Source organism: Pelophylax lessonae (assembly GCF_965119305.1).
Source record: "Pelophylax lessonae genome assembly, chromosome: 4".
NCBI classification, from domain to species: domain Eukaryota; kingdom Metazoa; phylum Chordata; class Amphibia; order Anura; family Ranidae; genus Pelophylax; species Pelophylax lessonae.
The window spans coordinates 178971851-179116029 of NC_138771.1; the positions used below are offsets into that span (position 1 = coordinate 178971851).

Here is a 144179-nt window from a genome sequence, read left to right on the forward strand (position 1 = left end):
CCTATTTGATCTGGACTATGAGTCAGATGAGTTCACTGTGGATGCTGCTCGATACGGAAATGTCTCACACTTTGTAAATCACAGTGTAAGTGGTATTATTTTATTCAAATGTATGCAGTAAATGTAAAGTAAAACTTTTTAATTTAGAGCAGGGATCCTTAAACTACAACCCTCCCAGCTGTTGTGGAACTACACATCCCATGAGGCATTTTAAAACGTGGTGTTTAGTTTATTCACTTTAAAGTGATTGTAAAGTCTTCTTTTTTTTTTTTTTTCTATTAAAATAGAACATGTTATACTCCCCTGCTCTGTGCAGTGGGTTTGCACAGAGCAGCTTAGACCCTCCTCTTCTCGGGTCCCTCTTTGGCGCTCCTGGCCCCTCCCTCCTATTGAGTGCCCCCTCAGCAAGCCACAGTTCAGGCCCCGCCCCCCCTCTCCTCATTGTCTTACTGAGTTTGACAGCAGCAGGAGCCAATGGCGCAGCTGCTGTGCCACAGCCAATCAGGAGGCAGAGTCCTGGGCGGCTAAGGCAATTGTGGATGTCGCTGAATAGAGAGGGGGCTCATGTAAGTATTAGGGGGGCTGCTGCACGCAAAAGGCTTTTTATCTTAATGCATAGGATGCATTAAGATAAAAAAAATTTCTGCATTACAACCACTTTAACGTCATCACAGAGGACAAGGGGGCACTCTTTATGTCAAGAGGAAAAGAGATTTCATCTCCAAATACGGAAAGGTTTCTTTACAGTAAGAGCTGTGAAAATGTAGAATGGACTCCCTCAAGAGCTGGTTCTGGCCAGCTCAGTAGATTGCTTTAAGAAAGGCCTGGATTCTTTCCTAAATGTACATAATATAACTGGGTACTAACATTTGTAGGTAAAGTTGATCCAGGGAATATCCAATTGCCTCTTGGGGGATCAGGAAGAATTTTTTTTCCCTGCTGTAGCAAATTGGATCATGCTTTGCTGGGATTTTCACCTTCCTCTGGATCAACTTCGGGTATAGAAATTGTTTTTTTTTTTTTTTCTCCTCCCCCCCCCCCCCCCCCATTTTATTGGTTGAACAAGATGGGACTTTTACTAATAGGCAAATCACTTTCCACTGCAAGTGCACTTGGAAGTGCAGTCACTGTAGATCTAAGGGGAAGCTGTGCTGATTTCTGTCATCCAATCATGTGCAAGCAAAAATGCTGTTTCTCTATTTTCCTTGCATTTCCCTTTCAGATCTAGTGACTGCACTTCCAAGTGCACTTTTAGTGCACAGTGGATCTGCCTTTAGTAAATCAACCCTTATGTAACATTTTTCAAACTAGTTTGTAACCTGTAGTATATATAAGTAGTGTTGCTTGGTAATTATTTTGAGCAGTACTTTAACCTCTATGCTTTGAAAGCAAGCATCTGTTCAAGCAGCTGAATTGGAAAACTTTTTTTCTGTCAGACCATTTCAAGATGTGAAAATTGCTCTGTTTTTTTATTTAGTGTGATCCCAACCTTCAAGTGTATAATGTCTTCATAGACAATCTTGATGTGCGTCTCCCTCGTATTGCACTATTTTCAACAAGACTTATCAAAGCAGGAGAAGAGCTAACATTTGATTACCAAATGAAAGGTGACTATATAAACTTTTATGTAATTATATTTTTGTGATGTCTTTCCTTTAGTTTACATGATGAAGCAAATCCAGAACAATTGTTTTATGCTCAGTAGACTTCAGTAACAAAAAGTGTAAGCGATGAACTGCACCAATCCATTGCTAGCAAAAGTTAACCTAAACACAGTACATTCTCTGCCCGTAATCTTTCCATTAGTTAGTGAGCCTAAGGCCTCATTTACACTTGTTTTGACAAACCTGTATTTGTATACCTTTTTCTCTATCGTCCATTGACAGACGCAGCCTCAATCTTTATTAGCCATTGGGTTATGCTGCCCCCTGCAGGAGTAGTTCTAGGCAGGAAAATTTTAAATCTCCATGCCCATGAGGCTGTCCCCACAGGCATAACCTACAAACCCTCTGCTCCAGCAAACCAGTTTGTTTCTGCCTAGAGAAGGAGTAGGACCAATGTTTACTGCTGGGAATTTGGTCTCAGTTTTTTATTCTTTTCAGAATATTCTGTTTTTATTTCCCTTTGCTCACTTTGCTAGCTATCGTTCAAGCAGTGCTGGCTGGGGTTTTTCACTGGATAATCTAGATCCTTAAGGTCTCCCCAGCCTGGCCTATGCTCCTCCCACTAGGAATAGGCCCTGGGCAGGAAAAAAGTTTGACCACGCCTATGGGGCTGTCCCTGCAGGCATAACCCCACACACTCTTATCAGCAAGCAGTTTGTTTCTGCCTAGTTGACTAGGACCTAGCTCCCTGCTGGGACTTCGGTCTTAATGGGAATGTTTTATTCAATGTGATTTTTATTTTTATTTTCATTAGTTAGTTCCTGAGGACCAAGATCCAGAAGAACTACAAGCTAAAGCCGGCTGTGGTTTCGCACTGGATCATCTAGATCCTTAAGGTCTCCCAGTCTGCGAGTGTGAGCAGGTTATAGTCCCGCACTAGGCCTTGCCATGACGGGCCCCTTTCCGGATGGGGACGAGCCTGCGAGTGAATGTCTCACCGGGGCGCCCCAACGACCTGGAACGCCCTGAGTCGCAGCATACCCCTGGCTGGCAGCACCCCCACTTCGGGTGGGAGGCGGTCTGCCCGGAGCGGAGCCCACTCGGTCCATGATGAGTTTCAGCTGTGGGGATTGCCCTTCGGCGCATGGTTTGGCTGAAGAGCTGGTCGGCTGACCAGGCTTCCAAGAAAGCCCTGACAGATCTCCCTTTTCTGGGAGAGTGTTTGTTTGGCAACTCACTGGATGAGTTGATCAAGGGTCTGACTGGCGGGAAGAGTACTCTTCTCCCTCAATCCTCCAAAGATAAAACACCCTGTGCTAAGCGGGGACCTTCTTTTTACCGCTCATAGGCATTTTTTTTTTCGTGCCTCCGGGGCGCAAGAAAAAGGTAAGCCATTCAGAGCTTCTGGAGGAACTAAGAAGCACTGGGGCAAGCCCAAGGCCAGTCAGCCCGGTTCCGCGGACAAGTCCTTTTCTGCATGAAGGGGCGCCCTCACCCATTTCTGGGGTGGGGGGACGTCTGCGCTTCTTTCCGGAACCCTGGACTTCCTTCGTTCAAGACAAATGGGTTCGCAAACTAATCCGGGTACAAGATCAAATTTTGGTCCCGGCCGGGGGACAGGTTTTTTCAATCAAATCTTCATTTGTCTCCAGAGCGTTTGAAAGATCTCTGGGAGGCTGTGCAGGATCTCCTGACACAAGGAGTGATTGTGCCAGTTCCCTTGCAGGAACACTCTCAAGGTTTCTATTCAAACCTGTTCACGGTGCCCAGAAAGGAGGGCAAGGTGCGTCCAATCCTGGATCTGAAGGCTCTGAACCACTTTGTGCGGGTGCAGAATTTCGAATGGAGTCCATTCGGTCGGTGGTGGCGTCCTTGCATCGGGGATTTTCTGGCCTCCATCGATATCAAAGATGCGTATCTGCACGTCCCCATATTCGAAGGACATTAGCGATTTCTCTGCTTTGCGGTGGCAGAGGAGCACTTTGTTTGTGGCGTTACCCTTTGGTCTCACCTCCATTCCCAGAGTTTTTTTACCAAGGTCCTGGCCCCGGTGCTGGCCTTGTTACGTTAGAGAGGAATTTCAATTTTGAGATATCTTGACGATCTCCTGTTGCGAGCAGACTCTCTCATACGGATCTGTTGGGCAACATCTCAATTACAGTTCAGACCCTTCAGGAATTCGGGTGGATGGTCCAATTTCAGGAATTCTGCTCTGTTGCCATCCGTACGGGTCACTTATCTGGGGGCTGACTCTCGACTCTGCACTGGCGAGTGTGTTTCTCCCCATGAAAAAGCTACAGAAGTTGCAAAGGGCGATCAGGTTGCTGATGGAAACCGATCAGTCCTCCTTGCAGGCTTTCATGAGGGCCCTGGGCCTGATGGTATCCACCTTCGAAGCGGTCCCATTTGCTCAGTCTCACTCGATGCCTCTGCAGAAAGATTCTGGCAAAATGAAACAGGGATCCTCGGTCGTTGGACCAGAAGATTTGTTTGAGCCATCTCACAAAGTCGGCTCTATCCTGGTAGATCCAGTCACTGGCTTTGTGCTTCTGCTGCTCTTCTGGATGGTGGTCACTACGGACGCCAGCCTATCAGGCTGGGGTAGAGTGCTGGGGAAGCTCGGTGCCCAAGGGCAACAAGAGTCTTCCTTGCCAATCAATATTCTGGAGCTCAGAGCGATCAAGCTTTGCCTGTTCCACTGGACGAGTTGGCTACGTGGGTGTCTGGTTCAGGTACAGTCGGACAACGGCTGTGGCTTACATCAATCATCAAGGGGGCACCAAGACTGTCCTGGTGGCCAAGAAGGTGGCTGAAATTCTTGTTTGGGTGGAGGATAATGTTCCGGCTCTTGTAGGCACATTCCAGATGTGGAAAATTGGCAAGGGGATAACCTGAGTCATCAAGGGGAATGGTCCCTTCATCTGGAGGTCTTTCATCTCCTGTGTGTCCGTTGGGGGACTCGGACGTGGATCTGTTTGCATCTCGCCTCAACAGGAAAGTCCAGCGTTTTGTGGCCAGGTCTCGGGATCCTATGGCCGACGCCACAGATGCCCTGGTGGCTTCTCGGAGCCAGTATCGGCTTATTTATGCCTTTCCTCCGCTTGTACTCCTGCAGAGGTTTCTCTGCCGGGTAGCGGTGGAAGGCATTCTGGTCATCCTGGTGGCACCAGACTGGCCTCAGCGTTCTTGGTACGCAGACCTGGTAAAAATGGTCGTAGATCCTCCATGGAGACTTCCTCTGTGGGAAGATCTGCTGTCTGAAGGACTGATCTTCCATCTGGCTTGGCTTTTGAAAGCAAGGTATTGAGGGATAGAGGCCTTTCTGACTCTGTGATTCCTACTCTTTTGAAGGCTAGGAAATCGACGTCAAGAAAGATCTATCATCGTACGTGGAAATCGTACATTTCATGGTGTGAATCGCTGCAGCTGCACCCTCGCTTGTTTTCTATAGCTAGGGATTTGGCCTTCTTACAAAGGAGTTGAGCAGCGATTGGCTTTGGATACTATCAAGGGCCAAGTGTCTGCCTTGGCTATTTACTTCCAACGTCCGTTGGCTACTAATAGCTTGATTCACACTTTTTTATTGAGGGGGTGTGTCATCTGGCTCCTCCGAGTAGATCCCCGTTGCCTCTGTGGGACCTCAATCTGGTTTTGTCAGTTCTTCAAAAGCCTCCTTTCGAGAATATTAGGGAGATTTCTCTGCTTTCTGAGTATCTGAGTTGGTGGCACTGTCCTGTCCGCCTTATTTGGTGGTCCACAGAGATACAGTGGTTCTCCGACCTAATCCGTCCTTCCTCCCTAAGGTGGTGTTGGATTTTCATCTCAATGAAGACATTGTGTTGCTTTATGTCCTAAGCCTAAGCATCCCAAGGAATTTGCCTTGCACTCTTTGAATGTGGTTTGGGCGATAAAGGTTTATCTGATAGTTACTGAGCCTTTTAGGAGAACTGACTCTGTCCTTACGGACGGACCTCAAAGGTTTGGCTGCATCTGCTGCTACCATATCAAGATGAATCAGGCAGACGGCTGTTCAGGCTTAATCACTCACGGGTCAGGTTCCTCTTTTCCCTGTGAAGGCGCATTCTACTAGAGCGCTGAGTGCCTCTTGGGCTTTTTGCCATCAGGCCTCTGTTGTACAAATTTGTAAGGCAACGACTTGGTTGTCTATGCACACTTTTTACAAAATTCTACAAGTTGGATTTGTTGACATCTTCGGATGCCTTTTTTTGGCCGCAAGATTTTGAAGGCTGCTGTTTCGTAAGACAATGTTTTGTTTCTCTTAAGGGTTTTTTTCATCTGGGAGAGCTCCTGTTGTTTTGGTTGAGCTTCATATTACCTAGTTGGCTAAGTTTAGCCTTTGGAGTTTACGCTACTATCTGGTTGCGTTCTTCCCATCCCTCCTAGCTACTGCTTTGGAACGTCCCAAAGGCCAATGAAGATTGAGGCTGCGTCTGTCAATGGACGATGGTGAAAACAAGATTTTTTGTAAGATCTTACTGTAAAATTGGTTTCTCTGAAGTCTATTGACCGATGCAGCACCCGCCCCTCTGATATTGGGATTTTTTTTTTCTCTCCTCTTCACTGCTTACAACGAAACTGGTTTGCTGGAGCAGAGGGGGTTGGGGGTTATGCCTGTGGGGACAGCCCCGTGGGCATGGACATTTTACATTTTTCCTGCCTAGAACTACTCCTGCAGGGGGCAGCATAACCCAATGGCTAATGAAGATGGAGGCTGTGTCTGTCAATGGACTACAGAGAAACAGATTTTATGGTAAGATCTTTAAAAAATCTTGCTTTTATAGGACATTTCTGTACACTTTAATACATTTTATTTGTATAATTTACACTGTATGTTTAGTTTGTGTCCAGGGGCATATATTGGGCACTCTGGGTGTACACATGCATAAAGGAAACTACATTTAAATACAGGAGAACTTGGTTTGGGAAGCATAAACAATGTTTATACTTCCGACATAATTTAGCTTACAATAAAAAGAAAACACATTATGCAGAATAGTGTGCCTAAAAGTGGTTCTGAAGGATCACATTTTGTGTGCAGCAGCCCCCCCCCCCCCCCCCAATACTTCAGCACCATCTCGATCCAGCGATGTGCTTAAAAGCCTCGGCTGTCTGGGGGCAGTCCCTCCCCATTTTTCCCACTGCTGTCAATCACTGCCAGTCAGCCAATGAGAAAAGAGGGCAGGGCTGAGCCACAGCTCTGTCTCTAAACAGAGCAGCAGCTCCGGAGCAAGCTTGCTTGGTTGCCCCCACAGCAAGCTGTTTGCGCTGGGGGGTATTTGGCAAAAGGGAAGGGCCAGGAGCGCCGGCGGGGGACCCAGGAAGAGGAGGATCGGGCCTGCTCTGTGCAAATCCACTGCACAATGACCTATTTTGACTTTTGTGGTAAGACAGTATGACTTTCATTGGTCTTAAACTTCTCAAGTGAGAATAAAGACCTTATTCTAGTGTGTGTGTGTGTGTGTGTGTGTGTGTGTGTGTGTGTGTATGTATGTATGTGTGTGTATATATATATATATATATATATATATATATATATATATATATATATAATACACTATATTACCAAAAGTATTGGGACGCTTATCTCACGAGTCTCTGCTCAAATTTATCCCAATGGTGTTCTATCGGGTTGAGGTCAGGACTCTGTGCAGGCCAGTCAAGTTCCTCCACCCCAAACTCGCTCATCCGTGTCTTTATGGACCTTGCTTTGTGCACTGGTCCAAATTATTTTGGTGGAGGGGGGATTATGGTGTGCGGTTGTTTTTTCAGGGGTTAGGCTTGGCCCCATTAGTTCCAGTGAAGGAAACTCTTAAGATCTCAGCATACCAAGATATATTGGACAATTTCATGCTCGCAACTTTGTGGGAACAGTTTAAGGATTGCCCCTTCCTGTTCCAACATTACTGCGCACCAGTGCACAAAGAAAGGTCAATAAAGACCTGAATGAGAGAGTTTGTGGTGGAGGAACTTGACTGGGATGAATTAGAGCAGAGACTGCGAGCCAGGCCTTCTTGTCCACCTCAGTGCCTGACCTCACAAATTCACTTCTGGAAGAATGGGCAAACATTACCATAGACACACTACTAAACCTTGTGACAGCCTTCCCAGAAGAGTTGAAGCTGTTTTAGCTGCAAAGGGTGGGCCAACTCAATATTGATCTCTACGGACTAAGACTGAGATTCCATTAAATTTCATGTGCGTGTAAAGGCAGGTGTCCCAATACTTTTGGGAAGTGTGTGTTTGTGTAATAAATATATATATCACACACACAGTACTGTGCAAAAGTTTTAGGCAGGTATGATGGTTTGGCTCTGTGGGGGGCCAAACCATCACTTTCAGGCCCCCTTGTTCTTCTTTACCCTGAAGATTGTTCTTAATGACATTGGCTGTATGGTTAGGGTCATTATCCTGTTGCAGAATACTGTTGCAGAATAAATTTGGTTGGGTCCAGTCACATGCCTACCTGATTGTATGGCATCATGGAAAAATATCTGCCTGTATAAGACCATCATACCAAATGAGCTTCTCTTATATACATTGATGGATACTACTCCTCTGTTCTTGACCATAGGGTTTAATAGTGCCACCTACAGGAGTAGGAAACTAGGCAGAAAAGAAAACCGCTCCGCCTATGGACAGTCCTGGCTGGTATAAAACCCCCATCTCGGCTATAGGCAACACTTCTTGTGCTTTCTGGTCAGGCGCACACATTATGAATTTATGGCGCTCCAGTTCAGCCTGGCCTCTGCTCCTTGGGTTTTTATCGAGGTGTTGGCCCCAATCCTGGCTTTGCTGAGTCAACAGGGGATTGCTATAATTGGTTACTTGGACGACCTGCTCCTGCAAGCAGAGACTTTCTGCACTAAGAAACAATTTTGAGATCATGATGGACACTCTGCAGGACTTCGGATGGGTCCTGAATATCAAGAAATCTGCCAGGAGACTGTTGTATCCAGGGCTGTGGAGTCGGTAGATAAATGTTCCGACTCCTCAGTTTTTTGTACTTCCGACTCCCCGACTCTGACTCCTCTGTATTATTCTTTTGACACTGACTTGGCGGGTGGCATTGCAGTAACTATTCTGGCCACATCAATAACGATCTCTGGATAAACAAGGGTGGCTTCTTCAACAGTAAGCTTTGATGAGCGATCATACTTTTCAACTTCTTTTAGTGCTTTATAAAACTCCTGTTGGAATTTTTTTATTTGGACATTTACTGGTTCTGTAACGCTTATGCGACGTCGCTTTCCTTTAGCAACTTCCATTTTGTCTAAGAAGGAATCAAAGTCTAATTCTTTGTTTGAAGAAGATGATCCTGAGTTACCACTGTTGCTTAAAAGAACTTCATCCTGTGGAGGTATTTCAGGTCGCAATCCCTTCATGCGAACTGCTACATCATAGAGGGCCTTTTTCCCAGTAGCAGTCTGTTCACTGTTAAAAAAAAAAAAGTTGGCTCATTGGGTCTACCTAAATAGCCACTAACAAGATTTCATTTTCCAGCAAAAGACTCTCTTTTCATCATTGAAGATGCAATGCCCTCAGCTACTTACCCTCCATTTTTGTTCAGACGATTTAACAGGCTCTTCCATTCCAAGAGGAATTTACCCGGGGTTAGATCGTCACATTGCAACCTCTTGGTGACAGTGAAGGGGGGAGAAAGAAGGTTCTCCAGCTCTTTTGTTTGTGTCCACTGGCTTTCAGTTAATGCAAGATTTTCATTGTCCATTTCTTCTATGAAGTCTTTAAGTTCAAGCAAACGCTTCACCATTAAATAAGTGCTTCCCCAGCGAGTTGTTTGACCCAAAATGGCTCCTTTTCCTGCACGTCTTTCAAAATTGCATCTGTTTTCGGGGCCCTGGCTGCAACAGTTACTTGCCACAATTTGCCAATTAGTGTAACTGCATGGCGATCTTTAAATCCATCTCTTATGGCAAGTTGCAGTGTATGAACAGCACATCGCATATGATGAATAGTAGCAAGCTTCAATGCTTCTTCAACAAAGTTGTCTAAAAAAGAATGTCAGCATTCTCTTCAGTTTCTAAACTTTCTCCAATACTTGCAGAGCTGTCTTGAAGACCAGTCTCCCACTTCCCTGGACAACCAGATTTGTCTGGGTCAATCGACTGGGGCATCTCTCCTCTGGTGGCTTCAGTGGCCCTCCCTTAGAGGCCGGGATGACTTTGCGTCCTCTTCACTGGACGGTAGTCTTGATGTAATACCAGCCGGTCTGGCTTGGGAGGGGAACTAAGTTGGAGATCAGTGCAGGATCATTGGATACCGAAGGAGGCTCGGCTGTCCAATAATTTCCTGGAGCTGCAAGCAATCAGGCTGTTTCTGAAGTGATGGACAGACCATCTCCATGGACGCCCGATCAGGATCCACTTAGGCAGTGGCACCAGGGAGGCACGAGAAATGTGGTAGTGGCGCTGGGGGGGCTTCATGCATTATTTGCTGGGCAGAACTGCATGTTCCGGCTCTCTCAGCAGTGTACATTAGGGATCGACTGATTATCGGCAAAGCCGATTATCTGAGGGCTGATGTTGACTTTTGCCGATATATCTGTATCGGCCCCGGAACTGGCCGATATTGTTGATTATTCCAAATATTACTCATGTAAGGGTAAAATGTCACATAGCATAATTCCGTTTACAAATGTTTTTGAAAATGCCACTCGCATATGTACAAATTAAAGATCTAAGCAATTCCACATTAGCAGATCTGCTGGCAGATCGGTATTTCTCACCCACTTGCCGTAATTGATACCCGGGTGATACCGCTCGGGTATCACTTACGGCAAGTGGGTGAGAGTTACCTATCTGCCAGCATATCTGCTAATGTGGAATTGCTTATATCTTTAATTTGTACATATGTGAGTGGCCTATTCAATAACATTTGTAAACAGAATTATGCTATGTGACGTCATTTTACCCTTAACAGGAGCATCACCACCTAATGGTTGGAGGAGGAGAAGACTAGTCTCGGACCCTGACATAGGATGTACAAAATATCGGCCCATACCAATGCTTTGTGACCAATATATCGGTATCGGTCTATCCATAGTGTACATCCCAGGAGTTGAGAACTGGCAGGCAGATTATCTGAGTTAATGTGGACCTTATGGTGTCAAGAATGTACCAAGGCTCTTGGTGAGAGTGAGGGACCCCCTACTGGATGCAACAGATGTGCTGATTGTGCTGTGGGTTCAGTATCGCCTCATTTACTCTTTTCTTCCTCTTAAGCTGCTACCTTGCCTGTTATGCAGGATGGAAGCCGACAGGAATTCTGTTCATTCTAGTGGCTCCAGACTGGCCTCGTTGGGCTGTGGCACGCCGACATGGTGTGGCTGGTCGCGGATGCCCCTTGCCAGCTGCTACTTCAAGAGGACTTCCTGTCTCGAGGACCCATCTACTACCCGGCTTTACCTCATCTGGCTTTCATGGCATGGCTATTTAAAAGCCAGGTTCTAATAGATGGGAAGTTTTCAAGTTCAGTGATCCCTACTATGTTGAAGGCATGCATGTCTACCTTTTTTAGGAAGATTTATCATCGCACCTGGAAGGCTTATTTTGCATGGGTTGAGGCTGTGGGTGTCCATCAATACTCCTCCTCCTTCGTGGCTCAGGTTTTGGCCTTTTGGTCTCCAATGGAGCATTGATTGAAAGCTTGCCTTAAATACCATTAAGGGCCAGTTTTCTTTCCCTGGCGGTCTTGTTTCAATGTCCCTTGGCCACTCACTCCTTGATTTGTACCTTCCTCCAAGGGGTTCATCGTGTGGCGCCAACCATGCATTCCCCGTTGCCACTGTGGGACCTGAATTTGATTCTTTTGGTCCTCCAGAAATCTCCATTTGAGAGTATTAGGTATATTCCCTTACTTGCATGTTTTCAAAAAAGTCGCCGCCTTGGTCACTAGCACTCCTGTACAGCGGGTTTCGGAACTGGTGACCTTATACTGGAAGTCTCCCCATTTGACTTTGCACAGGGATAAGGTGCCCCTCTTTCCTCCAAAGGTAGTGTTAGGTTTCCATCTGAATGAGGACATCGTCCTGCATTCCTGTGTCTGCGATTTTTTTTTTTTTTTTTTTTTTTTTTTTTTTTTTTTTTTTTTTTGCACCCTAGAGAGATTGCTCTGTACCACTTGGATGTGGGCCAGGCGGTTTGTATTTGTATGCTACGGTCTCTTTCTGGAGGTTGGATTCTCTTTGTGCTCACAGACAGCCCAGGGCCTGGCAATGTTCCTCTGCCACTATTTCCTGTTGGATTCTGGCAGATGATTATTTAGGCATCTGCCATTAAGGGTCAGGCTCTTCCCTTCCCTGTTACAGTACACTCCACCAGAGCAATTAGACAACTGTGTCTCAGGTTTGCAATGCAGTTACCTAATTGTGTGCACACACCTTTACCACCTTTTACAAAGTTGATGTGTTTGCATCTTTAGATGCATGTTTTAGCCTTAAGGGGGAAATGGTTGTGGATGGCATGTTTGCCTGGTTGCTCTAGTAGTTTGGTTTTCCAATCCCTATGGACAAACCTAGAAGAGCTTTGTCCTTTACTAAACCTAAGTGCCCTTGCTCTTTGTTCATTGACTGACACAGCACCCACCCCTCTTCTTGAGTTTTATCATCTTTCACTGCTTTGTGGCTAACTGGCTTGCCTATAACATAGAGGGATTTTATACCAGATAGGACTGTCTGTAGGTGGTGCGGTGTTCTTTTCTGCCTAGTGTCCAACTCCTGTAGGTGGTGCTAAAAAAAACCCTATGGCCAAGAATAGAGCTCTGTCTGTCAATTAACTCAGAGAAAGGGATTTTACGGTGCGTAACAAAAAATCCTGTTCTTACCCCTTTTTCTCTCTTTATTCTGCGGTATCAGCTTTATGTATGAATTGTCTGTTATATATTATGTATTTGCCTCCTAGAATTTAAAGCAGAACTACACTGCATCTGAGCACCCCAAACCAATAACATTTTAGAATTCATTTTTAACAAATTGCCTCATCCATCCATGTCTCCATGCTTTTATTTTGTTGAGAAAACACTTTGAATAACTCCCCCTAGTACTTCTGGCTGTGACCATTTTGATTGTCAGATGATTCATGTAGCACTTCCAGGAATCCATCTGCCCTTAGCTCCAGTACACAGGCAGGAGGGTGTGCTTTGCTAAGGAAACCCCTCCTTTCGACTCCTGGGATGTATGGCATCATTTGCCTATACCTGGAAACCAGAAAGTAACTAAAGAAATGTAAAAATAAAAGTTTAAAACTAGTAAATTTGATATACTTTCCTATCTATTTGCTAATGCTAGCATGAGGATTAAAAATAATCAATTATTTATTTATATATTTATTTGTACCAATTGGCGCTGCTTTTTATCTATTTTTTATGCATTGATAGGGTTTGTACATCACCTATTTTAGCTGGCCGCCTTTTTTGTCATTAATTTATTTTGTTTGTATTTGATTTTTTCCAAGCGCAGATATCATTCCCCTTTATAAAAATAATCAATGTTGACTGAGAGAGTGAAGTTTCGCTTTAAGTATTTTTCACTGAATTGCATTGCAAGAATGTTTCATTTTAAACCATGTTCTCCTTGTTTTCTTGTATTTTTAGGTTGTGGAGATCTTAGTACAGATTCTATTGAGCTGAGCCCAGCTAAAAAAAGAATACGGACAGTGTGCAAATGTGGCGCTTCAATTTGCAGAGGATTCCTTTAATATGAATATGTTCCAACAAATGGTGTGCATATTTACTATGTTGTGATGAGGTTTAATTTTAAAGAACGTGGATCATATTTTAGTGATTTTTGTATGAAAGATATACTTGTTGGCATGTGTGTTATGCTTAATAAATGTAATGCTTATTTTTGAACTTTTGTGTTGAGTGAAGTGAATATTATATAAACTGGATAAAGAGATCTAATGGGAAAATTAGTTTAGTAGGTTATATGAGAAGTAAAAGTAAAGGGTTTATCTTTTCTATCGTTCATTGACTGAGGTAGTCTCTGTTCTTCATAACAGTAGGGTTATACTGCCCCCTGCAGGAGTAGGACACTAGGCAGAAAAAAAGTTCTGGCTATGCCTATGGGCAGTCCCAGGGGGTATGGGTATACCCTCTCTCCCTGCTATAGGATGTCAGTTTTAATCTGCCTAGTCAGGAGTGAGGTCCTAGTGCCTTTGCTGGGATCTCTGGTCCTGGCAAAAGTTTTTTTTTTTTTTTTACCAGATATTTTTCCTGTGAGATCTTCAAGCAACTAAGCCGGATCTGGGCGACGGGCTGGATATATAGATCCAGTGGTCACCCAAGCCGGGCCAGCCAGCGTGCGCAGACCCCAGCTCCGCGCTAGGTCGGCCGCAAAATAGTCCTATCAGATGGGGACTGGCCCTGCGAGTTAAACGTCCCGCCAGGTCGCATACAACCAGGTCTAGGCCCAAATCAGCCACCCCCCCCACACTTCGGCAGAGGGGGGGGGGGGGGTGTTCTGTCAGGAGATGGCGCCAGGTATGTTCCAGGTATGGTAAGTAAAATGTTCCCCCCTCTCCCCCTGGTGGGTTTTGAGGTGGACGCGGGCCCCTCCTTAGGACGGTTGGACCCTCAAACCCCCGGGTTCCCCTCTGTCCTGTCACACTCCCCCCCCCCCCCTGTTACCTGTCTCCTCCCACTACTGGGGTTATGGAATGCTTGAAGCTACTCCCTGTGGGCTGGGACTGGGCGTAGGGCCGACAATGGGGGGGGTTTTGGTTGCGGTGACAATGGATCGTGCGGGAAGGAATCACCTGTCACTTCCAGGGCCCCCTTCTTGCCGATCCTGTACAGGGGGCTGGGGGGGTCCCCTCGAGGGCCCCCAGAAGCTAGGGGGGTCCCCTCGAGGGCCCCCAGAAGCTCCGCAGGCTGCGTGGGGCCACCATTTTCTTGTAGCCCATGTGCTGAGAAAGACCGGTGGCCATTTTGCAGTGGATTCCCACTGAAAATCACTAGCGGCCATGTTCTTGGTCTCCCTAGAGGCATTTTTTGGTGGTGGAGCCCCTCCCTATACCCTGGTGCTGACTTTTCTCTGCTGATCGTGAGGATGACACCTCTTCCTCCTCCACCACGCACGAAAAGGTGCTGGTGGACGCACTGGTTGTTTCCGGTCGTGAGACCCTAAAAATGGAGGGCGCAGGTTACGTTTGGCACTCGCAAGCCATCCAGAGCGGCAAAGGTTTTCCCCCTTCCCGCGTATTTTGACAACATGGTCAAAAAAGAATGGGACCGCCCAAAGCGTCCCCCTGGGGTGCCTAAGCGGATTGCTAGATGCTGCCCCTTTGAGGAGTCCTTTTATTAAAGTGGACCCCTATGGACCTTGCTTTGTGCACTGGTCCAAATCATTTGGTGGAGGGGGGGAGGGGTTTCAGGGGTTGGGTTTGGCCCCTTGGTTCCAGTGAAGGGAACTCTTGAGGCATCAGCATACCGACTCACTAGACAATTTCATGCTCCCAACTTTGTGGGAACAGTTTGGGGATGGCTCCTTCCTGTTCCAACATGACTGTGCACCAATGCACAAAGCAAGGTCCATAAGGACATGGATGAGCAAGTTTGTGGTGGAGGAACTTGACTGGCCTGCACAAAGTCCTGACCTCAACCTGATAGAGCACCTTTGGAATGAATTATAGTGGAGATTTCAAGCCAGTCCATCTCGACCACATCAGTGCCTGACCTCACAAATTTGCTTCTGGAAGAATGGCCAAACATTCCAATAGACACACTCCTAAACCTTGTGGACAGCCTTCCCAGGAGAGTTGAATTTGTTAAAGCTGCAAAGGGTGGGACAACTACATATTCAACCCTACAAACTAAGCCTGGGATGCCATTAAAGTGCATGTGAGTGCAAAGGCAGAAGTCACAATACTTTTGGTAATAGTGTATGTGTTGGAAGTATTCCTTAGAGATTTTGGTCCATGTTGACATGATAGCATCACAGTTACTGCAGATTTGTCCACTGTACATCCATGATGCAAATCTCTCGTTGCACCGAAACCCAAAGGTGCTCTATTGGTTTGAAATCTGGTTACGATTGGAGTACAGTGAACTCATTGTCATGTTCAAGAAACCAGTTTGTGACATGGTGCATTATCCTGCTGGAAGGAGCCATCAGAAGATGGGTACACTAGTCCTAAAGGGATGGACATGGTCAGCAACAATACTCAGGTAGGCCGTGGCATTTAAACAATGCTCAGTACTAAGAGGCCTAAAGTGTGCCAAGAAAATATCCCCCACACAATGTCCACCAGCCTGAACCATTTATTAAAGGCAGAATGTACCAGAAAATCCCATGATATGATCAATAAACTATTCCCTGGTTTTCTGTATACGGTGGATTTTTTTGCTAAACATCTCTATTCAGTCTTTCCTTTTAGCTCTTCAGGTGATCATCTATTACATGTGCTGGCAGGGGTGAGCGTCTCTGAGCTGAATAATTCTGATTGATTTAGAAGAACATAATGCTGAAAATATAGCTTCTACAAGTAGTGCATTGCTAGAATTGTGTGATGGCAAAAAGATCAAGTGGACCTCTTGGAGACTAAAGATGGCCAGTTGAAACTTGTGAAGAACTGTATGGACCATTGTTCTGTTGCTTGGTTAATGCAGACTTCAGCAGGACATCATTCATATTAACATGCTTTCATGTTGCTTATGCCAAATTCTGACCCTACCATCTGAATGTCAAAGCTGAAATTGAGACTCGTCAGACCAGGCAACGCTTTTCCAATCTTCTATTGTCCAATTTTGGTGAGCCTGTGCGGATTATAGTCTGTTTCTTGTTCTTGGCTTTCAGGAGTGACACAGGTGTGGTCTTCTGCTGCTGTAGCTTCAGGGTTCGATGTGTTGTGCATTCATAGATGGTATTCTGCATACCTTGGTTGTAATGATTGTTTTGTTTTTTTTACTTACTGTTGCCTTTCTATCATCTCAAACCAGTCTGCCCATTCTCCTCTGACATCAACAAGGCATTTTCGTCCACAAAACTGCTGCCCACTAGATATTTTCTCATATTTGGACCATTCTCTGTAAACCCTAGAGTTGGTTGTGTGTAGAAATCCCAGTAGATCAGCAGTTTTTGAAATACTCAGCCCAGCCCCTCTAGCACCAACATCCATGCCACGTTCAGTCACTTCAATCCCCTTTCTTCCCCATTCTGATGTTGGGTTTGAACTTCAGCAAGTTGGCTTCACCATGTCTAGATCCCTAAATGCATTGAATTCCTGCCATGTGATTGGCTGATTAGCAGTTTGTGTTACCAAGCAATTGAACAGGTGTACATAATAAAGTGGCTGGTGAGTGTATATTCCTCTTCTAGCTGTTGTATTATCTAAACCAGGGCTCGACAAACCCCAGGTCGCATTGGGGACTAGAATTAGCGGCCTGGCGCCTGGGTTACACTGTGGCAGGTGTCTTGTCGCCAGACATCCCAAGTCTCCTGCGAGGTGCCGGAGTCTGCCGCATGCGGGCTGCCGCTCCCTGACACACGCAAGAGCCGCGCCTGCATGTGGAAGACTCCCGCACCTCACAGGAGACTTGGGATGTCTGGTGAAAGAACGATGTCTGTCAGCTGTGACAGAACGGAGCCGATGCTTCCTGTATAGTTCGGCTTAGTCCTGTCACAGGCGGCGTGATATGAAATGCCCTCCGCCTGTGACTGAGATACAGGAAACATCCACTCTGCATGCTTCTTCTTGTGCCACCCCGTGATCCCCGCCAGCAGTAAGTCACGTGCTAGGGTTACAACTAGCCCCAGCACATAATTGTAAATATCTCAGCATGTGCAGTGTTCAGACTCCTACCACCCAACCACTTCAAATGACTGAAGTGGTCATGGTGGTTAGAGTGTTCCTTTTTAATATCTCTCAGAAGTAAAAAAAAAAAGTACACACGGGTCAAATGTCATAAAAAACTGGCCGCTATTGGGCCTGTGTGTATAGCAGCGGGGTCCGACAGAAGCCCGCCATTTTGTCATGCGCGAAAAACAAAACTGGCTCCTAGATTTCAAAGAAATTTATCAAACCCTGATCTAAACTATCAGGAGTATTTTCATATCTAATCACAAAATCCAAAGAAAACTCCTAAATGCTTCTCATTTGCACCAATAGGTCAGGGAAATGAGTGAGAAACGGGTTTAGCCAGAAGGTGGTGGGCTTTAAACTAGGTATAGACCAATATGTTTTTTTCAGGGCCGATACCAATATTTTGGTCACATTGTATCGGTATCTGCCAATATTTTGTACATTTAAAGACAATTTTTGACACATCTGGTACTGAACATGTTAATTTTTGTTTAATAATTAATGGCTGGCTGGCACCCTGTGGTGGGTGGGTGGCTGGCTGGTACAGGGCCGGTGGGTGGGTGGCTGGCACAGGGCTGCTGTGGGTGGGTGTATGGCTGTGATACACTCCCGCAAGACTAGTCCTGACTTCAGATGAGGCTGTCCAAGGCGCAGGAGGCGGCCTAAGAAGGCTGAATGACGTCACAAAAATATTGGCAATATCGGCCAGTTCTGGGGCCAATACCGATATATATCGGGGAAAGTGCATATTGGCCTATCCCGATTCCCTACTTTAAACGTGTGTATGTGACCTACCTACTAATTACACCACCAGAGAAGAGTTATCAGATATATCTCTCTAAGCATATTGTACATCACCTCTCAAAGGAGCCGATATGCGATTCCCAATGTAAAAATCGATCCTGGAAAGAGATGATTAGGTTTTAGAGCAGCCGTCGCTAAATGACGGACCGCACCATACTTCTGCCTTGACTGCGAGGCCGCTACCTGTAATCAGTCATTGGTTTGCTGGGACCGCGGGTGTCCCAGCAACCAGTGACATCCTGTGTGTGCGCCACGCCGCCCTCCTTACTGCGGGTCCTTCCGAGCCGGGCCGCGAGTAGGGGTGTGGTGTCACGTGTGCGCCCCGTTCCCTGCTCCTGACTGCGGCTCCCTCTTAGCTGGGCAGCGAGTTGGGGTGTGACATATATGCGCTCCCCCCCCCCCCCCCCCCCCGCTGCTCACGGCTCCTGGCACATCTTGCGGACTCCTGCCCTAAAGGTATGTGGGGCACTTGTTAAAGGGAGAAAGCAATGTGGTTTAAATACAATAGCTGCACTTCTTAAAGCTTATGAGAACGTTTTATAAAGTGTGCCGACTGATGGGCATATTTTGTTGTGCTCATTAGTGCCCCAAAAATATGAGCCCATCAGAGTGACCCTTTAACATATAATGTGCCCATCAGTGTGCCCCTTATTTTATGTTGAGGGTCACGCTGATGGGCATAATTAATGCTAAGGGTCACGCTGATGGGTATATTTTATGTCAAGGGTCACGCTGATGGGCAAATTATATGCTAAGAGTCACGCTGATGGGCACATTATATGTAAAGGGGATCTCTAATGGGCATATTTTATGCTAAGCGCAAAAAACACTGATGGAAACGTTTTTGTTTTGCCCATCTTTCTGAGTCATAGCACAGACTTGAGATTCGGACCTCGGCCCAAAGAAAATTTTAGCGACCGGACCTCCTTGAATTTTAATTCATTACTCTAAAACAGGGGTAATGGGAGAACTGCAGTTCTGATGGTGTTTTATCCCGATCAGGGTTAATGTATCCATTAAAGTCACCCACGAGATATAATGGCACTTCAGGCTTATCAAGCATAAAGTACAGTACTTGCCTCCCTACTATTGGGGAGAAAGGAGAAGAATAATGTGACAAACAGACATGTTAAAGCATAAATTCTACAGTATAAGACATAATAATCCACTACAGCAGCCAATTCCATAAAATCCAAAGATTTGTAAATCCTACTTCCGACACCCCTGGAAAAACAAGGTGTGAGTAGAATGATAGGCCCAACCTACCCACAACTACCTCCATACAAGTGTTTAGCAAAATGTATCTCTTGCAGACCACAGATGGCTGGTTGATACTTGTGAAGAACTGTATGAACCATGGTTCTCTTGAGTGGATCAAGCAGACTTCAGCAGGACATCCTTCATATTAACAGACAGGGATATGATTAAGAGGAGTCAAGAAAGTGTTCAGACAGAAAGCAAGTGGAGCTGTATGGTGAAGATGCATAACCAGTCAAGGTGCTGTTGTCTGGCATGTGACTCTGGAAAATCCAGGTAAACAAGAAAAAAAAAAAAAAAAGACGCACCACAACAGTACATCAACCAAACAGTTCCAAGAAAGGTAACGAGTCGTCCTTCTAGGCACCTGATGACTAAGAAGACCCCTAGGGCAAACAATCTGCAAGCCCCCCAAGTGTGTCATACTGCATTTGGCTAAACAGCCAGATTGCAGATAAGGTGATTGCAATTTTTTTAAAGTTTGGAGATATAGTAGTAGAGCAATCCGTTCCATTTTCAATAGAAAGAGTCCCCAATGGAATCAGCAACACTGTAGGTATATTAACATGTTCGATTGGCTTGGGGAGCCATTTGCGGCGTCAGGCTGCAGGGGTCTCAGGTGAGACTCGTTGGTATCAAGCCAGGCAGATGCTTCTGTGGCTGTCAAAAAAAAAAAAAAAATGCGTACAGCCCTGTGCTGCTATCTGCAGGCGAGCCGGATACATCATGGCATACTGGAGGTGTAGCCTCTGAAGAGGTTTCTTGACATCAGCAAATTTAGTTATCTTGCACTTTACTTCAGAAACAAAAATCTAGAAAGAATGAGACTTTTGCTCCATTGTACTACACAGTGGAGTGCTCCCTGGCGAGGCGCAGGATAATTTCTATGTCATTGTAATTCAGGAGACACTCCTCGACGGGTCTTAGAGGGTGATCTTGGGGCAATGGGTGCATAGGTGTTTGAGGCATGCACTCAACCACAAACAGGAGTAAAAGCATCTCTGTCTTTGCTCTCCAATCACTCCGGTGGGCCCAGAATACGAACATAATTCCACCTCAGCCAATTTTCTATGACGTCTGCTTTAAGGTCACTGGCTTTTGCTATCTGGGCAGTGGAGTGAGATTCAGCAATACGTGGAGGCAACTTGTCTTCAAGGTCACTAATGCAACTTTCAGCTGCGCTCTCTAAGCTTCTGTAAATTATGTCCTAATAAAGATGCATCTTCCTTCAGCCCTCCAAGTTGACCTTTCAGAATTTTGACTTTGGCGTAAACGAATGCACAATGCGTAGGATCTCCTGCAGAGTGGGCTGCTCAGAGTGAGTTTCTTCCAGATCTGTGCAGTATTCCAGTGTGAAACTTTATTACCGGAAACTCATGCACAGAGACAAAGACCAGTCACTGCTGCTCTCTCTCTCTCTCTATGTGCAGGGTGACTGGTCTTATTTCTGCAGGCTGCCTGTAGTGGGTGGGGGCTGATGGGTCCTTCCCACAGCTCAGCACACACTATGTACAGCACTGTAATGATGTCACTACTACTTTTACAAAGGAAAACTGGGTTTGCGAAGGCATTTTGTGCACACAAAGTGACATATCCTTTGTGACTATTGAGGAATTTAAGCAAAGGTTTTTGTGCCTTCAGTTGTTTTACACCTGCTTCCTTCAAGCAATAAAAAAATAAGAATGTTCTAGAGAACTAGACACATGATCTTGTCTGCAGGGACGGGGGTGACCATTATGAACTCCAATCTTCACTTTCACTGGGGATCACATTTGGTCATGCAACAGGCCCTGTGGAATTTGGTAACTGCAGGAAAGGTTACTGTTTTTTTTTTTTTTTTCTAAAAATGGCAGTTGGTCTTTGGCTTAAGTATAAACATTTTGATATTACAGGCACGATAATGGGTGATTGGCACATGGAAATATTTGTGAATTTGCTACTACACCACTGCTCAAAAAAAGAAAATAGAAAAAATGAAAGGAACACTTTGAAAACACATCAGACCTCAATGGGGAAAAATATGCTGGATATCTATACTGATATGGACTGGGTAATGTGTTAGTGTGGCATCTTTTCATTCCTGTTTGAATTCAGCCTGCTGTAGGTTGATCATTTTCATTTCCATTAACCACTTGCTGACTGCGCACAGTATATTTACTGTGGCAGTCAGCCCCTCACAGGCAGAGCGACGTAGGTCTACGTCGCTAGCCTGTGAGGCTCTGGGGAGCGAGCGCGCGCCGCCGGAAGCGCGCTCCAGGACCCCCGCGCGCGTGTGACTGGCAGACCCGATGTCTGCCGGTCACTCGGCGATCGTCGGGGGAGAGGGAGAAAGGCAGGCGGGTGGCTAGTGTAAACAAGCAGCCTGTCATTCTCCCCTGTGTAGAAACAATGATCATATGGTTCTATGTAGGACCGTTGATCATGGTTCCTACACCTCAAGCCACAGCCAATCACAGTTAGAGTCACGCCCCTAGGGACACACACAGCCCCTCCCTCTCAAATAAAGTTAACCCCTTCACTGCCAGTGTAATTTTACAGTAACAGTGTATATTTATAGCACTGATTACTGTAGAAATGTCACTAGTAACCCCAAAAGTGTCAAAAATGTCAGTCAAGGGTCCGATCTGTCCGCCGCAATGTCGCAGTACCGCAAAAAAAACGCAGATCGCCGCCATTACGCGTTTAAAAAAAAAAAACAACAAAAATCTTTCCCCTTTGTTAGTAAACGCGATAACTTTTGCGCAAACCAATCAAAATACGCTTTTTGCGATTTTTTTTTTTTTTTTTTTTTTTACCAAACATATGTAGCATAAAACAAATTGGCCGAAAATGTTAAAAAATTTTGATTTTTACATTTTTTTTGGGGAATTTCATATAAAAAAAATGTGAAAAATATTGTTATTTTTGCAAAATTGACGCTCTCTTTTTGTTTATGGCGCATGATCAAAAAAAAAAAAATCGCACAGGTGATCAAATACCATTAAAAGAAAGCTCTGTTTGTGTGTGGGAAAAAAAGGACGTCAAATTAGTTTAGGTACAGCGTCGCACGACCGAGCAATTGTCCGTTAAAGTCACGCAGTGCCGAATCGCAAAATACCCCCTGGTCAGGAAGGGGGTAAAATCTTCCAGGGCTTAAGTGGTTAAAGACACCCCGAAAATCAAAGTGAAAAAAATAATGCAGCAGGCTTAATCCATTTTGCTGAAATTTCATTGCAGCAACTCAAAATGGTACTCAGTAGTTTATATGCCCCCCACATGGTTGTATGCATGCCTGACAAAGTCAGGGCATGCTTCTAATGAGACGACGGAAGGTGTCCTGGGGTATTTCCTCTCAGATCTGGACCAGGGCATCACTGAGCTCCTGAACAGATTGAGATGCAACCTGGTAGCATCAGATGGACCAAAACATAATGTCCCAGAGGTGTTCTACTTGATTTAGGTCAGGCAAGCGTGGGGGCCATTCAAAGGTATTAATTCCTTCAACCGAAAGGAACTGGCTGCATACTTGTGTCACATGAAGCCGGGCATTGTCAAATACCAGGAGGAATCCAGAACCTCCTGCACCAGCGTAGGGTCTGACAAAGGGTCCAAGGATTTTATCGTGATACCTAATGGCAGTCAGGGTGCCATTGTCTAGCCTGTGGAGGTCTTTGTGTCCATGGATATGCCTACCCAGACCGTCACTGACCCACCACCAAAACCGGTCATGCTAAATGAGGTTAAAGGCAGCAGCATACTGTTCTCCACAGGTTCCCCAGACCCTTTTACGTCTGTCACATGTGCTCAGGGTGAACCTGCTCTCATCTGTGAAAAGTACAGGGCGCCAGTGGCAGAACTGCCAATTCTGGTGTTCAATGGCAAATGCCATTCGAGCTCCACAGTGCCAGCGAGTGAGCACAGAGCCCACTAGAGGACATTGGGCCCTCAGGCCACCCTCATGAAGTCTGTTTATGATTGTTTGGTCAAAGACATTCACAGCAGTGGCCTGCTGGAGATAATTTTGTAGGGCTCTGGCAGTGCTCATCCTGTTCCTCCTTGCACAAAGGAGCAGATACCGGTCCTTCTGATAGGTTAAGGGCCTTCTACGACATTGTCCAGCTCTCCTAGAGTAACTGTCTGTCTCCTGGAATCTCCTCCCTGCTCTTGAGACTGTGCTGGGAGACACAGCAAACCTTCTGGTAATGGCGCATACTGATGTCCTGGAGGAGTTGGGACTGCCTGTACAACCTCTATAGGGTCCAGGTGTTGCCTCATGCTACCAGTAGTGACACTGACCCCTATCCAAATGCAAAACTAGTGAAAAGATGAGTAGGGGAAAAAAAATATGCTATTGGCCTCCACCCGTAAAATAATTCCTATTTTGGGGGTCATCTCATTGTTGCCCATTTAGTGCGCCTGTTGTTAATTTTATTAACACCAAAGCAGCTGAAACTGATTAACAACCCCCTCTGCTACTTAACTGACCAGATCAATATGCCTGGAGTTTAATTGACTTGATGTTACACTTACTTAAAAAGTGTTCCTTTAATTTTTTTGAGCAATGTATAATCACAGAACTGTGTGAAGAAAGACAGTGAAACACATCGGTTTAAATAAAGTTCCTTTTATTTCCCATTACCTGAAAAAGGCACAAACTGTCAGCTGACACCCGTTGCGTCACCTTTTTTTTGTTGTTACATAATAAAAACAAATGATTTAGGTCAATTTTCTTTTAAGTGTATATATTTTGAAAATTTTGCAATAACTGATCTTCACCTATATACCAGGGTTTTTCAATCAGGGTGCAACAGGAAAATGACATATAGCCCATTAGTCATATCTTGAAAGGGTGACTCTTAACGTCTGCGAACAGACGTCTGTCTCTCCTCATCTACGCTGTTAGCTGTACCCTTGCCGGCAAATTTAATGCTGTGCAAACTGCCTGCCTGCATCCTGCCAACCAATGACATGATCTGTTGCTTAGGGCAGGTCAGGAGGCTTGACAGGTTTGCGGCAAAAGCACAAGTTACCGTGTAGAGGAAGAGGCACTCAGTGAGCTGAGTAACCTTTTATATGATTTAACTGTAAAGGACTTGATTACCGCCCCCTATCTTCTCTCCAGGCTGCTCGTGGGTGGGGGCAGTAATTTAACCCTGCAGGGGATGGGGGGGGGGGGGGATTTACAAACCACTTAACTGCGTCTTCCAAACTGCATTTTAGGACTTTTTCACATTGTGGGAAAGCGTATGAAATAATGAAATTTCCTGCATCACACAAAAACATCTTTTGCATCCACCAATTGCATATTATTTTGCACAGACTAAAATGCATAGTACCACAGTACCATGCATTTTAGTGGGCCGCAGTTTGTAAAATTATGCCAGCACTTTTTTATTTTTTTGCGTGTTTTTTTGCATGAGCATAGAGCAGCCTATTGCATGAGAACACGCAAAAAAGCACTCATGCTTAAACGAACCTCCTTGTGTGAACGAGCCTTCAGACTGATGTGCCCCAGGATTGTGCGCAATTCTAAAGGGTGCCTTAAATGAAAAAAGGTTAAACACTGATATATACATTGATTTTAAAATAAACATTTACAGAGAATAGGCAGTTGAGCTGAGGATTTACCACTAGTTAACATGGCCAGTTGCCATATTAATTTTTGCTGTGATACGACAATGTGAACAGGTTGTATTAGGCAGATGGAAGATGTAACCTCAAGTGAACACAGCTGCGCCGCAACAGTGTGTTAATACACATGCTTTGGGCTTTCAGTGGTAAAACAGGAAGAGTTAAAATAAGTGAGGCCTCTAAGCCACCTGTCAAATGCCTCTAAAAAGAGATCCATTACTGATTTACTGATTGCTTTTCAGAGAAGTGTAAACAAGTCCCCCTTTTTGAGCCACACGACAGAAAGTGCCCGATTTCAGGCTTGGTTTTTCTGACCCATCCAATATAAGTATGGGTCATTGACAGAAAGCATTGAGGCAACATCACTTTAATGGAGTCCCAGATAGCAGAGGTTCTAAACGAGGGGGTGGGGGTTTTTGATCTTATGGTAGTGTGAGTAGGTTTTGCCTCCATCCCTATGTCTTAGAAAAAAGAGGGGTTTTTTTGGTGTCTCAAGCCAAAGTGGTGGGACTTTGTGGGCAAGTAAATATTAATTCAAGATGAGTAAAAAATTATATCTCAATTTATTCCAATAATACATAAGGATAAATAAAAGTAAGTATATACATCGATGATGTGAACATTTGTGTTGGGTACAGGCCCAATGTGATAAAGATTAGAGAAAAGAAGATTCTAAACGAATCCGTGACATGTGTGCTAAACTTGTGACAATTGTATGGATCTTGTCTCTGTGTATCCTGTATACAGCCCAGGAAAGAGTGGTTCACAGAGTTTCATCCATAAACTGACGCGTTTCGGCTGTATTTGCCTTTTTCAAAGGTTTTTGTCACCCAGCTGTAATGCATAATCAATAACATTTCCGTTAGTGGAAATATATATACAATTTGAGGTTATATAATGATATAATGTTTGGTACATACTTTGTTCAAATTTTGTTTCTGCAAACCAAATATTCTCTCTGTGTCCTCTAAGCCTGCAACAAGGAGCCGTAGGGTACCATGGTCTGGAAGGATATATTGGTTGTTATAGGGTCGTGTATATATAGTTGTTGGGGTCATATAATACCATTGTTTAGATATCTACTTACAGACAGGTTTGGAAGTGTTCATATGTAGATGATTAGATAATGTTCCAATATTATCCTGAATAGTTCTTTCTGAAAAGAACATATATATGTATGGTTTCAGTTGCATTATATATCCCAACGTTTGGTAATTTTTTGTATGGGTATTTAAACCCCAATAAACACTTACATTTTGCAGGGTTTGTGTGGGGGAGGATTTGAGGGAAGGGAGGGTAAGTGTTTATTGGGGTTTAAATACCCATACAAAAAATTACCAAACGTTGGGATATATAATGCAACTGAAACCATACATATATATGTTCTTTTCAGAAAGAACTATTCAGGATAATATTGGAACATTATCTAATCATCTACATATGAACACTTCCAAACCTGTCTGTAAGTAGATATCTAAACAATGGTATTATATGACCCCCAACAACTATATATACACGACCCTATAACAACCAATATATCCTTCCAGACCATGGTACCCTACGGCTCCTTGTTGCAGGCTTAGAGGACACAGAGAGAATATTTGGTTTGCAGAAACAAAATTTGAACAAAGTATGTACCAAACATTATATCATTATATAACCTCAAATCGTATATATATTTCCACTAACGGAAATGTTATTGATTTTGCATTACAGCTGGGTGACAAAAACCTTTGAAAAAGGCAAATACAGCCGAAACGCGTCAGTTTATGGATGAAACTCTGTGAACCACTCTTTCCTGGGCTGTATACAGGATACACAGAGACAAGATCCATACAATTGTCACAAGTTTATCACACATGTCACGGATTCGTTTAGAATCTTCTTTTCTCTAATCTTTATCACATTGGGCCTGTACCCAACACAAATGTTCACATCATCGATGTATATACTTACTTTTATTTATCCTTATGTATTATTGGAATAAATTGAGATATAATTTTTTACTCATCTTGAATTAATATTTACTTGCCCACAAAGTCCCACCACTTTGGCTTGAGACACCAAAAAACCCCCTCTTTTTGATAGCAGAGGTTCTAACCTTCTTCAAAATGAAGCAAAAAAAAAAAAAAAGGTTTTGGCAGGATGTACAAATTATTTGTTTATTCATCTGACAAAAAACGATTTACCATCCTGTTCATAGTAATGTACAAAACCATTCTACATTCCCTGAAAGAATTGGCTAGCTCTATTACAAGGCAACTTTGAACATTGGGTAATTGGGATATACACAGACATGTTGTCCAAAAACCAATATGAGCAACAAACTCAACTTGTTCTTTTACGCAACAATTAAGCTGGCCATACACTAGCCGAAATATCGGACAAACTCATTTTAGAAAAAAACAAAAACTCGGCCGTGAGAGCAGACGATCGTGCCATCATGTAATGACCGAATTTCAAAAGATAAATCGTTCAATGGACATAAATGAATTCAGTTTGTCACATATACTTAATGCAAACAGGTCGGCCGAGAAACACATTAACCTTTCAATTTATTGTTCGTTTATCGTGCGGCCAGCAGATTTTCAAAACTGTTCCTTCGATTTTTCGGCTCTGAAAAGTTGAAAACGATTTTCTATTTGTGCCCATTAACTGGACGAAAAACGGACAATCAGACCAAATGACAGATTTTCGAACGATTTTTCAGCTAGTGTATGGCCAGCATTAGTGTAAGACACTATTGTTTTCATATAGAAAACCGCCATACTGGTGATAAAAAAAAAGTAACGGTAAATTGTTCCATCTTTGAGCTAGTTCTTAAACAAACTTCCTCTGGAGTGGATATCTGAGAAGTCTCTATTACTGAAAGACAATAACAAGAGAAGGGCGCACCGACCTTGTGCATGACCACTAAAAAGTTCATTAAATCTAAACATCTAAATGGGTTGCGTACATTATACTCACAAACGTAGGATGTATACATGCATGTAGGAAATAGGACCCGATCGCCTCCAGAACACTTCTCTACTGCTGGATGGCGTGATGGCATCCACAAAGACCTGGCTTGGCTTACGCGTTTTGAGGGAGAACCCTCTTCCTCAGAGCCAAAATCGCCACTCGCCATCCAGCAATAGAGAAGTGTTCTGGAGGCGATTGGTTCCCATTTCCTACATGCATGTATACGTCCTACATTTGAGTATAATGTATGCTATCCATTTTGATTTTAATAAACTTTTTAGTGGTAATGCACAAGGTCGGTGAGCCCTTTTCTTGTTGTTGTCTTTCAGTGTTTTTGGATACCCTTGTCCTGAGGGGCAGCAAGACCACCTTATCTGTGCTAAAAAGACCATTAACCTTTTCGCATACCACTTGAGCACAGGAGAGATATTGTTTTTGGAATCATAAGTTTCTATTACTCTCCCAACTTCTTCAAATAGCGTCTCTGCCTGGAAAACAAAGGCACTTCGCAGGAGAGATACTTGCGACAGTTTTGTCAGAGTTGAGAAAGATTCATATACCACCTTATGGATATGAATCGCTCAGAGTAGATGAAAAATAGAACCGTCAGGTTCTTATTGCTGTCTCGGTCCCCACTATGGAAATTTACCTTCTTTTGTGCTGGTGACCATTATCACTGGGAAAGAAACCAATGGGAATATCTAAAATTTTGAGGTGCTACTAGAATAGGAATGGAGGAGAGAGGAGAAATCTAATGGGGACACATGTTGCGGGGTGACCACTGTCAGAGAGGACTTCCCTCACATCAGAGCCAGGATGTGAAGAAAGGAAATCTCCCTCATAGAACATAAAGAGCAAACAATCAGATAGGAGTTTTATCTATTCCATGCTCTATCCAAAGTTCAGTCAAATCCTAACTATACTTAAACCTGCTCCCACCCACATTCTAAGCCTATTCTAACTACCCTGTAAAGGAAAGATGCTTATACTTCCATATTCTGAGGGTGCTCTGGTCCAGTCACTTGATCTCTCTAGCAGCCGGCTTCAGTAAAGGGATCTCCAACAATGGCTTCAGAGCATGAATGATGACGTCAACCACAGGCTTACTATGGAGCATCCGTTGCCGGCTGTCCCTCCTCTACACTGAAGCCGACATTGGGATCTGATCATGTGACCAGACCAGAGCTCCCTCAGTAAGTATAAGCATCTTTCCTTTACAAGGTAGTTAGAATAGGGGTGGAAGCAGGTTTAAAAAGTGTTACTAAACCCCCAACAGTAAAATCAGTATTATGTAGTAAAGTTGGTTATACTCACTGTGAAACCTAAGGAGTTTAATCCTGCACATTGTGTAAAGAGGCTGTTTGATCCTGTCTACTCTGATCCCCCCCCTCTTCCACTGTCCCCAATTAAACTCCTGATAAGATGGGGCCTTTGGCGTCACTCTGCATATGCTCAGTTTGGTGTGTATTGCTAGAGAGGTGTTTTTTTTTTTTTCTTGGGAGGGTGCACATCAGCACTGTCCAGACAGAAGGTCAGGGGTCATACAGAATCATAGGACAGTCAAAGTAGAAGGAAAATGCCTCCTACAAGCTTTAACCAGACACTGATAGAAGCCTCAAGACTGCTACATACTGCTGATGAAAAAAAAGGTATTTAACATTTTATATTTACTAAAATAATGACATTTCCATGTACTGTGGGAGACCAGATATAGTGAATGCAGGCTCCTGGGTTTAGTAACAATAAGTATACAGTAATCCCCCGCTACATCGCGGTTCAGTTTTTGCGGTCCCGGTAATTTGCGTTTTTTTTTTTGTAATGTTATTTTACTATATAAATCATTAAAAATGAAATATTTTTGTGTTTTCCATAGCTCTTGCTCTGTCTCTTAGTATCTTTTATGAGTTTCTATTGTTTTAAAAGTGTGTTTAAAGACCTTAAAATGCTTTTACACGTACAGTGACAGTAAAAAAATCATGCCGACAATGCATTTTAATAGGGTTTTTCTATTTCGCAGAATTTCACTTTTCGCGGCTGGGTCCGGAACGTAACCCCCGCAATGGAGGGGGGTTTACTGTAGATAGGATTTGGCTGGACTTCCACTTTAGGAGGTAGTGGTATATGTTAACATACAGTATATTGTTGTGTCACAAGAAAAAATAAAAATCAAAATATCAGAATATACTCTATCACATCAGATTATGGCAGATAAAAGTAGAGTTTAGAGTGCAGCACTTTACTAAAGCTGATCCTCACATAAACAACTTAATTCAATAAGGAATGTATTTCCATAGTTTAAATGATACTAGATCGCTTCTAAGCCAATTATTTTCCTTTAAATATTTGATATATCCTGTTTGTGCTTCCCAGATTATTTCTGTTAAGGTCGCTTCTTGGCACACAGACACTGATTTTCAAAATGTCCATTAGCATGCTTTTTAAATGTGAAAAACAATATTGCCCATCTTTTTTTCTCAGAAAAACAGAAATCTCAGTAGGAGCCTTTTGTGACATAATGTAGAAATCCACTCACGCCACCTACCAGTCCTATATTTACACTTAGTCCTAGCACCATGGCTTCAGGTATGCCGAAATACCAGATTTCACCAGTGGCCAGCACTGCAGGTAAAATCTGTTATTATACTTCTAACACAATTAAGCTTTAACCTGAAAAAAAAAAAAAAGAAGAAACCGAAAATGAAGTTCTCCCCAAATCTAATATATATATTATATATAAAATAAAGAACTTTTCATTAGGTTTAAAAAAAAAAAAAAAAAGTATATAATGTGTGTATGTATATATATAAATCAATCAACATTTTAGAATAAAGTTGATCTCTTCTATTTGTATGTTTTGTGCAAGGGAATTTAAACTTATATACACAGGTGAATCTCATAAAATTAGAATATCATCAAAAAGTTAATTTATTTCAGTAGCTCAATTCAAAAAGTAATATTTTACATAGAGAGGGGTTACACACAGAGTGATATATTTTAAGCATTTCTTTCTTTTAATTTTGAGAAATATGGCTTACAGCTAGTGAAAACCCAAAATTCAGTATCTCAGAAAATTAGATTATTACATAAGACCAATAAAAAAAAAAAAATAGATTTTGAATACAGAAATGTTGGCTTACTCAAAAGTATGTCCATGTATGCTATAGTATGCACTCAATACTTGGTCGGGGCTCCTTTTGCATGAATTAATGCATCAATACGACGTGGCATGGAGGCGATCAGCCTTTGGCACTGCTGAGGTTTTATGGAAGCCCAGGTTACTTTGATAGCAGCCTTCATCTCATCTGCATTGTTGGGTCTGGTGTCTCATCTTCCTCTTGACAATACCCCACAGATTCTCTATGGGGTTTAGGTCAGACAAGTGAGTTTGCTGGCCAATCAAGCACAGTGATACAATGATCATTACACCAGGTATTGGCACTTTTGGCAGTGTGGGCAGGTGCCAAGTTCTACTGGAAAATTAAATCAGCATCTCCATAAAGCTGGTCTGCAGAAGGAAGCATGAAGTGCTCTATCATTTCCTGGTAGAGGGCTGCGCTGGCTTTGGACTTGATCAAAACACAGTGGACCAACACCAACTTCACTGGACCTCATGCAATTTGGATTCTGTGCCTTTCCACTCTTCCCTCCGGACTCTGGGACCTTGATTTCCAAATTAAATGCAAAATTTTCCACAGTCTGGGATGATTTAGGGAGCCATGTCATCTGCTGGTGTTGGTCCACTGTGTTTTATCAAGTCCAAAGTCAGCGCAGCCTCTACCAGGAAATTCTAGAACACTTCACGCTTCCCTCTGCTGACCAGCAAGCCAGCAAACTCGCCTGACCTAAACCCCATAGAGAATCTGTGGGATATTGTCAAGTGGAAGATGAGAGACACCAGAGCCAACAATGCAGAGGAGCTGAAAGCCACTATCAAAGCAACCTGGACTTCCATAACACCTCAGCACCCCTCCATGCCGCGCCGCATTGATGCAATAATTCATGCAAAAGGAGCCCTGACAACGTATTGAGTGCATACTATACTGTACATGGACATACTTTTCAGCAAGCCAACATTTCTGTACTAAAAACTCTTGTTTTTATTGGTCTTATGTAATATTTTAATTTTCTGAGATACTGAACTTTGGGTTTTCACTAGCGTACACGCCATAATCATCAAAATTAAAAGAAAGAAATGCTTGAAATATAAAACTGTGTGTAATGAATCTATATAATATATACGAGTTTCACTTTTTAACCACTTAAGCCCCGGAGGATTTGGCTGCTCAAAGACCAGGGCCTATTGTGCGATTCGGCACTGCGTGACTTTAACGGACAATTGCGCGGTCGTGCGACGCTGTACCCAAATGAAATGGACGTCCTTTTTTTCCCACAAACAGAGCTTTCTTTTGGTGGTATTTGATCACCTCTGCGATTTTTACTTTTTGCACTATGAACAAAAAAGAGCGACAATTTTGACAAAATAACAATATTTTTCACATTTTTTTTATATGAAATTCCCCCAAAAAATGTAAAAAAATCAATTTTTTTTTAACCTTTTAGGCCAATGTGTTTTCTGATACATATTTTAAGTAAAAAAATAAATAAAAAAAAATCGCAATAAGCGTATTTTGATTGGTTTGCGCAAAAGTTATTGCTTTTACTAACTAAGGGAAAGATTTATGTCATTTTTATTGTTTTTTTTTTTTTAACGAGTAATGGCGGCGATCTGCGATTTTTTTTTTTTGCGGGACTGCGACATTGCAGCGGACAGATCGGACCCCTGACTAACATTTTTGACACTTTTGGGGGTACCAGTGACATTACTACATTAATCAGTGCTATACATATGCACTGTTACTATAAAAATGACACTGGCAGGGAAGGGGTTAACTTTATTGGTGATCAGTGGGTTAAATGTATCCCTAGGGGCGTGATTCTAACTGTGGGGGGGGGGGGCGTGGCTTGTGATGTAACCACAGAGACATACGATCCTACATAGCAGGATCGTACAGTCTCTGCAGTTACATCAGGGAGAATGACAGTTGGCTGTGTTTACATCAGCCGTCTGCCTTTCTCCCTCTCCAGCGGGAGATCGCGAGTGACCGGCTGACATCGGAGCCACTGGTCACTCGCCAGGGAAGGGAACGAGCGGGGGCGGGAGCTCGCCCCCTAGAGGCTCGTGGGCGAGTGACGTACCGATATGTCACTTTGCCCAGCAGCGGCTGCCTGCCGCAGTATATCTGCGGTGGGCGGTCGTTATGTGGTTAAATTGGATTACTGAAATAAATTAAAACTTTTGACGATTTTCTGATTTTTTGAGATGCACCCGTATATACCATTATTTCCTATAATTATTTTTGGAAATGAAAAATGTGACTGGAATGTTTTCACTCTTGTTGAAATGCTGTGATAGCATCCCCTGTGGCAAGTCGTTGATAGAGGCACTGTAGTTTGGTTGGATGTGGCAGCTCAGCTCCAGGTGATGACGGGATCTCGAAGTCCGAAGAGCTTTGAGAGTCTACTTTTCTATCACTCTCATGCTTTGTCAGGTCCAGTGCTTCACCTTGGTTTTTACTTACTCCAGAAGGCAGTTTTGCATTGATAATAGGGTCGCAGTTTACTATGCTTTGTCCTCCTTCTGGCTTGGTCTCTTCAGGTAAGTTACTCTCTGAAATACTATAAGACGACCTACGTATAGATGCCATTTCAGCAGCTCTCCTTTCTTGTGATGACAGCAGCACTGTGTCAGCCTGACTGTCCCATCCCTGACTACCTTGTTCAGAGATATGAGTAGACTGGGAGGAATTCAAGGAGGATATATGAGTAGAATCGTCATCTGAATCACTGACAAGTATTGGGGACTGAGAGTTCTTGTCATCCCCTAAACTTTCTACATGGTTTTCATTGTCCAAAGCATCATCCCCTTCCACAGATTTGAAGAATGTGCTCCACTTTGGCATCACATCTTCTTCAGCTTTGACAAGTACCTGTGTACAGGTATCTGGTTTGTTTTCAGATAAATCTGTGCACTCTACAGAACACTTGCCACTTTTACTGGGCTCATACTTTGTAACTAGTTGTGGGGTATCCGCTTCTTCTTCATCATCATCATCATCCTCTCCATTGGACTCTTCACAATCCACAAAATTTACTTTTGTGGTAACAGGAACTGGGGAGGCAGTGGGATTCTCTATAGGCTTGTTGTGTTCGCATTTAGAAGACAATAGGTCTTCCTTTGATTTCCAGCTGTTACTCCTGACAATTTTTTGCTTCAAATGAGTTAATGGGTAATCATCAAACAAATCCTCAATGCCATCCTCATCTGTAAATATAAGAATTAAAGTTCATGCTTTAGAATGATATAACATCCATCCAAAGTCAGGCTATCACAAACTTAATCCTGAACCTTACAGTAAATGACAAGTTGGACTTACAGAAAATGACCAGAATGACAAAGTGTCATCCTGCTCTGAAGCGGACCTCTGGTAATGGACCACACAGTGCAACGTCTGTGCACAAAACACCATGTCCAGAGATATTTGGTTGTGGAGCATTTTGAGAGCTCCCTAGTTAAGGTAATTTAGTTTTTGGAATTAGCTACCTGCAGAGAGTACACAATAGCAAGATGGAAACAAAGAATACTTTACTATACTCTATTAGTCTTCATGATAGCATAAAATTGTATGATTTCCAAGAAAAGAAGGGTATAATGCGACCCCTAAATGGTATGTAAAGCTTAAGAAGTTATACATTTATTGAACTTGTTGCTGAAATCACATACAAAAATAGCAAAAACCTCCACCAAACACTGTAACAATGTTGTTATTCATTAAAACTTATTAGACAGAAGGGCCCAAACATGGATAGACAACATACAGCATGGGGCATTATACCATCTTCAAACCAGTTTGCACCGAGCGTGACACAAGCTAACCAGCCTAAACATATGAACCAAAGAGAGCATCTACATGGCATGCAAGGGCTCACTGGTGAAGCGGTGCAACTCCTCTATAAATGTCTGGATATAGAGAAATTCCAAGGTAAGTGAAGTTAGGACCATGAGGACTTTTCTTGAACAAGATATACCAAGCATTCACTGGGCAGTGTTCTCAGGATTAATTGGTGTGAGAAGTGCATGACAGGCTGAACATGAGGGTCATGAATTTCTTAGATGTACCATCAAGTGCAAGTTCAAATAAGAACGATTGTCCTGCATATACCACACAATGTTGCCAAATAATGAAACAAGTTCCTCCGCACATGTGAACATTAACTGCTGTTAGGCAACAAACAAAAACAGTCCCGATCTTCAGCGGGTGAAGCACTATCAGCTGATCCCAAATGAAATGCTCCTGCACAGACTGTGTGCTATGGGAGGGCCCACTATGGAGGTGGTGTGCTGTTCAGTACACAACTTGTAAAGAACGCTACAGACTAAAGCCTCGTACACACAAAACGAATTTCCGCCGACGGGTCGTCCGTCTTTTGTCCAGAGTGGTGTCTGTTGGTTGGAATGTGCCTAGACTGCACACGAATTTTCCCGCACAACAGAATTCTACTTCAGAAGTGATGTCATGTGTTGGATTGCTTTGTATGTGTTCTTCCGTCTCTGAGCATGCCTAGTCTTGCTCATAAGATTTTTCCCCATCGAAATCTGTACTAATGAGATGAAAATCGGATGTGTTTTGACGGTCGACAAAAATTTTATAGCCTGCACACCAGGATTTTTTCGGCCGAAAAGTCGGAGTCGGTTGTCGGAAGCATCATACCAACAAGCTGAAAATCGGCAGATCGGTCGTCGGACGAAAATTCCGGCCGAATTTCCACTCGTGTGTACGGGCCATTACTGTTGAGGCACTGATCGGGGGGTGTCCCTCAGGCTGGTCCGTCTCAGTACCTTGCGCATTCAGCGCCCTGAAAGAAGACGCCAAGCCTCGGCTCCTCCATGCTGTGCTCCACGGCTGCTGGCTCCCATCTCATCCACCTCAGTGATAGTCCGAACCTTCACACATGCCCAGTTCAGCCTACAGTTTTTTGATATTTTTGTATGTGATTTGAACAACAAGTCCAATAAATATATAACTTTTTAAGCTTTACCATTTGGGGGTCACAATATACCTTTCTTCTCTTCCTGATTGACAGCTCGCTCCAGCTCTCAGTGCGCAGCTAAGAGCCAAAGCTTGCTGCAACCGCCCCCCTCACCACCCCAGCACTTCAGTGAATGCTGAAGGGACAGAGCAGAGAGTGGTGACTGACAGTCACTGCTCTTCGTTCCAAGATGACAGAGAATTAGGAGATCGGTGTTCATGTGATCGCTCAGTTCTTGGCCTCAGAGCCAGAAGGGGACAGCTGCAGCATCAAACCAATGGAGGCGAGTATGTGTGTTTGTTTTTATTATACTCCCACACTTCGTTTTAGACATTATCAGAAGATATTTTATACATGTACTGAATGTCAGCAACACAAAACAACTGGAGCATCTTACAAAATGTTTTTGTTTCAGGTGGTGCAAAACTCAGCACAGGACCAATATACATATAGAACAAGTGTAGAAACTGCCCTCCATAGCCTCCTAAATTCATATATTTGCTCCACAGAACTTGATTAATGACTGCACATACTTCAATCATTGAATGTGGGTAACAATACACATAAAATATATGGTTCTCACCTTCCTCCAACAATTTCACACTCCTCGTTCGCTTTAGACTGCCCAGTGGCTTATACTTAACTACAGAGCTTTCTGAATAGGATCTACAAAGTGGCTTCAAGCTGTAAAGAGAGATAACCCACATTAAAAAGGTTACTATCTAATAATTTATTGTTGACAATACTTTATTTAAAATTCAGAATGTTTGATATTTAACCAATTCCCATCTGGGGCAATTTGTTTCATTTTCCCTCACACCTTAAAGCCTGAATTTTTAGCTATAAAACCCCTATAAAATGATATATCTTCTGAACACAAATACTCTATAGGATAAAATATTTGCATAAGTGTTTACGAAATCTATATTTTAGATAAAATGCACCTTAATTAACTTAGTGCACACAAATACAAGTCATTCCCCTGTTTTTGAGGAAACAGACACTAAATATGTCAAGCTTTAAAACTGTCTGTGCCTATAAAGTAACAAAAAATTACTGTACCCAAAGTTATCAATAGGTGTTGACGCCTGAAATGCTTTTACAGCCCATCAGTTTAGAATTACTATAAATCAGGGGTGTCCAAACTACGGCCCTCCAGCTGTTGCAGAACTACACGTCCCATGAGGCATTGTAAATCTCTGACATTCACAGACATAACTAGGCATGATGGCAATTGTAGTATAAATAAAGAACCTACAATTCTTTCTTTCACTCTGGTGAGAGAACAAATACATTTTGCAGAATCATTTACATAAAATGTGTGTGCCCGATTTGTGCATTTTCATGTATAAGTGTGCATGAGGCAACGCGTTTCTTTTAATTTTTTAACATAACTTAATTGTTAATATCACTTTTACAGGAAATCTTGATGTCAGTTGAACAAAATTGAATCAAGCTCATGACATCTACTGCAGCCTCATATGAGCTTGTTTTAACCTTTTTGGGTATAATACGGCTTTAAGTATGTAATATATCACCAGTCCTTAGATGCAGTGGCTGCATTCGTTTTTAGGACCAAGTGGATTTTCTGCAAGCAGAAAAAAATACCTGTTGGCAGAATGACAAGGTGAAAAAGGGAAAAAGGAAACGAATGCAGCCACGAATAAAGGACTGGTAAGCTGCAATATAATACTTGTTCTTGAGTGTTTTGCTTTCTTCCTTTCATGCAAGGGTGTATACAATATATACAAAGGATGTTTTCTCGGCAGCTTCTTCCAATAGTACTCAATTCTAGGGAATTCATATGATGCAAAAAAAAAAAAAAAAAAAGAATCTCAGAGAGAGCTTACATTAGTATGTGCACTAACCCTTATTATGGAGGAAAGTGTTTTTTACTTAAAGGACCTCTATCAGTAAAGTGTCACATAACTAGGGGTCCTTTTGGAGGATAACTGTACATTTAGGGAAACTGTGCAGTGAACCTTTAGACATAAGCAGGGTATACATGACAGAGACCTTCAAAATGTAGCATTTATTTTTACGAAATGTGGCACTAACAGGTGTGGCAATATGGCACTTATTTTGGCAAAATGTGGCACTTATTTTGGCCAAATGTGGCATTTATTTTTCAACTTTCCACCCCCCTTCCCATCGTAAAAGGGATAATAAATTGTGCAACTTGAATCATATTAACTACTTTATTACTATTTACAGGTATTTACAACAATTTTAGTTTTAATTATAGTATAATTTTATGTGAGCGACTATGCTCTCCATAGAAAAATTGAGGCGACGGTCGCTGAGGATGTACTTTAAATTTTGAATTTTTAAATTTTCGTGCACAACTTGCAGAATATCTTCCCACCTTCCATGGCAAAATTGCTGTCACCATTAATCCACTTCTTGAAAAGGATTACGTTTGAACTAGCAACTTTAGGCATATTGAATTAGGAAAACACGAAAATGTAAAACACGAGCGATGACTTCAGTAATACGCTTCAGCTTGGTATGAAGGACATGGGAAAGGGAGCTGATAGATATATATGTGCATGCATTTCCCTACGGTCCTCCCCCCCTGCTAATGGATTTTTAAATACAGTGTACACAAAGATATACACTGTGGGACAATCCCCCCTCCCCCTTTGCAGCCAATCCACATACACATATACATCCCATAATAAGTTTATCTAAAGGCAGGCAGAACAATGTGAAGTCATTAACATTTAACAATGAGACAGGCACAATTCACATTCCCTCCCAATACACAAACAATAGGGAAGTCTGCCAATTACAGTCTGTGTGTCTCTCTAACAGACCAGCACATGGAATACACTGTGTAAGGTGGTATTCAATCTTCATATTTCTATATGAAGACATTGCTGGCAAATATTACTGTCCCACTTTAAGAATATTAGAATATTTTTTTTTTCTCGAAAATTGGCCCAAATAAGGCAAAATATGGCATTTCACCAAAAAATGGGCAAAATGTGGCATTTTAGTATAGCGCCAAGGCAATATGGCATTTAAAGGTCTCTGTACATGACCTTAAAATTGTCCGGTTCACCAGCCTACCAGGAACCAGCCTAATTTTAGTTTGTGTGTACTGCTGTCTGTTAAACATAAGTACACCTGATTTTCCTTATGAGCGAGTGACAGAAAAGTATGAAAATCAGAGACTCCAATGTAATGAGTACTTAGAATAGGGTAGGCAATGACAGGCCCTGTATCTTTCTGTACAGATTCCCTAAATTCAGATTATTAGGCGATACTATTATGCTTCCTGGTGTAAAGTTCCCCTTTTGGATAATGCTATATTATCACTGTCTAAAAGGTAGACTGTGTTTACCTATACAGGTAGGTGGAATTTTAATGGCGATAAAAGGCACTACTAGAGCTTATATCCCCTTTAAAAGGAACATGCACGGTTTTACACTTTTCACAAGCATATTAAGGGGAAAAACAGCTTTTACTCACATTTCTTCCACATATGCAACTGTTCTTCCTACAGGAATCACATTTGGATATGCATGTGTTGGCTGAATATACCTGAGAAAATCTTTTATCTACATAAAAAAACAAAAAACAAAAAAAAAACAAAGCATGATTAAAAATGTAAAAAAAAAAAAACAAACAAACATCCTTTATCTGGAAAAGAAAGGCAGAGACAGACAAATACTGACAAAAGCAAATTAGTTTAAATGCGCTTGTCTTACACCAATATTAACCAATGGGATTGCGAAGAATGTCAGAGAAGAGAGGCAAGCAATGGACAGCAGTAGAACATACCTCACTGTACGACGAGTGGAAAGAAAAGCACGCTCGGTATGAGCTGTCGCTGGTTCTAAAGGAGAGAAAAAAAAAATAGGAATTGGGGACTTCATGTAACTTAAAGAAGTAAACTCTAAGGCATAATTTGTACCTATAGGTAAGCCAGGCTTTCCTAAGGGTACTGTAAATATCTCCTAAACGTGTACAGTTTAGGAGATATTTACATTACATGCAGCCAGTGCCATTCCTTCAGAGACCCATACCCATGCCGTGAATGCCGGTTCCCCCGTGCACGTGCGGGAGTGACGTCATCGCGGCTCTGGTCTGTCACACAGCTGGAGTCGCATAACTGGAAGGAAGACCGGGAGAAGATGGACACTGCCTCCAGGGATTACATCACATAGCTGGAGGGCTTCGCTTTCAGCTAAGATTCAAATAATGTGTTGGTATATTATGCATACTAGCACATTAAGCCTTTACCTTGCAGGTCCAAAAAAAATAAAAAATCACAAGCGCAATAAAGCCAAAAGCAAACACAAGCGGACAATGATTTTAGGACTTTAAATTATATTTTTAAATGCAGATATGTCTTGTTAACAGTTGCCCGATTTAAAACCCATTAATATCTTGGGAATAAAAAATATTATTCAGGATTTATGTAGTGCTTTAAAAAATAAGGAAGACGGTACAGTTACAGCACAATTCAACACAAGAGGGTTAGGAGGGCCCTGCTCGTAAGAGCTTGCACTCTATAGGAAGAAGCAATTGATATAAACAGTATTAACTGTGGGAGGAAGAGTTCATGAAGAAAGTACAATTCCAGCTGTTAGGTAAAGGTGGAATAGGCTTCTGTAAAGAGAGGTTTTCAAGCATCATCTGAAGGACAGAGTAGGAGATGGCTTAATGAATTGGGGTAAGAGGTTCCAGAGAAAGGGAGATGGTCTGGAAAATTCCTAGAGACGAGCATAGGAGGAGGTGACAAGGGGACTAGAGAGCAGGACGTTTTAGGAAGTGCGAAGAAAATGGTTTGGTTGATAGAGATGAGGCTGGTGATGTAGTTTGGGGCCGAATTGTAGATATCTTGGTATGTAGTTGTGGTTAATATTTTGAATTTTATGCTATGGGGGAGCATAAGCCAGTGGAGGGATTGGCTGAGAAGGTTGGCAGTTGAGCAACTGGACAGATGTGGACAAGTCTGGCAGCAAAATTCATGACAGACTGAAGGGAGGATAGCTTTTGTACAGGCAGGCCAACAGGGAGGGAGCTGCAATAGTCAAGACAGGAGATAACAATGGAGATAAATTGTTACCCCAACATCTCATATTCCTGATATGTGCCTGCTATACCATGTACTTACCGTATATAAAAAAAAGTATCCTGTTCTCTTTGCATTGCTTCCTTTGTGGGAAATCCCTGGTGTTCCTGCCAGTCCCTCCGCTTTCCTCCTAAAAACTGACCACACTAAGCAGGGGAACACCCCATAGTCAGTTCTCTGGCTGTGCTGGGAACTCAGCCTGCTCTCCTCCAATGATCACACTTGTCCTGACACGCCTCCTATGCACAGCCTTTCACTGGGAAGTTTAGTGTACTGCGGTTTTTCCTACCACTAGCTCTTATACAACTGAGAACACACGGAACAGAGGGAATGTGATCACTTATCACAAAGGGAAACAAGGAATTTATGTTTTTTTTTTTATAGCTATACGCAAAATGTTTTGCCTTTCATTTCGATTTTAAAACTGAATAGATTGTTTCTACAATCACTTTATTAAGCCACTTTGTGGAGTCATTGTTAGGAGGGGGGCAGAAAGGAGAGGCCAGAGTCCAGGAATATATCTAGGATTCCCATGTAGGCATATCTAGTTAACTAGTAAATGTCTAGGCTGGATTTGTACTGTTTCCTATCCTCACTGGGCTAGTCTTGTTGCTCTGTACCCACTTTCCTCCTACACAGACATAGGAATGTGATCCAGCTACAATCTAATATATGTGGCCAAATGTATTCTACTAATTATACTGAGCCCATATTCTGACCTCGACATAAAGTCAGTTTAATAAATAATGCAAAAACAGACTGATACGCATATACGAAAATGTATTTACAATCATTTTTAGAGGCCCTAAATGAACATCATTTTTTTAGAGCTGACAGTGCAGCACTATTTCCTTCTGTGGTGCAAGTTAACAAAAATAAACATTGTTTAAGAGTCCCAAACTGTAAAAGCACCACCCCCTACAACGATGCCTTAAAACTGGCTTCACATGCATAGATTTCTTTGTACTGTTCTGGGCTGAGCAAAAAAGAACTCCAACAGACTCCTTCATCCACACATGGACCAATCACCTCTATTGGCTATTGTATTCTCACAGCTGGCACCCACAGCTGTCAGAATACCCAAACAGTGGCTGCAACTGATTGGCTGCAGTCAGTGTTTGGTCCACAATTTTCAGCCCAGATCCTTCAATCTTTAGATCAAAGTTGTTGAGCTTGGTGGAGCCACTCACTGATTGAATTTCATCTTATTTAGCAGAAAACGAAAAACCATTGATTTCTATGTAAGGTAGCTTCTTAAAGGGTTCGTAACGCTAAACTATTGCCTTGCTGCCAGACCCTCTCTTTTAATCTTCTATCCTGCATTGTATAACTGTTTGTATGAAACAATGTCTCTAAATACCTTTTTGAGAAGTGTATTTAGGTCTGTCATGTGACTCCCAGCAGCTCTGATAACACAATCCAGGGCTACAGCATGAGGAGCCGAGCTTTCCCTCTGACGTCAGCCGGGAGTCACGTGACCGCCGAGCTGTCCACTTGGCTCCTCCTGCTGTAGCCCTGGATTGTAGTATTACAGCGGCTGGGAGTCACATGACAGAGCTAAAGACACTTCTCAAAAAGGTATTTAGAGGCATTGTTTCTTACAGGCAGTTCTACAGTGCAGGATAGAAGCTTAAGAGAGAGGGGCTGGCAGTGACATTTGACTGGTTTATTTTCAGCAGCAAGGGGGGGGGGGGATACGGACACATGGAGCTGACAGGCAGGGAGGGGAGGGGGGAGAGGAGAGCTACGGATGGCGGAGGCACGCAGGCTGACCACGGTGGTTAGGGCTCATGAGCCATGAATATCGTGGTCAGCACAGAGAGGGGGACACAGGAAGTGGTAGGATCAGCCGGGTTTTTTTTACAGTTTCCAGAGGGGCAGGTTAGACAGCACAAGCACTGTGCTATTTAACCTGCTATAAGAAAACAGGATCTTTTTTTTTTTTTTTTTTTTAGGGTAACAAACACTTTAAAAGGTTTATGTCAAGCCATAACTTTTTCTTTTAAATTTTTGGATAGAGTGGGAAAGAATTTGATCAGATAAAAAGGGAGATATTTTTTAAACTTCCCATAAAATTATTTTCTTGAAGTCTATTGAGGACCATAGGAAATATAGAAATTCTTACACAGTCGGTTATACTGCCGACTTCAAGAGGTTGGGACACTGGCGCATAGCTCCACCCACTTTCTCAGGCAACACTGCAGTCACAATCTTTAAAAGACAGGATACCTCCACCATGGCCTCAGTTGTAATTGAGTACCTCCAGCCACGTTGAAAGATCTAAACAAAACAGCAACAACACAACAATAAAACCACAATCAAGGGAGGGTAATAGCTACTGACCTAAAAGACTCCCAGAAATACCGTTACTGGAAAGTCTAAGGATTTCCCAAATCATCTTTCAGGACAGCAGCTGGAGATAAGCGAGTACTTACTCTAGGGTGGGACCACCACTTGTAGGAATTTTCTGCCAAATGATTGCTCGGACAAGAAGGAGATGGACAAAAGGTTGGCGGAATTATCTCCTGAGACTAATGAAAAACAGAAACCTTCGGCAGGAATCCTGGGTCTGTCCTCAGAACTACCCAGTCCGGAAACATTTTCAAAAAAGACTCAATAATAGAAAAAGCCTGCAGCTCACTGACTCTTCTAGCTGAAGTAAATGGTCAAAACCTTCTTTTAGTCAGACCCTGCAAAACCAATGACAAATGCCATTTGGGAAAATTCTTAAAAAGCACTGGTCTGGCTCTGTCCAGAGCCCTAAAGAACCTTACAAGCAAAGGGTCCTGTGACAACTGTTTTTCCAAAAAAAAAAAAAAAAACTGATAACCTGGCCAACTGAGCCTTTAAAGATGCTGGCTGGTAAACCTTTCTCCATTCCGTCATGAAAAAATTCAACAATGGAAACTACCTCCTGTGGAAAACAATTCTTTGAGGTGCACCAGGAGTTGTAGCATTTCCAAGTCTTGAAAAAAAAAAAAAAAGCCCTTGTTACATTTTTCCTACTATCTAGCAGTGTAGAAGTTAACTCATTGGGCAGACCCTTTCTAGTATTTGTTCTTCAGTAACCATGCTGCTAGCAGAAGATGGCCTATGTTTGGATGAAGAAAGGGTCCCTGACCCACAGTATCTTCTCGCAGAGGCAACATCCAATGGGGTTCTGCTGCCAAGTTTAGAAGCGTTGGGAACCATGTTCTCTTTTGCCAATGAGGAGCCACTAGAATTAGGCTTGTGGTTTCCTCCTGAAATTTTTTGAAAACAAAGAGGGATCAACTGAAATGGGGGGAAAGCTTAACACAAACGGAAGGTCCAAGGCTGGGCTTATGTGTCCAGACCCTCCGCTTAGTCTTCCCAGTTCAGAGAAATGTAAACTGGCACTTTTGTATTTTCATGAGTATCAAACAGGTCGACCTGCGGAACTCTCTATCTGCTTACAATCGTCTGAAAGATTTCTGAGTTCAGGCACCACTCTGATTCCTAAAGTCTCTTCCTGTTCAAGAAATCCGCTACTTGATTCAGACTGCCTTTTATATGTATGGCTGGCAAGTATGCCAGATTGTTTTCTGCCCATAACAGGATCTGGAGAGCTAAGACCAGGAGAACACTCCTTCTCGTGCCTCTCCTTGCTTTGAGATGTAGGCTACCGCCGTAGCATTGTCGGATAGCACTTGAATATGATGGCCTCTGATCATCTCCTGGAATGACCAAAGACCTAGGAGAATGGCCCTCAGTTCTCTCCAACTGGAGGATCTCTTGGCCTCTGTGTCTGATCAAGATCCTTGGGCAATCTTACCCTCGAGATGCGCTCCCCATCCCCAAGAGCTTGCATCTGTGGTTAGCCTCATTGCACCAGGGAGTGTCCAGAACAAACCCTACGTTAAACTGGTCTGATTCCTCCACTACCATATTTTCCTCCTGACTCGAAAAGGGAATTGTGATCTGCTTTTCCAAGGATTCCCAGTGATTTAAATTCTGTAGAGTTGTCTGCTGAAGATCCCTGTCAAACAAAAGATCACACAGGTTCACTTCACTAAGGCCGATGACCTAGAGGACATTCTGATGGATTCCGCAGAGGCATCCGCCATGTAACTAACTGCGTTTTGTAGAACCAGTAAAGTATCAATCAGATCTTCCAGGGAAGTTCCGGCCTCAATGTGCTATTTCAACTGTTCCAGCCAGTGCATAGGGTTCCTGGCTATCACAGTTGAAGCCATAGCTGGCTTGACATTGGCTAAAGTTGGTTCCCATGCCTTTTTAGTAGGGAATCAGCTCTTTTATCCTTGGCATCTTTTAGGATACCTATATCCTCAAAAGCCAGATCTGTATTTTGAGACTCCTGGGAAAAAGCCGCATCTCACTTGGGCCTTTTGTTCCATACATGAGAACCATCCTCATCAAAACGGGAATCTTCTTAGGTGATCTAGAGAAAAAAGGGGCCCTCTCTGTGTCTCTCAATTCTCACTTTACAGCTTCTGAAAGGACCTTGTGTACTGGAAATACACAGTGCTTAACTTCTCCCAGGCCTTGGTACATTTTATCATGAAGAGATAACTAGGCGTTATCTTCCTGGATGTTCATGGTGGTATGGATGGTTTTTAACAGGTCATCCAACTCTTCCAAAGACTGCCTGTATCTGGAGGACATTTTAGCCTTATCCTCTCTCTCCTCACCATCTGACTCTTCTGGGGAGTTACCCCTCTCTTCCTCTGAATCACTAACTTCTCTAGGAGTAGAAGTGGAAGGCAGAGGACCAGATGGTAAATTACTCTGACTGCTAGATTGTACTGCCGGACGTTTGTCTAGATAGGAATGAGAAGATTGAAAAGTATCGACCAGCTCCTTCTGAAAAGAAGTGAGAAGCTCAATGTACTGAGAAGAACAGGCAGAGGACGAAGTTTCCTGTTTAACGAAGTCTGCTATACAAGCCTAACATAGAGGTTTGGTCCAGGAGTCTGTAAGGGTGGCCCTTACAGGAAGGACATTTCTTTTTTTGGAGGAGTAGAGTGCTTGGTTTTTAATGTGGCTTTAGCCTGAAAGAAACCAAGCCACAGAACACATAACCATGAGCTAGGCACATAAAATCCTCCCCCCATCAGACAACCCAAAAACAGTCAAAGGTGCAGGAACAAAAAAAAAAAAAAAAAAAGCAGAATTACCATCACACTTCCAAGAGAGGCCATGTCTCGCCCCTTCCTTCTGCGTTTCAGTGGCCGAAATCTGCTCGTGCCCCGCCGGAAGCCCCTGCAACAGGACATGACATCATCCGCCCCTGGAACCCAGAACGAGTGGAGACATGGACAGCCAAGATGCCTGCCCCAGCCTCCCAGTCTCCAAACCATTAGGCTAGGGCAGGAGCTCCACCCACACTGGCTGGGGAGAAGGAAGAAACTCCGGAACATCCCCCTCCCGTCAGGGAGGGTGCTGGGATGACCCAAGATGCAAAGAGAAAAAGAAAACAAAAAAAGAATGCAAAAAAACACCTTCCCCACCTGGAGAAAGTGTAGCACACCACAGCACTTCCAAAATGGCGGAGGAGACAATACAACTGAGGCCATGGTGAAAGTATCCTGAAGTATTTCCAGTGTTTCCTGGAAAAGTGGGTGGAGCTACTCTCTGCAGGTGCTGTCCTGGAAGACGATTTTGGAAAACTAAGCAAGCCTATGTATAACCCTGCCCCCAACCATCATGCCTACATTTTGTGAGCAAGCATTACGAAAGCAAATAACACAGAGGGGTTAGACCTGTGTCCCTCAATGGACTTCATGAAAAATAACTTATGGAAAGTATAACAATGCTACAGGAATTGTAGAACCTCTAAAACAGCTGTGATGTCTAAAACCAGTTCAACTAACGGGTAGGCAAAATCAACTAAGAGTTCCATGCAGAAGAATATGAATGAACAAATGCCTAAAAGTAGGCTAGATGAAAAAAGGGCCAACCAATTTTGAAACTGCCATGGCCAAGGGCACCAATAATCAATCTGCTGTTTCAAATCAGGATAGATAACACCACAAAGGAGGAAGAAAAAGCTACCAGAAGGATCCATGGGTCCCAAGCAGCGAATGGCCCAACCAACCCTCCACAAAAAACAGCACACTAACTAAACAGAAGAAAGGAAAAAACTAGACCAACAGCTAAGGTGGTCAACAAAATATATATTTACTAAGCCAAGTCTCAGGGTAAAATACAGACATAAGTTAGCCATACACAAGTAGCATTTTATTAGAGATCTTTTGTTTCAAGAATGTTTATTCAAATTTTCATTTGTTAGTGGGGTCAAACTAATGTTTTTCGACTGCAAGCAACACCTTGTTAAAGTGATTCTAAAGGCTCAAGGTTTTATTTTGTGGGGGCACATGGCAAGAGAGAGGGGCCAGGAGCGCCGAGGGACCTGAGAAGAGGAGGATTTTGACTGCAAAATCACTGCACAGAGCGGGTAAGTATAACACGATTGTTGGGGGGGGGGGTTGGGGGGAGTGATGGGGACAGAGGACACTACATCTGAGGGGGGTGCAGGGGACACTATTGTGAAGGGGTATGAACGAAACTGCTTCAATGGGGGGGGGGGGGGGCAGAGTGTGGAGGGGACAGAGGACATTGCTTTGGTGGGGGGGGGGGGGGGGTCAGAGGAGACCACAGTGGGGATGAGTAAATGGTGCAGAGGACACTGCTTTGAGGGGGCACAGGACACTACAATTACAGAGTGGTGTGATGTTAAGGAGGGGCAGAGGATCCTACTGTGAGGTGGGAGGGAGCAGAGAACACTACCCAGAAAGAACCAAAACCCTGTAACCCAGGGGCAACCTATCAGAGGTTGAGATCTGGGGGGAGGGGGGGTAGCTATGTAAAAGAAAAAAATAGGTATCAAGCCCCTAATAAAAACACAGCATAGTGTCCTCCACTTTGCTCATATTTTATTTTAAAAACTTTATTTTTTTCTTTTAAAGGGCTACCCATCCTCATAGATCTCAACCTCTGATAGGTTGGCTACCCCTGGGCTATAGGCTTTTGGTTCCTTCTAGGTGAGAAATGACCTCTGTGTAACATGTTGCACCATGTAGCAGAAGAAAAGTAGCCTTGTCTACTCACAAACCCAGGCACCAGGTTGCCAGAGGTGACAAAGTCAATTAAGGCAGGCAGTGGAACTAGACCAGAGGCCTGATCATCAAACAAGGTACTTGGGAAACAGAAGCAAAAGGATAGCGCACTTTCTGTAGGCTAAATGGAAGCAAAATACGTACAGACCCTGTGCATGCAATACTTCACCTAGTGGATGTGATCAGTGCTCAGTTCCCTCAGCTTTGACCATTACTGCATTTAAAATGGTGGTGGTAGGAATGCTAAAATGGCACCCAATGATACCAGTTGCGAGTTAGCACCCAGTGCTTCTCTCTACGTGAGTGGTCACACCAGAGGCTGGGTCACACCAAAGGCTGTGCCATAGCTCTAGACCTTGAGAGCGATCCTAGGCTACCTAGCACAATACACACAGGTCTGGAAAGCACTACAATGCAGAGCCCAGTGCTAAAGTGCGCCATTTCAGGCTTACCCTTTAATCTTCAATCCAGAGAAGCCTGATTACAGCCTCCAAAGCTGTTCCTAGGGATACACCAATCCAGACAGCTGCTGTGCAGAGACTATCTCAAGCAGCATAAAGTCTTTAATGAAAATCTATGTAACACCTAGTATCTTGATTGAAGAGAAAAAATTATATTTCAAAAAAGGTGTTGATTTTTGTAATTTTTGCGGTTGTAGAGTTACCCCCACTTCCCTATATAACAGTCCAAAGCCAAAAGGGGTACTAATCCTTACCCACTCAATCTGAAAACAAAAAAAAGTTTTGACTGGACATAAACCTTAACATCACCTGATTGAGCGCCGACGCAACGCGTATAGGGGCGGAGCCTGCGTGCTGGATGCCGTTTGTCTTCCTGTATATGCTGACTGCTATGCGCTGTGGAGCGCCTTCCTTGTGAGTACGGTCCCTGATATTGAATAAAGCTGTTTTGCTTAATGATAACAGAGAGCACTAGATCTTTTATTCCTTTTCATATGGTAATCGCTCTGGAGGTGAAAAGGTTCTTTATAGCCTATGTGGTCTGGAGATCCCTGTGTATACTACCACGCTGTTACTGACCCATGATAGGGTCTTGAGTGGAGGTGAGAGACCAATTCACTTGGTGGTGGGATTGCACAGTTCACTGAAAATTCTACACAGGATCACTTTTTTGAACACATGGGAGTTGATTTACCTATTGACCTATTTTATATGGACACTTATGGACACTGATTTATAAGTTTATCCAATCACTGATTAAGATTCTTTGATTGGCGCATCACTATTATTGGTTTATTGAGTTTGTATTGTGAGGTGTGAGCACAGTGAGTGTATGCTGCCGGTCTCTTCATTGATTACTTATTATTTGTTACTCACTTAGAAAGTGCACTGTTGCTTTATTGCACATTATACTCTATGCACGTTTAGAAGTCACTTTTGTGGTTGCGCTGATAGCTTTTCGTTTCATATTTAAATGTAACATGTACCCCAACCCTTATACCCCTAAACCCCTTGCCCCAATATTGAACTGGTCTGGTACCCTAAAGTTTTTGCACCTGCCAGGCAATTTAACAGTACCTATCTGCCCTGACTGACAATCAGGGCAGATAGGCATTAGAAAAGACAGACCTCCACATTTTTGACACGCTGGCTACTGTAATGGTGGACATTGGGAAACAACAGCTATATGATTTTCATAACATTTTATGTTCTATTATTGTGTCTGTATAGGCTGTTTCTTTCACCGAATGGAAGCATGGCATACATGTAAGTATTACCAAGTAAGCATATTGTTATTATTGTTACTATTATTAATATTACAGGGATTTATACAGCCCTGAAAATGTACACAGCACTTAGCATACTGTAAATTCACATCAGTCCCTACTCTCATGGAGCTTACAATCTATGGTCCCCATCTCACAATATATATATATATGTATACTGTATATACATATAAATATGTATACTGTACATACATTACCCACACATCTACTGTATACCTATATGCCTTATATAGCTAAATATAAAATTTAAAATAAAAAAAATAAAAACATGCACAGACAGACATTAATTTACGGAGGATCTACTAGAACGAATCTTCCCTGAAAATGTATAGCTGATGTTTTAGTAGAATTGGGTGGTTTTAAATTGTACATTACAGCAGACCAGGAGCACCAATGAAATTAGTTGCAGTTGACTGTGTAGCTAGCCAGCGATATGCTACATTTTTCTACAGATACATAAAAGAAGATAAGAAATGTCATACGGACACACACCTTGCAATCACACTGGTTTTTCTTGTCCTCTCACCAAACCACATAGTTGATGGTTTAATGCTAATAATGCGTAAAGGGACTCCATCATCTGAAAACATTCCACAAGGCAATCTGTTACCTCGCATGAATTCTTCATTCTTTTTTGAAAGAGAAAACAAAAAAAAGATGAAACATTTTGATGCTTCTTTAATAGAAATATTAGAAAATAATTATTTGTATTAGGTACAGTTAAAAAGTCAACAGTGAAGTGAATTGTACACTTTAAATGGTATACATTACTGCTGAATGTAACAATGTGGAAATTCCTAGACTAGAGACATACCTGGCAGTTATCTCTTGCTTCAAAGTTTTTAGGGTCACTGACTTGGAACAAGTATGTATTTCAGAAAACTGGAGGATAGTCAGAAGCCCTTATCTGCATACATGTCAGGGTGCAATGCAATGAAGCCAAGCAGCCGGGGAATTAGAATATTTAGGAGAGTCAACAATAGCAAACAAAAGTGGCAAATGTTTGTGTGACTATATTGGAGGATGTAGGTTTATGCTGGGTTTAGGAAGGGAGTGCATACCCCAAATTGTGTTGTGGTGCATTGGATGAGACGACACTGCGCCATAACTGGACTGATACTGGTGTGATACGCTGCTTACATTTCTTCCATTTTTGTGAATATGCATTTGGCTTTACTGTTTATTACTTAATAAATCTTTTGGTAATGCACTAGGCATTTGCACACTCCTGTTTGTGCTTCTTTGCCGGAGCCTGAGCCCAAACACCAACCTGCTATCCAGCCTGATTAGGGATTAAGGGTAGAGCGCAGTGAATTCATTTATTGCAAGTCCTAACTTTGATCCCTTTAAATAGTATAGCAGCTTAGAATCTTCACATTAGACACTTATGGGTGTTTGGGAAACCCCCACCAATCCTTACTGACCTCGTACATTGTAACCCATTAGTTACAGAAAACATTAGTGACCTAGGGGCCAGTGGGAGAAACAATAGAAGGGAATCACGCTGCCAACACACCCAGAATGTGTGAAATGCTGAATATTCTTCAACTACCATAGCTTTTGAAAACATTGTTAGGAGATGCAGCAGCCCAGACTCCAGGAAGTAAGTATTATTTTCGGAAGGAAAAGATTTTAGGAAATTATTTTAGAGACAGAGCTGCTATAAAGCACGTACATACTGTACGATATGAAATACAATTACCAATGGATGCCGACAGGCATGAATCTGTGTCCTGCAATTGGTTGTCACATGGCAAAGAATTTCAGGCATGTTCTTAAACATGTCCAGTTTGTTCACATGTATCTGAAAAAAAAAAAAAAGATGATGATAGTAATAATATAATTATTAAAAATGAACAATTATTATTATAATAATAATAATAAAAATAATAACAGAGCTCTAGTCCCCCCCCACAAAAAAATAAAAATAAAAGTCAGCAGCTACAAATACTGTAGCTACGGACTTAATATTAGGACACTTACCTGTCCAGGGATCCCGCAAAGTCCGCACCCCAGCCGATTTTTTAATCGGCTCTCAGGTGCTGCCGCCAACATTCCTTCTAAGGGAAACTGGCAGTAAAGCCTCGCTGCTTCACAACCAGTTCCCTACTGTGCATGCGTGAAGCCCGCTGCACTCTCTGAATGGACCGGCGGCGGGGGAAGATGGAGAGGGGCCATGGTGAGGTTTCCAGTAAGTGGAGACCGGTACCTGTCAAAAACAGGGGGTGGGAGGAAGCGAACAAGCAGAGATTCCCCTTTTGGGGAACCTTTAGTCACTAACTGCCACAAAACCCACTCCCGTGGCCACTGGCAACCTAAACAGCTGCACCCTTGGCCACTAACCTATGACGCAACAGTGACTTTAGCCACTGTACCAATGTACTGCTGTCACGGATATGGGGATACATCATGGACACCCCCAGATGAATATTTTAGTTTTGAGCAAATATATATTTTTCTACACATCAGGCCAACATTTATTGAACTCAGAGATAAGGAAATATTATCCAAATACAAGTAGTAAGTGTACTCTTACTTAAAGTGACTGTAAAGGTTTGTGTTTTTTTTTTTAATCAACAAACATGTTATATTTATCTGCTCTGTGTAGGGTTTTGCACAGAGCAGCCCCGGATCCTCCTTTTGTGGGGTGCCCCGTCGGAGCTCCTGGCTCCTCCTCTTCATCAGGTGCCCCCACTGAGAGACACTTTCTATGGGAGCACCCATGCGGGCGGGCTCACAAGTCCCGCTGCTGCGTCCATTGACACAGTCAACAGGACTTGGCCTGGCCCCCGTGTCACTGGATTTGACCGACAGCGGCCAGAGCCAATGGCTCCTTCTGCTATCAATCTATCAAATGAGGACCCGAGACAGCGGCTGGAGTCGCTGGGCTCGTGCTTGTCACTGGAACGATTGGTTTTAGGTAAGAAAAAAGGAGGGGTCTGGGGGGCAGCTAAAGCACAGAAGGTTTTTCACCTTAATGCATAGAATGCATTCAGGTGAATAACAATGAGACTTTACAACCCTGTGAATCTTGGTGTACTATGTGTATTTCTCCAGATCGGTTTAGTAATCTAAGCATGAAATGTTTCCTTAGCACAGGGTTCGACAAACCCAGGTCGCCATGGCAAACAAAAGCCGCATCCTGGCGCCTGGGTCGCCACTAGCCCACTCACTGCAACTCCCGAAGCCCCGGACATGCAGCTCAGAGTGCCGGGCAACTGATCCTTTTCTTCCCCCCCATGAATGGGGTGCACCACAACTACCCTGCAAGTGCATGCAATGAACATGGCTGGGGCATTGTGGGTCTGCATTTTCAGAGTTAAAACAGGCAGTGAGTAAATTACATATTGCCCCCTCACTGCTTGTCAAACACCATGATAGATAGCCTCCCAGCCAAATGAGCCCTTAAAGTCCTGTTAGCCCCACTTTCTTTCGAGTTCCCCTAGAGCCCCATAGTTTCATGTATTCCAACAGAGCCAAGTTCCCCTCCTTCATCCCACTGACATACAGTAGATGCCAAATTAGTCCTCCTCAGATTGACACAAGTGACGCAGTAGGATTATCATGATAATATGATGATGATTATTGAAGGACAGTGAAATGCTTAATTAGGCCTCTATCACACAAGGATGGATGACAAGTCTGTGTCCACTCAGTTTATGCAGAGAGGCCACGGATCGAGCCAACTCTGCTCTATGGGCAGTTGGGCGTAAATGGACTCCGCTGTCTGTTTTCACCCAACTACCCTCCACTCTGCCTAGACATAGGAGGACATATCTCCTTCTGTTTTTTTTTTTGTGGATGGCAATGGAGGTAGGCAATGAGCAGGATCAGGGGGTTGGGTTTCGGGCCCCATCAGGTTGGCTGTACGGGGCCCCATGATTTCTAACAGCAGCCCTGTCCTTGGAAAGTTTATGGTGTGCTGTGAGGTGGTGTAGGGGAGATATGGCAGTTGGATATGCTTTGGAAGAATCCTTATTTGTCCCCTGATAAAGCCCTGTGTACCATCAACAATTACCACACTTTATGTACAGCTGGGCTCCAGTATTTTATGGTGACCAGAAACCCACCAGAGCAATGAATAGAATCACCACGGGGGGCACACATGTAGGCAGAAAGTGGCTGCAAAGAGACAGCAGAAGATCAGCAAACACTGGGATACTTCTTTCATCCTTTTTTGCATTTTATTTAAAGTGTCATCAAGGTTTCATTTAGATGTGCAGTTGGGTGGTAAAAATGTGCAGTAGAGACATGTTTTTGTCACCACCAATGGCCACCCTTAAGCTGCAATAGGCAGCAGATGAGGGTGTTTTATATGCTGCAGTGATGATGCACGGTGTTACATTAGAGTTATTGACTGGCCGCTCTGCTGTAAGTAAGTTAGGATTAGGGGGCGCAAATTACTTGCCTTGCCCCAGGTGCTGACAGCACATGCTATGCTAAAAAATAAAAATCCTGGCTCCTAATTTTTTTAGCTGGCTCCTTGATTCAAACCAAATTTGTCAAGCCCTGCCTTAGCAGGAGATTCCTGTGATAAAGACCAGTCATTGCTGCCCTCCCACCTTATCCAGGGTGATTGGTCTTGTATCTGCCCCCCTAGTTTCCTACTTGCAGCCTGTAGTGGGTGGGCCCGATAGGTCTCTCCCACAACTCTGCACAGGTTATATGTAGCACAGTGGTAATGTCACATCTACCTTTACAAGGTAATATCAGTGTTTGCAAAGTTATTTTGTATTTTGAATTTGCAGTATATTCTTTGTGGCTATTGAAGAATACATTTTAATCAAAATTTTTGTACCCAACAGCTTTAAGCACTTGATGTACCAGTACATTGCTGGAATTCAAGTGGTTATACTGGGATGATGCCTGAAGCTACAGGTTAATTCCATCCCACTGGGAGACCCAAGTGCTCTGCTGGCTGACCATAGAGCTGAACAGGGACCAGAAGGGCTCTGATCATCTCTATGGTATAGGAAGCCGAAAGTGATGGAGTATTTCATCAATTGCGGTTTAGCAATTGTGAACGAACCCTGATGGGAAGTTTAAAGAAGTATATACCTAGAGTTTCCAGAGAGCTTTTTTTTTTTTTTTACTACTCTGCAAAGTATCCTTATCCTTTTAATTAAGAACAACAACAAAAGTTAGCAATTCAGCAATTTGGAGGTACAGTATTCGAAATTTGACCTTCAATAAGCCCAAGCCCAATGAATAAGGGAAAACAATCACACTGCGAGAACATTTATATCAGGTATGTCCAACCTGCGGCCCGGAACAGCAGGCAATGCGGCCCACTGCCTCCAGACAATTTTTCTTTTTTGCTGGGGAGGAAGGACTCCTACCACCATGACCACTTTAAATCACTGAAGTGGTCATGGTAGTTGTACCTTTAGTATCTCTGTCAGAAGAAGTAAACCTCTGTATACGGATTCCATTTCATTATCTTCTAGCTGTGTTAAATTAGTGCGCGAAGGTGGGGTGCGCAGCAGCACAGGAAGGGCGCTGTGGCGTTTTATTACTTATACACCTTAACTATAGTATATATTTTATATGCGGCCCGAGAGAATTCCTCTACACTTAATGTGGCCCAGAGAAACCAAAAGGTTGGACATCCATGATTTATATAAAAATAGAGCCAAGGAATAATGGAAGGGATGCCAACAAGCAACAATCATCACTAGAAGCCAATCAGGTTTGCTGCAGTTTTATATTTATCTGTATATTTAGCTTTTTGCCTGGAATTCAGCTTGCTTTTAGATATTTGCTTTGCTAGCATCAGAGAACAGTCAGAGGCTATTTAGCCTTTTTGAACAAAGGTTAGATTGTGTACAAGTAAAGGCTTTCATGAACTCGAATGCCAGAAAAACATTATGCTGGCCTTACACTGCTCAAATACAGACCATTCCATACCCAAAATTCAAGTAGTGTATGGCCCTGTCAGCACCACACCATTCAACAAATCCTATTTGCCCCATGTTACAGGTTACATCTTAAATATGGCTAACATGCTGTAAAAGGAGAAGTTACCCTTTATAAGAGCTCTACTCCTCAAGGCGGTTACTAAGGTAGCCATCGTATCACATCGTGAAGACTAGACATTGCCATCTAGACACACAGCTTGGAAAATGCAATGCTCCTTCAGCTTTGCACAGGATGTAAATATTCCTTGTCTCTCTCCAACGCTCTTTGAGGAAAGAGATTTTAGGCATTACCAAGGCAGTGCTAAATTGCCAAGATTTAAATAATAAAGCATGATGAAATAAGATGAGACTCTCACCTTTGCTCCAAATTCCTCACTCAGGTTTGTGAATAAATACTCATATCCATAAGCTGCTTTGCAGTTAAACCAAACAACATGATGAGGACTCAGTGTTATCCAGCTGTGTACCAATTCCAAAATTCCAGATAAACATTCCTCCTACAGTAAGCAAAACCAAATATATGAAATTTCATGCAACATTAAAAAATAAAATAAAAAAGAAATATATTAAAATAGACTTACTCTGCTAGGAATCTGGTAAAATTTAGGATCGCAGAAGGTTGTATCCAAATAAATGCTATCAATCTCTTTTACCCTAGAAAAAATAGTAAAACTATTAAGATGAATAATAGTACTAAGTGACATTTGGTTGGCTGAAAATTAGGCAATTTTTTTTCTTTATTTCAAATACCGAATTTAGAAATTACTTACATTGCACAATAGTTAAAACTTTTGCAACTTTGCATTTTAATTATTACTTTTAATTGTAACTAAAAGGTAAAGCCCCCCTCCCCCCATTCTGGATAGAGTAATGGAGGGTTATAACCCGTCAGTTTATTATTTTTTGACATTTGTGTCTCATTGGGAAAGGGGGTGGGGGGTGGAGGTTGCTTTCACTTCTTGTTCCATAGTCGAAGGAAGGAAGGAAGACAAAGTCTCTCCAAAAGTGAGCGATTCCCAGGTGTCACCAGAACTAGTCTCCCAACTGGAAGATTTCCCCTCTATTACATAGTTACATAGTAGTTGATGTTAAATAAAGACAATAGTCCATCCAGTTCAACCTGTGTAGGTGTGATCGTTTCGCATACCCCTGAAGGTTTTTATCCATGAGATGTATGTCCAGAAGTCTTTTAAAAGTAGCCATTATTAGTGTTTGGATGTCAACCCAAAATTTGGGATTTTCTTTTACTTTCACTTTGGATGATAATGGTAAACAGGACAAAGAGAGAGGGTGAATCTCCCTTAGACCCCCTTTCACACATGCGGACTGTTCAGATCCGCCTATCAGTTTTTCAGGCGGATCTGAATGGATGCCCCATGCATCTCTATGGGGCATCGGATGTCATCGGAGACATGTCCGCTGACATCCGATCCGATCCTGTCCGTCAAATCCGAACGGATGGAAACCCTATTTTGCATCCCTCTGGTGGATCTCGGATGAGAACGGACAGGCGGTCTGTACTCATCCGATTCCCCCATAGAGGACAGCGGGGATCTGACACCTCCCAACATCTGCCTGCTTAGCAGGGATTGGCCGATCGAACCGCTCCGTCGACGGAACGGAGCCGTGTGAAAGGGGCCTAACGGGGCAGATACAAACCTGACAGGTGTTCTAATTCATCTCCAACTTTATCCAAAACTAAAAGAAAAAAAAGTTTTGCCTTTAATAACACTAAAGAAAAAAAAAAAAGAAAAGTGATTTTCTGTATAAAAATAAATTTTGAAATCTTGTGCAAACTCAGTAGTTTGTCAAATATGTAAAAAAAAAGTTTTTTTTTGTTTGTACTTAATGTAAAATGGATTTTTCATTGAGTTAATTGGGAACTTGGCAGATTAATAATGGCTTTTGCCCTGATAATGAAGAAAAAAAAAAAAAAAACACTATACCCATACACCAAGCATTAACTATCCCATTTTAGCCAGGCGTTTTCAGGGGACGACATATTTTTCCCCCTTGTTCATTTTTTAAAGTTTAACTTCTCCTTTAAAGCCTAATTCAAAGTTCCTTGTGACTTTAGATAGTTTATTTGGATTAAGCTGGTCCATTGGATCTATTTTATTCACTAACAGAAGTGCCTGTTAGTGGGATGGGAGCTGGATAAACCTTTTTTCCCCACACTTCCTGTATTCTCTCTCTCCCTCTCAGCTGCTTGCAATGTGGGTACCCAAGAAGGCTCATGGATAGGCCCGCCCACTCTCTCTCTCCTCATTGACTCACTGGGAGCCAATAACTCCCACAGCCAATGAGGATGGACAGTTCCTGGAGAGCAGAGGGTCTTGTACACATAGTTGGATCAAGATGAGGCTCAAGTAAGTATTAGGGGGGCTGCTGCACACAGGTTTTTTACCTTCATGCACAGAATACTTGAAGGTAAAAAAAATAATTCAGGCTTTACAAATATTTTTATTTTTTATATTTTATATCTAAAGACAGTTTAGCTTTTAGACTTGCTTCCTTTATCCTCAAAGAGAAAAGAATGGTGTTTTAAATCGCACATGCACCAAAATCTCTTTCAACAAAAAAATGTGAATAAAAGATACTCAACATGTTGACAGGAAAAGTAGCAGGGGGTTTGGGTACTTAACAGTCGATTCCACAACAACTTTGGTCATGGTGACTGGTAAACATTACAACGGCTTTCCCACACATCACACTATATTACTCATCAGCAACCATAGGCCTGAGATCATATACACTACATGTACGCATCCTCCGGATTGTTAAACCGCATGAGGCATGTATAGAAAAAGAAATATGCTGTATTCTATGCACCTGTTTCCTGAATGTAAAAGCTCCATACGCGCCACTTCTCCTTTTGCCAGTCTGAAATCTCCCGTATACAACACGGTGCCATTTTGTCCTTGGAACAAAAACCTGAAAGGAATTGAAAAATGTTAGCGTAAAAGATGTTTCAAATAGTGGAAGAAAGGAAACAATTGCTCAATATAAAGCAGTATTCAACCCAAAATCAAAGATGTAATATATTGCGGCTTACCAGTAATCAGATGTGGCTGCTGCATTAGTTTTATTTTTTTTAGGCTTTTTTATCCTCTGTTTCACCTGGTGATCTGGCCAGTAACACACCTCCTGTATTAGAGTGCTTCCACCAAGAGTGGGTACATTTGGGCAGCAGCACTGGCAGTCTAAGGCAGCCTTTTGGCACCCTGGGGTGCCTCCTGGGTTCTTCAAGGGTGCTTTGGCAAAACACCCAATTGTCCAAGAAATATTGGAGGAAAATGTACAAGGTCATAGGATAAAGAAACTCCTTTCTCCAGGAGAGGCGCCACATTCAGGGCAAAGCAGTGCCTATAAAGAGGCAACATGAATTTCAAACAGGGTTCCAAGGCACCCTGAAGTGCCATCTGGGTTCCTTAGAGGTGCCTAAAACTGCCCCAAAATGGTCAACAAACTAGTGGGATGATCAAGTCTGCCTTTTACACAAAGCCACAGCATTTTGTTGTATAGAAATACAACCTTTAGCCCTATGTGGGCCAGCTGCTGGCATCCTAACAACTTATGATGCCATAGGTTGATAATCAGGACATTGGGCGCCTGACGGCATCCTTGTTTGCCCCTTTGCTGTTGCTCGGTCAGCATTGAGGTCATATTAGCAGAGTGAGGAGGAGAAGAGAGAAAGTTTTAAATAGTAGTCAGTACCAATGTGCAAAGGTGGAAGAACAAATCACCTCTAACGTTGGGTATCCTACATGTGGATACTGCTACAATATGTAAAACTATTAGTTTAGCGTTTTATATTTTAGAATGGGGTGCCATAAGATTGTGCAGAATTTAAAATGGCGCCTTGACTGAAAAAAAGGTTGAAAAACACTGGTCCAGGGAGTGTTAGAGAGTATTAGCAGATTTAAATACACTAACAAACTGTAGCTAAACTCCAGTTAACACTTTAAGCCCCGGTTCACACTGATGCGGTGCAGGATACCACATATAATCCGTACAGGAATTGCAGCACATTCCTGTGCGATAGAAGGAAGGCCAATGCGCACCAATGGGGTGTGAGACGTATGGGGTGAAATGGATATGTAAAATATAAATAAATCAAGTAAGTAGATATATTGCAAAAAAAAGCAGCCAATTGTGTAGTGTCACCACGTACGTTATTTTCATTACATTCCTGTGCGAATAATTTGTGGTGTCTCCGGAGTGCGATTTGAGCCATGGATTCGTATGGCTCAATCGCACCAGACTGGCGCAGGACCCTTTTTTGTCCACACCAGATTTGGACCACATAGGTGTTCACACCCCTGCGATCCGATTCTGCAAATCGATTTCCTTCATTAACTTAACATACACTCTGCAATTGGTTCGCATGAGCAGGTTGCGATTTTGATACGGTGCGGAATCTGCAGCGAATTCGCACCGTGTCTAGTGTGAACCGAGGCTAAAAATGGATTTTTGTAAGAACTTACCGTAAAATCCTTTTCTCTTAAGCTCATTGACAGACGTAGTCTTCTTGATTCTCAAGAGCTGGGTTATGTTGTCTCCGCAGGAGTAGGACTAGGCAGAATGACAAAAACGTTCTGGCTCCACCCTAGGGGGCAGTCCCTGAGGGTATATCCTCCCTCTCTCTGCTACAGGGAATCAGTTCTGTTTAAAGCAGTACAGAGAAATTAACCCAACCCAACTCAATGATAGAGGGGCGGGTACTACGTCTGTCAATGAGCTTAAGAGAAAAGGATTTTACGGTAAGTTCTTACAAAAATCAATTTTTCTCTATCGCTCATTGACAGACGTAGTCTTCTTGATTCTCAAGAGCTGGGACATCCAGAAGCAGTGCCACAAATGAGGGGTGGGATTGAGAAAATCAAATCCAATCTAGTAGGCCCAACCGGTGCCAAACTAGAAGTTTTAAAGGCTCATTATAAACAAAGAATGAGACTAAAGAAAAATTTTCCAACGGAAAAAAACCCTCGAGGTAGACCACTGGTCTCCTCAAATTGCGGCCTGCAAAACCTTGCGGCCAAATGAGGCATCAGACGATGCCATTACATCAACTTTATAATGTTTAGAGAAGGTATGCACCGACGACCAGGTAGCCGCCTTGCACACCTGGACCACTGACGCCTGATGGCGAAAGGCCCATGACGCACTAAGTGCCCGAGTGGAGTGCGCCTTAACAGGGAACGGGGGCTCCCGACCCTTAATAGAATAAGCCTGTACTACCGTCTGTCTGATCCATTTGGAAATGGTCGCGGCAGATGCAGGCAACCCCTTTTTGGGTCCATCTGGGATCACAAAAAGTGAATCCGTCTTGCGAAACGAGTCTGTCGTTTTCAAGTATACCCTGATCGCCCGGACCACATCCAAGGAGTGCAAAGCAAATTCCCCAGGATGACTGGGCTTAGGACACAGGGAAGGTAATACAATTTCTTCATTCAGATGAAATTCTGAAACTACTTTTGGTAGGAAGGATGGATTCGGACGAAGAACCACCTTATCTCTATGAACCACCAGATATGGTGAACGACAAGATAATGCGGCCAGTTCTGACACCCTGCGTGCAGAAGTAATAGCCACCAAGAAGGCCACCTTCTGGGACAACGTGGGTAGAGGAATCTCCCTAATATCTTCAAAGGGAGGTTTCTGAAGAACCGACAACACTAAATTAAGATCCCAGGGGGGTAACGGCGCGTGCACTGGCGGAGCCAGATGTCGCCCCCCCTGGATGAAATTCCGCACCAAGGAATGAGTAGCCAAAGGCTTCTGAAAGAAGATGGCTAATGCTGAGACCTGACCCTTGATAGTACTCAAGGCCAGTTTCTGCTCAACCCCTTGTTGCAGAAAAGCCAATATTCGACTAATCGAATAAGACCGAGGACGGAACCCCAAAGGTTCACACCATGCAATGTAGGACTTCCATGTGCGATGATAAATCTTTCTGGAAGTCGCTTTCCTTGCTTCAACTAGAGTAGGAATAACTGAAGCTGACAAACCTTTGTCCTTCAGCACCTGGGTCTCAATAGCCAGGCCGTTAAAGCCAGCAATCGTAAAGCAGGATGGAAGATCGGTCCCTGAGACAGTAGATCCTCTCTGAGAGGAAGTCTCCACGGGACGTCCGCCACCAGTCTGACCATGTCGGCGTACCAAGCTCGACGAGGCCAGTCCGGAGCTACCAGGATTACTGGGATTCCTTCCTCCTCTACCCTGCGAAGAAGTCTTGGCAGTAACGCGAGAGGAGGGAAGGCATATATTAGCTGGTATTGCCCCCACGGGGCGATCAGTGCGTCTGCGGTTTCTGCTAGAGGATCGCGGGAGCGAGCCACGAATCTCTGAACTTTCCTGTTGAATCGTGATGCCAACAGATCCACATCCGGGGTGCCCCACCGTAGGCACAACTGGTGGAAAACGTCTGGATGGAGGGACCATTCCCCCTGATCCAGGGTCTGACGGCTGAGATAATCTGCCTGCCAATTCTCCACCCCCGGAATGAACACCGCAGAGATTGCTGGAACAAATCGTTCCGCCCAGCGAAGAATGCAAGCCACTTCTTTGGCCGCTCGGACACTCTTGGTGCCCCCCTGGTGATTGACATAAGCCACGGCCGTGGCATTGTCCGACTGGATCCGAACCGGGCTGCCCTGGAGCTGCTCGGTCCAGTGAATCAGACAAAGTCTGATCGCTCTCAGTTCCAATACATTTATCGGTAATCTGGATTCTTCCGGGGACCAAAGTCCCTGGGCAGATAATTGACCGAGAATTCCTCCCCATCCGGATAGACTGGCATCCGTGGTCACTATCGTCCAATATATTGGCAGAAATGACTTTCCCTGGCTGAGCATTGGAGACCGAAGCCACCAAACCAGAGACTCTCTGGTCTGTTTGCTCAATCGTATCTGATTGTCCAGGGATTCCGGATTCCGATTCCATCTGAGGAGAATCTCTTGCTGAAGAATTCGGGTATGGGACTGGGCAAATGGGACTGCTTCGAATGAAGCCACCATCAACCCCAGAACCCTCATGCAAGTCCGAAGGGAAGACCAGCTGTTGGACAGTAACAACTGGACTGCTGATTGAATCTTTCGAAGTTTCCCTACCGGAAGAAACACTCTTGTCCTGACTGTGTCTAGAATTAGACCCAGATATTCGAGCCTCTGGGTGGGAACCAGAAAAGAGTTTTGCTGGTTCACCAGCCACCCGAATTCCTGTAAAGAAATCATAGTAATTTCTATGTTTTGTAGCAAGGTCTGAGGAGACTCTGCATGAAGCAGAAGATCGTCTAGGTAACCTAGAATCGATATACCTCTTTGGCGCAGAAGTGCCAACATTGGGGCCAACACTTTTGTGAAGACCCGCGGAGCCGTGGCGAGACCGAAAAGTAACGCCACAAACTGATAGTGGTTCTCCTCTACGGAAAAGCGTAGAAAAACGCTGATGTCCTGCGAAAATGGGAATGTGAAGATAGGCGTCCTTGATGTCTATGGACGCTAGGACATCCCCTGGATGCAGGAAGGCTGCTACCGTGCGAATGGACTCCATTCTGAATCTTCTTATGTTGACGAAAGAATTGAGTGCTCTTAAGTCCAGAATTGGACGCACTTTGCCCTCTTTCCTGGGTATTGTAAACAGGTTTGAATAAAACCCTTGAAACCGTTCTGTCCAAGGAACGTGGACTACCACTCCTTGTTGTAGTAGATCTGTGACTGCTCTCCGCAGATCTTCTAGACGATCCGGAGATAGTCGGATATTGGAAGGGAAGAATCGCGCCGGTGGGAGAGATCGAAACTCGATCTTGTACCCTGACTTTATGATCTGGAGGGGGCGGGCTTTTGCTTGCCCGACCAACGACCCCTGACGCCTCCTGTAGGAACCTTGGAGGACTTCGTTTTTTCACCCGCTGGACGAAAAAACCTCTTGTGAGCAGAAAAAGAAGGCCCTCGTCTTTGACGAGTTCCTCTACCTTTAAAATTTGCGGTAAAAAGGTGCTTTTTCCACCGGTGAGATCCTTAATGATCTCATCTAAGTTGGCTCCAAATAGACGTTCTCCTGAAAAGGGGATATTAGCCAATGCTTTTTTGGAACCTTGGTCGGCTATCCAACCTTTTAGCCACAGTGTACGCCTGAGAACCACTGCTGAGACTGATGCTCGCGCCATTAATGGAGTGGCGTCTAACGCCGCATCACATACAAACTGTAACCCCTGTATCATTTGTTCCAACAAATCTGATACCGCCTGAGGGACTTCTTCTAAGTCCCGGCGTAACCACTTGGTCCATTCAGTTACAGCCTGCGAAACCAGACCAATAGCAATTATTGGCCTGAAAGCTGATCCAATCAATGGTGCGAGACATAGCTTCTATCTTGCGATCCACTGGATCTTTAAAAGACGGAGCGTCTTCTAAAGGAATAACCGTGGCTTTATTCAATCTAGCAATTGGTGAATCCACCACAGGTGGTTCTGTCCATTTCTTAATAAGGGTTTCCTCAAACGGATAACGCCTGTCAATGCGTTTGGAAATATTAAAAGTGCGTTTTGGCAGACGCCATTCTTCATCGATTGGATTGCCAAAACATTTGGGCAATGGAAAAACCTTTGCCACTTTGATGCGCTTTTTAGTCCCAAAAGGGATCTCAGTTTCAGCTATTTCTGATGGAATACCCTGTAACCTTAAAGTCTCTTGAACAGATACAATGAGTGCGTTTACCAACGCTTCCTCTCGGGCTATGGCAGATGCCGAAACATCCTCCTCACTGTCTGAAGAGACAGGACCCGAGACACCAATACCAGATGAAGTACCTGCAACTGCAGAAATAGGCTCAGAGTCTGAATCCGAGGTTTCAGATAATAAGGGGTTAGGCGGGGGTCGCTTTCTTGCGCCCTGTCCCTGACAAGCCACTTCCACCCGGGACACAAAAGTTTCCATAATGGCTGACAAAGATTCAATTGTCAATGGGGTGCTGGAGGATCCCGCAGACCCCTCGAGGGGATCCGGAGGAGATACATGAGTGGCAGGGTCCATGTTAATACAGGACACTTTTGCCAGCAATAAACAAAAAAACTTTTTTTTTTTTTTTTTTGTGTGTCTCCCCCTAGCGCAATAGCGCCCCTCAGAGTACCTGCTTCTCGATCCCAGAGAGAGAGAGAGGGACCCCCCAAGGCTCACCAACCGATGCAGTGCAGTTTCCAACAAACTGCAGCCAGCGTCTGTCTTACACAGACTGGAAGGAGCTGTTTGCTTTTTCCCGGGCAGAAGGCGTGGCTCCGCCCCCTGTGTACGCCTTCCGGCGTTCCCAGCCCTCCACGAGGAAGCTGGGCTCACAAAACATGGCCGCCCCCATAGAAGAGACATAAGACTCCAAAAACATGGCGGCCGGCGTGACCTGAGGACATACATGCATTCGGTCTACGGCAAAATGGCGGCGGACCGCCGATATCGTCTTCCCAGCACATCCACCTGCACTCTGCTGAGAGGTGACATATGGATCTACAGAGATACACTGCACATAAGGTAGGATTATACCTCCTATGTTTGCTGTAATGTTACAGTCTGCTGGGTAGAGTGTTAGCTCTTGAACCAAGTCCACTTCCCACAAACACATGCTGTATTACAAGGGGGACTTGTAAGTGTCAGATATATACTGACCATATATGGAGGGGCCCATAATATATACTGCCTCATAAATGAGGAAAAAAAGGGAACGTTTTACTCACCATACCGAACCGACAGGCACCCTCTCTTCATAATACCCTCTCCACCGAGGTGGGGGTTTGTGGACGCCTCGACTCTCTGGTCCTGGCGTCCAAGCGAGCTTTTAACTCGCAAAGTCAGTCCCTTTACTGGGACTCCGTCGCGGCCGACTCAGCGCACTGGTCTGCACGCGCCTTTTAGGCAGAAACCGGGGTGACCACTGGATCTCACATCCAGCCCGTCGCCCGGCCCCGCATACTTACTTGAATATGTCGCGGCCGACCAAGCGCAATGCCTGGTCTGCACGCGCTCGTAGGCCGGCTGGGGTGACCACAAGTGTCGCCCAGTCCGGCATTTTTGCTTGAAGATCTCACAGGAAAAAAAACACTGGAGAAAACTACCTAAAAAATGTCTTTTTCTTAAAGAAAAAAAGTCTTGCCAGGACCAAAAGATCCCAGCAAGGAACTTAGGTCCTTACTCCTGACTAGACAGAAAAAAACTGATTCCCTGTAGCAGAGAGAGGGAGGATATCCCCTCAGGGACTGCCCCCTAGGGTGGAGCCAGAACGTTTTTGTCATTCTGCCTAGTCCTACTCCTGCGGAGACAACATAACCCAGCTCTTGAGAATCAAGAAGACTACGTCTGTCAATGAGCGATAGAGAAAAGCAGTTACAGCAACAGGTTTTTTTTTCCCCTTTTGGGATAAAGGTTTTACATATATAAATAAAACCGATCATTGTAAGCACCCCTGTCCGTAGTAAATGGTTTGTCTCAACCCTGTAATTGATACATCTGCAAGAGCTTTCTTCGTTTGAAAAACAACAGACTTACTGACTGGATCAGGAGATGAAAATAATTGAAATAAAGCTTAAAAAAGTAGACAAATGCTGCTGTCACATCTAAGAATTGGTAAGCTGCAATACAATAAGGGCCGGTTCACATTATTGCGAGTGCGGCGATTGCATGTAATTCGGAGTGCACTGCTCCTTCATTACATGCGATCTCATGTGCGGATGCAAATTCAGCCATACACTTTGTATGGCTGAATTCGCACTGTATCCGCACCAAAGACACACATGACCCTTTTTTTCAGCCGCATCAGGATCGGATCGCACAGTGGTTCACACTTGTGCGATCCGATCCTGTGCGAACTGTCAGATAGCACTGCGATATGCGATCAAACTGGGGGTGTCGTTACCATTTAATTTACACCCCCAGCGTATCGCATATGTCAGTGTGAACTGCCAGATGTGCGGGAACAGGCTGCGAATTCGCAGCCTTCCCGCATCGCACAAGTGTGACCCGAGACTAAAGGTTTGCTTTTAGGTTGAATACTGCTTTACAAAAGGTCTTGTTAATTAAAATATTTTAATCAAATAGTTGTTTATTAAAAAGGTATACAAAAACAAGAAAAAGAAAACAAAAAACACAAAATAGGCAGCAGCTTTAGGCTCCATGTACACGGGACGCTGGAAATGGCCGTTTAGGAGTAGTTGGGCGTTTTTTTTAGAAGCCCCTGAACCCATCTACATTTTATCTTATCTGTCCATGTACATCAGGTCGTTTGCGGGCAGTTGCGTTCAGGGACTTTTTTTAGAACGAAATTATTTGCGTTCGAACGTGTGTTTCCCGGAGTTTCAAACGCAAAAACGCGACCGAACGCGATGACCCGCGTTTGGCGTTCGCGTTTTTCCATTTTAAAGGGGAATCATTTTTTTGACCTCTAGGAACGGTTCTAAACGCAAACGCCCGCTAAATGCGGGTACAAACGAGACCGAACGGACGTTTCAAACGTCCTAAAAATTCCAGCATTCAAAGGGACTTTTAACAACGTCCCGTGTACATGGACCCTTACATTCCCTCCCATAAAACAGTATCAATGAGCAGCAACCACCCTTCCAAGACAACATATGCAGAAAAATACAAAAGTACCAGAAATGCATGGAAAGCAAAAAAATCATCCAACAAGTATTTCCGATGCCACTGCCTTCCCACCAATCAGTTGAGAAAAAAGGGGAATATAGCTCTATCACTAAAATCTAACCTAGCCCAAAACATTCCTCACACCAGTACTGAAATAGTACAATCTAAAACAGCACTACTTTTAAGTTAGATAGAGTAGGGAATGATTAAAACTCCTTCCTTCTGTGTCCCAATGGGGAGATTTCCTTTCACTTCCTGTCACATAGACACAACAGGAAAGGAGAATAAAAACACCCTCTAAAGTGAGAAAAATCCCCTCTCAGACAGTTGTCACCGAGATGAATGTCACAATTGGAAGATTCTCCCTCTAGTCCTGCTCTGCTGACGACCAACAATTTGGGATTTTTTCTCAGGGAATGCATTAAGATAAAAAAACCTTCTGACTTTGCAACCACGTTAATCTCAACTCAGCAGAAGTCAAGACCCTTTCTACAACCTAAGTCTAAGATCCAAGGGCCTCCACAAGGTCGCCAAGACTGGTGTGAAGACTAACAGACAGCAAAGGTTCTATGCACTTCCGCTCTTGTGTTTATGCTTTTCATGTTCACCTAAGTAATCTATTATCCATCAGGGAGAAAAAGAAAACCACAGTTGGAATTCGAATAAACCATTGTAAACAAGGCAGATTGCCATTCTGTCAGTACAGAAGGCACGGATCCTGTGTTCCTGCAAAATTCATGCCTTCCACTAGTAAAAGCACTTGCCACACAAAAAAAAAAAAAAAAACCCTTGCTAGGAACATAGTTAACCTTTTGATCGCCCCTGATGTTAGCCCCTTCCCAGCCAGTGTCATTAGTACATTGACAATGCCTATTTTTAGCACTGATCACTGTATTATGGCCAGTGGTTCCCAAAAAAAGTGTCAGAAGTGTCAGTTAAGCCCCGTACACACGTACCGATTGTCGGCCGTAAAGATTCGGCCGACGACCGATCGGCCGATTGTAGGCTTGTTAGTATGATGCTTTCGACAGCCGACAGCGCATTTTCGGCCGAACAGAATCTGTTGTGCAGGCATTAAAATTTTTGTTGGCCAACACCAGAACGGCCGATTGTTCGCCAGTCAGTACAGAATTCGGCCGACAGACAGCAGATTTGCAAGACTGGGCATGCTCAGAAAAGAAAAAAGACAAGGAAAGTTAACCATCACATGACATCACTTCTGCAGTCGGCTGTTGTTGGCCGACAAAATTTGTGTGCAGTCTTTTGCACTTTTCAACAGACAAGACAGCCCTCGGACAAAAGACGGCCGATCGGTACGTGTGTACGGGGCTTTAGTGTCTGACTTGTCTGCCACAATAATTGCAGTTGCACTACAAGTCCTCAATCGCTGCCATTACTAGTAAAAAATACATAAAAATTCCATAAATATAGCCCATAGTTTGTAGACACTAACTTTTGCGCAAACCAATCCATATAGGATTATTAGGATTTATTTACCAAAAATATCTAGCAGAATACATATTGGCCTAAATTGAAAGAAATTCGATTTTGTAATATTTTTTAAATTGCATAGGTTTTATAGCAGAAATGAAAAAAAATATTTTTTTTCCAAAAAATTGTCTTTTTTTTTTATAACGCAAAAAATAAAAAAAAACGCAGTGGTGATCAAATACCACCAAAAGAAAGCTCTGTTTGTGGGGAAAAAAGGACATCAATTTTATTTGTGTACAGCGTTGTATGCGCAAATTCGATTTTGTAATATTTTTTAAATTGCATATGTTTTATAGCAGAAATGAAAAAAAGTTTTTTTTTTCCCCAAAAAATTTGTCGTTTTTTTTTTTTTTTTTTTGTTTATAGCGCAAAAAATAAAAAAAACGCAGCAGTAATCAAATACCACCAAAAAGAAATCTCTGTTTGTGGGGAAAAAAGGACATCAATTTTATTTGTGTACAGCGTTGTACGCGCAATTGTCAGTTAAAGGAACGCAGTGCTGTATCGCAAAAAATGGCCTGGTTTATGAGGGGGGGGGGTAAATCTTCTGAAGCTGAATTAATAATAACGGCCATGTGACCACAGAGACATCATAAGGAGAAGCTTTACAAACACCTGCACCAATGCTGTTCAGTGTGCCGTACAAGTGACATGATTCTTCCTTCAAGGAAAAAAAAGGCGCAGAGCAAAAGCACCATCTGGGACTTCTTGTGTTCACCACTAACCTCAAGCTAAACTGACAGACCAAAAAGGGGGTCCTGTGCTCAGTGCTTTAGTTAGACTTGTGTACTACTATTAAATAATAGGGTGGGAAATAATGTCATATAGAAAAAAAATAATATAAAATACTTAAAATGTAAGCAACATAAAAGGCTTAATTTCTAGATAGGTCGTTTATAAAAGGCATAGGTCTGCCCAAAACTCATATTTCTGGTAACACATTTGCTGATGAGTTAAATACCCTGACAAGACATACACAGAGATTTACAAATACCGGTACATCCTGTACATACATTCACAACATTGAAAAGATCAGGGCCCATTCAGATTGGTGGGAATGTGCATACTGCCGCATAGTAACGTAGTGACCAATGCAGCACAACACAGCTGCACATGGTGACCATTATAGAGTGCTGTGGTAAAGAATGGGTGCATGTCCAATTTTTTGCACATCAATGTATAGCACAGCGTTTATAGAGCTGCAGCCTGTGGTACATGGTGCCCTGATACAGTGGACAACTGCACCAATACAGCATAGTGCACTGGCAGACTACAAGGAGATGTAGGTGTTTGCGTGGGAGTCGGTGGAGACTTGTGCAGGTGCCATGGCAGCTTGCAGTGAAGCAGCACTGTGTCTCTTGGTAGTGACATCAGCACGTGAACTAGTGGCTGGTTTCAACAAAAGAAGTGCTGCCAATCCAAAAAGCAGTGGGCAAAGCTAGGTGTGGCCAGGTGCCAATTGATAAGCTAGAGGCTTTTTAACCACTTGCCGACTGCCCGCCAGCAATGCTACATACCCGTACATCGCTGCCTGCTTCCAAGTTTAGGGTGCGCGCATGCACGACGGGAGTCTGTCAACAAGTCCTGGCCAATGATTCATGGCTGGGACTTGATGACTGGCTGTGGCCAATCACAGTCCAAAGCCTTGTGTTGACAATCAACATAGGCCTGTGCACAGAGAAAACGATCTGTTTCTTATCTCTGCAAAGCAGAGATAAGAAACAAAAAGAACTGTTAGAAAAAGCATAATATACACATTACACATTGTTAGGCACACATTCAACCCCTTGATCTCCCTATATGTTAACCTCTTCTCAGCCAGTTGAATTACTACAGTGACAGTGTATTAGCACTGATCACTATATTAGTGTCACTGGTGATGTCAGTGGCAGTTCGTTCCCCCCCCAGCGTCAGATTGCCCGTCACACTATCGCAGTCCCATTATAAGCTGTTGATCACTACCATTACTAGTATAAAAATTTATATATAAATAAAATATAAATTTTTAGTAAAAAAAAAAAAAAAAAATCAAATATACACTTTTTGGTTCTTTTTTTTTTTTTACAAAGACATGCAGCAGAATACATTGTGGCCTCAATTTATGAAGAAATTTGTTTTTTTTATTGGATTTATTTTAGATCAGAAAATATATAATACATTTATATTTAATATTATAGTATATATATATATATATATATATATATATATATATATATATATATATATATATATATATATATATATATATATATATATATAAATAATATACATTTTTCATTTATAGCACAAAATAAGAAAAACAAAAAAAAAAACGCAGAGCTGATTAAAAACGCCAAAAGAAAGCTCTATTTGTGTTAAAAAAAATGAAATAAATTTTGTTTGGGTACAGTGTTGCATGACTGCGCAATTACCAGTTAACCACTTGCTGCCAGTATAACTTACTTATACAGCGGCAAAGTGGCACTGCTGCACTGGATCACAAACCTAGTAGGCGATCCAACACTTCCAGGTCTGGGGCATACATGTGCACCATTATATGCATATATAAATGCGATTATACACAGTGGGAGCTGATTGGCAGGTACCACAAACTCGATGTCTGCCGGCACCCACCGATCCTTCGGTACACAGGGAGACTGACGGTCTGCCTATGTAAACAAGGCAGATCGCCGTTCTGTCAGGAGGGAAGGCATTGATCCTGTGTTCCTGCAAAGCATTAATCCCCGTATTAGTGTCAACGGTCCACAAAAAGCATCAGTTAGTGTCCAAATTGTCCACCACAATATCGCAGTCACGCTATAAGTCGCTGATTACTAGTGAAAATAAATAAATAAAAATATCACATAGTTTGTAGAAGTTATAACTTTTGCGTAAACCAATTAATATACGCTTATTGGGATTTTTTTTTTACCAAAAATATGAAGCAGAATACATATTGGCCTAAATTGATGAAGAAAATTGATTAATACCTTTTTTATTGGATATGTTTTATAGCAGAAATTAAAATAGTCTCTTATTTATAGCGCAAAAAAAAAAAAAAAAAAAACGCAGAGGTGATCAAATACCTCCAAACTAAAGCCCCGTACACACGCACAGATTGTTGGCCGACCGATCGGCCGCCTTTTGTCCAGTGTTGTTTGTTGGTTGAAATGTGCTCTAGACTTGCACTGGACTATTGTTGGCCAACAAAAACCAACTTCAGAAGTGATGGTTGGCTTTCCGTGTGTTTTTTCTTCTCTGAGCATGCCCAGTCTTGCTCATATGATTTTTGTCCTGACTGAGGAACAATCGGCCATTCTGTTGTTGGCCACAAAAATTTTATAGCATGCACACCAGATTTTTTTCGGCCGAAAAGTCGCAGTTGGTTGTCGGAAGCATCATACTAACAAGCCGAAAATCGGCCTATCGGACAATTTACGGCCAACAACCTGTGCGTGTGTACGGGGCTTAAAGCTTTATTTGTGGGAAACCAAGGACATACGTTTTATTTGGGTATAGCTTCGCACAACCGTGCAGTCATCAGTTAAAATACCGCAGTGTCTTATTTAAAAAAAATGGCCTGGTCATGAAGGGGGGGGGGGGGGGGGAGGTAAATCTTCCAGAGATCAAATGATTAAAGTAGCACAGTGTCGAATAGCAAAAAATGGTCTGGTCATGAAGGGGATAATATGTTCTGGAGGTCCAGTGGGTAAATAGGAGGCCAGAGCTCTACTTTTTCAAAACAAATCTAGGATTAGAAAAAATAGTACATTAGCAAACATTAGAATGAGCCAAAAACTATTACTGAATGGGTTACATTACGGATCCTGGACAGTGACCAGCTGGCAAAAGTGTGATTAAAACGTCTTCTTTCTAGGGGGAAAAAAAAAAAAAAAAAAGACATTACAAAACAAATTCTTCTCCCTTCCATCAATTCTTTATTAACTCAGTTAAGTCACAATTCCACATCCAAAATAATTCATTGACTGGGCTGACATTCACAGGAGCCCATCTTTTTTTAAAAGAAGTCGAAGAACTGCAGCTGTAAGAACATCAACATTTTCATTCTATTCCTGGCTTTTCAAAGCACAGTCAACACAGCAGATTTTCAAGCATGTCAGAACATCAGGCTGTAGCTTGTGATATGACTACTGGATGCCATGCAACTTATCAGCACAGCATATCCAATTGGCCTCATTCACACCATACGTATAAACTGTGACCATGCAACGTCCAAATTGCGACCATACGATGGCACAGTTGCAACAGCAAAGTTGCGACCATGTGACGGCACAGTTCAATGTGGGGAAACTAGATGGATTTGCGTCAATTAAACTGAGATGTCCATATAGTAATCAGGTGCACAGTTGGGACCATGCGTCGGCACAATTGCGACAGCACAGTTGCAATCATACGTCAGCAATCTTACAACCATGCATCAGCCCAGTTGCAACGGCAAAGTTGCGACCATGTGACGGCAAAGATTCAACCATGTGATGGCAAAGTTGCGACGGCACTATTAAGATCATACGCCGGCACAGTTGCGACCATGCGGCAGCACAGTTCAATGTGGGTGAACTTGATGGACTCGTGTCAAGGAAACAATGAAAAGGTGCGAACTACCCATAACAGAAATACATATTCTACCGTCAGAATCCCTGGGCCCTGGCTCGCACAGATGTGAATTGGATCACACTGAATCGCATGACAAAGCAAATAACTTTGGTTCCTATGGAGCTTGGTCACATTAATGCACTGAGATCTTACTTTGGGAAAGAGTCCTATGCGCTAAGTTGAGGACTAGGACCTCCAAGGTAGTATTTTCCGAAATACTACCTGTACCTCGAGCCACACCAGAGAGGCAGCGGGAGATTAGGGAAGTTAACGAGTGGCTGAGGAGCTGGTGTAGTAAGGAGGGTTTCGGTTTCCTGGAGAACTGGGCCGACTTCTCAGTCGGTCACCGGCTCTTTGGTAGGGACGGATTGCACCTAAATGGGGTGGGTGCAGCCGTACTGGGTGCGAGGATGGCCAAAAAGTTAGAGGGGCTTTTAAACTAGGGAATGGGGGGGGAGGGTACAGATGTAGAATTAGCCAGTGGAAAGCAAGTTTCAGAGGGCAGAAATGGGGGCATTAGCGGTAGGGTGTTCGGAGCCCCTATACCCAGGGTGGGTACGGGGAAAAATCAAGAGAGCAGCCTAAAAACATCAAAATTACGAGGCTTATATACCAATGCCAGAAGCCTGGCCAACAAGATGGGAGAGCTGGAGCTGCTGATGTTTGAGGAGGACTTAGATTTTGTGGGGATAACTGAGACTTGGTTTGACAGCTCTCATGACTGGATGGCGACCATTCAGGGGTATTCCCTTTATCGCAGAGATAGAGAGGGTAAAAAAGGGGGAGGGGTATGTTTGTATATTAAGAACAGTATACAGGTAAATATGAGGGATGATATTAATAATGGAGCTATGGACGAGGCAGAATCCCTATGGGTAGAGCTTCAAAGGAAAGGCACGGTGGGGAAGGTAATATTGGGCGTATGCTATAGGCCCCCAAACCAGAGGAAGGAGGGTGAGGTGGACCTCATGTTACAGATAGGATTGGCAGCAAGGATGGGAAATGTCATTATAATGGGGGACTTTAATTATCCTGATATAGACTGGGCAGAAGGAACCGCGCATTCAGCCAAGGCTCGGCAGTTCCTAAATGTTTTGCAGGACAATTTCATGGGTCAGATGGTGAATGCACCGACAAGAAACAATGCGGTACTTGACCTACTGATTACCAACAATACAGACCTGCTCACGGATATAGAAATACGGGACAACTTAGGGAACAGTGACCATAGGTCAATTGGTTTCAGTATTAATTACAGTAATAGGAAACACAAGGGTAATATAAGGACACTGAATTTCAAAAGAGCCAATTTCCCTAAACTGCGCTCGCTGCTAGAAAATATCAAATGGGATAGAACCCTGGGAACAAAGAACACGGAGGAAAAATGGGAGTGCTTCAAGAGCATACTTAACAAGGGGGTGGGCCAGTGCATTCCACAGGGAAATAAATTTAAAAGAGCAATACTAAACCCTGGGTGGCTAAACTCCAACATAAAAATGTATATTAGAGCTAAAGAAAAGGCCTTCAAAAAATACAAGACTGAGGGGTCATTGGCAGCATTCAAGCATTACAAAGAGTGTAATAAGAAATGTAAAGATGAAATCAGGGCGGCTAAAATAGAACACGAGAGACATATAGCGGAGGAGAGTAAAAAGAACCCCAAGAAGTTCTTTAAGTATATAAACAGTAAGAAAGCGAGGCCAGAACACATTGGCCCCATAAAAGATGATAAAGGAAAAATGGCCACTGAGGACAGAGAAAAGGCGGAAGTGTTAAATAATTTCTTTTCTTCAGTCTTCACAAAGGAATCGGGGGGCTACACGAACCCAGCTTGTAAGGCCGAACTAAATAATACACCTCAGGAAGTGCCGCCATGGCTAACAGAGGATAGACTTAGAGCTAAACTAGAGAAACTTAACATAAATAAATCCCCGGGACCGGATGGCTTGCACCCAAGGGTTCTAAATGAGCTCAGTCAGGTGATTGCCAGACCATTATTCTTGATCTTTAAGGATAGTTTACAGACAGGTATGGTGCCAGCTGATTGGAAAAAAGCCAACGTGGTACCAATATTTAAAAAGGGGCCGAGATATATCCCGGGTAAGTATAGGCCGGTCAGCCTAACATCAGTAGTCTGCAAAATTTTGGAGGGGATGATAAGGGACCACATACAAGACTTTAGTAATGAAAACGGTATTATAAGTAGTAATCAGCATGGATTCATGAAAAATCGTTCATGCCAAACCAATCTATTAACCTTCTACGATGAAGTGAGCTGCCACTTAGATAAAGGTAAGCCTGTGGATGTGGTGTATCTGGACTTTGCAAAGGCCTTTGACACCGTTCCCCACAAACGCTTACTGTACAAACTAAGGAAGGTAGGTATGGACCATAAGGTGAGTACCTGGATAGAGAACTGGCTCCAGGGGAGAGTACAGAGGGTGGTGATTAATGGGGAGTACTCTGATTGGGCGGGTGTGGAAAGTGGGGTCCCCCAGGGTTCTGTCCTGGGACCAATCCTGTTTAATTTATTCATAAATGATCTAGAGGAGGGGATATCTAGTACAATCTCAGTATTTGCAGATGATACTAAATTAGGCATGCCAATATCTTCTATGCAGGATGTGGAAATCTTGCAAGCAGACCTGAACAAAATAAGGGATGGGCAACTACATGGCAGATGAGATTTAATGTAGAAAAATGTAAAGTAATGCACTTGGGGGCCAGAAACCAGAAAGCAAGCTACTCACTAGGGGGGGAACCTCTGGGTGAGTCTAGGATGGAAAGGGACCTGGGGGTACTGGTAGACAACAGGCTTGGCAGTGGCATGCAATGCCAAGCCGCTGCAAGCAAAGCCAACAGAATACTGGGTTGTATAAAAAAGGGGATTCACTCCAGAAATAAAGAGATTATTCTTCCACTCTACAAGACTCTGGTCCGGCCACATCTGGAGTATGCTGTCCAGTTCTGGGCACCGGTCCTCAGGAAGGATGTGCTGGAACTGGAGAAAGTCCAGAGAAGGGCAACAAAAATAATTAGGGGAATGGAGGACATCGGCTATGAGGAAAGACTACAAGCACTGAACCTATTCTCTCTGGAGAAGAGACGCTTGAGGGGGGATATGATATCAATGTACAAATACTGTACTGGCGACCCTAGCATAAGGAACAAACTATTCAGAGTAAGGGAATACAATAAGACACGTGGCCACTCACTAAAACTAGAGGAAAGGCGGTTTAACCTTAAAGTGCATAAGGGGTTCTTCACTGTAAGAGCGGTAAGGATGTGGAATTCTCTTCCGCAAGCAGTCGTATCAGCGGGGAGCATTGATAGTTTCAAAAAACTATTGGATGGACACCTTAAAGACCACAACATACAGGGGTATACAATGTACGGTTAAAAGCAAACACACACACATCATAGGTTGAACTGGATGGACTTGTGTCTTTTTTCAGCCTCACTAACTATGTAACTATGTAACTATGCTTCTTTGGTGCCATGCAGTGCGATTCTGTGGTCCATAGACTTTAGCGGAAATACTTTCAAATCGCTTATCTGTCATATTGTCATACGCTTCCAGCATGTTTTCTTCCCCAGGGCAGGGGAATCCAAATTGTGTCAAAAATTGCATCAAACCGCACTGCAACTGCATTTGAAAAATCACACTGAAAATCGGATCAAACTGCACTGCATCAGTGTGTAACTAGAGATTTAAAGCTGAAATCAAAGCAATTTTTCCCCATGCAGTGGGGCTGTGCCTGCACACATAGGTTAACTGCTCATTTTTGTTTAGGGAACTGAAGAGCAAAGACACACTTACCTAATCCTCCGATCATCCCAGCGCGAGACCGGTCCAGCGGCTGCTGCCCTCTGAAGTCTTGTGCAGTGGACAGTTCCTGACATCATCACACTCATAGATCTGCTCTGGACATGAAGACGTCAGGAACAGTCCACTGCTGGTTTGTGGGAGAGCATGGTTTACTGCTGGAGCAGAGGATTGGGTGAGTATACAGCTTTCTGGTCACGCCTACAGAAAACAAGCAGTTAACCCATGCAGTGCATGCACAGCTCCACTGCATTGGTAAAATGCAGTCCCCGGGATTCAAAGTATAACTAAAGGCCAACTTTTTTTTTTTTTTTTTGGGATGGAGTGGAGAGGGATTAGAACCCCTGTCAAGTTTTTATTTCTGCCTGTGCCCCATTAAGGACATTTACCTTCTCTATTTTTCCTGTTTACCATTATCATTGAAAGTGAAAGTAAAAGAAAATCCCAAATTTTAGGTTGTCCCCAGAAAAATAATAGAGGGGAAATCTTTTAATGGGGACACCAGTTCTGGTGACCTGGGGAACCCCAAGAAATGTCCCGAGTTTACAGGGATTTCCTCTAACTTCCTGTTTGGCTATGAGACAGGAAGTGAAGGAAAATCACTGGAACACAGAAGGCGAAAACAAATCTGACAGGGATTATAACCCTCCCTTGCTCTATTTAAAATGAAAATAAAAGTTTTGCCTATAGTTCTACTTTAAGAAGCCTGTAGATTAATTATCTAAATGCAATTAAAAACAGAAATCTCATTCTTTGGCAGACTGACTCTTCAGTACTCACCTCACCCGTAGCTTCATCAACCAAGGAGATCTGAGTTGGAGTGTCCACTTCAATAGGTCTCTGTTGGAAAAAGTCATTGAGTTAATAAAGATGCACATCAGCAATACTAAACCATAGCAGTGCAGTAAAGCGCTTGCCTGAAAAGGCTCTGAAGACTCGATAAAGGGAGCCCAAACAAGGTGCACAACTATTTTTTTTTATATCCAAGCCTGGATATTGAGTTACATTTTAACCACTTCAATACTGGACACTTTCACCCCTTCCTGCTCAGGACAATTTTCAGCTTTCAGTGCTGTCACACTTTGAATGACAAGTGGGCGGTGATGCATTGTACCCAAATTTTATTTATTTATTTTTACACAATTAGGCCTCTTTCACGCGGCCGCTCCGTAGGTCTGTATATCACCCCATCTGTTTGTGGGTGATATACGGACATAATGTATGTCAATGGGATTGCGGATGTCAGCGGATGACCATCCACTGACATCCGATTTGCGTCCTTTCAACTCTGTTCCATTTTTTTGGAACGGAACAGAACCCTATTTTTCTTCCGTTTAAAAAACAGAATGGATGCAAAATCGGATGTCAGCGGTGTCATCCGCTGACATCCGCAATCCCCATAGACTTACATTATGTCTGTATATCATCCGCAAACGGATGGGATGATATGTGGACATACGGAGCGGATGACACAAGTGTCATCCGTGTCCGTGAAAAAAAAAAAAAAGTGCCAGAGCGGAGGAAAAAAAACGGAGCGGCCGTGTGAAAGAGGCCATAGAGCTTTCTTTTGGTGGTATTTAATCACTTTCTTTGCTAAACAAACAAACAAAAAAGAAAAAAAAAAAAGACTGAAAATGTTTAAATTTTTCTTGTTTCCATCATAAAATTTTGCAAATAAATCATTCTTCATAAATTTAGGCCAGAATGTATTTTCTACATTTCTTTGGTGACAATAACCCAAATCAGTGTATTTTATTTAGTCTTTAGGAAACTTATAGAGTCCACAAACCATGGTATATAGCTAAAAATCAATGAATCCTGATGTTTCTTATGGCATATCTCATTTCTTGAGGCTGAAAAGTAGACAGACCAAGGTATTTAACAAGAGGCATGGCAAGCTTTTTGAAGTTGTAATTTGTTTGTCACAATTTTTTGGATAATGAAGAAATAAAAAAAAAAAAAAAAAAAAAAAAATAGTTTTTTCACAATTTTGCTTATACATACTGTCACCAGTGCAGTACAGTGTAATTATTTAACTGGTGTTGCAGTGATCAGGGACACTGACTGGTGACAGTTTGTAAAAAAAATAAAAAAATATTTTGGTGTTTTTTTTTTTTTTCACTATTTTTTTTATCACACTGTGACCAAAGCAACACAGAGTTACCATAGTAACACTACTACTCTGGGGAGTAGTAAATTTCACTTTTATAAGCAACCATTTTTACTGTATTTACTACTGTGGTTAGCTGTGATTGGTCACTGCTAATCACATGGTACAGATGAGCTGTGATTGGCCCTGTCTGTACCATGTGGTCACTGTGACCAATCACAGCGATCAACACAATAGTTCACAATGGATGGTACGAATGAAAGCTATCCATTGTGTACAACGGTCATGTTATTTGCTGTGATTGGTCACAGAGTTCTCATGGTACCGGCAGCAGCCAGTACACTGATCTGTCATTCCGCTGTGTCATCCCGGAATGGTGAATGTCCCGCCCAGCCATCATTTGTCCATAGGCCGGGCAGGAGGTGGTTAAAAAGCAAATGTATATATATATATATATATATATATATATATATATATATATATATATATATATATATATATATATATAAATAAAAATTTAATTTCAAATTTTTGGTGTTTTATACTTCTTTTGGATTCTCATGGAAAGGATTTGAATCCCACCCACACTGTAAAGACTGGCGGGGGAGGGTCTCACCCATCCTGCTGAATTCCCCTATGTGCAATATAAATAAAATAGATGACAGCTAAAGTTGAAGTTTAGCAAAAAAATAAAAAAAGTTTTTGCTCTACAGCTTAAGGGCTCTTTCACACGGGCGATCCGATCAGATCCGCCTGTCAGTTTTTTAGGCGGATCTGATCGGCTCCTCCATGTATCCCTATGGGGCGGCGGATGTCAGCGGAGACAACTCCGCTGTCATCCGTATCCGATTCTGTCCGTGAAATCCGGACGGATGGAAACCCTATTTTCCATCCGTCCTGGGGATCGGATCGGATGAGAGCGGACAGGTGGTCCGCTCTCATCCGATCCCCCATAGAGAGCAGCGGGGGCTGTGACACCTCCCTCTCCGCACTGCAAGCAGAGACGGAACTGTCATCCGCCGGCTCAGCGGGGATCGGCAGATCGATCCCCGCTGAGCAGCACGGATACGCCTACGGAGGCGGACCGTGTGAAAGAGGCCCTAGTTACATTACTTACCTATATTGAAGGAGGTCCTACAATGTTCAGGTTCCTGGATTATAATCACTGCAGGGCTGTTCAGTCTTCTTCCTCCTGCTGAACTCTCAGCACTGCGAGGGTCAACAGCTTCGGATCTCCAGACTCCGCTACTCTACAACATGATCCAACAGGGACACGCCCCCTCCTCCATTGAGAAAAGTTAATTTACTGATTACTGCCTGTGAATGCGGGAGACAATCCTGTGACTTATCTCCATTCACAGATAGTGTTGCACTGTAATCAGTAAAAGAACACAAATATAAAAAAACAAATGGAATAAATACTTACTATACGATTTTCCCAGAATGCATACTTAGGACTTGTCAACAGCAGTTCTTTGGTGACTGGAGAACAATAGAGGTAAACTTTCAGGCTATAAAATAAAAAAAATGAACAGTGTCAAAACAGTAACAGTAGTATATTTCTTTGTGTAACACAGTAGTAACACTATCCTGTGGGTGCTGAGGTAGACAATGGACAAGCTCATTGTCACTGGATCATTGCACTGGTACAGTGAACAATTGAGGTGCTGAAAGTGCCAGTCAATGGGCAAGCACACAACCTGCTGCTGCAGCACTTGAGGGTAAACAAGTGCTAAAAGTCGAGTGGCATTAAAGTGGACAAAAGCGTCAGTATAGTGGAGATTGCATTGGTCATATGAGCCAGTGGTGGCTTTGTATGACAGTAGACCAGTACACAGGTGAATATCAATCAGTAGAAACATATGCTGTGCATGTCATGACATCAGTAGTGCACATATGCTGTAGCAGTCTGAATCAGGAATTACATTGTTAAAATGCCATTTCATGGGTGTTGGGGCATTTGGCTGGCAAATGCATAGGTACAGTGAAGAAATACATTACCGCAATGCCAATTTTGGGCAAGTTGCCAAGTGTTAGAGCAGTCAGTGGACAAGACCATAGGCGCCATGACAGTAGGCAGGCACTGTTACAGTGAAGGATTAGATTAATACAGTGCCACTTGGTAGACAGGCAACCAATTGTCATTGCAGCCAGTGGACAAGCAAGTGAGCGGCATGGTGGTCAGTAAATTACAACACTGCAGTGCAAGTCAGTGAAAAAAGCCTGACCCCCATGGCAGTACATGGACTGCAGATACTGTGGATAAGAGTGTTCTTGCGACAAATAGTTACACCATTGAAATTCTAGTTGGTGAACAAGCATCCTAATGTAGGTGATGTGGCAGGCCGACTTACTAAAACTGGTGCACAGTGGAGCATAGTAACCATTCAGCTTCTAACTTCACCTTGTTCAATTAAGTTATGACAATAAAACCTAGAAGCTGATTGGTTACTGTGCACCAGATTCTGTGTATACCAGTTTAAGTAAATCTCCCCCATGTTGTGCTTGGCAATAGGACATACATACACACACCTATATATATATATATATATATATATACACACACACACATACACACACACCAACAGTGCATTCCTGGGCTTGTGGCTCCTGAATACTAAGAACTGGAATAATACATCTCCATAATGGAGAAAACATTTATAAGCAGCTGTAGCATATCATATAAAAATGGAGATTGCTTCTTATCAAGCTGCATCTGCATGAGACAAATCAGTTATGCTTTTTAGCTTTTAAATACAAATTTTCAAGAATCTGAAAAAGGAGCAGTATAAAAAAACAAAAGCAGTTTCATCTTTCAGATTAAACAGATGACTGCTCCAGTTTTTTGTAAATCAGCCTATTCTGCATTCTGCGATGTAACACACCTGGACTCCAGTCTTCGTTTCAGGAGAGGAGCACGAAGTCCTTTCATGTGATCTGTAAAAAGTAAGAAAGTGCAGTGTTAATAATGTTTATTTGACTAAGTATGAGAAAAAGACAGAATTATAAAAGAGTTTTAGATATGGAAAAAGTGAAATATGATGCTACTGATAGCCCTTAGGAGCTCCAGACCTTGGGTGGAAGATACACGAGGACTCAGAGTGTTGTAGACACTAGGGGTGTTGAAAATAATCGTATAATCGGTCCAGGAGGCGGGACTTTGTTGACAGCGTCCGCCGAGCAATTTAAATCCAAGCTCCGTGTCACAGCGGGAGATCCCCGCTCTGTGGGATCCGGGCACTGGTAGGCTGCATTGATGGGCACTGGCCATGAGGCTGCATTGCTGAGCACTGGCAATAAGGCTGCATTGATGGGCACTGGTGATGAGGCTGCATTGATGGGCACTGGTGATGAGGCTGCATTGATGGGCACTGGTGATGAGGCTGCAATGATGGGCACTGGTGATGAGGCTGCATTGATGGGCACTGATAAAGCTGCACTGATGGCCACTAATGAGGCGGCAATGTTGGCCACTAATGAGGCGGCAATGTTGGCCACTAATGAGGCGGCAATGTTGGCCACTAATGAGGTTGTGAGTACTGTGAACTGCCCTTAGGGGTCTGCCAAGTGTAAAGTGGACCACTACGGAGAAGGTTCCAGGGATCCGGGAGTCAGCTAGCTGTAAAGGGGGTACCTAGTCAGAGGACCCTGAAGTGTAGAGGGGGCGCCAGCAGTTGGGCCCTAAAGAGCTAATGTGTACAGTGTGTAGTGTACAGAGTTAAGAGTTGCAGTGGCACAAGCAGTGACAAGGAGCTACCTCAGTCAGCGAAGGGCTGAAGGGAGCTGTTCAGTGACTTTTGAGCTAAATTGATCTATACAGAAAACCGTGCAATTTAAGGCCCTTACCCCTGTAGGACCAACAAAAATAGAGGAAAGAAAAAGATGGGGCTTTACAGGCCAGTGGGAGCAGAAGGATCAGAAGCAAAACCAGTATTTGTAAAACCAAAAGTTACATTTTATTGATAAACATAGAATAAAATACGCATGGACAACCATGCATTCTTGAAAGATGACAAACTTAACAAATATAGGTAAAAACATATAAGGTCACTAGCAGTACAGAAACAATCCCCGAAGGGGATATGACCACAGAAGCCTGTGTAGGATGGAAGATGGGTCTCAAGCTGGATTTGGTCAGTGTAGGTCCCCAGCAAGCCGACGCGTTTCGCTCAAGGCTTCCTCAGGGCCTGAGAGACCATAACAGACCGGTGTTTCCTTATTGGTAGTGACTTATACTAAGCGACAAGGTTCTGGTGATGACAGATGCTGTTTGGAAGATATTGCTTCCGTATTCTCAATATGAAATCTTATTTAGATATCAACGACAAATTAATTGCACTGGATCCGGTACTTTGGAGTCCCGACTGCGTACACCAATGGCAGGGCTTCTAGATTTACCCTCACTATGACCTCTTGAACAAAAGTCGCATTTAGGAAAAAGGCAACAGTCCTCTCCTTAGCGTATTTCCAATTATATATATATCAGTATGTTCACCGTTAGGTATAAGAGATCTATTTCTACACAGGAGTGGCTTCAAGCGGGACAAAGGTCAACCTTCTCTTTGCGATTCAAGAGACGCTAATATTCACGGTCTAAAAGCCCTGGGAGGTGGCAGTGAATGACCTCTTCTAAGCATATGGAGTGCTCCAGGCAGGAAAGGGGGTGCATGTATGTCTAATTTTCATTTATAAGGACCATTGGTCCTGGGCTGATTAGCCCTCCATCTTCAGCTTACCAGACAGCAGGCCAGACAGCAGGCTGTCTGGTAAGCTGAAGATGGAGGGCTAATCAGCCCAGGACCAATGGTCCTTATAAATGAAAATTAGACATACATGCACCCCCTTTCCTGCCTGGAGCACTCCATATGCTTAGAAGAGGTCATTCACTGCCACCTCCCAGGGCTTTTAGACCGTGAATATTAGCGTCTCTTGAATCGCAAAGAGAAGGTTGACCTTTGTCCCGCTTGAAGCCACTCCTGTGTAGAAATAGATCTCTTATACCTAACGGTGAACATACTGATATATATATAATTGGAAATACGCTAAGGAGAGGACTGTTGCCTTTTTCCTAAATGCGACTTTTGTTCAAGAGGTCATAGTGAGGGTAAATCTAGAAGCCCTGCCATTGGTGTACGCAGTCGGGACTCCAAAGTGCCGGATCCAGTGCAATTAATTTGTCGATGATATCTATATAAGATTTCATATTGAGAATACGGAAGCAATATCTTCCAAACAGCATCTGTCATCACCAGAACCTTGTCGCTTAGTATGAGTCACTACCAATAAGGAAACACCGGTCTGTTATGGTCTCTCAGGCCCTGAGGAAGCCTTGAGCGAAACGCGTCGGCTTGCTGGGGACCTACATTGACCGAATCCAGCTTGAGACCCATCTTCCATCCTACACAGGCTTCTGTGGTCATATCCCCTTCGGGGATTGTTTCTGTACTGCTAGTGACCTTATATGTTTTTACCTATATATGTTAAGTTTGTCATCTTTCAAGAATGCATGGTTGTCCATGCGTATTTTATTCTATGTTTATCAATAAAATGTAACTTTTGTTTTACAAATACTGGTTTTGCTTCTGATCCTTCTGCTCCCACTGGCCTGTAAAGCCCCATCTTTTTCTTTCCTCTATTTTTGTTTGAGCTAAATTGAGTGTCAGGAGTCAAGTTTTCTACAGTCCTGGATCTTCTGAGTTAACAAACAAGTTAAAGTCGAAATTCCAGCACTAGTTCAGCAAAGCAGAATCTTCCAACGTCAGGAAGCGCTGGTCGGCATTCAGCTGGCGTCAAGACAGCGCCAACGGGCATTTTTGTATAAAGTTCCAGTTATTCTAGTTGAGCCTGAGGAGTATCCCACTCATTCCCTTCTCCCATCCCCAAAATACAAAAACAAAACCAACCAAAGATGCCAGAGTGGTCAATGTCTCAATTCTCACACTTGGGTTCACAACTTAAATGTGCTGGAGGTGTCACCGGTAACAATGGCAGACACACATCAGGCTCAAGGCCTGGAAATATTGCTACAGGATATTTTGTGTACAATAAATTTACACTTTTTACTGATCCAGCACCTTGACACCTTTGTTTTCTTGCAAGCTTCGGGATCTCCCTTGGATCTGCTTCACCAGATAAAAAACTTCAATAAAAAACAGATTATTAAAGCAGAGATCCATCCTATTTGTGACCTTTGGCCCCTGGCGTTGCTGATCACAATGCAATAAATGTTTTTTTTTTCAAAGCATATTACTTGTAGATTAAATATAAATCTCTATTTCCGTTGTACCTTGCCGCAGTGAGGTACATCATATCCTGCCACCCGTTGACTCCTGGGATATTCATGTCATCAATCCCAGGAGCAGTGTAGTATGCTAGATTTCTTCTGGGTTTTCTATATTAATTGACAGGTTGCCATAACAACGGGGCAGGAACTTCCTCTGATGCTGCCATTGCTATGGTAACCTGCAATGCAATGAGTGCCCTGGCACGAAATCCGGAGGTGCATGCTGAGTAGCCATCAGCACCATATCTCAGAAGAAACTCCTTAGCGGGCTTCACATACCCAAAAAGAAGATGGGAGCTTGCATGTCACAGGTTTTTTTTTTTTTTAAATAACAAACATGTTACACAGAGCAGCCCTAATCCTCCTTTTCTGGGGAGCTACTCCTCTTCATTGAGTGCCCCCACAGAGCGCCGCTTTCTATGGGGGCACCCGTGCGGGCGCGCTCACGAGTCCAGCTGCTGCATCCATTGACACAGACAGCGGGACTCTGCCCTGCCCCCTGCTCCCGTGTCACTGGATTTGAATGATAGCAGCGGGAGCCAATGGCTCCCGCTGCTTTCAATCTATCCAATGAGGACCCGAGACAGCGGCTGGAGCTGCTGGGCTCGTGCTCGTCGCTGGAATGTTCAGGTTCAGGTAGGAATAATGGGGGAAAACATACAAAAAATACAGTCCATGAGGTCACCAAGTGGGGGGTACTCAGGAAGAATAGTTGTAACAGAGAACCATCAACGGCATAAAAGGCAACAATTTTATTGAAGTACTAACAAAAGGTATGATTTACAAAAAATAGAGATAAAAAATACCACCCAGACACCTAGTGGAACACACAAAGACAACGTTGTCTAGATAGGCACATAAAACGGGCCCCATACACTCTCTAATGCACCTTTCATGAACAAGGTAAATAGTTCATTGAAGAAGTTTTCGATATTTTTCAGTTCAGGGGGGGTAACACCCTCTTTCAGGAAAAACTCCCCTTAGTGAAAATCACAAAACTGCAATCAAGTGCAATGTGGTGTCATGATGATGACTGAATCTGATAGCTTGGACAGACAGAGTCTAATTAGTGTCAGTACTGTTACTGTCCTAGAAAACTGAGTTCCACCAGTTAAATGTGGCCAGGGTAAAAAAGGTGAATTAATGTCAATGGGTAGTCAGAGTCTGATTAGCCATCAGCCACATAGTTCCCTGGCTGTATAACAGGGAGCAAAACTCTTTGAATGGTAAGTATAATAGTCTGGATGGCCAGATAGTGATGCCGGGCAGATGAACACTGTAATAACTCGCCACAGTAGGATATCAATGGGTAAATATACAGGCAGCTCAAAGTTTCAGAGTATTTGGTCTAGGGTGTCTTGGGGATATCCTACCCCTCTTCCGCACCCGACCATCCTCCTACCTCTGCCAGGAGGTCCCAGTCCTAGTCTCACTCCGGTCCCATTTTCCTCATATCATAAACTCGTGTAAGTGTCCCATTAGTAACGTGGCAGAGTGGTGTTATCCCGTATATCACGCACCTAGGTTCCTAAGCCGGATCATGGTTAGCCGGCTGGAATCCGAGTGTCAACCGGAACCGGAGGTCCGCAGGCTAGCAGTGGTGGAACGCAAGTTGGAGCGCGGGGGCCCTTTACGCGGCTTACGTCAACGTGTTTCGCTTTGTCAAGAATAATGGGGGGTCTGGGGGGCAGCTGCAACCAAGAAGTTTTTTCACCTTAGGCTCCGTTCACATCTAGGCGTTTTGGGGCGTTTTTGGGGAGTTTTTCTGCTCTAGGATCAGCTCTCAAAACGCCCAACAAGACAAATCCTATTCATTTCAATGGCCCCTGTTCATATCTGAGCGTTTTGACGCTGTAAGCAAAACGCCCAACGCTCAAAAAAGTACATGAGCTTCTTTTTGGGCAGATTATAGGCGTTTTCCATTTGTTTCTATTCAATCTAAAAACGCCTGCACAAAAAACGCCTGTAAAAACGCCTGTAAATCGCGGTAAAAATCGCGGTAAAATCGCGCTAAAAATCGCGGTAAAAACGCGCGAAAACGCTACGCTCAGGTGTGAATGTAGCCTAAATGCGTAGAATGCATTAAAAAACCCTTGAGGCTTTACAACTCCTTTAACCACTTAAGCCCCGGAAGATTTTACCCCCTTCCTGACCAGGGCCTATTTTGCGATTCGGCACTGCGTTATTTTAACGGAAAATTGCGCGATCGTGCGACACTGTACTCAAATACAATTGATGTCCCTTTTTTCCCCCACAAATAGAGCTTTCTTTTGGTGGTATTTGATCACCTCTGCGGTTTTTAGATTTTGTGCTATAAACAAAAAAAGAGCGACAATTTTGAAAGAAAACGTCTTTTTTTTTTACTTTCTGCTATAAAACATTCCCAATAAAAAAATTAATTTTTTTTTTTTTTTTTTATTAGTTTAGGCCAATTTGTATCCTGCTACATATTTTTGGTAGAAAAAATCCCAAAAAGCATATTTTAATTGGTTTGCGCAAAAGTTATAGCGTTTACAAACTACGGGATAGATTTTTGGACTTTTAATTTATTTATTAGTAATGGCGGCGATCTGCGATTTTTAGTGGGATTGCGACATTGCAGCAGACAGATTGGACCCCTAACTGACATTTTTGACACTTTTTGGGGACCAGTGACACTAATACAGTAATCAGTGCTAAATATTATGCACTGTTGCTGTATAAATGACACTGGCAGGGAAGGGGTTAATACTGGGGGTGATCAAAGGGGTTAAATGTATGCTTACTGACTGTGTGTGTGTGTGTGTGTGTGTGTGTGTGTGTGTGTGTGTTTCTGTGACAGGCACAGAGAGATCGCAGTTGCAGCTTAGCTGAAACTGCTGATCTGCCCCTGCCTGTCTGACAGAAGATCCGCCTGCTTTGTTTACATAAGCAGGTGGGTCTTCTATCGGTTTCCCGGATAATCGTGGGAGGACAGTGGCAATCACCGCCGCTCCTCCCACAGCCCTCCTCCTGCTGTGTCTAAACACAGCGGGGGTGCGGCTCTGGCGGTGCACGGAACCACTTGCACTCCAGTCATGTAGTACTACTACAATTGGTTAAAGCTGAACCTATCCTTTATGGTCCCTCTCACACTTATGCGACCTAAAAGTTGCGTGATTTTGCCACAATTTTTTTTGCTGCAATTTTGACTGGACAATGCCTTTGTCTATGGACCTCAAAACGCATTAAAATCGGCCCAAAGTAACGCAGGGACTACTTTGAAGTAGTTGCGACTTCAAGTCATACAGATATGAACAGTACTCATTGGAAATCATGGAGTACTACTTGTCATGGAACTTTGCATTTCCAAATCGCAGGACAAGTCGCACAATTGTGTAAGGGGCCCAAGACACACACAGTAGGTTGTCAATGACCACTTACCTTTGTGACAATGGGATAGGAAGAAAGCCTTCGCTGAGAGGTTCTCCCTGTCAAACCTGTCTAGAGATATGGAGGGGTACTCCTTCATCCGGCCCTGGAAGGAGCTCATCTTATCACCATCAGCAAGGAGCACACAGCTCCAATACACAGCAACACCGACCGGAAGCGGCACAGCAAGGTACATGACTCAAAACACCACATTCTGACCAATCAGCGCGCTGTAAACTATACACTACGCTCCTCTCAGCGCCCAGCGGCCAATGGAATAGCTGGAGGCATGCGCACAACAAAGCACGTAGTAGCGGCGCTCTGTGTATGAACATGCAGCCTGAGCCTCGCTCACTGATTGGCTGACACTAGCTGAAGCCTTTGTCTTCTCTCCTCCCTCTGAAGGGGCAGCGCGTCATTGGTTGCTAGGATACCAGGCTGGGCTCTAACGGCGACTGATCGGGTGTTTCCCGGTGCTGGTCTTGGGAACTCAGGTGAGGAAATCCTGGGAGCAGCTGCACCAAGAGGATGGAAAGTCTCTGTTCAGGGTGTTAGGACACGTTTGTAATGGAGAGGGCTGGATGTAAAAAATGATGTTAGTGCCAGATAATGTTACTTTATATATATATAAGAGAACCTTGTATTTATGGAGAGCTTGTATTTGTATATGGAGGCAGCCATGTCTGTTCCCTTCCAGTCTTCTCTAATATTTCATGAGCTCTCCTTCTTACACAATCACTGTTGTTTCCTGGCACCAACACGCCAACATACTACATGTATACTGCCATAGATTAGTGCCAGGAGAGGAAAATCACTGTAAGTATTTGATACAATTTCCCATGATGTTGCCTGGTAAGCCAGTGATCTGGTTTCCATAGGAATGGGAGTGCTGAGATGCCCTCTCCTACTTGGTTTGTGTGCCCTGTAGTCCCGGAGATGGTGATGGATCCCACGTTCATGTCATCAAGGCACAAAGTGGAGTTCCAGTCCCCAATTATTATTATTTTTTAAGCGGAACCTTACCAATAACAAAAATCAATGTTCTTTAGTAAGGAACGTGCATTCCACATTAATAATAATGCTACCAAAATGAGAGTGTGCTGTAAACTGCCACCAGCATTCATTCATCCTGTTTCTTCTTGCTGAAGCCCAGATCCCCTGAACAGCAGTAAATCGTAAAGTGGAACTAAGAGCCCATTCACATTAGCGCGACTTGTCAGGCGACTTGTCAGCCTGACAAGTCGCAGTCGGTCGCGGTCCATTGAGTAGTACAGGACCCGTTCTAATAGGAGCGACACAAGTCGCTCAGACTTAGAAAAAGGGTCCTGTACTACTTTGGGGCGACCTCGGAGCGACTTGCATAGACTTCCATTATGTGAAGTCCCTGCAAGTCGCGGTGTACAGCGGTGCACGCGACTTCACAGGTCGCCCCCCGAAGTCGTGTCGCCTCAGTGTGAACCGGCTCTTAACCCATCACATTTAATGGTTTTAAAAAAAAAACTGTTACAAATCGCAACTTGTCATGCGATTTGGGACTGCAAAATCACATGACAAGTCGTTCTCCATTATTTCCAATGAGCCCCATTCATATCTGTGCGACTTGAAGTCACACCAACTTCAAAGTAGTCCCTGCACTATTTTTGGCATGATTTTGATGCGTTTTGAGTAAAAGACATTATAAGCCCAGTCCAACTCACATCAAAATCGCGGCAAAATCGCTGTAAAATCGCACTTTGAAGTCGCACAAGTGTGAAAGGGGCCTTAACTGATCACATGTGCAGCACCATGGCAGTTGCAGTTCAAACAGAAGCAGCTTCCTTGACTGTACATGATAGGAGGCTTTAACCACTTAAGCCCCGGAGGATTTGGCTGCTAAACGACCAGGGGGTATTTTGCGATTCGGCACTGCGTGACTTTAACGGACAATTGCGCGGTCGTGCGACGCTGTACCTAAACTAATTTGGCGTCCTTTTTTTCCCACAAACAGAGCTTTCTTTTGGTGGTATTTGATCACCTGTGCGATTTTTTTTGATCACGCGCTATAAACAAAAAAAGAGCGTAAATTTTGCAAAAATAGCAATATTTTTCCCTTTTTTTTATATGAAATTCCCCCCAAAAAAAATGTAAAAATCAAAATTTTTTAACATTTTCGGCCAATTTGTTTTATGCTACCTATGTTTGGTAAAAAAAATCGCAAAAAGCGTATTTTGATTGGTTTGCGCAAAAGTTATTGCGTTTACTAAGGGAAAGATTTTTGTCATTTTTGTTGTTTTTTTTTTTAACGCGTAATGGCGGCGATCTGCGATTTTTTTTGCGGTACTGCGACATTGCGGCGGACAGATCGGACCCTTGACTGACATTTTTGACACTTTTGGGGTTACCAGTGACATTTCTACAGTAATCAGTGCTATATATATGCACTGTTACTGTAAAAATACACTGGTAGTGAAGGGGTTAACTTTATTTGAGAGGGAGGGGCTGTGTGTGTCCCTAGGGGCGTGATTCTAACTGTGATTGGCTGTGGCTTCAGCTGTATGCAGAGTGATCAACGGATCTACATAGTAGATCCATATGATCATCTCTCATACAGAGGGGAGAATGACAGGCAGCTTGTTTACACAAGCTGCCTGACTTTCTCCCTCTCCCCCGCCGATCGCAGAGTGCCCGGCGGACATCGGGTGGCGCGCGCTCACTCCCTAGACCCTCACAAGCTAGTGACGTAGCCCTACGTCACTTTGCCTGTGAGGGGCTGACCGCCGCCGTAGATAGTCGTGCGGCGGTCGGCAAGTGGTTAATTCAGTTTTAAAGCAGAACTTTACCAATAACAACTTGATAAAAAGATAATGTTTTTTTAGCAAAGAACATACATTCCACATTAACTGCTTGCCGATCGCCGCACGACTATTTACTGCGGCGATCAGCCCCTCACAGGCAAAGCAACGTAGGGCTACGTTGCTAGCCTGTGAGGCTCTAGGGAGCAAGCGCGCGCCGCCGGGGGCACACTCCCGCTCGGTCACGGACTCTCCTACTCGTGTGCCCGGCGGACCCGATGTCCGCCGGGCACTCGCGATCGTCCGTTACACCGGAAGAAAGGCAGGCGGCTAATGTAAACAAAGCCGCCTGTCCTTCTCCCCTGTGTAAGAATGGAGATCATACGGTTCTGCTATGTAGGACCGTTGATCTCTGTTCTTACACTAGTAGACACAGCTAATCACAGTTAGAATCACGTCCCTAGGGACACACTTAACCCCTCCCTCTCAAAAAAAGTTAACACCTTCACTGCCAGTGTCATTTTTACAGTAACAGTGCATATGTATAGCACTGATTACTGTAGTAATGTCACTGGTAACCCCAAAAGTGTCAAAAATGTCAGTCAATGGTCCGATCTGTCCGCCGCAATGTCGCTGTCCCGCAAAAAAAATCGCAGATCACTGCCATTACTCGTTAAAAAAAAAACAACAAAAATGACAAAAAAAGGACGTCAAATTCATTTAGGTACAGCGTCGCACGACCGCGCAATTGTCCGTTAAAGTCACGCAGTGCCAAATCGCAAAATAGGCCCTGGTCAGGAAGGGGGTAAAATCTTCCGGGGCTTAAGTGGTTAATAATTATGCTACCAAAATTAGTGTGTGCTATAAATTGCCTCCAGCATTGCTCCTATTTCTTCTTGCTGGAGGCTTCCATCTTGCTAAAGCCCAGAGCCCCTGAACAGCAGTAAATCAGAAAGCGTAACTAAACCCATCGATTTATCAGTTTCAAAAAACAGTTACATTCCTGGAATGCCGGGATTGCTAACTGTCACAATTGCTTGTGTTCCCAACTAAACTGTCAAACCATCAAAACGCTGTTATCATAAATGATCACATGTGCAGCACCATGGCAGATCAAACAGAAGCAGCTTCCTTAGCTATAAAGGATAGGAGGGTCTAATTATGGTCAGCAGATTGGTTTGTAAAAACTGAGCAGTGCCTAAAAATGGAGAGCAACTGAGCATGTGCAGAGCAGGATGAGACAGTGTATTACTCGATTTGAAACAGTATAGGCACTTATTTATCATGTTTTACATATCTAGACCTGCAAAATGGGCCAGCCTGAAGTGATCTAGCAGGACTTCATTTTATGACTAAAGTTCCACTTTTAGTTTTAGATAATGTCACTAATGTGTACCTTCTTGTTTATTTAAGATCAGTAAACTCTAACCTGATCTTTGAAGCAGGCAGGGTCCATCGCGGTTGTGGGCATCTGAAGCCCACTTGTCTTTATTTCAGGGATTCTGTGTAGCTGGCTACCCAGCATGCACCTCCCGATCCTGCGTCTGCACAGTAATGACACTACGCGGCATGACAGGTTGCCATAGCAAAGGTCTGGAAATCACGCGAGATTTCAGTATTAGGCGATTCCCATGGACTGACGCCGATATCTCAGGAGTCAAAGGGAATCGCCTTATGATGACATCGCCTAGGTGGCTGCATAAACACATCCAAATTATGGTAGTTAGACAAAATAAAAAAATAAACCATTTAGCAGTTCAGAATTGCAATGCGGATGGGCATGTGGATGCAAGTACATTGTAAAAATAGGTGGGACTCCGCTTTAAATAGGTGTTAATTCCAAAACTAAAATGATAATATAGAGCAGTTTATCAATCATTAGATGTCGGGGTTGTATCAGTTTTACATTTTTAGGCTTTTTTCCCTCTGTTTTCACCTGGTGATCTGGCCAATATCACACCTCCTGTATTAGAGCTCCCCCCACTCTGGATGAAGGAGCACAGGGGGGACAGCAGCATTATCAGTTAAATGTATTAGCAGATTTAGATTCACTAACAAATTGAAGCCAAACTCCAGCTCACACTTTATAAGCAGTTACATGAAACAGTTTTTTACCGTTTGGGATAAAAAAGAAAACAAATGCAGTCATCACACCTAAGAACTAATAAAAAACAAATTTAAACCCGCGCTACACAACGTGTTGATAAAAATAAAAATAAAAAAGTGTGAGTGTGTGCAGCTGCTGCAAACGCTAAGAAAATCTTAGGAGGAATGATGTAAAACAAATTTATGCAGCGCTAGCATCAATATTATTAATTGGGTGAAAAGTAACAAATACTATACAATAAAACTCAAATCTTATATGTATAGAGTGCTATGTGCTAAATTTTTTTAGCACATAGCACTCTATACATATAAGATTTGAGTTTTATTGTATAGTATTTGTTACTTTTCACCCAATTAATAATATTGATGCTAGCGCTGCATAAATTTGTTTTAAATCACACCTAAGAACTAGTAAGCTAAATATAATAAATATTTGCTTTTGGGTTCAATACTGCTTTAATACCTGTCCAATGGTCCTGCTCAGGCTCTGGCATCTTCTTCTATGTGCCGGTCTTTGGGTCTCTTTATTAGCCATCAGGGGATGACTTAATTCATGAGAATACGCAGGAGCTAATCATCGTGACACTCAGAGACCGGCACAGTGCTGTAAGCTAAGCCATACACGAGCAGCACAGTTTACAGCCCCAGAGAAGACAGCGAACAGACAGGTGGGGGCATTTTATTGCAGAAGAGACCATTTGTAGTTGATGACTTTTCATTTTTGCAGAACTGACTGAAGAACTGCTTAAACTTTTGCAATGTCAGTCTCTAACCAGACACAGGGCGCCCTCTTCTGGGTCTCTGCACACGTGTTCTGATTCAGTAGTGTCTACTCCAGTGATTTCCAGCTTCCAATGGGATGGGCCAGGTATGACATATTACACTAATCCAAGCTGGACATTGCACTTACAAATCTCTATGTTCCCTATCCCTCACTCGGCAATTTACTGTCACTAAAGCACAGTGGCTCAGTGGTTCGCACTTCCACTTGGCAGCACTTGGGTCAGTTTAAATTCCAACCATAGTACTACCTGCCTGGACTTTTAACATTCTCCCTGTGCATGCGTGGGTTTCCTCTGGGTACTCCGGTTTCCTCCCACACTCCAAAGACATGCTGGTAGGTTAATTGGCTCCTGTCTAAATTGACTTTAGAATGTGTATGTATGAATGTGAGTTTAGAGACCTTAGATTGTAAGCTCCTTGAGGGCAGGGACTGATGTGAATGTGCAATATATGTAAAGCGCTGTGTAAATTGACAGCTCTATATAAGTACCTGTTAAAAAATGAATAAATAAAATATCCTTACCTGCCTTCTAAATTTCAGTGGTTCCCCTGTTCTGAACTAGAGTGTCCATGGAAAGCTCACTATTCCCATCCTGGCCGAGCTTTCCCAAATTTGATCACTGATTGTCCAGTGTAGAGCAATGAGAGTGTACAACACAGATGTACAAAGTATAGTAACTATACTGGCCAGAAGGGATGGTATGTAAATATCCCCTCCCTGTGTGGCAGGCCCTTTAAGAGATGCAGCAGAGGGCTAATAGAAAAAAAAAGTGTTCTGGGACAACTGCTGATGGTTACACCTGTGTGAGGCTGGGCTCTGTGGTCCCTCTCTGAAATGGACTCAGTTGTCTTGAACTTTACCTGCCTTATGTAAGCAGATTTCTGTTAAGTTAAAGTGGAGTTCCACCCTAAAATTATACTTACCTCCATCTTCTCGCTCCGGGTCACCTGAAAAACAAATGGATAATCGCAATTTTTTTTTTTTACTTACCTCGTTTAGAAGAAAATATACTTACCTTACTTCCTCTTCCACCCCTCGGCGGCCGCGGCGAGTCGTCACTTCCTGGCATGCAATGATTCCTGGGAGCTGAACGTCATCGCTCCCAGGAATCAATGCGCTTGCACCGGCCCCGACGTCAGTTCTGGTGCAGGCGCTGTCATACCTTGCAAAACAGCTTCTGGGCATGCCCAGAAGCAGTGCAGGGATGACGCTGCAGCACCGGAAGTGACGGCGGGGCCGGTGCAGTGCATCGTGGGACCGAAGAAGACAGAAGAGGACACAGAAGAGGATCGCGCTGGCAGCGCTGGAGATGGCAGCACTGGAGAATACATTTTCAAGGTAAGTATTTCTTCTAAAAGGTAAGTGCAACCCAGGACAGATCAGAGGCTAGCCATTGTGGAATGCACTAGCCCTGACTGTCTCGGGGGTATTTTTATTAAAAAAAACATTCACTGGGTGGAACTCCGCTTTATGTTATGTTATGTTAAAGTGATACTAAACACACACCGTCCCTTCTATTTCTGTATGTGGATGACGGCATTGTAATTATTTTAATAAAAAAAAAAAAACATTTAAGTACCCTTTTCCTAACTGATATACAGCTGTCACATCACCCAGATTATTCCTAGCCTGTCTGCAAGGAAACAGGAGGAGCTTCAAGTCCTCTACTGCTGGTCACATATTCAGAATAAAAATAAAAAAAAACAGCCTTTGAACTACAGAGAACAAATAAATAAATATCATTATTATTAAATTGGCATACAAATTTATATTTTAAATCAAATCTTTATTATTTTTTTGGAAATATAATGCCACGGGCAGATTTTAGCCAGTCACAGGCTGTGTCATGCCCCCTCCAGCCCGTGTCTTAGAATAGGAGGGAGGTGAAGCCACCATTAATTTACATGTAATATTCTGCCCCCATTGTGTTTAGCTGGTTAGTGGTCATGGAGGAGGAGGAAGGGAGTGGGCTATCATTTAGCACTGTGAATACACCCACATGTGTGACTCTATAGTCACATGGGCTGCTCAGATGTGATAGGGAGGAAATGCTCAGCTTAGAAACTCACTGAAAACTGAGCATGTGCAGAGTTGCCTCAACAGCTGCAAAATCCCTAGCTGAATTGGGGACATGAACAGAAGGTGGAGATAGAGAGCAGCAGGATCAACCAGTTTTTTTTTTTTAGCATACAGAAAACAAATCTTATAGTGACTGAGTGAATATGAACAGCACGTAATACACCATTTATTGATAGTTTTTTATGATGTGGGTTTAGTCACACTTTACCTGACAAGGAGGCAGTACAATCATTGTCTCAAAGTCCTGAGCCCTTGGTTGCTGTCTTTGGGAATCAGACAACTACCAGAGCAAGCCGTGTGTTAAAAAAGCTGACACCTATAGACAATGTGGAGGTGTTTCTGACAACATTTGAGGGGACAGCAGAATGAGAATGGTGACCCCCAAGACAAATGTTCTGTCCTCATTGCTCTTTCTTGTCAGAAGGCATATTATGACTTCGCTCCTGAGGACACTAAAGCCCTTTACTGCCTGAAACCTGAGATTCTAACCCATCTAGGGTTGACAACGCCTGACTGAGCACAGCAGGTGCACCAATGGAGCCAACGATCAGATCAGCTGCTTGACCTAGTTGGTCACTACAAGGCTGCAGCCTGAGAACTTGACGGACCCCGAATGGTAGAGATGGTCATGATGGACTGGTATCTTCAGTCTCTGTCGCCAACCTGCAATGGTGGGTGGGTCACAGTGACCCAAAAACAGTGGGCCAACTGGTGAAAATGTTGGAAAGGTACTCTAATAGAGGATCAGCTGATGAAAGGAACTCTCACCAGAGAAGAATTTTCTCTGGGGAATATTTTTCTTTGGGGAAAAATATGTTGCAAACCTAGAGTCTCTGTCTCTCAAAAGGGGAACTCTTACAATGCAGGAAGTGTCATGATTGGCAGCATATTAGGGCACAGCATGTTTGGCAAGAGGTGTCGATGCAGTGTGGGGCTCTACAGAGGCTTTCTCTCTTCTCCCAAGATGCCTGGCCTGCACACTGCCATCCTGGTGGGAGAACCTTTGAAAACACTGTGGTCAGCAACCAGGTTCCAGTCACCGCTCTCATGAACTCAGGAAGTATGGTAACCTTGGTAAAGGGTACCCTCGTTGTTGAAGTGTGCATCCATGGGCATACAAGAACCTGTTCACTAGTGTCGGTGTCTGCTACCACAATTTGTGGAGCTGTTGACTTTGGTCTAAATCTGGTACATCCAGTATAAAAGCCTGCCTCCTTTCCTGGTTGGGGGACATCTGGCATCATGTAGGCATTTCCAAGAGGAGCCAACCTAAGGACTTCCACTTATCTAGACTGACATCCACCAATCAAAACATTTTATTATTTACGTAAGACTTCCTAAGAGCCATCCTGCTTGCATTAGGGCTAACGGCTCTTTGGGGGGTACTGAACCAGAATGCTTTGATGCTTTCAGAAAGCTACTGTATGTTTAGCCCCCTGGCAGGTACTTCCACTAGCCTGCATTGCATGGAAAAGCCCAAAACCCAATGATGACATCACTGGGTCTAAAAGGTATTTATTGAAGGAAATCAGGTTTTTTTTTTTAAACTTTTTATTAACATGTTGATGCAGGTAATTTTGCACTTGTGCCGGTTCACACTAATACAACTTGTCAGGCGACTTGGTCAGCCTGGCAAGTCGTGCACCGTCGCGGTCATTGAGTAGTACAGGACCGGTTCTAATAGGAGCGACACAAGTCGCTCCGACTTTGAAAAAGGGTCCTGTACTACTTCAGGGCGACCTGGAGGCGACTTGCATTGACATTCATTTTATGAAGTCCGTGCAAGTCGCGCCGAAGTCGCGCTACACGCGACTTCACAGGTCGCCCCCCTAAGTCGGAGCGACCTAGTGTGAACCGGCACGAAATGTACTGCTGCTTCTACACACAATTAGTTATTGCTAGACTTCAGTGCCTTATAAACTTATGCCAAGAGCAGCAAGTAACCTAGGGTATTGTCAAAAATACCCTAAAAATAAACATACAGTGCTATGCAATGGGACTGTGGTAATGAAGAGTACATAAAAAATACTGTATGTCATAGAGAAAGCTACATTGAAATATTCTACAATTTTAAAAAATGATATACTTTGTCTCCTAGACACATCATTTTTTTGTGACTCAAAGCAGTAACAATGTCTGGAGAGGATCCTGGTGCCATTAAACCAAAATCAATGTCGCGGGCAAAGCAGTGGTCAGATGAGATTGAAAATTTGTACAGATTCCAAACAGCTGGATATAGAGATGAAGTGGAATACAAGCAAATACAGCAAGTAGATATGGTAGGTCATTTTTATGCAGTTGCCGTAACATAAAGCTAGCCACACATACAATGTTATTCTTTTATTTCTGAATTATTCTATACTCTTTTCTTCACAAAATTAGCACTTCTAGGTCTCTTGGAAATTTGATGAGATACGATTGTATTTTTGATTGTATGAAAAGAACAGTTTGATGATAACATACACTGTATGACTCCAGATATACCATGACAGTAGGCAGGATTATTACTTAAGAAAAATTGTCCCGCACTATGGATGGAGCGTGAGTGTATCGCTGCTGCCCCCACTCAATCTACGACCCTAAGGTAGAGTCTGAAACTGAAGTGAAGTTGGTAGTGGATATTCTGTTGTTTAGTGGGATAATGCCTATGGTGTATGGTTACACAATTAACCTCCTATTTGTTCCGAGGATGAAATTAAATCATAGTAAATCATATGTGAATATAATTATAAAAGTAAAACCCCTTAAATGTATTATAAATAACTCAATGCTAACAATATAGGGGTTTTACTATATTGACTGGGTGAATATATGGATTAAGTGCATATGACTAATAAATACACAGTGCTAACAATACAAGAGTGGTCTCTCCTGATGATGTCACTGTGACGAAACGCCTAGAGCGGAGCTTCTTGCATCATGGCATTACTTCTAGTTCCGGTCCATGCTACGCATCGATTCCCGGACACTTCCTATTTTTACGCATGTTAAATCCTTTACCATCTCTGTGGATTTTAAACCTTTTTAAATAAAAATTACCAGACTGAATTACACTATGGGGTTATCTCTTTCCAATCACATATGATTTACTATGATTTAATTTCATCCTTGGCACAAATAGGAGGGTAATTGTGTCCCCATACACCATAGGCATTATCTCGCTGCACAATAGAATAAGCAGCGCCATTTCCATACCCAACTTCACTTAAGGATTATTACTGTATACATTTTGGAAATGAATACATTTTAGGAAAGCCACAAAAATATTTTACAACTCCTTTATTTTCTCATAATAGATACATTTTTACAGTTATCTTCTTAGTTGCTTCATACAATTTAATATATTTTCGAGGATTGTAATGTGTACAGCCACCTGTAGAGGGTGGAAATGCATGGAAATTAGGGCACTAGATGAAAGCAATTGTAGCGTATAGGTCACTGCAATGTATTGTATAACCTACATATTTGTTATTGCAAAATCCTGTACATGCTAATTTTAGCAAGGCAGTAGAATACTGAATCATTTTCACCACACTATACGGTATAAGCAGTGTAAGAAAAAGGTATGCTTCACATTATCATGACACATACATGATACATACAAGGGGGGAAACTTTCTAAATCTGGTGCACACGGAATCTGGTGCAGCTGTGCATAGTAAGCAATCAGCTTCTAGGTTGTCAAAGCCTAAAGTGGTTGTAAAGGCAGAAGGTTTTTTTTTTTTTAACTTACTGCATTCTATGTAATAAGATAAAAACCTGCATGCAGCTTCCCCCGCTGCCTCCTCTAATACTTACTTGAGCCCGATCTCGATCCAGCGATAGATGTGCATGAGAGCCGAGGCTCTCCTTCGTCTCTCGCTCCTAATTGGCTCAGATACAGCAGCAGGAGCAATTAGCTCCCGCTTCTGTCAATCAGAGCCACTGACGCAGGGACGGGGCTAATCCCCGCTCTGTATGACTTATGGACACTCGTGGCAGGACTCGGGAGCGAGAACGCACAAGTGCCCCTATAGCAGCTTGCTGTGGGGGCACTTGGCGAGGGGGGGGGAGGGGCGGTGAGAGACCACAGAAGAGGAGGATCGAGGCTGCTATGTGAAGTGGTTTCAGGTAAGTATAACGTTTGTTATTTTGAGAAAAAAAAAGGCTTTACAATCACTTTAATTGAACAAGCTGAAGTTAGAAGCTGATTGGTACATACACACTAGTGATTGACCGATTATCGGCACAGCTGATATATCGAGGGCCGATATGCACTTTGCCCGATATATCGGAATCGGCCTTTTGATTTACCGATATTGGCGATATTTTGGGAAAGTGCTTGTACCGGGGTAATGCCTGCAGCTAGAGGCATCACCCCGGTATCGGTGTCCATAGCCGACGGTCAGCTGTCTTGTAATGACGTCCCCCCCCTCCCGCCGCCTTCTGCCGCTCGCACCCGGTCTCCTGTCCCACGGGAGACCCAGGCATCCTACCTTCACCGCCGACGTCTGACCAGGTCTCCATCTGCGCCGCCGCCGTCTGACCGGGTCTCCATTTCTTTGAATTCGGCGCCGGCGAGTACCTGGAAGTGATGTCATGACATCACTTCCGGGTAATGGCGGCGCCAAATTTAAAAAACTTACAGCATTCAAAACAGCCAAACTTGGCATTTTGAATGCTTTTAAGTGCAGAGGAGGGGTTTGGGTTCTTTTAGACCCCAAGATCCCTCCACCACAGTACCTGTAGACATTAAAAAAAAAAATAATAATTTTTTTAATGTCTGAAAATATCAGCCAATATCGGCCGATACCGATATCCGATGACCAAAATATCGGTATCATCGGTAAAAAATTATATCGGTCGATCAATAATATACACTGCTGCAGCAGATTCTCACTGCTCCAGTTTTAGTAAATCTCCTCCATACTTTGCTGAATAGTTACCGTATGTAAAATCCATACCCATGTGTTGGCTTTGGAAAAGGCAAGCTGCATACAGAGAGCTCAAAGACAAGCAAAAGTGTTCTAGAGGAAATTTTAAATACAGTTTTGTATATATGAATAAAGTTCTATCATGTAATAAAATATTAGAAATAGTACTTTCTTATGATATGGAAAAGTGATTATTTAAAAAAAATGATTTTTTTTAATATTCCAGGCGGAGCGATGGCCAGACACTGGATTTGTGAAAAAACTCCAAAGAAAGGACAATACCTTTTATTATTATAACAAGCAAAGGGAGTGTGAAGATAAAGAAGTACATAAAGTGAAAGTGTATGCTTACTAAATAAATGACTGCAAGTCTACCAAAAACATTTTTCATAAATTGTTTTAATTTCTTTGCTTTTTGCTGTATGCAAGGTAAATACTACATTACTTAAAATATAAGTAAATTTAAAATTACAAGCATACAAATCAGCACAAGGGACATCACTTACAGTTTATATGATGTGTCCCATGTGTTAAATCTTCTCCATTCAGCAAAAATTCTCCTCTATACTAATCTTTCTTGCTGCCGAAGTATGCTGATCAGAGGTTCTGATTTTTCTTGCTCTATGCCTGGTTTGAATCTGACAGTACTGAAGAAGGATACTGTCACCTCCCACTCAATTTCTTTATATGTAAAGTACCTAAAAAACAAGTTAGCAGTGCTTACCTACCTCCTTCTTGCTTTGTTTCCCCATTCTTCTTGCTCTACCCCCCTGCAGTCAGAAATGCACATCACCATTCACAAAAAACAACGTACAGTTAGGTCCATATATATTTGGACACAGGCACAATTTTCATTCTTTTGGCTCTGTATGCCACCAGAATACAATTAAAATGAAACAATCCCAATGCATTTGAAGTGCAGACTTTCAGCTTTAATTCAAGGGGTTGAACATAAATATCAAGTACAAATTTTAGGAACTGCAGCCATTATTATATACAGCCCCCCCCCCCCATTATTTAAATGTAATTGGACAAATGAATATAATCATAAATAAAATGTTCATTTTTAACATTTTGTTGAGAATCCTTTACTGGCAATGACTGCCTGAAGTCTGGAACCCATGGACATTACCAAAGACTGGGTTTCCTCCTTTCTGATGCTATGCCAGGCTCTAACTGCAGTTCTTTGTTTGTGGGTCTTTATGCCTTTAGTTTTGCTTTAAGCAATTGAAATGCATGCTCAATTGGGTTGAGATCAGGTGATTGACTCGGCCATTGCAGAATATTCCACTTCTTTTCCTTCAAATGCTCCTTGGTTGCTTTTGCAGTGGGTTTTGGATCTTTGTCCATCTGTACTGAGAAGCACCGTCTAATCAACTTTACTGCATCAGGGCTGGCAGTATATCTCTAAACACTGCAGAATTCATACGGCTGCTTCTGTGTTCTGTCACATCATCAATAAACACCAATGACCCAGTGCCACTGGCAGCCATGCATGCCCATACCATCACACTGCCTACACCATGTTTTACAGATGACATTGCATCCTTTGGATCATGAGCTGTTCCAAGCCTTCTCCACACTTTTTTCTTCCCGTCATTCTGGTACAGATTATTCATAGTTTCATCCGTCCAAAGAATGCTTTTCCAGAACTGTCCTGGCTTTTTTAGATGTTTTTTGGCAAAGTCTAATCTGGCTTTTCTATTCTCCAGACCTATGAATGGTTTGCACCTTGTGGTGAACCCATATTCGTGAAGTCTTCTGTTGATTGTTGACTTTGACAATGATATGCCCACCTCCTGGAGAGTGTCCTTAACTTGTATGGATGTTATGAATGGGTTTTTCTTTACCATAGAGAGGATCCTGCGATCATCCACCACTGTTGTTCTCCGTGGACGTCCAGGCCTTTTTTATGTTGCTGAGCTCACCAGGGCATTCTTCTTTCCTCAGAATGTACCACACTGTTGATTTGGCCACTCCTAATGTTGCTGCTATCTCTCTGATGGATTTGTTTCCTTTTTGGAAGCCTTACAATGGTCAGTTTCACTTGCGTGGACAGCTCCTTTGAACGCATGATGTAGGTTCACAGCAATAGATTCCAAATGCAAATACCACACTTAGAATCAACTCCAGACCTTTTACTTGCTTAATTGATGAAGAAATAATGAAGGAGTAGCCTACACCTTGCCTTTAAACAGCTGTTGATTCAATTCTAATTACTTTTGGTCCCTTGAAAAAGGGGGGGGGGGCTATTCTTAAGAGCTGTAATTCATAAACCCTTCCTCCAATTTGGATGTACATACCCTCAAATTAAACCTGAGTGTGGACTTTCAGCCCATATCCATTATATAACTATAGTTTGAATATATTTTGGTAAATACCTGAAGAAAATAAAATTGTGCCTGTGTCCAAATATATATTGACCAAACTGTAATTAGCAACCAGCTAAATAAACGGAATCACTTTTTACTTTCTCCACTCACCTCCCCCAACAATTTTCTGGTCCTTTCTCTTGCTCAATCTAAACCCCCCTCTATCTGAGATCACATAATTAGGACATCCTGAATCACAGCACTCTAGCGTACACACAACACCTGGACACCACATAACAATTTGACCTTTTTATTAGTTCTCTTGTTTACTATACTTACAGTATCCAGCTTTATAGGGTTTACAAATGTAGCGCTACCCCAGCAGGAGCCGCTTCAAAGATTGGGTTTTCTGCTCTTCTGCCTTAACTCTGAGAACAACCTCATCCTGGCTGTCACACTAGGTTAAGCAAATGCACTGCTAATAGGGACACACGTATAGATACCCCACACACACAACTAAAGTTCAGGATCAAAAAACAAAAATCATACTGGTTAGTGGTAAATGAACCCCATATATTGTCACAGGTTGCAGTAAATAGCAGTATGCACATAAATGAGTAAGTAAAGGATTAGGTCAATCAAAGTTCACTAGACAAAATATTCACTTGACTAAAGCAACATAGAATGGAGTACCATGCGGCTAAATTAGAGTAAACCTTGGTAATCCACAAAATCTGCAAAAAAGTAATGGCATTAGGTAACATTATTAGCAATGATAATCAATACTGTGATAACTCCTCTGAAAATAATAGGCTATATTCACTTTACAGTGCACTCTATTTGAATGTCAGTGATGAAATGTAAAACTCCCAAAAGAGGCACTTCTTACTATTACCAATAGACAAAGTTCTTGGGAAGCAGCTATCTGAGTGAGCAGACTTTAGCCCTGGTTCTTCAGCCAGCTAGCATTGGGGTCCAGTCTTTACGGTGGTTCACAAGCATACATTCCCAGTATAGTCTGCATGTAGAAAAAAATGCTGCTAGTTAGATAACCAGCCCCTATGTGCTCATGTGCTCAGTCTCTGCTACCAACAACAGGTTAATGGCAGCAGTGTCCTGTCACCAGTCCAGCGATACAGCAACAGAGGTCACACTGTTAAGATGTCAGCTCACTTCTGAGTCTGCCTAGAGTTACTCTGGAGCAACGATGTGCACACCTTGGTCTCCTTGTAGCAAACAGTGAATCCCATGGTATTCAACCTGTGAACAATACAGCTCTCTCTCTTTATACCCAGCTCGCATTGGGAATTGCAGTTCAATCATCCATCAATCCATGGATCGAATCTCAGGTGGTCCCTGCTGAACCAGCCAAATTTCGATCCATTTATAGCCAGCGAGTTCCACCCAACAGTGCTACAAGTACTCCTAACCCCCTGACATGCCACATTTGGCATGTCATTTTTTTTTGGGGGGGGGGGGAGTGGGTACCTAGTTTTGATGGGTGCCTGCTCCCACTTCTGTCCTCTCCCTCTCCCTCCATGCAATCTTCTGGGACCCATCAGAGATCCCAGAAGATTGCCGTTCAATCGATATGCGCAGCGTGACTCGCACGTGCGCAGTGCACACCCGGCTGTGAAGCCGCAAGCTGTCACACCCATGTGCCCACACTAGTGATTCCGACACTTCAGAGAGCAGAGAGAGAGGATCGAGGCTTTGGGCGGCCACATTGCTTAATCGTGGGACAGGTGAGTGTGTGTTTATTTAAAGTCAGCAGCTACACTTTTTGTAGCTGCTGACTTTTAATGAACACAGAAAAGGCTGGAACACCATTTTAACTGATGCTACTCCTTTGCAAAGAGAGACCCTAGAGGATGGCACCAGAAGATGTTGATGATCTAAGACAAACCTACACCAGATGAAAGACTGTGCTTACTGTGGACAGTAAAAGTCCCTATGCCTCACCCATTGTGATGGTAGGGTAAAAGTGCGTATCCATCGTCCTGTGTGTAGATTACCGACGCCTAAACCGGAGGACAATACCGGATCAGCAAACATTTCCTATAAATAAGCTGTGGAGACTGTAAATGATAATTGGTAATTCACCATGTTAGCTCTGACGTCCAGATATCACCAAGTTCAAATTACAATTGAAGATCAGGACAAGACAGCCTTTATATGTACTTTGGGCTTCTATCAGCTTTTTTGCATGCTGTAAGGCATAAGAGGGGGCCTTTAAAAATCTAAAGATTATTGGAAAAATTTTCAGGTGACTAAATACCCAGGGAACGTCTCTTGTATGTCGAGGACATTATTGTGTTTGGGGCTACACTGGAAAAACATGAAAAATGGGGGCTCAAGCGAGTACTACATCGCCTAAAAGAAGAGGTACTGAAATTCTTAGCAAAGTGCAAGTTCTGTGGGTCTACTGATGAAAAGGCCACTAATCTACCTAAATTTGAAGCTGTGGTGATTGGGCCTGACCTCAGAATATTACAGAATTATATCCTTTCAAAAGCTGACCTGTTAAGTAATTTTTGAAGTCAAGAGAAACAAAAGAGGTTATCCAATGACTCAGTAAACAGCACAGAGTCAGAAAAGGAATCCAATGGCACCTAGGTAGTTAGAGATCCAGTTATGTGGTAGATTAGAACCAGTTAGGGACTGACAAGCAGAGTAGGTAGGCTGAGTTCCAGTGTCACATAACTGAAGGGGTCAGTAAGAAGATGCTTTTTAGGCTAATTGAGTCCCATTTGGATCTCCACATCACCACTGATGGTATTCAGCTGTTAGGAACCAGAATGGGTGCCACAACAACTATCTGGTCTAGGACCCCTGACACTGGACCCTGTTGGCACTTTCATGCAGCGGTATCTTTTTTAAAACTCTATATATACCTGGTATATAGTGAACAAGTGCACCAGGATTACCAATATTTTATCATATTTTTCTCTACTGACGTGTATCTATAAATGTATGGTTAATGTTATATGCTGAGTGCAGTAGTACCTCTGCTCCCAATGACTTTGTTTAGATTACTGATCCGTTTCCCAGGAAGAGAATCCCCTCTGTTCACAGAGGTCCTGTCCTTGGTAGAGGAACTGCCAGCTTTATTATCAAACCCACTCTTTCACTTAGTGAAGGTTCTGCTTCTCCTAATGACCTGCGGGGAGGCCATTTTCTATAACCCCCCCCCCCCCCCCCCAAATGAAGGCTGCAAAAACTTTGCTCCATACAAGTCAATGTGAATACATAATGAACATAACTCAAACCCTGTGCACAATAGCCCTTCCAGGTTAGAGGGACCATTACTTAACCACTTACCGACGCCTACCACACTATTGAGCTAAATGACGTACCTGTACCTCATTTCGTGCAATAGACACTGGGGGGATAGACACTGGGGGGCGCGCTCCCTGATTGGACACAGGGGATGCCAATCAGCGGGTCTGGCAGACCTAATGTCTGCCGGTCACCAGCGTTCATTCCCCAGAGAGGCAGAATGGCAATCTGCCTATGTAAACAACAGGGGGAGTAGATGAAGATCTTGTGTACCTGCTAAAGGCCCGTACACACGATAAGGAAATTGGAAGTCAAATTTCATGCGATTTTCAGGTCATTAGTATGGTGCTTTTGACAGCTGATTACGAATTTTCGGATGACAAAAATTTAATGTACAGGCTATAAAGAATTTTTGTATGAAAGTAACCTCTTCACTTTCAATATGAGACTAGCATGCAACAAAAAACAGACAAAAATTAGTCCAATAATCTGATCATGTGTACGAGCCTTAAGCAGGAACACCAATCTCTGTCTTCATCCAGTCAGAGCAACCCCCACACAGTTAGCAAGCACCAGCTAGGCACACATTTAACCCTTTGATCCCCCCCTGATGTTAACCCCTTGTAATATCACTGTAATAATGTCACAGGTCCCCAAAAAAGTGTCAGCTAGGTGTCCAATTTGTCCGCTGCAATGTCACAGTCCCGCTAAAAATTGCTGATCGCCGCCATTACTAGTAAAAAAAAAATAAATAAATAAAGAACAATGCCAAAAAAAATCCTATAGTTTGTAGATGCGATAACTTTTGCGCTAACAATCAATACACGCTTATCGAGTTTTTATTTTGTCCTAAATTGATGAAGAAATTTGATTTTTTACATTTTTTTTATTGGATGTGTTTTATAGCAGAAAGTATAATATATATATATATATATATATATATATATATATATATATATAAATTGTCGCTGTTTTTTTTTTTTTTTTGTTTATAGCGCAAAAAATAAAAACCGCAGAGGTGGTCAAATACCACCAAAAGAAAGCTCTATTGTGGGTGGAAAAAAATACTTACATTTTTTTTTGGGTACAGTGTCGCACGACCGCACAATTGTCAGTTAAAGTAACGCAGTACCGTATCACAAAAAATGGCCTGGTCATTAAGGGGGGTAAAACCTTCAGGGGCTAAAGTGGTTAAAGTGGAATTTTAGTCAGAAAATGAAGTCCTGCTAGATGACTTCAGGACCCTTTTGCATGTATAGCTACGCAAAACATTCAAAATAAGTGCCTATACTGTTTAAAATCCAGTAATACACTGTCTTACCCTGCTCTGCACATGCTCAGTTGCTCTCCATTTTTCGCATTGTGCTGAAAATCAGAGCCACTAAACGCAGGGATCCTCAAACTATGGCCCTCCAGCTGTTGTGGAACTTCACATCCCATGAGGCACTGCAAAACTTTGGCATTCAGAGACATGACTAGGCATGATGGGAGATGTAGTTCCTGAACAGCTGGAGGGCCATAGTTTGAAGACCCTTGCGGACTAGAGGTTGATCTGCCGACAGCCTAAAGATTTACTGCTACTCAGGGGCTCTGAGCTTCAGCAAAAATGGCAGCCTAAAGCAAGAAGGCACAGGAGTAATGTTGGAAGAAATTTACAGCACACACTCATTTTGGTAGTGTAATTATTAATGTGGAATGCATGTTCCTTGCCAAAGAACAATTTTTTCTATCAAGTTGCTATGGGTAACGTTCTGCTTTAATAACCATACAATCCGGGTGGGCTTTGTGGAGCCCCTTCAACATTAGCAATGCCAAGTAGGATGTGGAAATGGAATTCTCAGTTCTTTGTGACCTTCTCTTGCTGCATGCTTGTTCCAGGAATCCATCAATCATTAATATGAGTATTATGCCCCATACACACGTGCAGATTATCTGAAGACTTTTGTCTTCAGATTTACCTTTTCTATGTAGTGCAAGGGCCTGCCGGATTGCATACAAATTGAAAGTGTTTAGGTTTGACCTCATATTATATGGTTTTGGTAAGTCTGCAGACAAAAGTCTTCAGATAATCTGCACGTGTGTATGGGGCATTAGGACAGCAATAGCAGCCCCCATTCATCACCCATGACAGGAGGACTTTACTGAAGAAGGAAGTTTGGGAAATATTCTTGGAATTCACTGAACACCTTTAAATACATGAAAACCTGTAGATAAACCAGTATCAGTGACATTCCACCCCTCAGTATTGTCAGGTAGGTGTAATGTTGTGTAGGTAGCCCCTCCTCCTCCTCCTTTATTCAGCCACCTCCACTCATCCCAGCTCTCAGCTCATCAATCTCGCGACGTGAACGTCAGGGGGCGTGTCAATCAATGCAGCCAACTAATAGGAGATGAGACATGCTCCTGCGCATGTGCAGATTCCCCAGCTGTCACTGCCTCCTTAGATCGTTGTGCTGGTGGATGTTGTCCGGTAACTATGTCTTGAAGTCGGGGTGACAGCTGATGGTGACTCTTGTCTTGAAGTCGGGATGATCCAGGTGAGAGATGATGGGGTCCCTGGTGGGAGTGTGCAGCCCCTGTGTCCCCCTTCCCATGATATGGATCAGATCAGTTGGGGGAGATCAGTGTGTGCAGCCCCTGTGTCCCCCTTCCCATGATATGGATCAGATCAGTTGGGGGAGATCAGTGTGTGCAGCCGGCAGAGATCGGGGCATGGATCCTGTGCGATCTCATAGTGATCACCTTCACTCAGCAGCCTGACAGTGATTTCCTCCCTGATAGTACAACCTGGAAAGTGACAGTGCACACCCTCCCTGGCAGGATACTCCTTTCTACTGTCAGATCGGATTCTCTATGTAAATGCAGTGTTTCTACAGATGATGTGTCTCTATTAGCATGGATAGAGCAGTGATGGGTTAGATCCCCAGCCAGGTTTTTATTGCTGATCATTTTATCTGGATTGTTGTACACATGATGTACTACAGCATACGCCCCTGCCAGGGTCATGTTTACCCTCATCCCCATTGGTGGTCCCATTCATGTCAGTTGGGATGTGGCAGTTGCCGGTAATTTGACATCCATGGGGGTCCCCAAACTCAAACCGTCTGCGTTCATGGCCGTGCACCATGTGGATGTCCCATTGGGAGCAGCGTCTCTGTCCATGCAGCCCAACTGACATAAATGGGACAGCCTGCATTAGGATGCATAGAAGACCTGTACGTCCCTGTGCGGGTAGACCTGGCCCTCACATGGGCAGATGCTGTAGGACTAGGGTTGCCACCTTATCCCTTTAATCCAGGACACCTATTCATTACATAGGTTCTGAGGATGATATAAGGCACTGAGTGAGTTTTATTACCACCTAATCAGCCACAGAACCTGTGTAATTAATGTGTCCTGGATTAAAGGGATGAGGTGGCATCCCTATGTAGGATGCCCTGTGTGAAGGAGGCCTTTGGTATGCTGGCTGTTTCATCTTATTATTGGATTAATACGGCACCTCCATTCCCCTGCACACAGCAGTTCAGACAGCTGTGCGGTGTGGTTGGATGTACTGTTGGTTGTCATGGTTGTGACCATTACTTGCACTTTCATCTCCCAATTCACTAATATGAGAGGTCGGTAAATCTTTTATCTAGATCTGCAGTTGACGTGCTGGCTGTTTTGTGTTGAGCTGGCCATAGATTATTTTTGATCAGCCAGGGAGGAAAAACCAAGACACATAATCGAGGGACACTAAATTACCAAAAGTATTGGGACGTCTGCTTTTACATGCACAGGGACTTTAATGGCATCTCAGTCTTAGTCCGTAGGGTTCAATATTGAGTTGGCCCACCGTTTGTAGCTATAAAAGCTTCAACTCTTCTGGGAAGGCTGTCCACAAGGTTTAGGAATATGTCTATGGGAATGTTTCACCTTTCTTCCAGAAGTGCATTTGTGAGGTCAGGCACTGATGTTGGACAAGAAGGCCTGGCTCAGAGTCTGAGCTCTATTTCATCTCAAAGGTGTTCCATTGGGTTGAGGTCGGGACTCTGTGTAGACCAGTCAAGTTCCTCCACCCCAAACTCGCTCATCCATGTCTCTATGGACCTTGCTTTCTGCACAGGTCCACATCATTTGATGGAGGGGGGATTATGGCGTGGGGTTGTTTTTCAGGGGTTGGGCTTGGCCCCTTAGTTGACGCCTTCTCATCCTCATCAGTACCTGACCTCACATAGGCACTTCTGGAAGAATGGTCAAACATTCCCATAGACATATTCCTAAAGCTTGTGGACCGCCTTCCCAGAAGAGTTAAAGCTGCAAAGGTTGGGCCAACTCAATATTGAACCCTACGGACTAAGACGCCATTAAAATTCATGAGCGTGTAAAGGTAGGCGTCCCAATACTTTGGTAATATAGAGTAGATTGGAGAGTCCCTTCCTCTGCCCTATTATATTCTGACAATGGGGACTCCTCCATGAACAGATTACACTGATCAGCACTCCAGTCGAATGGCTGCAATGCTGATTGAATGAAAATTTTCCAACATTCCTGTTCAAGAGAAGCCGATCATTAGATCAAGTTCTCTCTAGTGGGAACGACCATGGATTGGTTGAAATTCCTCTGGTCCCTGCTGAACCAGTCAAATTTTGATCCATCTATGGCCAGCTTTAGGATGCATGAACAATGAACGTATAGCCCTGATGCATTATATTCCTGCATTTAGGTGTGGGTGGAAGGCACAGGTGCAACATCCAGCCCTGCTGCTGGCAGCCTGTTAAACTCTATGGGAGGCTAAAAGCTGCTGGACAGGACACTGAGTGCTAACATTTAGGGGTGCATCATGCTCTCAGGTTTGGTGCAGTTAAAGTGGATGAAAAGCCTAACCAATATCTATTCCTAAGCATAGCTGCGCCCCCCCCCCCCCCCCCAGAACTATTCGGTCTCACCTGTATAAGAAAGATCTGTGTACTTGCCCATTTTTAATCCTCTGTGGTACGGTCACATGATCCCACAGCCCCTGCTTCCCTGTGACAGTGATCAGCTGCTGCAGGGGAGAAGAGGGAGCGCTGAAATCAGCTGGGCTATGGGGACCAATGAATGACATCATGGCTCCCGAAATTCAGAGCTGTTGCAGATTGTTACTAGGGATGCACCGAAATGAAAATTTTGGGCCGAAACAAACTGAAACCAAAAATTCAGGATGCCCTTTGCCGAAAACCGAAAATTACTTTTTTTTTTTTTTTTTTTCCCCCAAATGATTTTAAAATAGTAGACGAGGTTAATTACCAATGGTATTTGTATTATGCAGCTTTAGGGGGTTAATGTATTGCCACCGATGCATTAGTGACTGACCAGTGGCAGTTAATTAACCCCTTTGTGCTGCCTTAGTGGCACTAGTGTCAGTGTTCACACTGGTTACACTGACACTGATACTGGTTGCACTAATGCAGCACCAAGGGTTAATTAACTGCCACTGGTCAGTCACTTATGCATCAGTGGCAATACATTAACCCCCTCATGCTGCATAATACAAATACCACTGGTAACTAACCTCGCCTCACCCCCCCCCCCCCCAAAGAGTTAATGATGGCAATCTGCTTACTTGTGGGATTAACTTTCCCACACGCCGGCTCCTCCATGTCAGAGAGAGAGAGATAGAATAGTTGATAATTTAGATGTGGCACATTGATATCCAGAAAAAACAAGCCACCAGTGACTTGGGAGAACATGCTGGGACTTGTAGTCCTGCAGCCATGGAAAACTACAGCACTTTTTGCTAGAAAGATGCAAGAAATGTCCGGAACTTGAAATTCTGTTAAATTGTGGAAAATTTAAATAGATCAGGCTGGGCTTAATATGTCCCTACAATAATGTAAAAAAACAAAAAATCAAAAATCAGTTTGGACAGGCCACAGGAGAGAGAGAGAGAGAGAGCTGGTAGTAGTATGAGTTAGGTGACCGGCATCCATGAGTTGTTGTACTCTGTTATGTATATAATTGATGGGTAGTGTCAAGGCATGCTGGGATGTGTAGTTCTTGCGCAGCTGGAGGAGCATCAGCTTAGAGATATACAGGGAGTGCAGAATTATTAGGCAAATGAGTATTTTTTAGGATTAATTTTATTATTGAACAATAACCATGTTCTCAATGAACCCAAAAAATTCATTAATATCAAAGCTGACTATTTTTGGAAGTAGTTTTTAGTTTTAGCTATTTTAGGGGGATATCTGTGTGTGCAGGTGACTATTACTGTGCATAATTATTAGGCAACTTAACAAAAATCAAATATACAGTATACCCATTTCAATTATTTTTTTTTTACCAGTGAAACCAATATAACATCTCAACATTCACAAATATACATTTCTGACATACAAAAACAAATCAGTGACCAATATAGCCACCTTTCTTTGCAAGGACACTCAAAAGCCTGCCATCCATGGATTCTGTCAGTGTTTTGATCTGTTCACCATCAACATTGCGTGCAGCAGCAACCACAGCCTCCCAGACACTGTTCAGAGAGGTGTATTGTTTTCCCTCCTTGTAAATCTCACATTTGATGATGGACCACAGGTTCTCAATGGGGTTCAGATCAAGTGAACAAGGAGGCCATGTCATTAGCTTTTATTCTTTTATACCCTTTCTTGCCAGCCACGCTGTGGAGTACTTGGACGCGTGTGATGGAGCATTGTCCTGCATGAAAATCATGTTTTTCTTGAAGGATGCAGACTTCTTCCTGTACCACTGCTTGAAGAAGGTGTCTTCCAGAAACTGGCAGTAGGACTGGGAGTTGAGCTTGACTCCATCCTCAACCTAAAAAGGCCCCACAAGCTCATCTTTGATGATACCAGCCCAAACCAGTACTCCACCTCCACCTTGCTGGCGTCTGAGTCGGACTGGAGCTCTCTGCTCTTTACCAATCCAGCCACGGGCCCATCCATCTGGCCCATCAAGACTCACTCTCATTTCATCAGTCCATAAAACCTTTGAAAAATCAGTCTTGAGATATTTCTTGGCCCAGTCTTGACGTTTCAGCTTGTGTGTCTTGTTCAGTGTTGGTCGTCTTTCAGCCTTTCTTACCTTGGCCATGTCTCGGAGTATTGCACACCTTGTGCTTTTGGGCACTCCAGTGATGCTGCAGCTCTGAAATATGGCCAAACTGGTGGCAAGTGGCATCTTGGCAGCTGCACGCTTGACTTTTCTCAGTTCATGGGCTGTTATTTTGCGCCTTGGTTTTTCCACACGCTTCTTGCGACCCTGTTGACTATTTTGAATGAAATGCTTGATTGTTCGATGATCACGCTTCAGAAGCTTTGCAATTTTAAGAGTGCTGCATCCCTCTGCAAGATATCTAACTATTTTTGACTTTTCTGAGCCTGTCAAGTCCTTCTTTTGACCCATTTTGCCCAAGGGAAGGAAGTTGCCTAATAATTATGCACACCTGATATAGGGTGTTGTTGTCATTAGACCACACCCCTTCTCATTACAGAAATGCACATAACCTAATATGCTTAATTGGTAGTAGGCTTTCAAGCCTATACAGCTTGGAGTAAGACAACATGCATAAAGAGGATGATGTGGTCAAAATACTAATTTGCCTAATAATTCTGCACTCTGTGTGTGTGTGTGTGTGTGTGTGTGTGTGTGTGTGTATATATGTATATATATATATATATATATATATATATATATATATATATATATATATATATATATATATATATATATATATATATATATATATATATATATATATATATATATATATATATATATATATATATATATATATATATATATATATATATATATATATATATTTTATATAGGAAGAGCACGAACGAACACCCTTGCTGCCTCCTATACACCTGTAGGCTGCACTGCACAAGTACGGCAGAGAGAGAGAAGAAAAAAACAACACAGCCGACAGCCACATTACCTTCCTCCGCAGCGCACAGCACATGAAGGGAGGAGGTGGAGCGATTCAGAGATCCTCCTCCGCTGTGCATGCTGGGTCCTCTCCCCGGGACGTCACTGGTTGCTAGATGTCAGTCGGCTGGCCATCCTAGCAACCAGTGTAGCTCATAATGAAGCGCCTGGCGCCGACGGAGGATCAGGTTGGAGCGGTCAGCACAGATACCCTTAGATGACAGGGAAGTGAAGGGCTCACTTTTTACAGATATTAGCAGCCATACATTTTCAGCATCTTTAACCCCTTAACGGCCGAAATGGGATAGGCCCATTTCTGGGGTGCGGGGCTTGTGACCACCATGATTGGCTGTCACATGATTGGAAAACTCCCCATCGCAAGTAATTATCGTGAGCAGCCGGTCACTGTGTTGGGGTCGTGCTCTTTGCACAGCTCTATTGGCACTAATGCACTCAAATAATGCGACCAAGGCCCAGCCACCGAGAAGCCGCATATTTGTGTGTGCCTAGGGGTGAGGTAAATTTTTACAATCTATACATGTAAAAAAAAAAAAAAGGGACGAGCGCCCCTTTTTAAATGGGAGGTTTGGGATCTCGGGAGGTTTGGGATCTCGGGTGTATCAGCTCTAAAAATGTGTTTTTGTCTGTGTCCTAGTTAAGAGCCAATTCCTATCGCTTCCTGTTCTTTCAAAGTGAAGGGACATCACCCCACAAGGGACATGGCAAAAATACTTGACTTCAACCTCTTGCCACTGAGGTAACAGAGATGTGTGGTGGCAAAGAGTGTGGGTCGAGGTTTCTGTGCTGAGACTGTGCTCCCAGCATAGTGACTGAGCTGTCCTAGACAGCTCTTGGACTATAGTCCATAATCTGGAGTTGGCAGGACTGGCAGCCAATTATTTGAGCACTGTGACAGCCAATCAGGTGGCTCAACGCTGCTTTATATTCTTAAATCAGAATTCCAGTCTCCTAAGCAATTTTTTTTTTTTTTAATTAAAAGCACCCCTATGATTTATAGTGATTGTACTATATTATTTGGATATTGGCATGACTGACTTTATAGTTATTTGTAAATCTGATATCTCTTACTTGATCTTGGGAGCAGACAGCGGCCATCGAGGATGTGGGCATCTGAAGCCAGCTCCTGTGTATATCTGGGATTCAGTGCAGCTGGCTTCCCAGCATGCACCTCCTGATCTCGTGCTTGCGCAGTAATGACACTGCATGGCGCACTTTGTTGATTACATAGTAACAACGTTCCTGCCTCGTTTTAGCATTACAAGATTAAAGCATTTGTTACCCCAACACTTCATTTTCCTGATATGTGCATGCTGTACCATGTACTTGTATGAGAAAGTATCCTGTTATCTTAGTATTGCTTACATTGTGTGGAATCCCTGGTGTTCCTGCTAGTCCCTCTGCTTTCCTAATAAAAACTGACCAGGAGAGCACATTGTGGTCAGTGCTTTAGCTATGCAGGGAACTCGGTGTACTCTCCTCCAATTATCAGACTTACCCCCGCTGCATGGCCATTGGAAGCTCAGTATATTGCTGCTTCTCCTCCTCCCACCAGTTCTTATGGAGCTGAGAACAGTGGTAATGTGATCACTTTTAAAACAAAGATATAGAGATTGAAGAGGAGATATACCTCTTCATTGCCTGTCAAATACCCTCTGAAAAATGATCCATAAATTGCTCTTCAGAGGGCACCAAAAGTTTAAAATTGCCCTTAGAGATCAGCTGCAGGGAAACGTCAGGCAATGGCAGTGACTAGTCCCTTGCCCTCTGCCCTTTTTTTGCACAGCTTCCAGAGTTCAGTAGTTCCTCTTTATACTAGAAATAGCGAAGTGTACTTGTTGGAGGGGAGAATGTGGGGGAAATATTGCTTCAGTAAGCACTAGTGTTTATTGGGCTGTTCAGCACATCCACCCATCCAAGAACACCAGCCACAATGGGTATTTATTTACAGTAGAATAATCATTCCCGACCACATCGTTTTATTTAACTTTGGGTAGAGAAGAAGAGGTTTCTCCTACTTTATATGGCTGTTTGTAGCCCTGATGGGGAGATTTCACCTTTTTGTCCTGTGTAATGAAGCTGTCGGTTTATTGACAAGTTTGGACCTCACAATCGCTCTGTTGATTGCCTAAAGTGTAACTAAAACCACAACAGTAAAATTGCTGTATATACAGTAAAGCATGCTTGTTCTATTCACTGTGGAACCTAAGGGGGTTAATCCTCCGCATTGTGTAAAAAGTCTGTTTGATCCTGTCTTCTCTGATTCTTCCCCCCCCCCCCCCCTTTTCCACTGTCCCCAATCCATCTCCTGATAAGACAAAGCCTTTGGAGTCCTTCTGTACATGCTCAGTTGGGTGTATTGCTAGAGAGGTTTTTTATTTATTTATTTTCTTGGGAGGGTGCATGTGATCAGCACAGGGCCAACCAGCACTGTCCAGACAGAGGGTCAGGGGTCATGCAGCCTCAGAGGGCAGTCAGAGGACAATGAGAACTTCTCCTCCTACAAGCTTTTTTTTTTTTTTTTTTTTTTCTTTTTCTTTTTTTATTGAAAGAATACAACACCGATATCAAGCATATGTGCAGATAAATGAAACGGGTCTTCCGTTGCAACACGAAAGTGCGGTTTAACAAAAGTGTACAGTATGAAAAACTCCTACAAGCTTTAACCATACACTGGTAGAAGTCATAGGACTGCTATATACTGCTGGTATTTAGCAGTTTATATTTACTAAAATAATTGCATTTCCATGTTCTGTGTACTGTGGGAGACCAGATATAATGAATGCAGGGTCCTGGGATTAGTAACACTTTTAAGTTATTGTAATTAATTTATGCAATTGATCTTATGTGCTATTCCCAGAGGATGGAAAGTGGCACTGGTGTGTCCCTTTTAGTGCTTAGTACACAGGGGTCTCTAGGGGAAGAGGGACCGCTGTGCCGTCACTGGGGATTTGACTCAGGAAGCGCCGTCTGGTGAGTTGCAGCTGTACCTGTCCCTTGTGGGTGCAGCTCAAAGTAGATCCGTATGCTGGTACTGCTCCCATCTACTGAAGGGGTAATGCTGACAATACACAGATCAAGTACATGCCCATACGTAGGCTTTTCCTCACCAGTTCCCACAACAATTCCAAAAAGTAAAAGGCATTTATAAACAAAGTAACAGTATATAGTCCAAAGGGATGAGGGGCACAGGTGTATTTTGGGTGCAAATCCATGACTAGAACTTATCATGTGTAACCGATCACGCCAAGTGGTTACATGTGATCTAGCACGGGTAGGGATGGTTTACAACATCCACTCATTCTATAATTTTGCACAGAACTCACTGCAATTAGAAAATGCTCCTGGAAAGGTAAAATTTACTCCACCGCGCCATATGCATTTGCCTGAGCTCAGTACCGATAATGTGCACTTGGGGAAAAAAATGTAGCGCATTTAATTTAAAAAAAAAAAAAAAATTCTATATTCTACACACAGTATCTCACAAAAGGGAGTACACCCCTCACATATTTGTAGTTATTTTATTATATCTTTTCATGTGACAACACTGAAGAAATGACACTTTACATTGTAGCAAAGTAGTGAGTGTACAGCTTGTATAATAGTGTAAATTTGCTGTCCCCTCAAAATAACTGTCTAAACAGCTGGCAACAAAAGTGAGTAGACCTCTAAGTCTAAATGTCCAAATTGGGCCCATGGTGTCAATATTTTGTGCGGCCACCATTATTTTCCAACACTGCCTTAACCCTCTTGGGCATGGAGATCACCAGAGCTTCACAGTTTGCCACTGGAGTCCTCTTCCACTTCTCCATGACATCATGGAACTGGTGGATGTTAGAGACCTTGCGCTCCTCCACCTTCCATTTGAGGATGCCCCACATATGCTCAATAGGGTTTAGGTCTGGAGACATGCTTGGCCAGTCCATCACCTTTTACCCTCAGCTTCTTTAGCAAGGCAGTGGTCATCTTGGAGGTGTGTTTGGGGTCGTTATGTTGGAATACTGCCCTGCGGCCCAGTGTCCGAAGGGAGGGGATCATGCTCTGCTTCATTGTGTCACAGACTACATGTTGGCATTTATGGTTCCCTCAATGAACTGTAGCTCCCCAGTGCCGGCAGCACTCATGCAACCCCAGACCATGACACTCCCACCACCATGCTTGACTGTAGACAAGACACACTTGTCTTTGTATTCCTCACCTGGTTGCCACCACACATGCTTGACACCATCTGAACCAAATACGTTTATCTTGGTCTCATCAGTCCACAGGACATGGTTCCAGTAATCCATGTCCATAGTCTGCATGTCTTCAGCAAACTGTTTGCGGACTTTCTTGTGCAGGAGGAACGCAGAAAAACTTTCTGAATCTTTTGGCTGAAGTTCTGTGTTTACACTGTCCTATAACCAAGGTGATGTGGGGATTACAAGTTTTCTTCCAGCTAAAGTATAGGCAAGGACTGTTTTTGTGTGGTTACATTGGTCCAAGGTGGACTAAACTAAGTATGCATGTGCCATACCTGGGGGATGCCTGTGGAAGCTGGAAATCATTGCTGCTAGCGTCATCCTGTGTTCAATAAGCAGGAGGGCAGCCACTCAGCACAGAACCCAGAAGCTAGCAGCATTTTCCAGCTTCCACTGGGGTCCCTGAGTTAGGCTAGGTTTCCACTAGTGCGGCTACGAAGTCGTGCTACTTCTAGCACGACTTTGTAGCAAAAGTAAACCGCGGCTTCAGTTAGACTTGTCCCTCATATATAGAGGGAAGTCGCGCTCAAAAGTAGTACACGATTTACTTTTGAGGTCGCGGCAACTGAAGTCGCGGCAGTGGAAACGTGCCCCATTGAAAACAATGGGTTTTGACTTGCTGTTCGACTTGACATGTGTCAAGTCGCACTAGTGGAAACCGAGCCTTATGGAACAGGCTTACATGTGCATCTCCTAAAATTAGAATATCATCAAAAAAATAATTTTATTTCAGTAATTCCAAAAGTGAAATTCACATTTTATATAGGTTCGTTACACTGATATATATTTCAAGCATTTTCTTTCTTTTTTTTTTAATTTTGATGATTATGGCGTACAGCTAGTGAAAACCCAAAATTTAGTATCTCAGAAAATTTAGAATATTACATTAGACCAATAAAAATTTTATAGTACAGAAATGTTCACTTACTGAAAAGTATGTCCATGTATAGAATAGTATGCACTCAATACTACGTTGGGGCTCCTTTTGCATGAATTACTGTATTAATGCTGAGTGGCATGGAGGCAATCAGCCTGTGGCACTATTGAGGTGTTCAGCTCGTCTTCATTGTTGGGTCTGATGGCTCTCATCTTCTTCTTGACAATGCCCCACAGATTCTCTATGGGGTTTAGGTCAGGCGAGTTTTCTGGCCAATTAAGCACAGTGATACCATGATCATTAAACCAGGTATTTAGTACCTTTGGCAGTGTGGGTAGGTGCCAAGTCCTGCTGGAAAATGAAATCAGCATCTCCATAAAGCTGGTCTGCTGAGGGAAGCATGAAGTGCTCAAGAATGTCCTGGTAGAGGCTGCGCTGACTTTGGACTTGATAACACAGTGGACCAATGCCAGCAGATGACATGATTCCCCAAATCATCACTGACTGTGAAGACTTCACACTGAACCTCATGCAACTTGGATTCTGTGCCTCTCCACTCTTCCTCCAGACTCTGGGACCTTAATTTCAAAATGAAACGCAACATTTTTCACAGGCAGGGATGATTTGGGGAACCATGTCATCTGCTAGCGTTGGTCCACCGTGTTGTATCAAGTGCAAAGTCACCAAAGCCCTCTACCAGGGAATTATAGGGCATTTCATGCTTCCCTCTGCTGACCAGCTTTATGGAGATGCTGATTTCATTTTCAAGCAGGACTTGGCACCTGCCCACACTGCCAAAAGTACCAATACCTGGTTTAATTATCATGGTATCGCTGTGCTTGATTGGCCAGCAAACTTGCCTGACCTAAACCCCATAGAGAATCTGTGGGGTATCGTCCAAGAGGAAGATGAGACACCAGATCCAGCAATGCAGATGAGCTGAAAGCCGCTGTCAAAGCAACCCGGGCTTCCTTAACGCCTCAGCAGTGCCACAGGCTGATCGCCTCCATGCCGCGCCGCATTGATGCAGTAATTCATGCAAAAGGAGCCCCGACCAAGTATTGAGTGCATACTATACTGTACATGGACATTTCATTAAGCCAACATTTCTGTACTAAACTTTTTTTTTTTTTTTTTTTTTGTCCTATGTAATATTCTAATTTTCTGAGATACTGAATATTGGGTTTTTACTAGCTGTTAGCCATAATCCTCCAAATTTAAAAATAAATGCTTGAAATGTATCACTCTGTGTGTAACGTACCTATATAAAATATGAGTTTCACTTTTTTTTAATTGAATTACTGAAATTATTTGATATTCTAAATCGGGCCTCAACAATCCCCGGGCGCCAGGTTGCATTTGCGACTAGAATTAGTGACCTGGGGTGCCCTGCAGGAGGTGTCCTGTCCCTTTTACGCCCCCACCTTCTTTCCCGAGTGCACGGACTTCATGCCGTCCATAAATTGAGGCCCCGGCTTTTCGGCCGCCTTCTGTGAGATGAGAGGCTAGGAGAACTGGCGCCCTCTTGTGGTGGCCGGGAGTAATGCATGTTCTCAATGCCTTCCCTCTCATCTGCTCTTTGGAAGGAGATGGGAAGTTTTTGCAGGCTTCATCTCTCTGTCCAGTTACCTTTGCTTAAAGCAGAGTTCCGGGCACAAAAACGATTTTTTTTTTTTTTTTTTTGTGCCCCTCCGCTAGGTAGAGCTCACCTGAAAAGGAATTGGATAGTTATTTTTATTTTTTTTGTTTACTCACCTTTTTATTGAAGATCGTAAATACTCACCTATGACTGCTTCCTCCTCCAGCGCCGAGGCTCACCCCGTCACTTCCTGCCTCGCGATGATTCCTGGGAGCTAAACGTCATAGCTCCCAGGAATCAATGCGACGGCACCGGCCCCGCTCGTCATTTCCGGGCGACGCCGCATTCCCCTGCTAAACCGCTTCTGGGCATGCCCAGAAGCTGTTTAGGAATGCGGCGCCGCACCGGAAGTGACGAGAGGGGCCGGTGCAGTGCATTCTGGGACACGAAGACGCGGAAGAAGACAGAGAAGAGGACCGCACTGGCTTCAGCTGCCCACAACAGAGATGGAAACGCTGTGGAAGAAATTTTCTAAGTAAGTATTTCTTCTAAAAGGTAAGTGCGAACCAGGACAGATCAGAGGCTAGCCATTGTGGAATGTACTAGCCCTGACTGTCCCAGGGGTATGTTCAGCAAAAAATCATCTCTGTGCCCGGAACTCCGCTTTAAAGGTAAGTGGACAGGGAGTGTGGTTATTATTATTATTATTAATTTATTTTTTAAATTTAATAAAAAATAATTTTTTTTTTTTTTTTTTTTCTCATCGCCGTGCCACAGCCGAAGGCCCCTTTCACACGGGCTGTCTGATCGGGTCCGCCTGTCAGTTTTTCAGACAGACCTGATCGGACCCTTCATTCTCCTCTATGGAGCGGTAATCTGCCGCCATCTGATCCTGTCCTCCAAAAACAGATGGATGGTGGTTCTATTTTCTATCCATCCCGTGGATCGGATCAGATGGCATCGGATGGAAAGAGACAAGACAGTCTGTTTCCATCCAATTGCGCTATAGAGGAGAGTGGGGTTCTAGTCGTATTTATGTGTAAATTTAGTATCCATTTTATTAAATAAAGCTTGGTTGTTAGTTTAAAAAAAAAAAAAAAAACTGTCTCCTAACTTTTTTAGCTGGCTCCTAGATTTCAGGCAAATTTGTCAAGCCCTGTTCTAAATGAGATGCACCTGTACTTACAGGAAACTAGCTTAGACCAATGTATCTGTAGAAAATGCTGTATGGGTTTGAGTCAAACATCTCGGCACACACCAGCACTTTGACCTTTGACCTGCCTAGAGCATTGAATATCCTCGCTTTCTTCTGTAGGGCTTGAAAATGCAGGCAGAACTTTTCTCAAGTCACATGAGAGCTGCCTGCACATTGGTATTCCATGACCGTGCTTAAGGCCAAAAGTGAGGGCTGAGGTTGGTGTAAATGGGTTTATCTCCTGCTGGGTTGAAATTTTGAGTGCACTTTTCATGCTTGTATGCCTTTTTAACCGGTTGCCGACCGCCGCACGACTATATACTGCAGCGGTCAGCCCCGGCCAGGCAGAGTGACGTATCGGTACGTCACTCGCCTGTCACTGACTTGCGAGCCTATAGCGGGCGCGCGCCCGCCGCGGCTCGTTCACAGGCAAGTCAGTGCGTGTGACCGGCGGACTCGATGTCCGCCGGCCACACTACGATCGCTCCTGTGAAGGGAGAAAGACAGAGCAGCTTGTGTAAACAAGCTGCCTGTCAGTTCTCCCTGTGTAAAAGTGAAGATCTGACCGTTCTACTATGTAGAACGGTTGATCTTTGCTTTTACACCAATAGCCATGTCCCTACACAGTAGAAAGCACGCCCCTAGGACACACTTAACCCCTCCCTGTCCAATAAAGTTAACCCCTTCCCTGCCAGTGTCATTTTTGCAGTAACAGTGCATATGTATAGCACTGATTACTGCAGTAATGTCACTGGTAACCCCAAAAGTGTCAAAAATGTCAGTCAAGGGTCCGATCTGTCCGCCGCAATGTCGCAGTACCGAAAAAAAACTCGCAGATCGCCGCCATTATGCGTTAAAAAAAAACCACCAAAAATGACAAAAATCTTTCTCCTTGTTAGTAAACGCGATAACTTTTGCGCAAACCAATCAAAATACGCTTTTTGCGATTTTTTTTTTTTTTTTTTTTTTTTTTTTTTTTTTTTTTTTTTTTTTTTTTTTTTTTTTTTTTTTTTTTTACCAAACATAGGTAGCATAAAACAAATTGGCCGAAAAATGTTAAAAAATTTTGATTTTTACTTTTTTTTTTTGGGGAATTTCATATAAAAAAATGTGAAAAATATTGTTATTTTTGCAAAATTTACGCTCTTTTTTTGTTTATAGCGCGTGATCAAAAAATCGCACAGGTGATCAAATACCACCAAAAGAAAGCTCTGTTTGTGGGAAAAAAAGGACGTCAAATTCGTTTAGGTACAGCGTCGCACGACCGCGCAATTGTCCGTTAAAGTCACGCAGTAAAAAATCGCAAAAAAACCCCTGGTCCTTTAGCAGCCAAATCCTCCGGGGCTTAAGTGGTTAAAAAGCCTGTAAAACATTCAAAACACACATCTGTTTGGTCTAATCACATGCCTTTTGGCATTAGTAACGTTTTCTTCAGTGGATTTTTTAGATGGATCATAAGGATGCATTTTTGATATGCTTTTGATTTGTTACCATAGAGCTCTGTTAGATGTGTTCACATGCTCTGACTGCACAGGAATAGGTCCAGGCGTCCTTACAATTTATTATAATATAAACAAAAAATGTAAAAAGGACTTCTGGATGGTATGCACCGAGTAGGAGGGGGTAGAGTACCTGAGGATTTCCAGGTATGGTTTGCTGCTGAGCCAGGGATATGGGAGGAGCACACAGATACATTGTTGCTGAATAAGCAAACATACGAGGGAAATTGGTGTGCAAATAGCACCGCGATGTGGTGGATTAAATGCATACCGTGTCCTATTTTAAAAGTATAGGCTCTGTAGTAGTCTTCATATCTTTAAAGTGGAGTTCTGGCCTATTTTGCATCTTTAGTGATTCCTGGAGTGCTCCTTATGCTGATCAGCAATTGGGCATTTTCAATTTTTTTCTGGGGTCCCTTTACCTTATTTTCAGGGCATTTTTGATCGTACTTCCTCTTTCTCCCTCCTCTGTGGCCACGGCCACCGACATCACTTCCGCCTTTGCATTGCATCCTGGGAGCTGTTTGTCATCACTCCCAGGAGGCTGGAATCGGGAAGAACTCCCAGAACACTCCCTGGAATCAGGAAGAAGGACACAGCAGATTACACTGCGGCTTCAGATGCCCACATCTAAGATGGCCACGCTCAGACAGCGTTTTTAAAAGTAAGATTTTGACTAAAATCCAATACTGTACACCTTGTAAGTATGAGAATAGCGATGGATTAGTATTATAGGGGTATTTTTAGTTAAAGGTATTTAAGGCCGGAACTCCGCTTTAAGAGAGTGCTGTGAGCATCTGGATCGCACATTAGGACTGTGCTCTGCCAGTGTACCAACCACTCTCTCTCAGTTGAGGGGCCACCAGGAGAAGCGATGTCATGTGTTGGTGGCCACAATTTAGCCAGGGCCTATACATTTGTAGCACTTCCCTACCCCAAGGAGCGTTTACAGACCCCAGTGGCTGGGTGGGCTGGTATTTCACCACAGGATAGAGACTTTTACGAAGGTTGTGAAAAGATGGGCATCAGTCACTTTAGTCAAAATTTTTGAGTTTTTGTCACCATAAACTCAGGGAGAGAGGCACAGGACACCCACAGTACATTGCAGACCCCAGGAAAAAAATCATGTTTCCAGCCTTCACAGGTAAAAAGAACCTTTAAGCCATACTGGTGTACTGTGATTTTCGAGCAATCGGCTGTAATTCAGATCTAGCATAGACTTCAAGGGTGAGACCTACAGGACTCCCCATGAGATCCAAGCTTAATTCCTTCCTGCTTCTTGGGTGCCTCCATCCAAAGTTCCCCTTTTGTGCTCTATCCCAGGATTGGCTCCACTTTTGCTGGAAAACCATCTTCAGGAAGGCAGTGTGAGTACAGGCCCCATACTCAGGTCTTGTCTCATGAGCACATGGGTGCCCTGCCTAGTCATCCAGCCTTTAAGGATAAAAGCTGAACTAATATATAACATAAATTTAAAAATAACAAAAAAACACACACCATAGATTCAGCAAGGTGTTGGAAACATTCCTCAGAGATTTTGGTCCATATCGACATGATGGCATCACGCATTTGCTGCAAATTTGTCATTTGCACATCCATGATGCGAATTCCCCGTTCCACCACATCCCAAAGGTGCTCTATTGCATTGAGATCTGGTGACTGTGGAGGCCATTGGAGTACAGTGAGCTCATTGTCATGTTCTCGAAACCCATTTTAGATGATTTGAGGTTTGTGACATGGTGCATTATCCTGCTGGAATTAGCCATCAGAAGATGGGTACACTGAAGTCTTAGAGGGATGGACATGGTCAACAACAATACTCTGGTAGGCCATGGCTGACAGGCATGGCACCGGGTGTGTTCTTCTGCTGCTGTAGCCCATCTGCTTTAAAGTTCGATGTGTCGTGCATTCAGAGATGGTATTATGCATACCTTGGTTGTAACAAGTGGTTATTTAAGTTACTGTTGCCTTTCTGTCATCTCTAACCAGTCTACCCATTCTCCTCTGACTTCCACAAGGCATTTGCGTCCACACAACTGACGCTCCCTGGATATTTCCTCCTTTTTTTTTCGAACCATACTTTGTAAACCCTAGAGATGGTTGTGCGTAGAAAAAAAAAAAAAAAAAAAAAATCCCGGTAGATAATCAGTTTTTGAAACCCTCAGACCAGCCCGTCTGGCACCAACAACCTTGCCACATTCAAAGTCACTTAAATCCCCTTTCTTCACCATTCTGTTGCTTGGTTTCAACTTCACCACGTCTAAATGCCTAAATGCATTAAGTTGCTGCCATGTAGTAAATGGCTGATTGTAGTGGCCGGTCAGTGTATACTCTCCCAGACTGCACCACTGGCCATAAACCTCCCAATAATTGTCCATAAAACAAAATATTCATTATTGAATCTACCTGCATTATAGCCAGGGACATACCCCAGTGGCAGACAGTATCAAACAATAAAACCAGGCTTAGAGAAGACTAAACGAATACCACATTTAAAATTCAGCTTAGTAGCACTAAATTTAAAGAGTCCCTCCTGCTTTGGGCAGGGTGGCTACACTTGAAAAAACACTTTTTTGATGCACTGCACCACCCTTAAACAAAGGCGCATGTACCGAACCAGTCTGCGACATACACTACATCTGCTTTATTGTTTGGAAGGAACGTGGAAGAGATGAGAATCATACGCCAAGTGCCTCCTTTTTTCTGTCTGAATCCAGCCCAAGCACTGTTGTACACAAGAGTTAGGGCCAGAACTGCTTTTCTCCCCAAACAACTTAAAGCAGAGTTCCACCCTAAAATGATACTTACCTCCATCTTCTCGCTCCGGGTCACCTGAAAAACAAATGGATAATCGCAATTTTTTTTTTTTTTACTTACCTGGTTTAGAAGATAGTATACTTACCTTACTTCCTCTTCCTCCCCTCGGCGGCCACGCGATTCGTCACTTCCTGGCTTGCATTGATTCCTGGGAGTTGAACGTCATGGCTCCCAGGAATCAATACGCCTGCACCGGCCCCAACGTCAGTTCCGGTGAAGGCACGTCAGACATTGATAAACAGCTTCTGGGCATGCCCAGAAGCTGTGCAGGGATGACGCTGCGGCACCGGAAGTGACGGCGGGGCGGTGCAGTGCATCGTGGGACCGAAGAAGATGGAAGAGGACACAGAAGAGGATCGCGCTGGCTTCAAGCTGCCCACATCTGAGATGGCAGCGCTGGACAACAAATTTTCAAGGTAAGTATTTCTTCTAAAAGGTAAGTGCAACCCGGGACAGATCAGAGGCTAGCCATTGTGGAATGCACTAGCCCTGACTGTCCCGGGGGTATTTTTTTGAAAAAAAAATTTCCCAGGGTGGAACTCCGCTTTAATGGTAATGCAGGTAGAAGGTGGTCAAGAAGCACTCGGAAACATCTCAAATGCAAGCTTGATGCAGAAGTATAAATAGGCTGTATGGCTAAAAAGAAAGTGTGTGTGTATGTAATATATAATCTAGCTTGAAGGATGTGCCATAGTGCAACACTCCTCTGCTAAATAAAATGCAACTCTAAGGCTACGTTCACATGTGGGCGTAACGGATCGCCTGTGCGATGCCCGTGATTTGCAATGGCACCCCAAACGCTGTGCGATGTTGCCGCGATTTCCGCCTGCCGAATCGCGGGAAGCATGATGCCCAAAAAAGGTCCAAGAGCTTCTTTTGTGCGTCATGCGTCCCGCAATTCTGTTTGCACGACGTTACCGCGATTCGGCAGACAGAAATCGCAGCAACATCGCACAGCGTTTGGGGTGCCATTGCAAATCAGTCATCGCACAGGCGTCCCACGATTTGCAATGATTTCCGGATCGAGGGCAGAATCGCTGTGATTCTGCCCGTGATCCGCTGCGCCCACATGTGAACGTAGCCTAAAATGCACAAGAATAACATCAGGGCAAACAATAGATGTCATTAAAATGCAAGAGAGAGAACATTGCCTTGTTAACCAGTGTTGACTTGCTCAAATGAATACAAGAGAACAAATCTTTCTAAACTAAATATAGGTCTGTCTACTTAAAATTTTATAAATGTGTTCATATCCACCGGAATGGTCAAGTTGTAAGCGGGGAGCCCCAAGGCTCTGTACTGGGATCAGTTCTGTTTAATGTGTTCATAAATGATCTAGAGGTTGGAATAAAAAGTTCAATCTCAGGGTTTGCTTAAGATACAAATAACTTCACAACAGGATATAGCAAATCTAAAAGAAGACCTCATTAAAATAAAGTGGGCAGCTATTTGACAGATGAGGTTTAATATTGAAAAACGTAAAGTAATGCTCTTGGGAGCTAAAAATTAGTTACTTGCTAGAGGGAGAACCTCCCCTGCTGGGAGAACCTCCAGGGGAATAAAGGATGGATAAGGGTAGGGGTCCTAGGAGATGACCCACTCGGCAATGGCCAAGCTACAGCAAGCAAAGCCAGAAGACTATTAGCTTGCATTAAAAAGGATTTTTACTCCCAGAGATCTAAATTTTATAATTCTACCAATTTACAAGACTGGTCCAGTCACATCTAGAGTACGCCATCTAGTTTTGGTCACCAGTCCTCAGGAAGGATGTGCTGGAACTAGAGAGAAGGTTCAGAGAAGGGCAATAGAGCTAATGAGGGGGCTAGAAGAGCTCCGTTATGAGGAACAACTACAAACCTATGCATACATATTCTATATATATATATATATATATATATATATATATATATATATATATATATATATATATATATATATATATTAGGGCTGCAACTAACGATTAATTTGTCTGTCGACTAATCTAACGATTATTTTTATTTTATTTTTTTTGCTTAATTGAGTGTTTGATTAGCTAATTAATCGTGTAATTAATACAGACCCCTCAGTAAGCCCCCTCCCAGTACAGACCCCACAGTAAGCCCTCCCACCTAGTACAGACCACTTAGTAAGCCCCCCCTCCCAGTGCAGACCCCTCAGTAAGCCCTCCCACCTAGTACAGTATGTACTAGGTGGGAGGGCTTACTGAGGGGTCTGTACTGGGAGGGGGGCTTATTAAGTGGTATGTACTAGGTGGGAGGGCTTACTGAGGGGTCTGTACTGGAAGGGGGGCTTACTAAGTGGTCTGTACTGTACAGACCACTTAGTAAGCCCCCCTCCCAGTACACTAGTACAGACCACTCAGTAAGCCCCCCCCCCCCCTCCCAGTGCAGACCCCTCAGTAAGTCCTCCCACCTAGTACAGACTGTACTAGGTGGGAGGGCGTACTGAGGGGTCTGCACTGGGAGGGGGGCTTACTAAGGGGTCTGTACTAGGTGGGAGGGCTTGCTGAGGGGTCTGCACTGGGAGGGGGGCTTACTAAGGGGTCTGTACTAGGTGGGAGGGCTTACTGAGGGGTCTGCACTGGGAGGGGGGCTTACTAAGTGGTCTGTACTGTACAGACCACTTAGTAAGCCCCCTCCCAGTACAGACCCCCCAGTAAGCCCTCCCACCTAGTACAGGCCATTACAAGCCGCCACAGTACAGTACAAGCCGGTGTAGTGCCGCACATGTGACATCTCTTAAGTAGCTGGGTGATCGGGGAGGATGACGTTGCGGCAGAAGCTGTGGCGGAGTACAGCTCTTGTCGGTGTGGACGGTCTTGTCTCCGGCGTCGGTGTGGACGGTCTTGTCTCCGGCATCGGTGTGGACGGAGCCCGGCAGGGGAATTTCAAGCGGCGCGGCAGCCGGCCAGGGGGCGTGTGACGTCACGCGTAGACGCGTCAACGCTTTTCACGCACGTCGACGATTTTTGTAGTCGACTACGTCGACGCGTCGTGGCAGCCCTAATATATATATAATATAATATTACACACATAACTTATTCTCCCTGGAAAAAGACCATTAATGTCCCCCCCCCCCCCCCCCCCCCACAAATGGAGCTTTCTTTTGGAGGTATTTGACCACTTTTTATTTTTTGCGCTTTAAGCAAAAAGGCTGACAATTTTGAAACAAAACCAATATTTTTTACTTAATGCTATAAAACATACCTTAAAAAAAAAAAATAATAAAATTTTCTATAGTTTAGGCCAATATATGTGTTCTGCAACATGTTTTTTATAAAAAAAAAAAACCCCAATAAGTGTATGTATATTGATTGGTTTATGCAAAAGTTGTAGCGTCTGCAAATTGTCTGCAAAGCGTCTGGGATTCGTGGTTTTTTTTTTTTTTTTTTTTTTTTTTTTTTTTTTTTTTTTTTTTTTATTGCGGCGATTTTTAGAACTGCGAAATTGCGGCTGGCAAATTAGACACTATGGGGTTTATTTACTAACGCTAATAACCGTAACCGTATTTTTTTTATTTAGCACTAATTACTGTTTGTCACAATTTTGCAGAGAAACCAATCCACTTCCAGATTTTATTGCTGAAGCTGAGGTTAGAAGCTGATTGGTTGGTTTCTCTGCAGAATTGTGACTCATTTTGCCCTCTTGAACTGTTACTGTACTAATGACACTGGCAGGGAAGGGTTTACCATCGGGGGCAATCAAAGGGTTGAAAGTTATTACTCCCAGGAAACACAAACTGTGTGTGTGGGGGGGGGGGGGGGGGGGATGCTTTGACTGGGGAAGACAGAGATCTGTGTTCCTGCTTAGCAGGAACACAAGATCTCCATATTCCCCGATCACAGAATGGGGATTTGCCTTGTTTACATAGGCATAGCGCCATTCTGCCTCTCCTAAGAACGAACGCCGGGGGGCTGCGGGACCCACTGACTGGCTCTCGCTGTGTCCAATCGCAGTAGGAGGAGGTTGGTGGCATGCACGACCCAAACCCAGTGCACAAAGTTGCATACAGGTGCGTGATTTCACGCAGGAGGGCCGCCCCACTGCAGTATATCTGTGTGGGGCGGTCCGGAAGGTGTTTGTTAGCTCAAATCTTGTCAGGAGGCAATCACGATGATATTACAGCCCTTCAGTTGCTAACCTCCCCCAATAGATAATGAATTCACCCTCCATCCAGCTGGGAGTTATGACGACACACAGCACTCAAACTTAGTGCAGTCACAACTAATTTTATTGAATGTGAAGCTCATATTTAAAGCATATTTGTTGAGCAGGAAAAGACTGCTCCAAACCGGTTTTACAGTTCATCAGTCGAATTACATATCAGACAGAACAATACATGAAAGGGCCTTTGCTTCTGCCATGCATTTGTGTCAATGTGAGGTGGTTTGTGTCTGAGATGGTGTTTGTGGACAAGGGCTGTTCCTCCTCTACTCAGCTGTCAAGTGTTAATGCAAGCAATTGTCAAATGTGTTTAGGTGGTGTCCGTAATTTCCATGCGCAGACTTAACTTTGTCAAGTGTCCCAATGAATGAATGAATGAACAGGTGTTTACATGTCGTCTAAATGCAAAACATAGCTGTCTGCTGACCAAGGTGGATGAATGGTTTTCAGTGTTAGCTTGTTAACCACTTGCCGACCGCCGCACGACTATCTACGTCGGCGGTCAGCCCCTCACAGGCAAACTAACGTAGGGCTACGTTGCTTGCTTGTGAGGGTCTAGGGAGCGAGCGCGCGCCCCCGCGTGGTCACGGACCCCCCCCCCCGCGCGTGTGACCAGCGGACCCGATGTCCGCCGGTCACTCGGCGATCGGCGGGGGAGAGGGAGAATGTCAGGCAGCTTGTGTAAACAAACTGCCTGTCATTCTCCTCGCTGCAAAGACACTGATAAAACGGATCTGGTATGTAGATCCGTTGATCAGTGTCCTTACAGCTAGAGCCACAGCCAATCACAGTAGAAACCACGCCCCTAGGGACACACACAGCCCCTCCCTTCCAAATAAAGTTAACCCCTTCACTACCAGTGTATTTTTACAGTAACAGTGCATATGTATAGCACTGATTACTGTAGAAATGTCACTGGTAACCCCAAAAGTGTCAAAAATGTCAGTCAAGGGTCCGATCTGTCCGCCGCAATGTCGCAGTACCGCAAAAAAAATCGCAGATCGCCGCCATTACGCGTTAAAAAAAAAAACAACAAAAATGACAAATCTTTCCCTTTGTTAGTAAACGCGATAACTTTTGCGCAAACCAATCAAAATACGCTTTTTGCGATTTTTTTTTTTTAACCAAACATAGGTAGCATAAAACAAATTGGCCGAAAATTTTTAAAAATTTTGATTTTTACATTTTTTTTTGGGGGAATTTCATATAAAAAAAATGTGAAAAATATTGCTATTTTTGCAAAATTGACGCTCTTTTTTTGTTTATAGCGCGTGATCAAAAAATCACACAGGTGATCAAATACCACCAAAAGAAAGCTCTGTTTGTGGGAAAAAAAGGACGTCAAATTCGTTTAGGTACAGCGTCGCACGACCGCGCAATTGTGCGTTAAATTCACGCAGTGCCGAATCGCAAAATACCCCCTGGTCGGAATGGGGGTAAAATCTTCCGGGGCTTAAGTGGTTAATATGTAAATGCAAGGGCCCACATTTCATCACAGGATGGGCATAAACTGAAATGTATATCTGAAAAATCATAAGGCATATTAATACAATCTTTCAACCCAACCTTTGATCCCAGCTTATTCATAATGGTGGGATCACTTAGAGTCTCTGAATAGCACAAAACAGGTGACATTATTCCAAGGTGTATGTAGGCTGGTGACTTGGTTGTGTGCACATAGGGATATAACTTCTTAGAATTCTATCAAATCAAAACAGACATGTTCAATGGGGAGGGCCATAGCTTGCAAGAGTCCATGGCCTGAAAAATCCAACTCCATTATTATGGCGATAAAGTCACTACAAATAGACCATGGCAGCACATACCACCTGTTGATGGCATGTGATTTTTCAACATGTCCTAAGGCCTTTTCCAGGAAAGGGCAAAAAATAAACCTCCCGTTTTTTAATGAGAGGAAAAAAATTCCCTTTCAACCCTCGTTCAGAGCGGTCAGACCAAGTCCCTGGTGGCTATAACGAAAAAACAATGTCCTTTGTGTCCAATCGGCTTGACTTCGACTGTAAAGTGGAGACATGAATGTCTCGTGTCTCTCTCCTTTCCTGGGGTGAGCAAGGGCAAAATGAGGAGAGGTTCTCGGGTGGTGAGCACATGTTGCAAGTAACCAGACAGTGGCTACTAGTGCTCAGTTTGCTACAAAGCGTACCACTGTCTCACGAATGCGACGTCTTCCAGGAGTAGAGGTGTCCGCTGGCATTGTACCAATGCGTCTGTCTAGATCCAGCTGGAATTCGTCTGGTGCTTGTCGTCACAATCTCCAATGATTCAGCTGGTGCTCGTCACAATCTCCAATGATTCAGCTGGTGCTCGTCACAATCTCCAATGATTCGGCTGGTGCTCGTCACAATCTCCAATGATTCGGCTGGTGCTCGTCCCAATCTCTGGTAAGTTGTCGTGGGGTCCAGGGGTGGGGCTTCTGTCTGTCGCGATGCGTGGATCCAAGCCGGGGAGTCGTCTGTCAGTACCGCTGTTCTGGTCACTGCTTGAACTATTGCAGGGGGTCCGTAGGGTGGGTCTAGCGACGTCAGCTTATGGAGGGGCCTTCACCAGGATTCTGTCACCAGGCTTGAATGGGTGGGTTGGTGCACCTGTTGGCAAAGGAAACGAGAGCGAGAGATCACCATAATCACTGTTTAATTTTTCAATTACCACATATTCCTCTTGCAAAATCTCTAGATATGAGAATAAATGGACTCATGGGGTTGAGACGGGTCTGAAGTCATTCTGACTTTAGCAAGAATAGCAGGTAAGTACAGAGACAAAAATACAAGTTTTACAAGAATGGCAGGAGTATTTTGCGCTACTGGGCTTCTGGCCTATAGACAGGCAGCAAAAATAAATGCTAGTGAAACTACTCGCAGCACTGAGGTTTAGGGCCTACAGGAAGGCAGGTAACAGGAAGGATACTTAATGGCACTGTTTTGGGAGAACACAGCAGGTCTACACATGCAACAATGGTGAGGGCCCTTGGAGGGGTTTAACTGCCTTGTATTCCTCTAAAGGTGGAGATGGGTTAAATTGCAGTCCTCTGACTCACCCAAGCAGGAAGCTACCTAGAACTGAGTATGCCTTGCATGGCTAAGATGCTGTGATCACTGAACAGGGAGTGAAATTCAAGCTGTCTTGTGTACATGGACACATAGAGACACACAAAACAGCTAGAAGTCAGTACTCATGCAAACATAAATTTATAAGAGATTGCACAATTGCTTGGTGACACCTGAACAGGAAAATTGAAACCAAATGGCCTTGGAGACACAAAATCTGACTTCAAGAACCATTCATATGCAAAACCTGGGCAATGAGTCACTTTTTTGGATGAAAAGAGATCAACTAATTGAATTCACCGCAGGAGGTTACCTTTAAAATTTTATCAAAGTAGTAACGCTGGCATAAATTCATTTTAATTCTTAGCATACTATCAACAAGCCAACCACTTCCATCCTATTTTTTTTTTTTTTTTTTTTTGAATGACAGCTTTCTATTCTACTATTTAACAATACAGATTTCACATACTGCACATCTGATAATGTGCTGTGACATATAAATGACAATCAGCTCACTAGTTTCCAGAGTTACATATGGTATATGTACACAAATCTGTAAAATTTCATTTGTATCCAAGATTATAATATAAGAGTAGTACTACAGTATCTGCCTGAGCACATTATCCCATACCAATAATCTTGTCAAGAGAAAAGGTAGTAAAAGCATAAGTGCATAAATTCAAAAATTAGTGTTTAGCACCAGAATACAAAAGTATGTACCAATATACCAAAAGGAAACTCTAAAAAAAAGACCAGAGATGCTTAATTATCTAAAGCATAGCACCTCATTTATGCCAGAGCTCATAGATGTCAAATTAGAACACATCAAATATCTGACACCCAATAAATAAAAACTTTCTAACACCCATAAAAACAGTCTAATCAATCAGAAAAAAAAACAATTTGGAAACAATACTCCCATGAGGTTGGTTGTTGTTGAAGGCTGTGCTTGGTCATTCTGAAAATCTCAAATTTCACTTATCTGAGGAATAAGCATCAGAAAGGTTTAGTAACAAAACATTTTACTTTTCCTCCTAAAAATAAACCAACGGTTAGAGGAATTGAGCATACAGTAAGCATATCAAACATTTTCCTTCCTAACAGTGCACTTCTCTAATACCAAAAATTGTTGACGTCAAAGTAATTATTACCACGTGGATTTCTATATTTTTTTTGTTATTATTATGGTATACCATAAACTTAAAGAAAAAAAATTATTATTTTTCACCATGGTTGAAAAAAAAATGAGCAGCTCAAAACATTAGTAATTTCTCATTTGAAATACAAGAACCCATACGTCACCCATTCTTTAGCAATTCGGAACATTCCTTAAAACTTGTTTTCTCTACAAGGCAAAACTGATCGTTAATTTGTATGACAATACAGCTGTTTACAGTTCTTCTTGCTATTACCTGTGTCACAGACCGAAAGAGGTGGGGGGGGGGGGGGTTTGTTTGCTAAAAAGACACTTAGAAAATATATATATTTTTTTTTTTTTTAAAAAAAAAGCCAGTGATAAAGAAAAAAGTTGGTGACACAAAACCTAAATGATGAAAGTTCAAAATTGCTTACGATTTTTAAGGATAGAAATACAATTTTAGTCCTTAAGGTCACACTTTACACACCAAATATATATTTCCTTGCTTCTAAAAGCTGCCATGACCAGCATAGTACGGCAAAATCACATCACTTTTAAAACATAAGTAATAACCACAAAACAAATTATTATGCAACCAATATTCATTTAGTGTTATGAAATGCTTTGCTGATACAGCACCTTTAGGAATAGTGTTAAAACGAACACAACATAACGATTCATGGATCTAAGGTTGCCCATACACGATACAATTTTCATACAATCTTCCTAAACGTAAATTTCATCATTTTCTCGGAATTCTCCTTACCTTGAAAATTTCCCATTATCTTAAGCTCAGAATACAAAGTGAGATCAGCTGAGTTTGAAGGTTTATATATCTATGGGTAGTGACATCAGTGTTTATACTTTATTGGAAAAAAACCTAGTTTCCCAACTTATGTGGTTTCCTGCGTCTAAATCAGATTTATACACATCCAACTCATCTATGTTAACTATCCTTGGTGGCCAAGTGTATACCTTCAAGTTCAGCTTAATATCACATACAATCTCCACATACATCTATACAATGGCATGCAATTATATATAAAGACTAAATACACTTAAGTGTCTATACAAATATATACAAGGTTTTGGAGGGGGAATTCACCATCACACACAGTACTGCTTTGTAACCGGGTTCCAGACCCCATTTTATCTTTGGCGCTCCCAAGCGCTGGAGTATCAGACCCCATCTTTGGGAATTTCAGATTCCCGGGAGTTGCTAAAATTAGCTGTTAACTGGGTACCGTTTATCTGCTCTGACAGTATAGGGTAGTAATAATAATAATAAAAATATAATCACTTACCCCATACTGTGTTTCTGGCAGATCTCACTTTCTAACACCAAAACTGTTAGCTCAAATCTTGTCAGGAGGCAATCACGATGATATTACAGCCCTTCAGTTGCTAACCTCCCCCAATAGATAATGAATTCACCCTCCATCCAGCTGGGAGTTATGACGACACACAGCACTCAAACTTAGTGCAGTCACAACTAATTTTATTGAATGTGAAGCTCATATTTAAAGCATATTTGTTGAGCAGGAAAAGACTGCTCCAAACCGGTTTTACAGTTCATCAGTCGAATTACATATCAGACAGAACAATACATGAAAGGGCCTTTGCTTCTGCCATGCATTTGTGTCAATGTGAGGTGGTTTGTGTCTGAGATGGTGTTTGTGGACAAGGGCTGTTCCTCCTCTACTCAGCTGTCAAGTGTTAATTCAAGCAATTGTCAAATGTGTTTAGGTGGTGTCCGTAATTTCCATGCACAGACTTAACTTTGTCAAGTGTCCCAATGAATGAATGAATGAACAGGTGTTTACATGTCGTCTAAATGCAAAACATAGCTGTCTGCTGACCAAGGTGGATGAATGGTTTTCAGTGTTAGCTTGTTAATATGTAAATGCAAGGGCCCACATTTCATCACAGGATGGGCATAAACTGAAATATATATCTGAAAAATCATAAGGCATATTAATACAATCTTTCAGTGTTAAAGGGTTCTTTTCTGTTACAGCGATAAGGATGTAGAATTCCTTTCCACAGTTGGTGGTGTTAGCAGGGAGCCTGGATACATTTTAAAAAAACTTTTGTGTTTCTTACTGAACACAATGTACAGGGAAAGGGAAAATGCTAGCGACATAACAGTCATGCACACACACACCCTGGATAAACTAGTGTCTTTATTCAACCTTACCAACTATGTAGCCTCTTTGTAGCCACTTCCTATTTACATGCATGTCCTCCAGAGATGGACTCACTGCAGCCTCTTATAACATCAGAAGCCTGCGTTTACAATAAAGGGACAGAGCATTGCCACAATATAACAGGAAGTGTCTAAAGGACTTTTTCATAGCAAGATTACCAGCTAATATTTTACTGACAGCTGCAGATGCAAATTAATTAAAATGAAAATGAAGTCATGCTTGTGCAAGGTCAACTGTCAAGTCTATCTTTGGGCCCGTTCACGTTCTACTCCATATATAGTTAGCACTGCAGTGTTAACCACTCCATTGTACATGTATGGTGAGACCAGGAGCTGATTAATGCAGATCAATGCATCCAGTCAAAAAAACAAGTAAAAAAAAGTGCATGAAATGGCTTTATTATACTACGAGGCATGATTAATCGTGTTCTTTTTTTAAAATAAAAGGGATTTAAAAAAAAAAAAAAAAAAAAAAAAAAGTTTTGGTAATTGCTTGTAAAATGTGCTATTGATCCCTGGATACTACTACTTGTTGGGTTGAATCTAGGTGAATTGGTCACTGGTAATGTGAAGCCTAGTGCACACAGGGCTCAGGGAAGAGCCGGTGTACTAACTATCTGATGTTGGTACAGCAATCTCCCCTGCTGTTCTATTGTGTTCTGACAGGGGGATGCCCATGCCAGAACACTCCGTTGAGTGCTCCCAGCCGTTGGCTGAGAACGCTGATCAGGAGCCGATCGGCAAACTTTTCCGGTCATGCCCCTTTTGACAGAAGCCGGCTGAATGGGCAGCTTCTGTCGGACTGGCTACCGTACACACAGACTGAATGTCAGACAGTTTTTATTGAACACAATTAAGTCACCCGTGTGCTCCAATGGTTTCTCAGCCATTTGCTAGCAGTGGGATATTTTTTAGGTAAGCAAGGTTCAAATCAAAGTGTTGAGATTTCTGCTATCATATTTTATTTTTATATATATATATATATATATATATATATATATATATATATATATATATATATATATATATATATATATATATATATATATATATATATATATATATATATATAATAACATTTTTTGGTTTGATTTGATGTGACATTTTATGCATTTTGATCACCACACCTTATTTGTATGATGTAAGGGTTCTTAAGTTTGCAGTCTCTCATTAGGTGTTCTTTGTACTTCTCCAGGCAAGAAGTCCCCCTGAAGTGAACATTCCAGGGATTTTTTTGTTACAAGTAGTGAAACATCGGTGCTTCCTCCACAAGTGGGTGCTCTCTAAATACAGATTATGTTCTGAAGGTTTCAGCTTCCTTGCTGTCAGGTGTATACTATAACACACGGAACACTAATTTAATGACTGAAGAACATACTCCGTTTATAATGGACGACTATACCACCAGGACCTATGGAACAGGTGGCCAGGACAACAGACCTTTGTTCGGGGAGACCTCTGCCAGGGTAAGTGCTTTGTGCCATTTTTGGTTATATTATAGATTAGCTCAAAGTGAATCTTTTAGAAGCTCTACAAGTATGTGTGAATACATTCTTGATGTGTCGCAATGGAATAGTATTTTTTCCAAACCCTTTGTGTAAGTTCTAGGAAAGTGACTTTACCTAGACTCAGATTATGTTGTCAGTCTGCTGCAGGCAGGAGTAGATATTTTCTCAGTCTCTTCTCCTTCAGTAATCCGATTGCAGCATTCTAACTTTGCACTAATTCACAGGGTGAGAGGCTGCAGAAGGAAGCTTATATGTCAGACATTCATGAACATGGCCAAGAATTTCAGTCAACTAGAGTTCCATTTGGCCAACTCTGAGCAAGCATTTCACCCTGAGAAAGTAAATGGATGCTGAGTGATGCCTGAACAAAGATGGCCTCATCCTTCAGGTGAAGGCATTGTCAGGGGTGTACTATGATCTTTGTGAAAGATTTATAAATACCTGTAAGTGCCTATCACCTTGTATGTATGCCCTTAAAGTATAACTAAAAGCAAAACCCTGATAGTGGGGAGAGGTTAGAACTTCTGGCAAGTTTTTTTTTTTTTTTTTTTATTGCTAAACAATCAATTCAGCCAAGCGCTCACTCCGAAGGGGAAGATCGGTGTGCTGCTCTCCTCAGGCGGGGAACTCCAACTGAGATACATAAGAGAAAAAAAAGGAGGCGCAACACCTAGTGCATTACCCGTGGTCACCGTATAAATTCTGATGAAGGTAGCTTGACTCCCAAAATGCATTAGCAGTCTCATCTACAAGGACATGTTCCATTCCATCTGTGGTGGAATCTTTTAATGCGATTTTATATTCTTCTCGTCTGTGAGTATTCATTTGGCATTTTAATAAAACATTTTATACGGTGACCACAGGTAATGCACTAGGTGTTGCGCCTCCTTTTCTTTCTCTTAAGTTTTTATTGCTGTCTGTGTCCCGGTAAAGGAAATTCACCTTCTCTAATTGATATGACCAGTGACCTTGGAAATAAAAGTTAAGTAAAATCCACAATTTTGAGTTGCCACATGAACAGAAGGTTTTCCAATGGGGGTACTTATTTCAACTGTTCAGGATAGTATAGCCCTCATATCCTGTGGAATCTGTCTTCCTAATGAGACATGCCAAAAAAGACATTGTTTTTTTTTTTATCTCCCCCCCCCCCCCCCCCCCCAATCTAGAAAAAAAAAAAATTTTTTTTTGCTTGATATATACTTAAAACAGGGTTGCGTAGTAGAACTGTAGGGTTCCTCTAGAGCAGGGATATGCAAACTGTGGCCCTCCAGCTGTTACAAAACTACAAGTCCCATCATGCCTCTGCCTCTGGGTGTCATGCTTGTGGCTGTCAGTCTTGCTATGCTTCATGGGACTTGTAGTTCTGCAACATCTGGAGGGCCATAGTTTGCATATCCTTGCTCTAGAGGCTGATAGGGGTTCCTTGAGCCATTTCTGCCTCTCAGATAAATTCCCATTGATCTTTTTAGCTTTTTGTAAGGGGGAATTCTTCACAATGACCACAAGTGTAAGGAGCATTCTTCCCAATGATCATCACATGAATTTATCATGAGATGTAGATATAGTAATTATTAGCAGGGGTTCCCTAAAACTGGGAAGTTATTTCAATGGTTCCTCTTTGTTTGAAAAGGTTGAGTAAAGCTGCTTAAAAAAAAAAAAAAAAAAAAAAAAAAAAAGTCATTTGTCTGATGCCAGCTTCAACTGTACATAATAATAATAATAATAATAATAATAATAATAATATTTCAGTTTTTACATAGTAAGTTGGATTACCTGTTGGTTTCTTCTTTCATGGTGACCCCTGTGACCGGGTTTTTGTGGCAGTTTGTCTCTTAGAATTCTCATAAAGTTATAGTAATGGTGCTGTTCTCATGCATTTCGAGTCCTCAACTTATTATTATTATTTATTATTATTATATATTTTTTTTTTTTTTTTTCTTATTCTAAATTATGGCGAGACATCAGTAGTGTTTTGTATTGAGTGCAGTAGTTAGGAATTCTTATGGAGATATATTGAGCCACAGGAGTCCCTCATAGGTATAGACCCAACATTTTCGTTTTGACCTGCCAGCAACCATATCCTTTTATAGGCAAAATCTGACCATGAATAAGGTTACTCCTATTTAAGGTGTAACACAAAGCATGAGGCAATTCCACAGCCCCCATCTTCAAACCATACTTCTCTTAAAGTATTATTAGAGGCAAAACTTCTTCCTCTCCCCCCCCCCCCTTTATTTTTATTTTTTTTTGGATGGAGTGGAGATAAATTGGAGCATCTGTCAGAATTTTTTATTGCTGTCTGCTCCTGTTAAGGAGTTTTAGGCGCCTTTCCGATCCTGTCCAGCTGTCAGCTGTCAATTTTTCAGGCTGACCTGATCGGATGCTCCATGCAGCCCTATGGAGCAGCGGATGTCAGCAGAGACTCTTCCACTTACACCCGCTGCTATCTGATCTGACCCTGTCCGTGAAATCCGGACGGATGGAAACCCTATCTTCCATCCGTCTGGAGGATCGGATGAAAACAGACAGGCAGTCCGTTCTCATCCGATCTCCCATAGAGGAGAGCAGGGCTCTGACAGTTCCATCTCTGCAAAGTAAGCGGAGACAGAGCTGTCGTCCACCTGCTCAGCGGCGATCAGCGGATCGATCACTGCAACTGATTGTGATTGCAAAGCTTTGCAGGCTCCAATGCAAATAATGTATGCATGCACATTTCTTTTTTTCTTTTTGTTTTAAATATGGATGCTTTTTGTTTTGTTTAGAAAAGGTGGGATATGCCTTCTAACTTTGTAGTGGTGGTAACTTTTTTTTAATGTGTATGTTTGTAATGCATGTATGTATGTATATATATATATATATATATATATATATATATATATATATATATATATATATATATATATATATATATATATATATATATATATATATATATATATAGTGGGTAAAACTCTTTATTGAACAAGTCCCACATTTTTCTAGGTAAATCTTTCTAAGGCCCCTTTCACACATGGAGTCCATTCAGATCCGCCTGTCAGGTTTTTTTGGCGGATCTGAATGCATCCCTATGGGGCATCGGATGTCAGCGGAGACCTAACTGACCGCTCACATCCGATCCGTCCAAAACCGGACAGATGGAAACCCTATTTTCCATCCGTCTGCCAGATCAGATCTGATGAGAACAGACAGTCTGTTCCCATCTGATTCCCCATAGAGATGAATAGGGCCCTGACAGCTGTGTCTCCGCACACAGCACGGAGACACAGCTGTCATCCGCCTGCTCAGCGAGGGATCCGCGGGTCAATTTCCCCGCCGAGAAAAACAGAGTCTGCCTGGTGGACTCCGTGTGTGTAAGAGCCCTAAAGGTGCTATTGACCTAAAACTTTCCCCACATGTCGGTAACAACCCATGCAATCTATGCATACAACGAACTTCTGAATGTTCCACTGAGCACTGGATTTCATAATCCAGTGCTCACCATAAACCAACCAAGGCCAGGTGCTCCTCACAAAATTTCTGACAGAGGAGTGAAAAGCATTATCAAGCGTTGTCCAAGGACCACTTGTGGACAAGTTCAGAAAGACCTGATATTGGGTACAATTGTTTCAAAGCAAACCATAAGTAATGCACACAACCACCATGGCCTGTACAGTATATACGCTGACTAAGCAAGACTCCATTGCTGAAGAAAAAGAATGTTGAAGCTCGGTTAAAAGTTTGCTGCACAACGTTTAGACAAGCTTGTGAAATACTGGGATAATATAGTCTGGTCAGAGGAAACCAAAATTTAACTCTTTTGGATGCCAAATTATACAAGGTGTTTTTGGAGGTCAAATGGCACTTCACATCACCCCAAAAACACCAGACCTTAACTCCCATAGAGATCCTCTGGGGTGTTGTCAAGAGGAAGATGAGAGACACTAGATCTGACAATGCAGAGGAGCTGAAGGACACTATCAAAGCAACCTGGGCTTTCATAACACCTCAGCAGTGCCACAGACTGATCGCCTTCATGCCACGCCGCGTTGATGCAGTTATTAATGCAAAGAGAGCCCTGACCAAGCAAACGTTTCTGTATTAAAAATTCCCCCCCCCCTTTTTTTTTTTTATTGGTCTTATGTAATATTCTAATTTTCTGAGATACTACATTTTGGGTTTAAAAGCAAGAAAAGCTTGAAATGTATATCGCTCTTTGCATAACGCATTTTATGTAGATAAAATGAGTTTCACTTCTTGAATAGAATTACTGAAATTAACTTTTGATATTCTAGTTTTAGAGTGTGTGTGTGTGTGTGTGTGTGTGTGTGTGTGTGTGTGTGTGTGTGTGTGTGTGTGTCTGCAGGCATTTAGGTCTCTTAGAATTCTGCATTACATACGTACAAAGTGAAATGAGG

The 144179-nt window shown here is 43.1% G+C and overlaps 3 protein-coding genes across 3 annotated transcripts in view; 2 read left to right on the forward strand and 1 right to left on the reverse strand.

Moving 5' to 3' along the window:
• The window catches only part of SUV39H2 (SUV39H2 histone lysine methyltransferase), a 49104-nt gene extending 35667 nt beyond the window's left edge, over positions 1 to 13437 (forward strand). Inside the window, exons 4-6 of the mRNA XM_082253209.1 lie at positions 1 to 85; positions 1478 to 1607; positions 13233 to 13437. The exon at positions 1 to 85 is cut by the window's left edge and continues 62 nt beyond it. Coding sequence (XP_082109335.1) covers positions 1 to 85; positions 1478 to 1607; positions 13233 to 13336 — 319 coding nt within the window. The 3' untranslated portion in view covers positions 13337 to 13437. The remainder of the gene's footprint in view (positions 86 to 1477; positions 1608 to 13232) is intronic.
• A 19980-nt stretch (positions 13438 to 33417) lies between these two features.
• On the reverse strand, positions 33418 to 89486 carry DCLRE1C (DNA cross-link repair 1C). Its single transcript, XM_082255901.1, has 14 exons — positions 89338 to 89486; positions 82538 to 82589; positions 81079 to 81163; positions 78323 to 78382; positions 72920 to 72975; positions 58838 to 58939; positions 56587 to 56659; positions 56362 to 56502; positions 51790 to 51891; positions 50580 to 50716; positions 39947 to 40001; positions 39635 to 39723; positions 36744 to 36844; positions 33418 to 34394 (listed from the first exon to the last, which is right to left on the reverse strand). The coding sequence occupies exons 1-14, from the start codon at positions 89444 to 89446 to the stop codon at positions 33460 to 33462; spliced, it is 2097 nt and encodes a 698-aa protein (XP_082112027.1). The 5' UTR covers positions 89447 to 89486; the 3' UTR covers positions 33418 to 33459.
• Positions 89487 to 89671: 185 nt separating this feature from the next.
• MEIG1 (meiosis/spermiogenesis associated 1) lies at positions 89672 to 102360 on the forward strand. The gene is made up of 3 exons (XM_082256445.1): positions 89672 to 89819; positions 99164 to 99344; positions 102204 to 102360. The coding sequence occupies exons 2-3, from the start codon at positions 99198 to 99200 to the stop codon at positions 102330 to 102332; spliced, it is 276 nt and encodes a 91-aa protein (XP_082112571.1). The 5' UTR covers positions 89672 to 89819; positions 99164 to 99197; the 3' UTR covers positions 102333 to 102360.
• The last annotated feature ends 41819 nt before the right edge of the window (positions 102361 to 144179 follow it).

Coding starts and splice junctions, on each gene's coding strand:
- DCLRE1C (XM_082255901.1), bottom strand. CDS start 89,446: ATGAGCTCCTTCCAGGGCCGGATGAAGGAGTACCCCTCCATATCTCTA. Junction 40,002..50,579: donor AAAACCAGTGTGATTGCAAG/GTGTGTGTCCGT, acceptor TCTCTCCTTTAG/AACCAGCGACAGCTCATACC. Junction 34,395..36,743: donor TGTGAAATTGTTGGAGGAAG/GTGAGAACCATA, acceptor TTATATTTACAG/ATGAGGATGGCATTGAGGAT.
- MEIG1 (XM_082256445.1), top strand. CDS start 99,198: ATGTCTGGAGAGGATCCTGGTGCCATTAAACCAAAATCAATGTCGCGG. Junction 99,345..102,203: donor AAATACAGCAAGTAGATATG/GTAGGTCATTTT, acceptor TTAATATTCCAG/GCGGAGCGATGGCCAGACAC.